Below are 144,179 nucleotides of genomic sequence, written 5' to 3' on the forward strand. Positions count from 1 at the left end.
TGGTTCTTACCTTTGATAAATTTATGCATGCTCCATATTATTTTGTAAAATATAACATGAATGCTCCTTCAAATGAATGAAGGTTAGCTTTTCTAGTTATGAGTGAAGGTTAGCTTTTCTAGTTATGAGTGAAATGACTTAAGTACCCTTATTAAATTACATAAATTCATAAAATCTTAAAATAAATAAATCTTTTCAAATGAGTTAACTTGAAAGAAAGTGCAAGGATTGTTAAAGTTTTGGAGAAGAAACCTGCACTTGCACTTGCACTCCATTTTAGTTTTTTTATTAACATTATAGGTATAAATGTATAATAGTAATTGCATACTCACTTAACTGAAAAACTTAACGTTCATTTACAAAAAAGAGTATGTGTGCTACCAAGTTCAAAATATTATGAAGCATACATGTCATTTATCAAAGTTAGGAACTAAATGTGAAATTCTTGTAAACCAGAAAATGCATCCATATAATTAACTCTATATATATATATTATATGTAATACTATTTTTTTTATACATAACTTATGTTAAATACTTTTTTCAATATACTTTAATGATATTTATAATAATACGCGAAGCACAGATGAATACATAAAGTTTATGTCAAGATTAGAATTCTCTGTCCTTTCTTCTCTTTGATATTGTAAAATTATTTATAAGTTTATATGTGTTAGTAATTTTTATATAATAGAATTCGAAAACAAGAAAAGAAATAATCAAGAAACGGTGAACCGGACTTGGGTAAAGGCTCTACATTATATACCACTCTTTATTTTGTTCCCAATTTGATGTGGGACAACTTTCACCACTTTCTTCTTAAGACTTCATTCACACTTTAAAACTTCCAACAATATGTAGATCCAAAAATTCCAAAAACTTGAAATTTCTGGAATATAAAAAAACAATAATAAAATAAAAGTAAAATAAAATACATTTCTCTATACAATTCATTGTGTTTGAAAATGGAAAGACTTAAGGGCTGTTTGGTAGTCTTTTAATGGTCATTGGTGAAGAGGTAACATGATTGTTTGGTTCATTCAGATCTAAATAAGTCAGATCTGAATGAGCCTATGTCTCATTCAGCAACAACAATAAGTATGAATGATTCAAACATAATTTTAAACATTCAGATGTTTCTCTGTTTGGAACCAAACAGTCAGAAGTCTGAATGAATAAGATGTTTACATCTGAATGGTTTCATTCATATATAAACAAACAGTCCATTGAATGACTAAAAAGTCATCTCTTAATGATTACATCTTAACCATTCACACTTAAAATTACCTATTAACTATTAAAAGGTTTTAAATTATTAAAAAATAAGTTCTTAATGACCATTAAAAGAGTGTCAAACATCATCCAAAGTTAGTGACTTTGTGCTAAATGAAATTCAACAAAGTATTTTGATATGTGCATTAATAGCCAAATAATAATAATAATAATATACACCACTCATGCACACAAAAGGGTAGACCTGAAACACTTGTATTTTCGAAGATTCGTATGCAAAAAATCATGAAAGCGACTATTTTTTACGGGTATATAATATTTATATTTATATATATTTGATTCACTATAAGAGAGATTACAAAGGAAAAAAAACGACGTTAGGTAAAGATATTTTATCAGCTTAATAAAATTAGACGTTTTTTTATTATTTAATGGCAGTGACAGTTAGAGAGTTGCTTTCGTGACGTTCTTTTTTTTTTCTTTTTTCTTTGAAAAGCAACCTTCAATAAAAAACACACATCTGGTTAGAAAAGCTTAACAGGAGACATGATCATAACTACATGATAAGTAACGGGGCTTTAAGCCACACTATTTAATCTGTAGAAACATGAAATGAATCTGACCTGATTCATGACGATGTTCCCCGGTCTTCGAGATGAACGAACCACGACTCGATCTTCTTCTCCGGTTGCCTGAGATCTGCAATGGCCTTTCGGGGGTGTGGAGGTGACTGCTAAGAAATCTCGAGGATCTCTTGTTTACAGACACAAAAATGGTTATGGTGGTGGCTCTTATTGAGAACAACCAACCCTTAATAAATAGGTGGAGACCTCCTTATATAGGGAGCCTCATGGCCACCATCATGGTACCCTAATGAGCCTAGCCCAGTTAGGGTTACCTCCACAAAACCCCCACAGCCCAATAATATTGTATTAGCCCATATAATAAAACAAGCCAAACATAATAAATTAAGGTCGTAAGCCGGGTTTAGTACCATACCCCTACAAGCCCCCCAAGTCCAGTGTTGCTCCTAGGCGTGCAAGCGTTTAGGTGGAGCTATGGACTTCATAAGGTGTGTTAGGATATGAGGCGGATTTTTCCCCTTTCTTCGGCCTTGTCTTTATTGTCTTTGAGTTTTGAGAGGTTTTCTCCATGATGGTGACATGTTGTGATCCTTATGATAATAATGGTGCACTGGCATGAATAAGATATAGCACGCATCATAACAATAGTGGCGCGGGGCCTGATAAAAGATAGAGTGCGCATCTCGATAATAATGTAACGCAACTTGCGCGCGAAGCAGCTTACGAGCTATAAAAATAATGAAGCTTGCGCGCGAGGCGACTTATGAGCTATAAAATAATGAAGCATGCGCGAGTTGCGGCTTATAAGCTATAATATGATGATAATGACTGGCCCACAAGGGCCTCTTCTACGCAGGATGACTATCCCGGCTTGTCTTCAAAATAATAATGGAGGCACAAACGGCCAGATAATAATAATAATGTAATAGGTGCTTGTGCGACTCGTAGCCGAACCTGCAAAAACATATCAACTAAAAGTAGATGTATTACAAGGTTCCAATCCTCGGGCAAATTATGAGGTGTGCCCAACCTACGCTGGCGCGTGGCCTTTTGGGATATTATTAGGCTCCCGACCTTTATGTTTGGCGCGTGGCCATTTGGGATATTATTAGGCTCCCGACCTTTATGTTTGGCGCGTGGCCGTTTGGGATATTATTAGGCTCCCGACCTTTATGTTTGGCGCGTGGCCGTTTGGGATATTATTAGGCTCCCGACCTTTATGTTTGGCGCGTGGCCGTTTGGGATATTATTAGGCTCCTGACCTATATGTTCGGCGCGTGGCTGTTTGGGATATTATTAGGCTCTCGACCTTTATGTTTGGCGCGTGGCATGGCGGGAGTTGAGCGCGCATACATGGCGAAGGGTTGAGCGCGCATGCATGGAGGGGTTGAGCGCGCATGCATGGCGGAGAGTTGAGCGCGCATGCATGGCGGGAGTTGAGCGCGCATGCATGGCGGCGTTGAGCGAGCATGCATGGCGGAGAGTTGAGCGCGCATGCATGGCGGGAGTTGAGCGCGCATGCATGGCGGAGTTGAGCGCGCATGCATGGCGAAGGGTTGAGCGCGCATGCATGGCGGGGTTGAGCGCGCATGCATGGCGGAGTTGAGCGCGCGAAGGGTTGAGTGCGCATGCATGGCGGGGTTGAGCGCGCATGCATGGCCGAGAGTTGAGCGCGCATGCATGGCGGGAGTTGAGCGCGCATGCATGGCGGAGTTGAGCGCGCATGCATGGCGGAGTTGAGCGCGCATGCATGGCGGGGAGTTGAGCGCGCATGCATGGCGGGGTTGAGCGCGCATGCATGGCGGAGAGTTGAGCGCGCATGCATGGCGAAGGGTTGAGCGCGCATGCATGTCGGGGTTTAGCGCGCATGCATAGCGGAGTTGAGCGCGCATGCATGGCGAAGGGTTGAGCGCGCATGCATGGCGGGGTTGAGCGCGCATGCATGGCGGAGAGTTGAGCGCACATGCATGGCGGAGTTGAGCGCGCATGCATGGCGAAGGGTTGAGCACGCATGCATGGCGGGGTTGAGCGCGCATGCATGGCGGAGAGTTGAGCGCGCATGCATGGCGGGAGTTGAGCGCGCATGCATGGCGGAGTTGAGCGCGCATGCATGGCGGGGAGTTGAGCGCGCGTGGAACAGATCTGAATATCCACATCAGGTAGGTTTTATGTAAAAACCAACAGATTTGAAAGGATTTATAGATCTATGAATATGAAATGTGACTATTGCTCAAACGAACCCAGATATGAAAAAATCATAACTAGATCTGGTATATTTCACTTATAAAAACACAGATCTAAGGGTTTTCCCCAAAGTTTGGTGGTATTTCTTCTTGTATATTTCCGGATCTAGAAATATTTTCAGATCTACAGATTTTTGGACTTTCATAGGACAGATCTGAAAGAAGAAATCATAGAACCTAGAGTATTTAATGAACAGATCGGAGGACCGAGACGAAAAACAAGACGTGGTTCGTTGCCGGTCCCACGGATGGCGCCAATGTAGAAACATGAAATGAATCTGACCTGATCCATGACGATGTTCCCCGGTCTTCGAGATGTACGAACCACGACTCGATCTTCTTCTCCGGTTGCCTGAGATCTGCAATGGCCTTTCGGGGGTGTGGAGGTGACTGCTAAGAAATCTCGAGGATCTCTTGTTTACAGACACAAAAATGGTTATGGTGGTGGCTCTTATTGAGAACAACCAACCCTTAATAAGGAGGTGGAGACCTCCTTATATAGGGAGCCTCATGGCCACCATCATGGTACCCTAATGGGCCTAGCCCAGTTAGGGTTACCTCCACAAAACCCCCTCAGCCCAATAATATTGTATTAGCTCATATAATAAAACAAGCCAAACATAATAAATTAAGGTCGTAAGCCGGGTTTAGTACCATAACCCTACACAATCCATACCAAAATTACAATTACGAGACGAGAATATTGTATTGAATATCACAAGCAGAAAACAATAAAACTCAAATGCTTAATTTCATTAACTTGCCAAACTAGCTATAAACACACAAAGTAGAAACGTAAACATAACGGAAATAAACAAACTAAGCAAAAAAAAGGAAACAATTGTTTAACGATAAATCAGCAAGAGACTAGGTAAGCTTGTGACTATTCCTCCCACGTGCAAACAAATCTCCTTTATTCAATTTTAAATCAATAGTAAATAATCACCAGACTTATAAAGATACCTGCAATATACTCCTTCAAACCCTCCCTTAAACATGACAGGGATTTCATGTCTTGTTTATTCTTAACTTCACACATTCCAAGCGGATTTCTTAACTTTAAGAATCTTTCTCGATGTAGGGGCTTAGTAAACAAATCAGCCAACTGATCATTTGTCCCACAATGCTCTAACTCAATCTTTCCTTCATTTACCAACTCGTGGAGAAAGTGAAAACGAATTCCAATGTGCTTACAACTTTCATGGAACACATGATTTTTGGGAAGCTTAATAGTGGATGTGTTGTCACATTTGATCAGTGTACTTTCTTCAACTTTTTCTCCAAATTCTTCCATAACCCCATGAATCTATAACACTTGACATGCACATGCATCTGCTGCAACATATTCAGCTTCTGTGGATGATAATGCTACCTGTAAGGCCCCGTTCCCGGTAGCCCTACTTTAGCGTCGGATTTACTCATAAACAAAGTTCTACAAATCAGAGTTTATTAAAACTTTTCGTGGAATATAAAACATCAATCATTTGTTACAAAACATTAAATCTTTTCTTTGATACCAAAACCCAAACATTATATTTAAAACATCTTTTCTTCTATCTTCACATGCCAGCCGTTCAATCCATGCCATGTGCCATCCTCATGCTAACTCTTCAGTCTGATCACCTGCGTGCATACTAAAAGTCAGCTACGCTGAGTGAGTTCTAGTTAATCAAGCAACTTATCATACAACCACTACATGCATCATCTACGTATCCGAAGACACGTAGCACACTATCTGACCTGCTCACCTTACCACTTAACCTCTTATTTACCCCTACCGATTTGCCACTTTAATAACGAATGACGTTATGCCACTTTAATAACGATTAACGTTATGCCACTTTGCCACTTTAATAACGAAGTCACGTATAGGCTTACCCTACCACGTACTATCGTCATGACACTAACACTCTTACTAGACTCTTGCCACTTCTAACACACTCTACCTCTACTTGTTTACAACACACTTCATATCAGTACATCATTTACATAATAACCAAGTTACATCATAACATTTACACACTTATGACCACTTAGAGATCATTTCCCTTGCCGACACGTGCAATATCCGAAGATCGTTCACGTACCGACAAGCTTTCTTTCATAACGATCATAATCATACATCATCAATATATATATATATATATATATATATATATTCATATATTTATTTACAACCTGACAGTACGCGCAATATCCGAGGATCATTCGCGTACCGACAAGCAATCATCTGTATCTATCACATATATCATATATGGCATACACTTACCACTTAAGGGAAGTGTATTAACTAATCACATCGAGTATGCACACAGCCCCGAAAAAATAACAAGGAAAATGGGGCTAGAAACTCACCTGAATCCTGCTTCGTTCTCCGTTTATCAAAATCCCTTTCTTTAACTGTGCACGACTAACTGTATAACAATTACACGTATCAATTTAACTATCACTACCCATAACGTGTTTCTAGTTTAATTATTTCCTTCCACGAACGGGGGTCCGGGGGCAGCGGGGTTCTAGGGGCGGCAGCCCCTAGTGGGGTCCAAGGGGCAGAACCCCTGGCTGGGGTTAAGCTGCCAGGTCAGCTTGAAAAAATTTTATTTCCATTAACTGTCTTAACACATTTTCCATTAGGATTTTAATTCATTTTATAATTCGCTAGCCTGATTCGTGGTCTAGTAATGGATTACTGTTACTCAGCATTTTAAGCGAATTTATCATTAAGCGAACTTGTATGCAACGAAGTTAACCATAGGCGAACTTGTGTCCAGCTAAGTTAACCATTGGCGAACTTGTGTCCAGCGAAGTTAACCATAGGCGAAGTTGTACACACACAGCTTAGTGTCCAGCGAACTTAGTGTTCAGCGAACTTAGTGTGGCGAACTTTCCTAGCAGCGAACTTATACATTAAGCAAATATGTCAGTGGGCGAACTTGGCTGGCGAACTTGCTTGCAAGCGAACTTGCCTGCAGGCGAACTTGCCTGCAGGCGAAGTTGGCTTGCAGGCGAAGTTGTTCAGCAGCCGCATCTGTTCGTCTTTAATCACCAAAATCATCTTCGTTTCATCAAGAAATTCCTGGATATGATGTTAACCGAACCCGTGATCATTCCCATGGTCTTTCTCGGGTAGAACTAGGCCCGAAAAATCATAAAGTTTGGACCTTTAAGCTTAAAACGTTCAATAACATACCTACGGTTTATCTTAAACGAGCCGTGCCTGGCCGTGGGTTTGTTAAGTTTGTTTTAATGTCAAATTTGTAACTTTACGTTTCATTTACACCCGATCTAATCTCGTTCTACGTTTCAAGACTAAACGTTAATAAAAACGTAAACTTTAATATCAAAACATACCTTTTCGTGTTTGGCTTAGTTACGGACTTTAGATCTGGTATTTATCTTGTGTAATGAAGGATCTATAAAGAATCACGTTTGCCTGGCCTTGGATCTCACCCTCTCTCTCGGCCGTGTATAGTGTAGGTGTATGTGTGTGTCTTTGAGTGTGTAGAGAATAGGATGGAAAGAAATGAGGGTTTAGGGTTTAAGGGTGGTTTAAGGGAGTATTTTTACTCCTAAGGCCCATGGACCCTAAGCCCATCTTATCCATAATCCCATCTTGATTAATCTAAGCCCATGATCTTTTCTCTATTAATTATTAACGCGAAAACACTAAACGTAACTTTCTTTATTAAATATGAAAATTTTAGGATGTTACACTACCACACTTTGTTTCTTTAATGACCAAGACACTACTGCTCCATCCCATAACATTGAATAACCATAAGTACTTAGTCTATCATTTAGATCCCCAGCAAAATCACTATCAGTGTATACTTTAAGATTTCCTTTTCCACCTCGCTTATACCAAATCCCATACCCCAAAGTTCCTTGCAAATACCTTATCACCCTTTTCGCAACAGCAAAATGAATCTCTGTAGGCTTAGACATGAACCTGCTAATCAAGCTTACAACAAACTGAATGTCAAGTCTTGTAGTAGAGATATACATTAGGCTACCCACCACTCGTTTGAACATTGTAGCATCCACTTCTTCTCCTTCATCTTGTCTCAGTTTGCACCCCTGGACCATAGGGTTAATTACAATATTACACTCTAACATGTGAAAACGTGTGAGAATCTTTATAGCACACTTCTTTTGTGATATATGAATTCCTCCACTACACTGCATCACCTCTATATCCAAAAAATATCTCATTTGTCCCAAATCAGTCATTTCAAATTCATTTTTCATTGACTCCTTAAAATCTTTCAACATTCTTTCATCATTTCCAGTGTAAATCAAATCATCAACGTATATGTTTACAAATAAAACTTTACCTTCAGTTCCTTTCTTGATAAAAAGGGTGCTCTCTGATCTACTTCTCTTAAAACCTTCGCGAGTGAAATAAACCTCAATTCGGTTAAACCATGCACTAGAAGCTTGCTTTAACCCATACAAAGCCTTTTGCAACTTGTACACATTTTGTTCTTCACCCTTAACCACATAACCTTGTGGTTGTTGTACATACACATCTTACTTCAATGTTTCATGTAAAAACACCGATTTCACATCCATTTGATGGATGATCCATCCCTTTTGAGCTACAATAGCAATCATGATATGGATAGTATTCATCCTTTCCACCGGAGCATAAACTTATACATAATCAACCCCAAATTCTTGTGCATATCCCGTGCCACTAGCCTTTCCTTATACTTTCTCCACATCACCTTTTTCATTCAGCTTTGTCTTAAACAACTACTTCAAACCTATACACTTGTTGCCCTTAGGTAAATCAATTGAGGACCATGTTTAGTTCTTCTCTACGGCTTGTATTTCAACTTCCATTGCCTTTCTTCACTTTTCTTCTTTGAATACTTCTTCATATCTAATGGGGTCTTGATCTACTACTTCCATAACATTCACTTCTTCATCATCTGATTGTAATTCTTCACATGTGACATAATGTAACACCCCGGCTAATGCGGAATACGCCCGAGTGTGACGTACAGATTGCTCAAAATACACGTGACACTATTAAGTGACAATATTATCATTAATTTATTTAAATAACAAGTACACAATTTTGGAAGTAAGAGAAATACAAATAAATACACATTTAAGCAATTCGTCCATTTAAGTTGAATATCCTACGTACTAATGTCTTCGTCATTTCAGCGTTCTCTAAATAACGTACCTGTAGCATATATATAAAATAATGTCAACTACATGAATAGTTGGTGAGTTCACACAAGTTTTGATATAAACACATAAAAATCTACAATTCCATGAACAAGGGTAAATGAGCAAGTAAGGTCCTTTCCAATTGGGATTGTGCACCAACGTACTCGGATAATAGCACAAGTAAGTGTCTTTTCCGTTGGTAATAACCAACGTACTCGGATCGGGGGTCCCTATTCCACTCATAACATCGAGGTCCTGAGTGCATAGGGGTGCGTATGATCATACTTAATGAGGAAACCATGGGCACGTAACCTTTGAGCAAGTAAGCAAATAAACACACAAGTCCATGTAACGAATTATAGTTTGTAAATAATGAATAACGAAATTGTAATGTTGATAGAATATATATGCTACCCCCAAAAGAATTAAAAGGGGGTGTGGGAAACTCACCTTTGCAATTGGATGATAACTTGATATAATAACCGAAAGCACGTTTAAGGAAATAAATGATCGAACCTCACAAACTATAATTAAAAAGGAAATACAAAATTTAAAGACTAACTATCGGGATTATAAAAGTTAATTAATATTAGTTTTAGGAATTATGCGTTATTTAAATATCTATTTCATTAACTTATGGCAAATGGGGACTTGAGAATTTTTAATTAGTTTAACAACAATGAATAAAGTTTATAAAAGTCATTTGATGTTTATTAGTTTAAAAATGAGTTGTAGATACATAATTATAACTTATTAATATAAGATTAAATAACAATATTAATAATAGTTTATGATTAAACGTTTTTTTTCCAAATAACATAATTATTTATTTACTAATTAATTAACTTAAATGTTTTGCATGAATTCTTTAAAGAAATTATAAATATTAGTTTATTTTGAAATAAAATAAACAATAATTAATTTACTCAATTATTAATTTAAAGATATGAAGTATGTTATATCTATTGTGAAATATTTTAAATAAAAGAAATTTTTATAAATCATCATATTTAAAAGAAAGTTTATAAGTTTATGATGATCAACAAATCATAAGATTTAGATAAATATATATTCATGCTTGTTCTTGCATAATAACCAGGTTTGATCCAAGATTACAAAAATCATAGTGTTTATCTTGGATATCCATGATCATATTGATTCTTAAAACCAAAATATAAGATTTTTATGATAAAAGTAACATGATCATGAAGAACAACTTATGAACAATTATGAACATTCAAGATAAAATCAAAACAAAAGCTATAAAATGCTTGAAATGGTAAAAACTTAATTGTTGGTGCTCTTAAGCTTAAGAAAATAATGTATTGAGGTGTGAAAATAATGGAATATTTGTCCTCCTTTTATAGTGAAAATATAGAATTGTTATGTCTTATGGAATTAAAGAGATTAAATCATGTTTAATATAATTAAAACACAAATTAAAAATAGTTTAATGGGTCATTCAAAAGGTTTAACTATTTAAATAAACTTTAAGTAATTAAAAACATATATTAGTTTTTTTTATTAGTTAAGTAACATATTATGAAAAGATAATAATAATAATAATAATAATAATAATAATAATAATAATAATAATAATAATAATAATAATAAGTAGTAGTAGTAGTTAAATAATAATTCTAGTAAATTGCATGAGACATGTACATAAATATTTGATCTTGATTATGAATGTTTTAAATGAGTATGTAATACTACAAATGAGGTGAAATGTATAACTGCATAGAAATGATCACATAAAATACATTAATGCAAATTGAGATTAATTAATAATATTATAAAAATATATAAATTTAAATAGAAACATAACCGAAAATTTAAAATGGGTCGAGTTTTCGGGTTTGAAAAGTAATGAATGTTACACATAATCTTGTAAATAGCTTGGTGGTCTACGTTGTCTTCCCTCCCTAAGTGTTGCATTGCTAGAGTTAGGATCATGAGGGACATCTTCTTCTGCTAATGACTCATGTTCTTCATCAGTTTCATCTTGAGTGTCTTCTTCATTAATGACATAGTTACCTCTACGTAAGAATATCATCCTTACAAACATTTTTCTTGGTGTTACACCAATCCCAAACTTTGTGTTCCTCAAACACTACATCTTTACTTACGACTTCCTTCATAGTTTATGGGTCAATTAACCAATACCCTTTGGATTCCTCACTAACTCCTGTGAGGATGCATGTAAAACTTCTATCATCCAACTTCTTTCTCTTCTCTTTTGGAACATGCATATGAGCAATGGAACCCCACACCCTAAAGTGTTCCACTGTAGGTTTGTGACCACTCCAAGCTTCTTCTGGAGTTATGTTAGGAACAGCCCTAGCTGGGATCCTATTTAAAACATAAAACTCCAAACCATGGCTTCTGCCCAAAACAATTTGGGCATATCTTTGGATGCCAATAGAGTTATCACCATACCAATAATAGTTCTATTTTTACGCTCCGCACCACCATTTTGTTGTGGGGTATATCTTGTTGTTAAGTGTCTTTTTACTACTTTCTCTCTACAATACTTGTTAAATTCTTCTGATAGGTACTCTCCACCTCTATCAGTTCTTAAACACTTGATATTTCCCCGTCTGAGTTTCAACTTTGCATTAAAATCTTTACCAGCTATCAAGTGCTTGAGATTTTTCACTCAACAAGTACACACAACCCTTCCTACTATAATTATCAATAAAACTCAACATGTACCTTTTACTGGTGTACGATGCAGGTGTAATCGGGCCACATATATCTGAGTAGACCAACTCAAGAACATCTTTTGCACGCCACTTGCTCACACGAGGGATTGCCTCTCTAGTCTACTTCCCCACTAGACAATTTCCACTAACTGTACTATCAGCAGTGAATCTTGGCAGATCCCGAACCATTTCTTTTTGCTGTAACATAATCATACTTGCCTTACTTATATGCCTCATTCTTTCATGCCATAATTTAGCCAGATCTTCATCACTTGTGAAATTACAACCATCAGATATATGACAACTAGAATTTCCAACATCTTCACAGAGTGGGAACATTCTATTTGTGCTCATATGACTCTGAAAAATCATACCTTTTTCTGGATGGTATACTTTGCATAAGTCAAATTGAATGAGAAAGGAAAACCTCTTTGTTGAAGTTGTCTAATGCTTAGCAAGCAATTCTTCAAATCAAGGACATAGTACACATCATTGATCACAAACACTGCTCCATTCAAAACAAGCTTCACATTACCTTTCCCACAAACATTCATTCGACTGTTGTTGCCAAGCCTAACCGAGGTGGAGAAGTACTGATCAAGTTGAACAAACTTCTCTCTAATTCCACACATATGATTTGAACATCCCGAATCTAAAAACCAAAACGAATTTTTAGATTCATCATTTGTTTGAGCCATGCAGCAGTTTTCTTCTTTGTCAACCTCGGCCATTAACATTATTTCCTCACCTTCATTGAACCCAGCAAAGTTTTCCTCCTTGGAGCCATTAGAGCCTAGACACTCATATGCAAAGTGTCCTAGCATGTGACACTTGTAACACAATATCGTCTCTTTATTGAAGGATGACCTTCCTCTTCCACGTCCTCTCCCTCTTGGACTATACCTTCCTCCATCACATCCTCTACTTCCGAAACCATCATTATCTTCAATATTCAACGCTTGTTCATCTTTTCTGTCTACTTTCTTGAACTTTTTCTCATGAACTACAAGTGAGCATTGTAGTTCATCGACAGTCATTTCATCAATGTTATTTGATTATTCTACTAATACCACCACATAAAAATGTACTTCTCAGATAGGGTTCTGAGAATATTTTCTACGATCTTCATGTCTAGCATCAATTCTCCATTTCTCCTCATTTGGTTTGAGACAGTTAAAACTCTACCAAAATATTCGGGTATAGTCTCACTTGTTTTCATCTCCAAAATCTCAAAACCCCTTCTGAGCTTTTGTAACATTGACCTTTTTACTCTTGCATTTCCTGCAAACCTCTTCTTCATCGAATCCCACACAGCCTTAGATGTTCTCCTATCTAAGATTTTCTCAAAAGTGACCCTGTCTATCGCCTGATACAAGTAATGCTTTATTTGCGTGTCTCTTGTTCTCAGCTCTTCTAATTTCCTCTTCTGAGCATCACTTTGTGCAATACCAATAGTCGGTCCGATAATTCCTGGTTCAATGAGATTCCATAGCTGTTTTGCACGCAGTAGATTTTCCATCATCTCACTCTAATGCTCGTAATGCCCATCGAACACAGGAATCTTCATCTTCTCATCACCCATTATCGTAACTTTTTTTACCCACTGAGGAAATTTGCTCTGATACCAATATATTGTATTGGATATCACAATCAAAAAACAATAAAACTCAAATTCTTAATTTCATTTACTTTCCAAGCCAGCTATAAATACACAAAGTAGAAACGCAAACATAACGAAAATAAACAAACTAAGCAATAAAAAGGGAAACAACTGTTAAATGATAAATCAACAAGAGGCTAGGTAAGCTTGTGACTATTCCTCCCATGTGCAAACAAATCTCCTTTATTCAGTTTTAAACCAATAGTAAATAACCACCAGACTTATAAAGATACTTGCAATTTACTCCTTTAGATAGCAACAAATAAAAAACCGACACAATCGAATCATACGGAGAATCTTTGTATTCGATTTGTGAGCGAAAAATTGCCTCATTCCGAGCTCTCCAAATAATCCACCGTGTAGTAAAAATGATCGCCTCACCAACCTCTTTTTTCTACTTCACTCATCAAGTCGAATCCAACCAATTAATAATATTCTTAGGACCCTTATTAATCGGGAGATCCACATCCAACCAATGACTTATCAATTTCCAAATGTTAGAAGCCAAATAACAACCTCCAAAAACATGATCCAAAACTTGCACCGAGGTTGAACAAACCGGACATAGAATAGAAGGAACATCGATACCTTTATAACTTAAGTTAAATCTTGTCAGAATACGATCCAAAAGCAACCGCCAACTCAAAATATTAACCTTCCTAGGCACATATTTGTTCCATCTCGTAGCAAAAGAAGTTCCCATAAACTCTCGCTGATTCATGTGCAATCTGGAAGTTGTCTTAACCAAACAAGCACCTATGAATCGCTAGTCATTAATGACTTAACAAATATCAACTAGTTATAACCGACCGAACCCCGATCAACTGATATATGTAACAATAGCATTCAATATGATCTTTCTCTCTTGGTATATTGATAGTCGTCACTGAGGTAATCCTACCATTAATAGCTTTATTTATGAAATTCAAATTTGTAATAGAGTTACAATAGAGCAATGTTTTCAGATCCGGATCGGACATCGACCCGGACATCTTACCAGGTCACAAGTCGGGCCAACTCGGGAGATCAGCCCGGATGTCACACCCCGACTTAGGTACTAGGCGTGTGACCAATAGTTGATACATGTTTTGTAAATATATCAAATTGCGGGTTATTTAACGGAAGTCTCGGTTTATAATAAAATATTAATTTATTTTGAAGCCTTCTCAGATATTTTATATATATATATATATATATATATATATCCGAGTCCTTGTTTTATAAATCGTGTTGTTATATTGTTTACAATATTTTAATAATTAAAATTTGAGCATCTAACTCCATGACTGGCTCTAATTCCTTGCTACCTATGCTAACATGTTTTCCCTGGAAAGTGGGGGGAAATACGGCAGCGATATTTTGGTGAAACGTTGACTATAAAAACATTTAATAAATCTTTGACTGGCTGAGAAGATAGTTTTCTTGAACAATCTCAACGGAACGTCTCTTATTTTTGGGATTTGTACCACTTTCCATACACACACAATTTCGGTTCTCCTGGAACTGATGCCCATTGGAGAACTTTTATTTTGATTTCTAGTCTACGGTCACGTATCCATGATTGATAGACTAGACAAATTAAGTTTTGATCCAGACAAATGTGTACTCGGTATGAGTTGTTTTTATTTTCTATCTTGTAAATTATAGGGATCACGTAATCCCTTAAATATTTGTATGTTTGAGATCACGTAATCTCATATGAGCATTTGACCGACTTGCTAAGATAAACAACTTGTTTATCATAATGACTGATTGTAAAAGGTTTAACGTATTTGTTAGGGCACAAATTTTTGTGCTGAGGATATGTTATCCTTATGTGACTTTTGGATCAGTTATCCTTAAGATATGTTCCAGGTTATGCAGGATCAAGGATCCTCAGTACCAATTGTTCACTAACGGTTGTAACTTTTTGAATGGTGTTGTATTTAACAGGTATAACGGCTAAGAGATCAAGTCTACCTATTTTTTCGCAAGTCCATGTAGTTTAGCACGTGGTCAAAGAGTTGCAATGTATCATGGAGTAGTGGCGGATTTTTAGGATAATTAGTTAGCATCTTTTTTGTATTTATAACGAGCTATGATCGATTTAGGTTACACACAACTTACACAACACACTTCGCAGAGATTATTCCAGCTACTATCACTTACACTTAGCATTATTTGTACTCATCGATCTTAAGCTCCACCATTGTTACACTATTTCTTGATTAATATAATGGTGATAGACATTTGTCATCACCCGAGGGTTTTGTGCTGGCGATCCTTAATCGGTCAAGGGCTTTTCCTCGTAAAAATTTTTTGTGTTCATATCAAGTTTAGCTAAATATTCATTGTTATTATACAAGCACTCTACCTCATAAAACCGATTTGGTTACATAATCCATAAAACCGATTTTTGACCAAAATAATTTGGCTTCCACAGTGAGGCAAGTGGTGCTTTAATCCAAAAGATTTCTCACCAATTTTCAATACTTTTTAACCTATACCGTTACTAATGGCCTCACAACAAACCTCTACTTCAAATACCATGCCTTCATCACTTTCTCTCTCATCAAAAGCCTCATTGCCGATGCCTCCTCCATCCGCGAAAGTACTGAGGACCAACGCTCCTTGGAGCAAGATGCAAAACCCAGTCTTCCAAGGCTCCAAGTCCTTTGCTGCCACTTCTGTGGTAACTTCTAAAAATGATGTTTCTGCTATGTTTTCACAAGTCAAGGCTTACATGGAGCAGCAGAACAAAACCAACCAGAGGATCCTACGCAAAATTAAAGATCTCAAGAAGACAAAGAGGCCAATGGAGGTTCAGACTCCCTTGATGCCTAGGTGCTGGATTTCACCACTTCAGGATCCATGGCTCAAAATGCTCAAGGATCCTCCATTCTTCAACAAGGATCATCTTTCTTCCAACCAGGATCCTCTATCCTTCAACCAGGATACATGGTTTAGCACACTCAAGGATCCTCGATCCTTCTACAGGGATCATCTATCCTTCAACCAGGATCCACTGGATTGTTTCATCGAGGATCCTTCAACTCTCAGCCTCAAGGATCCTTCATGCAGAGTCAAGAATCCTCGGGACTTCAACATAAATGGTCGTTGGAAGTTCATGAGGGAGACTCCATCCCTATGCAGACCATTGCTTCCGATGGACCAACTATCATAGCTAATGCTTCTTATCCTGGATACTCTTCGAGGATACCAATATTTAATCAACAAAGAAGTAACCTTTATAATCATATATCTTTAGACACTGAAGGTTATGATATCCAGTGTTCCAGGAGTGGTTCGACCCATTCCTGAGATTCCAGAAGGAAGTCATAAGCTATCAAGGTTTGCTCCACCGATATGTGATGCTAAAATCACGAAGCACTTTCAGAACCCCACAACATGAAGGTTTACGAGGGCTCAACCGATCCAGAGGAACATGTGGCTCAATACAAGGAAGTCATAAGCTATCAAGGTTTGCTCCACCGATATGTGATGCTGAAATCACGAAGCGCTTTCAGAACCCCACAACATGAAGGTTTACGAGGGCTCAACCAATCCAGAGGAACATGTGGCTCAATACAGGGAAAGAATGGAAATCAATCCCATTCCGGAAAGACTTAAATAGGCCTGCCTGTGCAATGGTTTTGGATCCACATTAATTGGATCCACTCTCAAATGGCTTCTAAGTCTTCCTCCCTACTTTGTTACTTCATTTTCACACTTATTTAATTTTTTCAATAGCCAATTTTCTTGTAGTGAAAAAATTGAGAAATTAACTAGTGATTTATATTGTCCAACCTTGTGATGAATCCTTAAGGGTTTTTGTCACCAAGTTGGAAGGAGGCCTTGGATATCCCAAATCTTGACATGGCTACGACTGTTGAGGCATTCAAGATGGGATTACAAAAGGGCTCACCATTTTATGATGATCTTGTTATGTCCCCATGCAGGACATTAGACGAAGTCAGGAATAGGGCACTCATATTCGTCAGACTGGAGGATGATAAAAGGATCCAGAAAAGGTTGGGTACTTGAACAAAACAAGAGTCACCCGACAAGAAACAAGGATCCTCCTACAAGAACAACAATTCCAAGCCATATTCAAAGTTCAACAACCAAAACGTCCACGCGATCAATGAAGATAACGATGATGAAGATTATCCAAGAATATCTGAATATTTCTTTTCCGTTCATACTCATGGCTTAATATGTGCCATGAGAGATCTTAGAAAAAAGCAAGGTGGCCCTGGAAAAATGAGAAGTCAACATCCTTCAAGGATAAGTCCAAATGGTGTGTATTCCACAAAGACTTCGGCCGCGTGACTGATGATTGTATCAGTCTGAGAAGAGAAATTGGGTATCTTCTAAGTAAGGGTCACTTAAAGGAACTGATAGGAAGAAAGAAATCAAGGATCCAGGATCCTGAAGAAATCCCACAGAAAGCAACTCCACCACCACCTGATGCACAGATTATCAACTTTATTTTCGGGGGTTCGGACATCTGTGGAACCTCATTCTCCTCGGCAAAACGACATGCCAAAGAAACCAAATTGGAGAATAGTGAAAGACCCATAAGGACAAGAACTTTAACCGATCAAAGGATCATCACCTTTGACGAAGAGGATTGCATGCACCTTCAGGATCCTCACCATGACGGTTTGATCATTACTCTATTTATTGCTAACCACTACGTTCGCAGGATCCTTGTAGATAGCGGGAGTTCAGTGAACATTATTCAGGCCGATGTACTCAAGAAAATGAACATTCCTGAAACATAAATCATACCAAGATCGTCTGTCCTTGTTGGTTTTAGTGGAGAAACCAAAAACATATTGGGGGCATCAAACTTCCTATTTACATTGCAGGAGTCAATTCTTTCCAAAAGTTTTGTGTTATAGATAACTTGTCGTGTTTTAATGTGATTCTTGGCAGGCTCTGGATACATGGGATGAAAGAACTAGCCTGCACCTACCATCAATGTATTGAGCTTCCAACCCCATAGGGAGTAGTGAAGATTGACAGTGAAAAAGCATAGGAAAGGAACTACTATACTTTCTCTATGAAGCCAGCTACGAAGCAGACCATCACATAGCAATCAAAGCACAATTCAAGAGAGGTTCTGGAAGCCCAGGAAAAAGATCTAAAAGAAATATCCTTGAACCCCAATGATCCAGATGTAAAGGTGTATATAGGATCCAGTATCCTCAGTAGCATTGAAGAGGATCTAGTATCCTTCCTCAAACAAAGGAAGTCCACATTTGCCTTCAGACACTCTGATATGACAGGTATATCTAAATAAATTATTACACATAAGTTGGGGATAGATACTTCTATAAGGCCTGCCCACCAGAAACGGAGGAAATTTGCGCCTAAAAGAAATATCATTATCCAGGAAGAAGTTGAAAAATTTCCCAAAGCAGGTATGATAAGAGAGGTAAAATATCCAAGATGGTTAGACAATGTAGTGATAGTTTCTAAGAAAAATGGAAAGTGGAAGGTATGTGTCGATTTTACTTGTTTAAACAAGGCATGCCCCAAGGATCCTTTCCTCTTACCACACATTGACTCTATGGTGGATGCTACGACAAGACATGAGATGCTCACTTTTATGTATGCTTCCTCTGGATTTCAACAAATTCAGATGGAACCATCTGATCAAGAGGATACAACATTCATGACTCCTACCGGCATATATTGTTATATTGCTATGTCGCTCAAACTAAGAAATGCAGGGGCAACATACCAAATATTGGTCAACATGATGTTCAAGGATCAAATAGGAAAGAACATGGAAGTCTACATAGATGACATGGTAGTGAAATCAAAGAAAGTTGAGGATCATCTCAAAGATCTTGAAGAAGCATTCAACATCCTAGATCAGTATAATATGAAGCTAAACCCATCAAAGTGACATTTTGGTGTCAAGGCTGGGAAATTCTTAGGATATATTGTGACTAAGAGAGGAATAGAAATAAGTCCTGAGCGGATCGAAGCCGTCATTAATTTAAAGTCTCCTGTGAATGCAAAAGACATCCTAAGACTGATGGGAAAGATAGCTGGACTCAAAAGCATGAAGATGCGCTGAAGGCTCTTAAGGATTATCTATCCTCAGCACCAGCCTTGATGAAACCAATAGACGGTGAACCGTTGCCCTTATACTTAGTCATTTCAGGTAATGCGGTCAGTGCTTTCTTAGCTATGGACCATGAAGGTCAACAGCATCCGGTATATTATGTAAGTAAAAGCCTCTTAGACGCTGAGGTCAAGTATTCTCACCTTGAGAAATTAATTCTTACTTTAATTATGGTCTCAACTAAGTTGAGACATTATTTTGAAACACATATTATTATTGTGAGAACTAACTATCCTGTTAAGAATGTGCTTAGAAAACTAGAATTGTCAGGTAGGATGACCAAGTGGGCTATGCAGCTAAGCGCATATGATATTCAGAATGAGCCTAGAACAGCCATTAAGTCACAAGTGCTTGCAGACATTGTAGCTGATTTCAGTAGTGACATGAAAAAGGAAGCTGATCTAGAGGTTCAACAACTAGAAGAAACCAATGATCCTTGGATCTTCTTCACATATGGAGCATCACATGTAAGAGGAACATGATTGGGCATACTACTGCAATCGCCACAGGGGGGACATAATACCCCAGTCCATAGCATGTGAATTTCAAGCCACCACCAACGCGACATAATACGAAGCACTTATTGCATGTTTACTTTTAGCCAAACAAATGAGGATCAAGTATCTTCAAGTTTATATAGACTCTTTGCTTATAATTAACCACTTCAACGGTTCTTACAACGTGAAATGTGAAAATATGATTAAATATTCAGAAATTGTGAAGGAATTAGCAAAATCCTTCGAGTTGTTTAGTATTATGCAGGTACAGAGAGAAGAAAATGTTGGGGAAGATGCCTTAGCAAACTTAGCATGATCCTTGAAGATCCCGCATGACATAAAGATACCTATCATTCACATATTGTCTCCGGAAATTAGGGAACATGAAGCAATGGAGGTAACAACGGATTGTTCAGAAGAACTAAAGGATCCTTCATCCTCTCCAAAAGTGGGATCTTGGATCCTTCCAATCGAGAAATTCCTCCAAGTTGTAGAAATCCCTATAGGGGAAAACCCTAGAACTTTCAGAATAAAGGTATCACAATTCATTATTTTACAATATACTATATACAGAAAATCTCTTGCAGGTCCCTACTTGAGATGCATTGAGGATCCAGAAATACAAGAGGTGCTTTAGGACTTCCACGAAGGTGATTATGGCAACCATACAAGGGGCATAGCTCTATTCTCCAGTATACTCAAGACAAGTTACTTCTGGCCAACAATGACATGGAAACATTCTTCATCAGCCAGCAGAACCTATATCCTATATCCTCTTCATGGCCTTTCATGAAATGGGGAATGGATATTGTAGGCAAGCTACCAAGGCACCATGTGGAAAGGTCTTTATGCTTGCTATGACAGATTACTTCTCAAAATGGATTGAAGCAGAAGCGTTCGTTCAAGTCCGTGAAAGGGAAATTATATCCTTCATTAAAAGAAACATTATAACTAGATTTGGTATCCCATCTGAAATTGTTTGTGATAATGGAACCCAGTTTATTGGGAAAAGAACTACTAACTTTTGCGAAAGTTGGGGCATCAAGATGATCATTTTGACATCAATTCATCCTCAAGCCAACGGTCAAGCAGAGTCAAGAAACAAGATTATCATCAACAACTTGAAGAAGAAGATAGGATCTAAGAAAAGAAAGTGGTCTGAGGAACTTCGTTATATTCTTTGGGCTGATAGAACAACACCCAAGAATGCGACAAGTCAAACACCCATCTCATTGGTGTTCGGAGCTGAAGCTGTGGTTCCTACAGAGATGGTGGTTCCTACTGCTAAAACAAGCATCCGTAATCCTCAGGCCAACGATGAAAGTCTTATCCAAGATCTAGATACTGTTTATGAGCTCAGAGACCTAGCAAAGATCAGAATGGCTGCATACCAACAAACGATAGCTGCGGCATACAACAAGAACATCAGGATTCAAAGATTTCAAGAAGGAGATTTGGTCTTAAAGAAAACCTTTCAAAATACAACTAATCTCGCATATGGAAAGCTTGCACCTAAGTGGAAAGGGTCCCACTTGATTGAGTCAGAAGCAGGATAGGGAGCATACCATCTACTTACCATGGAATGAGATTGACTGCCAACAGCATGGAATGCTATCCATCTTAAGTAATACTTCATTTAATTAGGATCAAGGATCCTAAAGTTGGTAAAATCCTATTTTATCATTTATTCATTTTAGATTTATATTACTAGCCAAAGGAAATTATATTCTTAACATTTATCTTTTCCCAGCTTTAAGTGACAATGCAGATGTCAGTAAGAGATTCAATGACTAAGAGGTTGGCCACCTCTCCCCCACGCTTAAGGTGCATCACTATCTCTCTGATCTAATCCCACGATTAAGGTGTAATCCCCAATGATCACACCTTTCAAGGTTTAAAGGTTTTCACCTTTCTCACGAATTAAAGTTTCTACACTCTCGCCTGTAACGCACACCATCCAAAGTATAGTTTGGGGCAATGGACCAGTACACGCTTAGTGGCTGACAATTTCATTTCTTTCGGCTATATGGTGGATCCTACCAATTAATGGTAGGCATACCATACACAAGGTTTCTAACATTTTCATGTTAACTAAGGTTTTGGCTTTTCACGTCACTAACGCTTGGGCTAATCCCTGTTCAGGCGAATCCCCAGTTTAACATCCATATATTTGAGCTTATCCCCTGTTTGGGCTTGTCCCCAGTTTATTTGGGCTTGTCCCCAGTTTGTTAGGCTTGTACCACAGTTAATTTGGGCTTGTCCCCAGTTTATTTGGGCGTGTCCCCAGTTTGTTGGGCTTATCCCCAGTTTATTTGGGCTTGTCCCCAGTATCTTGGGTTTAATACCAGTTAATATGATAAGCTATTTGCATCAGGTATCCTAAGTCTAAATACAAGGATCATGGAAGCATTCACATTTATGGTAACTTAGGTCTAATTAGACCTTATGGTATGATCTTTACTTATCAAGTCACATTTATTCAGATTAAATCTTTTTAAATTATTAAATTCAAGGATACATGATCCTTAATCTATTTTTACAAGGATAATTTATCCTTGAAACTTTTCTTAAAACTCTTTATGGATCTAAACTATAACAACTATGCTTTCATAATAATAAATAATAGGCAAATATGCAAATAGTCAAAAGATTTAAGTTATTATTATTGAAGGTCACATGGACTTACCAAAAATCCTAACCTGGATTTCACCATACAGAAGATGGACCATCCACCCGGGTTAAGAAGGTGTTACTAACAGTTCATAAAGTGCATGAAAGATAAAGGAAGGGGCATCAAAGGCTTCATCCCCGAAAAAAGAGGATCCATCCACCTTTGTTGCTCCCCCATAATTGTCTTAAGGATCACAAATCCTTTACCTAATTATCAATTGTCTTAGTACAAACCATAAAATATCCATCAAAACATAAACAAATAAAAAAGTGGGCTCAGGCCTTGTCTTCTTTATCCTTCATTGCCCACTTTAGCAGCTTCTCCCTCCGTTGCTGCATCCTTCCCTGCTTCAATCATCTCAGCTTTATGTCCACCAGCCACAGTCTCTATGCTCTCACCAGCCTCATCCACACCGCCGCCCAATGCCGTCATAGCCTGTTTCCATTTCGTTAAATCCCATGCCGACTTGTCAAAAGACGGATTGTTGGCCCCTGTAACGATCTTGATCCTTGCTTGAATGACAGACTTAGGAGCCAAATTTTAGACTCGTTGGTTTCGAGGGTCACCTCCTCTTGCAGTTGAGCTTCAAATGAGGATACGTGATCCTCTTCCTGCTTTTTCTCCTTGGTCATCTTGGAGATCGGCTTGTCCCTAGCAGCGGCCATAGCTCGCATCCCTGACGGAGTCTCTTCATAATCTTTGATGATCTTATCATGGTAGCTTTTAGCAGAATCCATGGCTTACATATAACAAAAAGATAAGTTCAAGAGGATATGGGATCCATGGCAGCAGACAAAAGAGGATAAAGGATCCTTACAGTGGTGATGAGATATTTTCCAACTTCAAAAGGATCTTCTGGTTCGGGAGTCTTCTTTCTCTTTGAAGCTCCAAACTTGGCACGGGTCGTTACCGGACGTGGTTCATGGACTAGAGTGGTCTTTGGAGTTTCCCTCTTCACAATGAGACAGTTGATGTTTTTCAAAGAAAACTAGGAAGCTGATTTGCTAGACTTGTGAGCACCTACAAAATACAATATAAAAGAAAAGTTTCCTCTTATTTTTCATTAATATGAAATATTATTAATTCTTACTTTACATGTTGCTTAATGACTCTGAATTCTACTCTTGAATGGCTATAGTAGCTTTGGCTTGAAATGTCCTAATCCTAGAATCCAGTGCAAGGAACTTCTTCACTCTTTCTTCTAATCTATGAAGATCAGCCAACAAAGCAAAGTTGTCAACTGAAAAAGCAAAAATTAAGTCTAGAAGAAGGATAAGTTATACTTTCCGGCTTATTAGAGGATATGAGATCCTACCCTGCCTAATCCACCTTATGGATAGATTTAACCCACCAGAAATGGAGTCCTTTTTACAAAAAAGAACTGATTTTTCCAAAAAGCACCATTTTGGGTGGGTTTATGTATGGGAGTTGACTGATGTTGCTTTGATATCAATATGAAATGGGTAGATCCGGGGTAACTAAAGTATATAGGTATGCTAGCTCCGACAAACCAAACTCGATGTCCTCCTCTTCAATGATTCTCTCTATGGTATGCAACACTCTCCAAATCATCGACATCGCTTGGATATAGCTAATGTCGGTTAGGGTAAAAAAAACTCTGGGTGAATGAAGGAAAAGGGTATGAATAAACAATCAAGAAAGGTTGTGCCGGGAAACAAAGCCAGATTTTAGAACAAGAATCACTCTGGACAGAGGAATCGAACGGCCGAAAAACCACGCCGGAAGGAAACAGTGAGTGAAGGTTGTCGATTTCAGGGTTCATGAATTTTCAGATTTCCGATGAAGGATGTGTAAGGAAACCTTGAGATCGGAGTCATTTGATTCCGATTGCTCGGAGGAAGAAGAAACAGAAATAGCAGGCATTATTAAAAGAAAAATAAAAGATAAGAAATGAGAGGAAAGCATACATGGTGACTGTCGAAATGTGATTATAAAAGAATTCAAGTAGTCGCATTTATAGGCGGGAGATGGTAAAATACGATAGGCGATAATAATAACATGTCACATCTAATCTTCTTTTTACATGTGATTTGAATTCAAAATGACAGCTGTTATCTACTCACAACCGCCACTTTGGGGGCAATTGTTAGGGCACAGATTTTTGTGCTGAGGATATGTTATCCTTGTGTGACTTTTGGATCGGTTATCCTTAAGATATGTTCCAGGTTACGCAGGATCAAGGATCCTCAGTAATAATTGTTCACTAACAGTTGTATATTTTTGGATGGTGTTGTTTTAACACGTGTAAGGGCTAAGAGACCAAGACTACCTATTTGTTCGCAAGTCCATGGAGTTTATCACGTGGTCAAAGAGTTGCAACGTATCTTGGAGTAGTGGCGGATTTTTAGGATAATTAGTTAGCATCTTTTTTGTATTTATAACGAGCTATGATCGGTTTAGGTCACACACAATTTACACAACACACTTCGCATAGACTATTCCAGCTGCTATCACTTACACTTAGCATTATTTGTACTCACCGATCTTAAGCTCCACCATTGTTACACTATTTCTTGATTAATATAGTGGTGATAGACATTTGTCATCACTCGGGGTTTTTGTGTTGGCGATCCTTAATCATCAAGGGCTTTTCCTTGTAACAATTTTTTGTGTTCATATCAATTTTTGCTAAATATTCATTGTTATTATACAACCACTCTACCTCACAAAACCGATTTGGTTACATAATCCTTAAAACTGAATTTTGACCAAAAAATATTCACATGTGATTTTCTGTTCTAAATGATGTGGTGATCTCGTTTGAAAACATATGTGAATGTCTGATGATTAACCTATAGTAAAATTGGTTTATATAAATATCCGGATGATCTCTTGATCCGGCTACAGACCTTTTGTCTGGTTTTGATAGCTTAAAACCTTGATTGATCATTTGTTTAAATAAAATATTTAGATCTGAAATTTTTCTTTTTATTTGCCAATCATATATTGATTTTCTTCTTCATGAAGAAAGATCTATAATAAGTTTCTTCTTCAGAAAGAAATGTCATTTGTCTAAAACCTTTATTTATAAATACTTATGTTTCTTTCCCATGAAATTTTAACTATACTCTGTTGAGTCAAGATTTGACCCAAAAGAAGTATAATGAAGATTGGAATCTTCTCAACCTCCTCTGAAATCACTAAGTATGGAAATCCGAGCACACTCTGATTCCCGGGCAAGGTTTTCTTAATCTAGCAAGGTATTTTGTCCATCGGACAAGGTTATCTTCTAGAGTTCTTCTTTAGTGTATACCCGAGTAGGGTTCACTATGTCTAGCAGGATTGTTCTTCTTAGCCGAGTAAGGTTTACCTCCGGGTAAGAACTTGGCTAACCAAGCTCATGAAGCCAAGTGATTGGAAGATCGGGCAGGGTATTCATCAATAATAGTGGTCCGAGTAAGCTTGATGTGAGTAATGAAATATCTCAAGTAACAACGGGCAGGATTCAACTCTAGCAGGATACAGTGTTAACAAGCACACTTGGCTTTGCTAATAAGCTATTCCTAGCAAGGAGTTGAATGGACCATTAAAGAACAAGGTTGCTCGTAAGGTCATGTTGGGAAAAGTTTGATGTGATCAAGAAGATTAAAGTCTGCTAGTTGAGTACTTTCCTTTGGAAAATACTCTAAGTAAAGCCTACTCGGAAAACTGTCCAAGCACACTTCAAGGTTACCAGGTCTACCCAAAGAAGACTAGGCACAAGCCTACCCAGAGAAGACAACCTATGCAAAGTCTACTCGGAAGACCTATTTTTATACTTAGCATTAGTTTTGAATATGTAATTTGAATATGTATATTATATTTAGGGTTTCTAAATGGAATGACAGCTGTCTGGAGGTGTCAGGCCTATAAAAGGAATATTTTAGGGCACACCTCAGAGAGAGACTAGGATAGACTATTGAGAGAATATATGTTGAGCGTGACAGCTGTCATAAAATGGTATGGACAAAACTTTCCATCAAGAAACCCTAAATCGATTAACATTTGTATGATTTATATTATATGAATAGAAATCTTTTGAGTGATTCTAGTGTGTTAGTTACCTTTTATTAATCTTTTAGCAACTACATTGTTTGTTATTGATTCCGCTTTTAACAAACGGTTTTCTTTCCAAAAATAGCAACTGTCATTAACTCTCTTGTCGACACATTTAATGTGTGAGTTATGACTTAATTGTGATTCTGAGTGAATATTCGGACTGACAAGTGGTATCAGAGCTTGTTTGTTGCTGATTTGGGTAAAGAATTTGTTGCTGATTGAAGATCTGTTGAAGAACAATGACGTAAGCAGAACACTGTTTCATTGAAGAGTGATGTCACCTTCTCTGTTCTTCATTTCCCACCAGATCTGCATATTACCGGTGTTTTCTTTTACTTATTTTTTTCAAATTTCCCATCTTTATTACTTAATCTTGCTCTAAACAAACCAGATACATCAGATCTGAAGATCCGGTTCTCAGATCTGATTATTTTCACTGTTTTTACTAATCAACTGATTTTACCTTTTTAAAATATCTGGTTACGAAGAACAAGAGGTGTCTACTAATAAGATACCTAGACTTAATGGACAGGAAAATTTCATGAAATGGAAAGTCTTATTTGAAGCAGCTGTTTTCTATAACTATGTGGACATGTGGAATTCAATTAAGAATGATCCTCAAGATACTACTGAAGGTGCAAATGCAACTGCAGCCGTGCGTGAAAGAATGAGGAAGATGTATGACAGGGCCTTAGCCATAATCTAGCTGGGACTGTCATGGGAGATTTTAACCAAAGTTGCACGTCATAAAACTGCTAAGACAATGTATGATGCAATCCTTGAAATGTTTGAGGGAAAAACTTAATTGAAGAATATAAAGAAACAAGGACTCAAACAACAGCTAGAGAGATTTAGGTTCAAAGATGGAGAGAGATTGAAGTCAATTCTAGAAAGATTTCTAGCAATTGTTAATGATTTGAGAACAACTGACTATGTGATGATCGATTTTGATTTGAACACCAAATTGCTAAATTCAATTCCAAAGGAATGGTACACTGCCTGCAAGTTCATTCTTCAAAAGCCCAACTTTAATGAATTGAAGGTGGATGATGTAGTATATTTCCTTCAGGCTGTTGAGATTGAAATGATTGAGAACGAAATGATCAAAGAAGAGAAGCCATGCTTCCAGGTGACCAATGCTCTCATTGCACCTATGGGAAACTTGTTAACCAAAAACCAACAACAGATTCCCATCATAGAGGAACCATTTGAACATGGTGTTGATACACTTAAAGCTTTTGTTGGTGGTAATTCAAGAAACCCACAAAACCAATCAAGGTTGAATGTTCAACTGTTAGAAGACAGTGATTCAGCCTCAATGGCAAATGGACATGCACCTTTTGTTGGTGGAAATGGAAGTCATGGGTCTGATTGCCAAGCATTGTTTTCAATGTTCACTGTATCTTATAATGCTTTTGTAGCAAAAAATATGGTTCATACCAGCATTGTTCAAGATGATTTGGAGGAAATAGATGCATATGGTTTGGAGGACATGGATTTGAAATGGCAAACTACCATGTTGGCTCTGAGAAGCAAGAGGTTATTCAACAGGATTGGTAGATCACTTCTATCAGGGCCAAATGAAAGAATTGGTTTTGACAAGTCAAAAGCCATCTGCTATAACTGCCAACAGCTAGGACATTTTTCCAGAGAATGCAACATGCCAAGAAACTTTCAGATGAACCAGTTTCAGAACCAATCAAGAAACCAGCAACAACAGTACCAACAAAACCAGCAGAGAAACAACAACTTCAACAACAATCCTAACAACTTCAACAACTACAATCCAAACTTCAACAACTTTCAACAACCTCAAATGAAAATTCAACAATTTGTGCCTCAGAATCAAAGTTTTCAAAGAAACAACAACCAAAACCTTCAAACTGTTCCAACCAGCTCAAACATATCTAATCAAAACCAACCTAGAAATTAAGGAAATGTAGCCTTGGCTGCACAGCATGAGGGTGATTTTGACTGGAGCAATCATGAAGAAGACATTGCAGATGACATCAAGAGGGAAAATGTTGCACTTATGGCTTTGATTGAGAAAGATGCTGGAACCTCATCTCAGGTACACTCTACTCCTATAGCTGATTTAAATGAAATTATCAATTAACTGTAAAGGTAGGCAAGCTGGAGGGTGAGTGTTTTAGGAAACAAAGTATCATCACTGGGTATGAGGCAAGTGATTTGATCAATGAATAGAAAACTAAAAGTCTAGAATATGATTGTATAAGCAGCTATTGAGCTCAAAAGAGATATACCACTGAGATTGAAGGGTTGAAGAGGATGATTGCAGAAGAGAAGGTGTTGAATACAAAATTGCAAGTTGATAATGAATTTCTCAAGAACTTAGTTTCCACAGGAAACATTTGTGGCATTCTGAAACAAGTGAAAGAGGAAGACAAATACAAAGCAGTTCCACCACCATTTAACAACAATTTTATGCCCAAGTTAGACAAGATAAGAGATATGCATATCTACAGCAATTCAGAGATGTCTTTCAAGACAAACAAGAATTTGTTGATCTCTACAAGAATGTTGAGGTGAGTGAAGAAGGAGAATTTGTGGTTAAGGAAGAATTGAAAGAAGAGAAGTCAATTGGAGTACAAGTCTCTGAAAATGATTTTGATTCTGATGATCTGAATGCTGATGACTTAAGTGATCTGAGTGATCAGATCACTGATGAAGAAATCAAGGCTGCTGATAAGGGTAGAAGATTGAAGAAACCAGAATCAATTGACAAACTTCCATTTTATCCACCTGTCACACCAAGAATGAAGAAACAAAATTAAAGAATGAAGAGAGAGCATGTGTCATTTGACATATGTGAAAAGAAAAAGATAAGCTACAATGCAGTAAGCCACCAAGCAAGGCTGTATTAGAAAAGATAAAGAACAACAACAAGAAAAAGGTGACTGATACAGTTGATGTTGAAAACTTTTATTCCTGTTGATCCAGTTTTCTCTAGTCATGAGGTGTTTGATATTGGGGAAGTGGAAACTTTGGAAGAATATGAGAAGAGGCAGTCAAGACATAAGGAAAGCATAGATGAAGAACCTTTGGTTATGAAGAAAATTGTATTTTTCAAAAGTAAAGTTGAAAGACAAGACATCAAGATTGAGGAATTTGTTCCTTTCTCAATTGATTTTAATGGTATGAAAAATCAAAAGACACTTGGAGTCAAAGCACCTAGACCAAGTGAAAGGTTTAAGAAAGGAAGTGATCATGAAAAATACAAGGGAAAAGTTTGGTGCAAGAAATACGATGAATATGGTCACCACACTGATTCCTGTAATGAGATATTCAACTTCAAACCTTTTCATGTCCCAGATGAGACAAAGTACGGTCAAGACTTTGTTTTGTACAAGCAAAAGTATGATGCATACCTGGGAAAAGGAAAGGTGTGTAGAAAAGAGACCATGAGTAAAGATGTGTTGAAATCTAAAGAAGAAACTAAGAAGAAGGAGAAAGCTAATGTCAAGACAAAGACACATGTGACTAAATCAGTAAGAAGAAGCACATATCCTAAGAAGTCTGAGAAAGTTGTCAAGAATATTTTTCAACCTTTGAGAATTATCCCAACACAATACACAAAATCAGTTAAGTCTGATGATTCTCAAGGATCACCAAGCAATGAGAAGACAAGAAACAAGGTTGTCTTTCCTAGAAAGAAACCAACTGAACTAACTGGTGATGAAAAGTTTCTATTGAAACATGGTTACGAACCTCAAGGATTCCTTTGGAAACCTAAGGTTGAAACTAAGGTGAAAGTGATTGATGATGTAAGAGATCACTCAGATTAGAAAGACACTGGAAATTATGATAAAGGATTCCTTTATCAACCGCCATCTACCTCAGAGAAAAAAAATGAAGAAAAATACTTTTTTTTTTTGAAAAACCTATTCTTACTTTTTTTTTCGATTATAACCGATGGACTCGTCCATTACGATACATAAGAAAGATAAATAAAAAATTGAAAGGCTCTGTAAGAAAATATTGTTCAAGACTGTGAAAGTGCACTGAGAGATTGCAAAAATCCAACTTCATTTGTGAAAACTCCAAGAGTGTGGTTATGAAACTGACAATTCAGACAATCTTGAGTTGACACATGAAGATCCTGAACCCATAACACTCACACCCAATGCTGCTACTGAGTCTGTAACTGATTTTTTGCAAGTTGAAATAGCTTGCACTTCATCACTTAACTAATCAACTTCTTTGATTTGTGCAGGAACAGTCCACTCCACTGAATGAAGTGTGGTATATGGACGGTGGATGTTTGAGGCACATGACTTGTGACAAGAGGTCACTTGTTAATTATGAAGAGAAGTTTGAAGGTCCTGTGGCATTTGGCAGTGATGAGAATGGAGGAAAGATAGTTGGAAAGGTAATTTTAACAAATGTAAAAGTTTCATTTGACAATGTGTTTTATGTTGAGGGACTACAATATAACCTGTTGAGCATATCACAGATGTGTGATAAGGGTTATAAAGTTGGTTTTGATGACTCACATTGTTTCATTTTAAAACCTGAGTTTGTGATACCACCAGACATGATTATGATGATGGCCCCAAGAAATGGCAACTTGTATGAGCTCAACATGAAAGAAGCTGTTTCAAGAGGTGGCACATGTTTTGTTTCCAAAGACACTGAGAATGAGTCAAAATTGTGGCATAGGAAATTGTGTCATGTGAATTTGAAAAACATGTACAAACTGGTGAAGGGTGAACATGTAATTGGTTTACCTACAAGGGAGTTCAAATTGGATGATAATTGTATATCATGTCAAAAAGGCAAGCAGCACAAGTCAACTCATAAGACAAAACTCATCAATTCAATTGATCAAGTGCTTGAATTACTTCACATGGATCTCTTTGGTCCTGTGGGTGTCCCAAGCGTAGGAAAGAAAAGATATTGTCTAGTGATCATTGATGATTATTCAAGATATACTTGGGTTTATTTTCTGAGTACAAATGATGAGACCGCAGAGTTGATTAAGGGATGTGTGACAAGGATTGAGAATCAACTTGATAAGAGGGTTAAGGTGATGAGAAGTGACAATGGTATTGAATTCAAAAATGGAGTGATTGAAGAATTCTGTGCAGAAAAGGGTATACTACAGCAATTCTCAGCTCTTAGAACTCCTGAACAAAATGGTGTTGCAGAAAGAAGAAACAGGACACTCATTGAAGCTGCAAGAACCATGCTAGCATATGCTAACTTACCAGTTACATTTTTGGCAGAAGCCATTAACACAGCATGCTATGTTCAGAACAGGGTACTTCTCATCAAAAGACACAACAAGACTCCATATGAAATTTTCTTTAATAGAAAACCCTATATAAAGTTTCTCAAGCCTTTTGGATGCAAATGTTCACTCTTAAACACCAAGTGTTGGTGCATGATGTCAGTAGTTCAGTGTCTAGTGTCTTTAATCGCGTTTGTAATGTTTTATGTTTTGTATAAGCGAAGTTGCTAACAAGTTCGCTGATATGGGCGAACTTGTTAGACAAGCGAAGTTAGTGACAACTTCGCCTGAACATGCCAGGCGAAGTTGTCGTGATTATATAAGGTTTAGGTTACGGCTTATTTCATAATATATACACAGTTTTCCAGAGAGTATTCGAGAGAGAGAGAGTCTGTAATCAAGTGATCTTCGTATCACGTGTTTAAGGTTGGTATACAACGTGTTTGATTATCGTATCGTGTGTTAATCGTATTGTTTTCTATACTCGTAACGTCTTACGTAGGGATTCCGCACCTACGTAGAACGCGATATCTCGTGTAGATTCGGCTGGGAACCTACAATTGGTATCAGAGCATTTGCTCGATTGTGTGGTTCGGGATTATCACGCGGGTATAGAAATCGTTCCGTTCGACTATTCGCGGGACGAGTTTTCTGAGTTTTTGTGTCATACTCATCTCCTACAATCATAAACAACCCATAACACCTTCACACACCTCGAAAAACCCAGAAATCTAATCTGCAGAAAGTTCGTGTTCATTAGGCGAAGTTGCCGTCACTGTTAGTAGGGTTTCAGCGAAGATATAAGGTTAAGCGAAGTTATCCACAACTTCGCCTACCTTCTCAAGTTCGCTTATCTTAAGCGAAGTTACCCTTAACTTCGCCTACCCTTTTAAGTTCGCTCAGCTTAAGCGAAGTTATTCTCAAGTTCGCCAATTCGGCGAATTTAAGAAAGTGAGCGAAGTTACAAATTCACGCGAAGTTAAGATTTAAGCGAAGTTATCCACAACTTCGCCTGCAGAGCTGTTTGAAAATAAAATTTTTGATTTTCGGATTTCTTTGAGTTTTGAGAAAGATGTCTTCGATAAACATTACTGAATTGGTAAAGATGGAAGTAGAAGCGGGGTCGGCTACAAAAGCACCTAAGATGCTTAAGAAAACTGATTATGTAGCGTGGGAAGATCGTTTTGAACAATATGTCAAGTATCAAGATGCCAAGATGTGGGTGTGTATACAAGATGGTTACATTCCACCTACTGCTGAGTATGAAGGTCGTGATCAGATCAAGAAATACAAAGAGATGGAAGAAGAGGAGAAGAAAATGTATGAGGCAGAAAGCAAAGCTCATGCAGCAATTACAATGGCTCTTCCACAAGAGATACTTCACACCTTCCGAAAGTATAAAACTGCAAAAGAGCTTTGGGAAGCTCTTGAAAACCGTTTTGAGGGCAATATGGGAATTCGTGCTTCGAAGATTAAACTTCTAAAAACCCAATTCTCGGTCTTCAAGTATCTGAAAAATGAATCACTTGATGATATCATCACTAGATATTATCATCTGATGACTAAACTCAGCAACTATTCAATTGCTTACAAAGAAGATGAGATAGTTGAAAAGCTTCTTGATGCTCTCCCACCGAAATGGGAGATGTATACTGTGTTGATGAGAGAAGATAAAGACTTTGCTGACTATGACCTGGAGACAGCAGTTAACAAGCTAAGAACGTTTGAACTGAACATGGTACGAAAGGAGACACCTACCGATCAGGTTCAAGATCCGGGTATGTATGGTGCAAAGGTTAACTCTGGATCAAGTTCGAAAATTGAATCATCTGCTTATTACTCTAAGGGAGAGTCAGGCGCGAGCTCAACACATGAGGGACATGTATCTCTCAACATGAACGGTGATGTGTGCTATGTAGCTGGAGGATCAAATGCTTCTCAACCTCAAGCGACTAAGAGTAGTTTTTCCCCAAGTGTGTCAAACAACAACTACTCGAAGATGCCCATGAGTGTCAAATCTGCTGAACAGCAGTTTGCTCTCTATGCATCTTTTATTGCTTCGTATGAGAACTACATTCAGGGTAAGATCGTTGATCCTGCAGTTTTGGATGAAGACTATGACCAGATCGATGCTGATGATCTAGAGGAGATGGATCTGCAATGGCAGATGGCTATGATTGTCAGAAGGGTGAAGAGGTTCATGAAGAAGACTGGCAGGAAGTTTGTCGGAGAGAGGCCAGGGTTTGATAAGACGAAGGTTCGCTACTACAACTGTCAGCAGAATGGCCACTTTGCAAAAGAATGCAAGAATGAACGTGTAGAACGCAGTCAGAACAGATCTACACAGCAAAATGGTAGTGGTAATGACTATAGAGCCATGATTTCCAGACAGAACGAGGAGTACAACTGGAATCTGCATGTTGAAGAAGTATTTGAACAGGCCAACTTGGCAAACATCGAAAATGCAGATAGTGAGAAGGGAACTGGCGAAAATGAAGCGTACATGGCAGATGTAGCAGACCAGCTTTCCGAGGTAAGTACCGAACTCCCTTGTACTAAGTGTGAACATCTGTCTGAACAACTGACAACTCTAACTGATCAGTTTGTTAGTTTGGATGCGCAATATAAAACTTTAAAAGAAGATCATCATTTCACTAAAGCTAGAGAAAATAGTTACAAAGTAAAAATTAAAGCTAGTGAAACAGATATTAAAAGTCTTAAAGCAAAGCTTGCTGAAAAAATTAAAGTGATTGATCTTACCTATGAAGTTCTAGAAGAGAAAACCAAACTAATAGCTGAGAGGGAAAAACAGATAGCTGATCACCAGGTAAAAGTGGTGGAACTTAACAGGAAACTTGAACAATTCAGAAATTCCTCCGCTATAATTGATCACCTCGTTAGTGATCAAGGTTCTCCAAAAAGGGGAGGAATTGGTTATCATGAAGTTCCACCACCTTTCAATCATAATTACACTTTTGACCCTAGTAATCAGAAATCTGTCGATGTTGACTATGGTCAGACAGTTCCGGTTAAAGTAACGATTAAAGAACCAGAAGTTAGTAAGCCTGTTGCAAGTGTTAAGATTTCTGCTCCGAGTCCTGTCTCATCTAACTCGGACAAGTCTTCTGAGTCAAGTGAGACAAATCAAGAGGAAGTGTTACCAAAAAGTGGAGGGAAAAAGAAAACATCTGAAAAGAAGTCTCCACTAAACCCGTATGTCCCACCATATGTGAGACAAACGGGCAGTAATACAGCCTCATCATCTAAGACAACTTTTGATAAGAAAGTTGAAAACAGGTGTTGTTTTAGATGTAATCAACAAGGACATCTTGTTGCTGATTGCCCTCTGAAGCAAAAATTCAGAGGTGTAAGGCCTTTAAAATTTGAGAAAAGAGCTAACAGTAATCAATTTAATGATAAAACTGAAAACCCATCGAATATCAGAAAAAGGACTAATCCAGGTTTTCAAAGAAATAGATCTCAGTTTTTCACTGGTAACACCCAAACCATAACTAATAATTCATTTAATTCAAGACGGTTTGGATGGCCTCATAGACAATCCACAAGAAGATATCCTGATAGGACTCACAGAAATCATTATAATACTAACTTTGGACAGCCAAGGTACGGAATGTATCGACCCAAGACCAATCGGTCTTGGGTCCCCAGATTTTAATCATCTGCTTTAATCGTGCAGGAACAGTTGAACAGGGCTGCCAACAATCAATGGGTTGTGGATAGCGGCTGTTCCCGGCACATGACGGGTAACAAGAAATTGTTACACGACTTGAAACCTGTTCAAGGAGGAAGGGTGAGTTTCGCAGGAGAGATAGGTGGAAGTATTACAGGAATAGGGACGGTGTCGAATGGAAAGATGACTTTGGAGAAAGTAAACTTTGTTGAAGAACTGAAGCACAATCTGCTGAGTGTTTCGCAGATTTGTGATAAAGACTACACCGTACATTTTACAAAGAATGAAGCGATTGTGTTGTATCCTGGTTTTAAGATACCAGAAGATTGGATTGTTATGAAGGCTCCAAGAGTGAAGAATACGTATATCATGGATATGAGATCGACTGAGATGACCACAGAAGAATTGTGTCTTCTGTCAAAAGCAACTGAATCGGAGTCCGAGTTGTGGCATAGGAGAATGGGGCACATTCATCTTCGGAAAATGAACTACCTTGTCAAAAATGGGGTTGTGCTGGGTGTTCCCTTGAAGAATTTCAACTTTGAAGACAAATGTTTATCATGCAAAAGGGAAAGCAACACAAGAAATCCCATCTCACCAAATTGTCAGTACCTTAGAATTACTTCACATGGATCTCTTCGGTCCCGTGAATGTAAGAAGTCTAGAAGGAACATCTTACTGCTTGGTGATCACTGATGATTTCTCACGATATTCCTGGGTATATTTTCTGAAGTCAAAGGATGAAACAGTGCAGATGGTAAAGAATTTGATTACCAAGGTGGAGAATATCATGGGGAAACGGGTTAAATTCATCAGGAGTGACAATGGAAGTGAGTTCAAGAACTATGAGATGGAGATCTTCTGCGTCAATCACAAATTGGGTGCTGATTCAGACAACGATGCAGACGTGGACCCAACCCAATATCGGGCTATTATAGGTTCTTTAATGTACTTAACTGCTTCTAGGCCTGATATAATGTTTGCTGTTTGTCTTTGTGCACGCTTTCAGGCAAACCCAAAAGAATCTCATTTGAAGGGTGCGAAGAGGATACTGCGGTATCTCAAAGGCAAGCCGAAGCTGGGGTTGTGGTACTCGAGAGGAGGAGACTTGGAGCTAGTCGCTTACACAGATTCTGATTATGGAGGGTGCAATCAGAGTCGGAAGTCTACAACTGGTGGATGTCAATTTCTTGGTTGCAGACTAGTGTCGTGGCAATGCAAGAAGCAGACCTCAGTCGCAATTTCAACCTGTGAAGCAGAATACATGGCAGCATCCAACTGCTGCTCCCAGGTTCTTTGGATTCAACAACAGTTGCGCGATTATGGTCTGAATTTCTCACTTACTCCTATTTGCATTGATAACACTACTGCTATCTCAGTAACTAACAATCCCGTGAAACACAGTAAAACTAAACATATTGACATATGTCATCATTTTATACGGGATTGTGCTGAGAAGAAGCTGATTGAGCTCGAAAAGGTTGACACGTTAGATAATTTCGCTGACTTGTTCACGAAAGCGTTTGACAAAACTAGATTTCAAAACCTTGTTGAGCTGAATGGGATGATCAATCCCCGAGTAACCATGTCATATGTTTGTGTTTAAAAAAAATAATAAAAAAAATAAATAAAAAAAAAAACGTCACTATCGCTTAAAATTATGTCGGTTGCCTCAGTTTGAAGGACATGTCTTCGGATATATTTGGTCCTCATTTCTACTTGTAGAATATGAGGATAGCCATTAACCAGATGACTGAAAGTGACCGGGGCGGTTTATGATGAGTTTTCATTCTTTCGCTGAAAATTAGTCGATCATACTTAGTTAGAAGGACACATACTAGTATGTGGTTGGTCCAGCTGATCCGTTGGATCTTCGGGATAGCCGTTAACCTGAAGACTTTGATTTGTTCGGGGCGATAGAAGTTAAATTTTTCTTTTCGGGAGATGAAATTATTTTTCAAGTCTACTACTTCGTAAGAAGTACCTTTACTATGTTTAACAGAAAATTGATCTAACCTTGGAAAGTGATAGATATACTGATTGTGTGTGCTTAACTAGTGAAGTTATTAGGCTTAAAAGACTTTAGAACAGTCATTGTATGTCATGGTAGCTTTTTATGGTGCGTAAAAGTAGAAGTGATACTAACTAAATCTACTCGATTTTACGTGGAAACTCCTTAAGAGTTGTGCATGTCTTCATAAATATCTTTCCGAATGATAGGCAGAAAAGCGATTACCCAGTCATACACGAGCCCGTGAGTGTTCTGATTCCCGTGAAGATAGCGTGTCAAGACACTGCAGTGATCCAGATTCGGGATTTGCAGTTGTTTTCTACTTGAAGTTTGTGCATATACATATTAAAAAAAATGTGTATTCTAGAGTTCATAAGGTTAATGATTCTCAATCAAGACGCAAGAAGGTGAACGGGAAACAGAGTCTAAGTTCGAAGAGTAATTGTTACTTAATCAGACACTACGGGTCGAGGTCAATTCGGGGTGACTTGGGGAAAGCCAAATAGGCTTTGAGAATAGATAGGAGGCATCATAATCTCTGAGTTGTTGCCCATTTAAGTTTTGAGCTTAATTGAACCTAACTCGTATAACAGAAACGATGAAAACCATTTTAAGTATATTACCTGCTTACAACCTGTTTCTTTATGTCATAATACAGCTGAACACGGATCTGTGTGACAGTCACGTAATTAGTATGATTCCTGTTCGGATCTTTTCTAAAACATGGTAATCCATGTCGAGACTGAAATTTGATCCCGTGTACCTTTATTTTAAAAGTTTTTCTATTTTTGGAGTTGTATGATTTTATACCTGGTTACTTGGTCTTGATCGTTTCATTTAACGCTTTAAAGGATGTTTTAAAACTTAATTGCAAATTGTTCAAATTATGGGGTTTGTTTTGAAAAATTTTAATATCAGCGAAGTTCGACATAACTTCGCCTGATAGGCGAAGTTATCCACAACGTCGCCGATACATCTGTGGCCCTATATAAGGAAGTTTTAAGGTCAGACTTGATCATTATTTCAAAATCAGCGAACTTATCTTCTGTCAACCTAGGCGAACTTATCGATTCTATTTCATCAATCAATCTGTGTTTCTTTCTCGATTTCATTGTCGATTAGGTGTGTAGGGTTCTTTTATCATATAATCTCTGTCTTTTGAGGTTAAACATCGGTCGTTTAGACTTGATTAACGACCTCGATCATTCGAACCTTAAACACTCAATTTCAAACCTGTTATTACGTGTTCGTAATATACCTGAACGTTTAAAACTTCATAAAATCATGTGTTACGGAGTCCTCGATCTCCAATTTCATCATCTACACGTCGTTCGATAAACCTATCTGTTGCCGATTCGAATTCGGCGAAGTTACAGTTTAAGCGAAGTTATCCGTAACTTCGCCTGAGGTTTAACTTCGCCTGAGATTTATCTTAAGAGGCGATGTTGTGATTAGGCGAAGTTCTCATTAACTTCGCCTGGACCATTTTACATAACAGTTATCAGACGAAGTTCAAGTTGAAGCGAAGTTGTTTCCCAACTTTGCCCCACCTTTAACTTCGCCTGTACATAATAGATCACAACTTCGCTCATGGTAACAGGCGAACTTGTGATTCGCTTTAACGTTTATCTAACTTAACCTGTTGTTGCAGATATGGCTGTTGTTGCTGGAGCAGGTGGTGCAGGCGGTGATGACGGAGGTGATCAACAAAGACAGTTCTTCCCGGGTCACAACATGTATATCACCTTAGAGCCGGAGGCGAGCGGAGTTGATGATTTCCGCGAAATCATCACATTTTTGTTACGCTCGAGGATATTCCACGCCATTACAACAACTCTGCCGATATCCTTACCCAACATTGAGGATTTCTGGCAGACCGTGGAATATGACTGTAGAGTCGAACCCCCGGTGATGCGCGCAACAGTAAACAATCAGATTGTTCAGTTCTCTTCTGAACATATCCGGGCGGCTCTGCGGTTTGGAAACGAGACAAGGGATGACCCAACCGAGTTTGTAGCTCCTTTCCGTGAAGGAGCATTTTTGAGGATGGGTTATTCTGGTACCTTGGGGGATTCGCATAGAAGGAAGGGATTTCTGCTTGACCAGTGGCGCTTTCTCATGCATGTTATGATAGTATGCATGTCATGGAGAAAGGCGGGCACTGATGGCATGGGCGCGACCATGCAGTTAGCGATGACTGCTCTGACTTACAACAAGCGATTCAGCTTTAGTCAGATGGTCTTTTATGAGATTGATCGTCAACGAAGAGCGATGGCGCGTGAGCGATTCATCATGTATCCAAGATTCCTTCAAATGATCTTGAATCATGTTGCTCCAACGCTTCCTCAGCGCCGTCCGATCCGTTACGTTGAGAGTGTGAACAAACGGATCTTCGCCCAATGTCGATCCTCCAGTGCGAGGAGCAAACCTGAGCTCCGTCCTCGACATACTCCACTCTTTGGGTACTTAATCAACCCGGGGTATGTGCCTGCTCGAGGGGACGAGTTTAGGGACCCGGCACCACAACAGGCAGGAGCACCTCAAGCTATACCTGCTGCTCCTGTTGTGTCACCGGAGGAGAATGTGGACCTTGATGCAGAATTTGGTGGTCAAGGCTTCTTTGATATGGATCGGGTGGATCCAGAGGAGAATGTACAGGTCCCAGTTGAACGTGCTTCGACTGTCAGTGTTACTAGGACAGCTGCTATAGCGGCTGGTTCTGATTCTGATGATGAAGTGGCAGAGGCGAGAAGGATTATGGTAACTCGAGAAAGACTACATGGGAAAAGAAAGAGAACAGATGATGATGACGAGTCAGACTATGAGGAAGAGGTACAACAGTTGATAAGGATGTCAAGAAGGGAACGGATAGGTGCAGGATCGGGAGCCGGTGAGAGCTCTAGGGTGGTACGTTTCACTCCACCAGCACTATCCGGTATGACAATGGTTCCCTCATCACTACAGGTTACAAGGCCAAGCGCTACGGGTGTTCCCGTGGTGGCTACCTCATCTACATTTGGCCTCCCACCCACTACTTTCCAACTTTCGGCTCCGGAAATAGTTTCGTTGCCGCCTCCGACTGTTACTCCATCGGAGGTCGTGGCACGCTTTATCGAGTCGACTGTTGTGGCCACTGCAGGGTTATCAATGACGAAACCACCTGCGGTTACGTCTATTTCTAATTCTGAGGTCCCGGTGACATCGGAAATCCCTCCTCAGTACACTCAAGACATATCACATATGAGGTTCGATTTCGATGCAACCCTCTCAGACTCAGAACGAATAGCAGCACTTGAACGGGTCGTGGCAGAACAATCAAGGGTGAATCTTATCCAGACCCAGGCTATTCAACGCCTAGTTGCAGAGAATCAGATGCAGTCGTCCCTGCTGGTAGAACATGGAAAGATCATAGATGCTCTGAAGGAGTTCTTGGCATCTCAGGGGGGAGACGAGCTGTAAAGGCGATGAGTTGAGGACCAAGAGAAGGAATGATAGAGACGATGATCCCAATGCGTCGAAAGATGCAGGTGGTGAGCTACCAAGAACTACTCAAGCTCTTGGAACTTCCACAACTCAGGGGGAGTCGATAACTGCAGCTGGTGGTGATGATGTGGTGGTGGTGGACGTAGAGGAGATGGATGATGGTTTGGTTGATGATGATGATGTATTAACGAGTGATGTGATAGAGAAGATTGGTGAAGAGATTGTGATTGATACAGAGATAGAAGATGGAGAGATAGTAGAGGAAAATGTGGAGCATGAGATACCGCAAGTCGAGAACGTAGATATGAGTCAATGGATTGGGAATGATGAGTCTGAATGGGAAGAGCAGCCTAGGTGGAAGGAAGGCTATGCTCAGTGGTTCGTCAAAACGAAGAAACCGGCGGTCCCTACAATGTTTAAGAAGAGTTACAACATTAAAGGCTATGCTGAAGCGAAGAAAGGGATTATTTGCTGGATCTATGATGAGCAGTTGAGGCTCTTCGTGATTAAAAGGTATGACGGTGTTCAGTATTTTAAAAGACTGTTAAGATCGTTGAATACACTGCCGGAATGTGAAGTGAAAGACTTAGCCAGATTGGGGTTAATCAATCGAAGTGACGATAATATGGCTACAGTTATTGGGAAAATTGTGTGGAAAGAAAGTATAAAAGAGAAGAAATTTGAGCTGTTAAAACCACAAAAGGGAAAACTTGTTGAAGACAAGGATAGAGGTTTGAGAGCTGATGGAAAACCTTGGATGATTATGAAGTATAAACCGATCCGGTGCCTTAAAGAAGTACTGATGAAACTAATGCCCAAGGATGTGCTTAAAGACCTAAAGTGGTGGTTTGTAGATTGTGAGACAGCTGAGGCAGTGATGGAAGACGAGGATGAACAAGAGGTGCTAAGAGTTTACGATCCGATGCATTTGGTAAACTTATCGCAAGCTGATCTGCAGGTGCTCAATGAGAAGAAAATCTTTTATATTCCTGCTTGGAAAGACGAAGCGAGGAAATATCAAAGAGTTGTATCTGTTTGTGTTCGAGAAGGAGTGCATGCGTGAAGATACAAGGTTGAAGATTACAAGACACGTGTTTGAAGCTAAAGAGATGAAGCTACTGCCAAGGGGGAGTCTGTTGGTGCATGATGTCAGTAGTTCAGTGTCTAGTGTTTGTAATCGCGTTTGTAATGTTTTATGTTTTGTATAAGCGAAGTTGATAACAAGTTCGCTGATCTGGGCGAACTTGTTAGACAAGCGAAGTTAGTGACAACTTCGCCTGAACATGCCAGGCGAAGTTGTCGTGATTATATAAGGTTTAGATTACGGCTTATTTCAAAATATATACACAGTTTTCCAGAGAGTATTCGAGAGAGAGAGAGTCTGTAATCAAGTGATCTTCGTATCACGTGTTTAAGGTTGGTATACAACGTGTTTGATTATCGTATCGTGTGTTAATCGTATTGTTTTCTATACTCGTAACGTCTTACGTAGGGATTCCGCACCTACGTAGAACGCGATATCTCGTGTAGATCCGGCTGGGAACCTACACCAAGGACTATTTAAACAAGTTTCAAGCTAAATCCTTGGATTGCTTCTTTGTTGGTTACTCTACACACTCAAAAGCTTACATGGTGTATGTGAAAGATCATATGAGTGTAATTGAATCATCTGACATTATCTTTAATGAGAATCAATACAACACAGTTGATGGTGCAGCATGGCTGTTTGATCATGAAAAATTGATTAAGTCATTCAAGATTTACCCCGAAGACTTTGATGATTCATTATTGTGATTAAAAGGGATGAGAGGGGTATTGTGATTAAGAATAAAGCTAGACTTGTTGCACTTGGATGCCTTCAAGAAGAAGGAATTGACTTTGCGGAAGTCTTTGCACCAGTTGCAAGACTTGAAGCTATTAGGATTTTTCTTGCATATGCTGCCTCAAAGAACATTAGGGTATTCCAGCTTGATGTCAAGCCTGCATTCCTAAATGGAAAGACTGATGAAGAGGTGTATGTTGCTCAACCACCAGATTTTGAGGATCCAGTGTATCCTAACAGGGTGTATAAGCTAAACAAAGCCCTATATGGATTACATCAGGCTTCTAGAGCATGGTATGATGAGTTTTCAAACCATCTTCTTGAAAATGGTTTCCAAAGGGGAGCCATTGACAAGACACCCTTCTACAAAAGGAAGGGATCAGATTTGCTGTTGTTACAAGTCTATGTGGATGATATCATCTTTGGGTCAACCAATGAACAAATGTGTATGGAGTTTGAAGGGGTAATGGAATCCAAATATAGTATGAGCTCTATGGGAGAGATGAACTTCTTTCTGGGACTGCATGTTCAACAGAAAACTGATGGGATTTTCATTTACCAAACTAAATATGTGCAGGATATCTTGAATAAGTTCAAATGTCATGAATTCAAAACTGCTTCAACTCCAATGGACACAAAAGAAAAGATGATAGCTGATGAAAAGGGGGAGCCTGTGGATGAACATGAATATAGAGCCAAAATTGGATCCCTGATGTACCTAACTGCTACAAGACCTGACATTATGTATGTTGTGTGTGTCTGTGCAAGATTCCAGTCAAGTCCAAAAGTTTCTCACATGAATGCAGTCAAGAGAATCTTTAGATATTTGAAAGGAAGACCTGACTTGGGGATTTGGTATCCAAAGAACCAGTCTTTTGATTTGATTGCCTACACAAATAGTGATTATGATGGCTGCAACATAAGCAGAAAGTCAACCTCAGGTGGATGTCAATTTTTGGGAGACAGGCTAGTGTCATGGCAATGCAAGAAGCAGACCACTGTATCAATATCAACTGCAGAAGCTGAATACATTGCTACATCTGCTTGCTGTGCTCAAGTTCTCTGGATTCAGAACCAAATGCTGGACTATGGTTTGAATTTTCTGAACACCCTATTTTTATTGATAATACTGCTGCATATTTTACTGTTAAGATCCAGTACAGCATTCTAAGACTAAGCACATTGAAATCAGACATCATTTTATAAGAGATTGTAGTGAAAATGGTTTGATTGAGATGAAAAGAGTTGATACAAGTGATAACTTGGCTGACATGTTCACCAAACCACTTGACAGAACCAGGTTTAACTTTCTTTTAAAAGCCCTGGGGATGATCAACTCTGATGAGGTCTGATTGAGGATGTGTGCTTAGTGTGTGACTTTTTGTGCTAATTGATTAAATTGATAAAAGTCTCACAAATTGAATGTTGTGTGAATATGCTTGAATATGATATTTTTTATGATAAATGATAGGTGCTTAAGTGATTACCTGTGCAAAATTAGGTATCCTTGATGCTTATGATTATTTCTTAGTTATCTGTTCTGATGTCATGATTAAATGTTTGATTATGTGCTTAATCTGATCTGATGATGTTGTTAGGATTTGTTAGACTATGAATTTTGTGAAGTCTGCTTGTTTAAATGATGTCATTGATGATCATGATTTGATTGTGTTATGCTTGTATGTGTGTCAAAATGTGTCTTCATATCAAAGAGTTATGCTAAACTGAATCCGCAAAGAAAAATCTTTTTGAACAAAACTATTTTGATTACACAGAGCAAGTTGTTAATGGTGTTGAGACATGATAATACTATTCAGTGCAAAGCTTTATAGAAGCTTAAAAGAAAATTTTCAATGAAAAGTCTCAAAGAGTTACTTTTGCTGAAAATTATGTCATTTGCTCAAGTTGGAAGGGCATATATTTGTATATGTTTGGTCCTGTCATCTGTTCTCAGATTGATAGGATAACCATTAACCTAGAAAACTGAAAGCATTTGGGGTAATTGTAACTTTTTTTCTATTCTTTCACTTAAAACTATGTCAATAAATTTGTTTTGAAAGGACATGTACTCACATATATGTTTGGTCCTGTTGACCACTTGTGGTCAAACAGGATAGCCATTTACCTGTCAAATAGGAGATATTGGGGTGTCTGAATTTAAAACTGTTTTAATATGGGAAATGATAGTACATTGACTACGTAGCCAATCATATGGATTTATCAGGCCAAAAGGGCACTTAATACAGTCATTAAAATGTATGGTTGTTTTCTCATGATATGTAAAATTTAAGGTGATATAAACATATAGAAACTGTTATGTCTTATGTGGAGTTACATTGTGTCTATGCATGTTCCTAGATAAATCTTTCCAAATGATAGGCAGAAAAGTGATTATCCAGTCATACACAAGCCTGTTGGTATTTGGTCACCAAAATGAAATGTCTGATTTAAAAGGATGACAAAGAACATCTGTGAACTGCATGATTTTACAATATTTTATCAACCAAAAGTTGATCTATGTTCACAAACTTTTATAAAAGAAAATACAAACATGAGGGTTAATTCTAGAACTACAGGGGTGGAGGCAATCATATAAGTCCTTTAAACATTCTGAATGAAAGGCCTATAACTCCGACCTGCGTGGCATAAGACCAACGTTCAACCTCATATATGTTTGTAAATTTTGAAAAGAAATATCCAACATTTTTAGAAATATGTTTTGTCATTAAAATTTTGTCCAAATCCAGGGGGTCAAAGTCAAATTGGGGTGATCTGGAGAAAGCCAAATAAGCCTTGAGAATAGATAAGAAGCATCAGAAAACAACATGTGTTATCCATTAAGAATTATGCACAATAATTGAAACTTAATCATATCACCAAAGAAATGAAATTCATGTTAAGTCTAGACCTGCTGTTGACCTGTCTATATTGTCATAATAATGCTGAGAATGAAGTATTGAGAAAGCTACTTAGTCAATATGATCCCATTATTGAGATTTTTTTCAGTAAAAGAAAAGAAATTGTTTTGAAATGATTCATAACTGAATTTTGATCTGTAAATGCACCATTTTCTCTTAAACAATGATTTTTATTGTTAAATATATCTAATATTGTGTTTAAGGCAAAAAGAGTTGCATTTTACCTTCAAAAGGTTGACTATGTAATATCGGGTAAGGTTTGATGCTTTATAACCTTTCTGGACACACTTAGATGTTTTTATCTAAGTTTGTTAATTTTGGGCATGCTTTGGAATACTAACACTTTTCATTAGAGTACTCTATTCTACTTACTTTCTGAGCAAGCTTGATATTTATATATGACTGAATATGCTTCTCTAGCAAGCTTTTGTGATTTTGAACTTCCTAGCACACTTAGGTGTTTTACTGTTTAAATTCATTTCTAGCATGCTTTGTCTTTTAGTGATTAGGATTCTTTGAAATTTCAAGTGTTTTCGTGTAAACCTTATTTCCCGGGCACACTTTATATTTCGGACAAACTTTGAATTTTCAAATGTTCCCTTAATATACTTGGTAATTTCAAAATTAACTTTCCGAGTACACTTTGTGTCAGAAATCCACTTCTAGCACACTTTGTATTCTTGAAGGTTTATGGGTACACTTTGAATTTTTCAAATGTTCCCTTAAGGTTTTTCGGGCACACTTTGCATCAAAGTATGCTTGAACTGAATGTGCAAAGGTTATTTGGGTAAGGTCTGTGCTAGACTAAGTTATTCGGGTAAGGAATGTGCTAGACTAAGCTATTCGGGTAAGGTTTAATACTTGACTATTATCGGGTAAGGTTTTTAGGTGTCAGCTTTTAATGGATAAGATTATTATATGACAGCTACTAACTCACTAAACGACAAAACGCATTTAAAACCCACTTTTAAAAGGTATATAAGAGGAAGTGAGAGAAGTTTTTCAACATTATTTTCTCTCTCTCTCTCCTTCCACTGATTGCTCCTGAAAGAAACCTAACCGACTTATCGCATTCATCATTAATCCTAACCTTAATTTATCAGCCCACACAATCCGACTCAGTAAGCTTTAATTAAGTGTTTTCTGACCACGTTTAAGTGACAATGGGCTCTGATTATTCATGAGTACTAATATCTCTTTTTTATGTGTAGGTTATAAACTTGTCGAAGAACGGGTTCTTAATGACATTTATTTCTTTCTTTCTTTTTCAAAATTAAAACTTGAAATTAGTTAAAGTTGTGAAACTTTAGGACTAATTTCTTCTTTGAATGTGTTTGATTATGTTTTTCAGATATGGCGGATGATAACCCACCAAGATATGAGTTTGAACACAAGAACAATATGTGTGCCTTGTTGCAAGTGATTCCATCAAATGAAGAGGTCGCTATGATGATCAGATGGCTGCAACGATCCAACATTAACTTCACTTTGACTGAATATACAACGATCTATCGAAATTATTACCTTGACTTTTGGAGATCAACAAGGTTTTATGAAGATGTCAACGATAAACGGATTGAAGCCACTGTTGCAAACCAAGAGATTCGGATTCATGAAGGAGTTATTAGAAGATGCTTGCGGATAATGATGATAACCCACATTCAATTCATTTGACAACTGCTCAACTTTTCAGAATATTAGTCAAATGATGGGTTATCAGGGGACTGTTCATGAAGGAAAATTCCAGAAAGGAATGTTCCCCTTGTTATATATATTTGTGATTCATCACATCATTCAGGGTTTTGCCCCTAGAAAGGGATCTTGGACACTCATGAGTAGGGATTTGGCTAATGCCATAGTTGTTGTCTTATTCAGATGTCCTTCCAATTATTTAAAGATGATTTTTGAAGGACTAGTGGGCAATCTGAAGAAGGCAAAACATGATAGATTCCTGAAATATCCCCGATTTCTACAGATCATTTTTAACCAGGAGTTGGAAGATTTACTTGTTACTGGAATCACACATTCATTGCAAAATCCGGATACTTTCAAGAGAAACTCATTGTCAAGCAGTACCAACAGATTCGATCCAAATATTGTACATGAAGATCTGCCATGGCTAATGGTTGATAATATCCAAATTCCTCATCTACATGAGTTATTAGCAGAAGAGGAACAGGTTGTTGAGAATGTGAATGATGAAGATGATGACTCTGATGGTGGAGATGAGAATGTGAATGATAATGGTAGTGAAGATGATGATAGAAATGATGGAGATAATGATGGAGATAATGATGGAGATGATGTTGATGCTAGTTTTGCAGAAGGAGAAGATGCCAATTTTGATGATTATGAACAGCATCAGGGGGAGATTCAAATAACTCCAACACCACAAACCACACCCCTTGACTCACCACCAAACTCACCATCACCAGCCTTAAACCAAACATCCCAACCTCAACTCCAACCCCAACCTCAAACATCCCAACCTCAAATCCAACCCCAACCTCAAACCCAACACCAGACACAAACCTCAAATCCTTTACCATACCCATTTCCTATTACACCACCCACTACCCCTCCCCATATCTCTAATATTTACCAAAGAAATTTTGACTTGATGATTGAAGCTGTGAAGTTGAGAAATGAAAATGCAGATTTAAGGGAAGAAACTGTGGAGCTTAAGGCTCATCTGGCTAATGCAAAATCAAGAATTCAAGCCCTGGAGCAGGAGGTTGAGAAGACCTCAGCTGCTCCAAAACAGGGGGGAGAATATTGTTATACCAACTGATGAAGCTAATAATGTTGTGATTGAAAATACTGTTACTGATGAGCCTGCTATGGTAAATGCTGGTGTGATGTCAATCTATGATGGTTTGAATTGTCTACTAAATGCATATGGTTCTTTTGAGGGAAGCAGTGAAAGACTGATATCAGAAGAGGACTATGAAGCTGATGAATCTGAAGAAGATCAACAAAACTATGATGCTGATAACGGAATTCTAAATGTGTTAAACATATATGAGGATGAGGAAAGAGGAGAAGGAGATTGTGGTTGAAGGTGAAATGATGAATATTGATGAAAATATGGCTACCACTGAGGAAGCCACTGACATGCAAACTGATGTATTGACTGGCATTTTAACTGATGCTCAAACTGATGTGATCAATGATGATGATGATGCTACTGAGGAGTTTATATTCACTGAACCTGAAACTGAACAACCTGAAAGCTCCAAGAGGGTAGAGCATGATGAAGAAATGGATGCTTTGGGTAAAGAGATTGATGACTTTGAATCTGAAACTGAAAGTGATAAGCAAAGAAGGCTGGCCAAGGGAAAATCAAAAATAAATGAGAAGATGAGATAGAAGAGCCTGTTAAGGCAAATGTTGTTAGAGAATAGGAGGAAGAAGATAAAGCTACTACTACTGCCAAAAGATTGCAACAAGACTTAAATGAAACATGGGAAAGGGAACACATTGCCCGAACCATGGATCCATTAGAATTGGCAGAGTAGGAGGTTCTAATTGATCAAGCCAATATTACTAAAATGATTGATGAAGAGGATGCTGATGATCAAGTTGTAGTTGAATCTTTGATCAATCTGAAAAGAGCTAAGGAAGTTGATAACTCTTTAGCTATTGTAGTAAGTATGTTTGCAAAATCCTCAAGCCAACCTCAACAGGAACCTGAAAAGGAACCTGAGAAACAAAGTGAAGATACATTTGAGGAGATGATGTCTAAAGCTGCAAAAATTCATCATGAGAATGCAAGTAGATTTGAAAATTTTTACACACGAAAAAGAAAAGCTGGTGAACAAGCTGGAAGAGATGAATCTGTGAAGAAAGGAAAGTAGGATGAAAAGAATAATTATTATGTTGAAACACCTGATGATGAAACAAGTCCTCTAAGGCCGGTTCCACTACAAACATTGAGGCCTGAAGAATTTGTTCAAGGAGTGCCAAGTGTTCCAATCCCTGAGAATCCAACTCCAGATGAACCAAAAATTGATGCAGTTAATGAAACCACAGAGGAGGAGGATGAATATGATGAATATGATAATGATAATGATGATGACAATGAAGGGAATCAGGCAAATGTTGAAAATGCTAATGTTGTGGCTCCTGAAGTTACAATAACTGAAGATCAAAGGAGAAGCATTGAGCAGAGCTTGATTGAAGCCAAAAGGAAAAATCCTCTAGTTGTCAAGCTGATGGGTCTTGGAATAAGCTTTGAACGTTTATCTTCTTTAAATGATGATGAACTACAAAGAAGATTAAACAAAAAAAGGGACATTATTGAGAAACTAATACAACAAAAGAACAGAGATGGACAAAAGTACAGAGAGTATTTGTGAAAACATGGGTATTCTGAGAAAGACTTATCTCATTTCAAGCATGAACAGTTGAGAGAAGCTTATAATAACACCAGAGAAGAAGTGAAAGAAAAATTTGTTAGAGAAAATGAGCTTGCTGAGAAACTTGAAGCTCTGAAAAAGAAATATGCGGGAAAATGTGGTTACTTAATTGAGAAGGGGATGGCACCAGAAGCAGTGGATAGCCTAACTAAGGCTGCTGTTGAGTCGTCACTCTACAACAAGTTTAAAAAGAAAGATCAATTGAAGAGAGTGCAACCTGGACCATCCAGTGTGCAGCCAACGGGAAATCAACATGAACCTCCAGTGAAGAAAAGAAAAATCATGACATTAAGGGAGAAACAAAAGGCCTAAATTGAAAAAGAAAAATCAAAAGATCCAACTGTTGATGAAACCCCAATCCAAGTGGAAGTGAAACCTGAACTAGTTGATAAACCAATTATTCCATGGGAAAATGAAGAAATGATCAAAATAATAAGGGGTATAATGGTGAATCAAAGGGGAATGGATGTGGATACGTTTAATGCATTGAGTAGAGATGATTTGAAAGAACTGTTTTATTGCAAAAGGCTGAGTGGGAGAAAGTCTTGTTGGAGGGTGATAACCCCAGAAGTTTTATAGATAGGAGATTTGTGCCTGCAGGGTTGTCAAACAATCCTGGGGTAGTGAAAATGATCTTGAGACTTTGTAAAGAAGCAGGAGAAAACTTTGCAGAACTCATCAACCTCCCTGCTAAAATGATAGAATTAATGTTCATAAAAACTTTCTATGTTAGGCCTATAAAACCAATGAAATCTATCCCATTTAGGGCCCCTGTCTCAAGGCAACACATATCAGCAAGAAGAGGAGAGTCAAGTAGAGCTGGATCCCAAAGAGAAGCAAGACTATAATCCAGTGTGGATCTTCCAAGAACTCTCTACTTTGACTCAGTCTCTGAGTCTTTGAAGGTGATTATGCAAAGCAGACAATTGAGAGATATTGTATTCAGAGATGATTTTGCTGAGTATTCAAGAGAACAATTGGAGAAAATGGCCACACTGAACTTATATGATTATCATGATAGAAACAAGTTGGCCGGGAGACAACAAAATGAACTCTCCAAGTATCTGAAAAAGGAAGCTGACAAGAGATTTCCATTTTTGAAAGAAAATAAAAGTTGGAAGTTGACAAAACAAGATAGTACAAGAAGAGCAATAAGAATGAAAAAGATAAGTAGTGTTGAATTGAACTATCAGTTTTCAGTGAGAGATAAAAATCCCCTGTCTAATATGAATACATGTATAAGCATTGGAAGAAGAATGGCACGCCCAAATTACACAGTTCAGAAGAATGGCATCATTGCTGAAATTGAATATAAAGAAAATGATGGCCACTATGTTCTTAGCAATTCAGATGGGCTTATCTTGGGGATAATCAAAAGGGATGAAGACCTGACCTATCTACATGATGAAGATCTTAGAGATATATGGGATATGGATATTCCTGAAAGTCACATCCAGTACCATATCCTTTCTATCTTCAGACAAAGGGCAGGAACTGTGATGGTCAATCGAAGACAAGCAGCCTATGATGCAAGGAGAATATAAAAGATCTAGAATAGGTTTTGCTATGTAATGTCTTAGGAAAAATATCTGAATATCTAACTGTTTACTTTTTGAATATGTAAAATTTGATTTTGATTTGATGTGTATTTTTGACTATGTGTAAGTAACTGTAGAAGTGTTTTGGGACAGCTGAGGTGTTCCAATCTAGGGGGAGATTGTTGAGTCAAGATTTGACCCAAAAGAAGTATAATGAAGATTGGAATCTTCTCAACCTCCTCTGAAATCAGTAAGTATGGAAATTCGAGCACATTTGGATTCTCGGGCAAGGTTTTCATAATCTAGCAAGGTATTTTGTCCATCGGACAAGGTTATCTTCTAGAGTTCTTCTTTAGTGTATACCCGAGTAGGGTTCACTATGTCTAGCAGGATTTTTCTTCTTAGCCAAGTAAGGTTTACCTCCGGGTAAGCTCTTGGATAACCAAGCTCAGGAAGCCAAGTGATTGGAAGATCGGGCAGGGTATTCATCAATAACAGTGGTCCGGGTAAGCTTGATGTGAGTAATGAAATATCTCAAGTAACATCGGGCAGGATTCAACTTTAGCAGGCTACAGTGTTACCAAGCACACTTGGCTTTGCTAATAAGCTATTCTTAGCAATGAGTTGAAGAGACCATTGAAGAACAAGGTTGATTGTAAGGTCATGTAGGGCAAAGTTTGATGTGATAAAGAAGATTGAAGTCTGCTAGGTGAGTACTTTCCTTTGGAAAGTACTCTAAGTAAATCCTACTCGGAAAACTGTCCAAGCACACTTCAAGGTTACCAGGTCTACCCGAAGAAGACTAGGCACAAGCCTACCCAGAGAAGACAACCTATGCAAAGTCTACCCGGAAGACCTGTTTTTACACTTAGCATTAGTTTTGAATATGTAATTTGAATATGTATATTATATTTAGGGTTTCAAGATGGAATGACTGCTGTCTGGAGGTGTCAGGCCTATAAAAGGAATATTTTAGGGAACGCCTCAGAGAGAGACAAGGATAGACTATTGAGAGAATATATGTTGAGCGTGACAGCTGTCTTAGAATAGTACGGACAAAACTTTCCATCAAGAAACCCTAAATCGATTAACATTTGTATGATTTATATTATATGAATGGAAATCTTTTGAGTGATTCTAGTTATTTAGTTACCTGTTATTAATCTTTTAGCAACTACACTGTTTGTTATTGATTCCGCCTTTAATAAACGGTTTTCTTTCCAAAAATAGCAACTGTCATTAACTCTCTTGTCGACACATTTAATGTGTGAGTTATGACTTGATTGTGATTGTGAGTGAATATCCGGGACCGACATACTCCTTTCATATTACGTTTCTTAATTGTGAAGAAACATTTGACTATATCCTTGTATGTAAAATCTTATGTTTCTAAATCTTGAAGAAACAATATTTTAACTAAAACCTTTGTATAATTTAATATTTCATAATCATAAAGAAATATTATTTTAACTATTACCTTCTTGATTTTATCAAGGTCTAGGCTATACCTCTTACTAGAGTCCAAGCCATGATATAATAATAAAATAACACCTTAGGCAAAACCCCTACCTTACACGGGTATTCAGAGTATATACGCCTAAGCTTGTACGAGCAGCACTTTAACTCTATTTCACGTATGAGAGTCTATACCATCAGAACCTTGAGGCTTGGCACACACTAAGATGCTCGGCACGCAAAATGATGCAAAGTGTGTGTACGTGAAGGTGTTTTGGTGTCAGATGGCATGTGCAGTGAACTTTTCTATTTGTAGTAACTTTTGTGCCCCTTCGCATTGTGCGAAGGAGAAAGACTTAGGTCGTTCTTGTCGAGCGAACCGCCTCAATAATGATGAGTCATCTCTGGTGAAGCCACGTGTCCACATGTGTCATGCAAGCATCATGAAAGCTTCGCGTAGCGCGAAGTGCCGGATCCTTGCCGTTCGCGTTGCGAAGGATTGAGATTTCAGATTTTTCACTTTTAGTCCCTTATCTTTGATAACTTGTCATGTCTTGGTCTTACTTCCATTTTCCAAGAATACTAAGGCGGTTCGCAGAGATGCGAGCGTGCGAAGTGCAAAGTGCGTCATCAAAGCGCCACATTGCGCTCATCGCCTGAGTCTGTGCGCGTCGGGTGATCCGCACTCTCCGCTAGGACCACTGGGTGCATGCTAGGCATAAAATAATATTACTATGGAAACCCATCTCCTTATAAAGAGCTTCCAAATTTTTCTTACTTTCCATGTAGAATGGACTTTATATTTCTTATTTATACCCACGTGGAATGCTTCCACTTTCTTCCATCATTCCATGTGGGATGGATTCTCTTTTCTATTTTCTTAATATGGGATGAACTTTCTTATGGAATATTTTATTTCCTTATTTTCTTAACATGAAATGATTTTATATCTTTATCTGAATTTTTCCATTACTTGTCTTGAGAATATTTTTGACCCTTCAACTTTTTCTAAGTTGTCAAACTTGGATCGAAAATTTGGGGATGTTACACCGGACATTGACCCGGATAATGTCATATATAATATACATATTTTTATGATATATATATAATTCATATACATACAAAAAAGTTATAACAAAAAAAATTAGCAGAATATCAAAAGACATCATTTGTGTTTGATCATTTTTTCAGTTGTCTTTTAATAAAAGAAATGGGAGAAACATACTTCAGGTTTCGAATCTCTTTCACATTACGTCCTTTAACACTAACCCAGATAATTTTTCTCGTTAAATCATGACATGTGCAAGGCACATGAGGATAGTAATATGATTTTACAATTTATTTAATAAACAAAATTAATATATTTCCATCATCATACAAACCAGAACCTTTGAATTAGAAGTGTTACCCTTGTCTTGAGGTGTTAACTTCACTTAAACCGATAACCATTTCTTTTTTCTCGTATGAAATAATCGAGTTTCTCCAGTAACGTATACGATCTAGAAACCATGGGAAAAACAATGATAACATCTCCATTTTAGCGCTTTGAAGTTTTCCATTTCTCCACCTTTTATCTGTCCAGTATTGGGTAATTTCCATCATTCGCAGATCTATACGGACGAGTAACCAATCACCACCAGAATGAAACGAAAACGGAATATACACTAGGTTAACCTCCCAAAATCGTGGATATGGGTCTTTTGTTCCGGCTAGCTCTATGGCAACAATAAAGTCTTCGTTTTTCATTTTGTCATAAAACATGGGGGCAACACCGTCCAACGTAGTCTTAAATCTGGATTAGTTCTTAAATTTGTGTATCAAACGATCATCAATCTTGTTTTCCATGCTTTGATATGCTAAAACACATATTTATCAAAAATATTAGTTAGTCATTAAATGAAGCATAAATCTAAAAGTATATAAAACTCTAGAATTTTACCGTTTCAGAAAGGGAACCATTGGACTCGTACCCTAACAAAGTACCCCAAAAACTTCGATTGAGTTTTTTCATGGGTAAAAACTTTGTATAGCAAAATGGGGCGTCTCCGTTAATATAAAACTCAACTACATCTCTTGACCAACTTGTTTTTGTTGGATTAGAAACTGCAAAATTATTTTTTTCGTGGGGGTTTTTGGGAACATATGAAGAAGATGCCGAATGTATTGCACGAGGCCTCGTTAAACGCCTCCAAACATCATCAGTCCATCTTGCCGATTTGGAAACTGGTTGTGAGGAAAAAAATTCTTCATTTTCTTCTTTTTCTCTTCGGTACGCCATTTGGAAGAAAATTAAGTGTTTGAAAGATGGTGGGGTTGATGTGAAAATGTTAAATATGAAGTATGTATTTATAGTTGAAAGTGGGTAATGTATCGTTTGAAACAAGATGTATTTATCTCTTACAAATTAATACCACTCATCTACAAATTTATGTCGTATAGTTCTACCAACCAGTTCTACCAACTTAATACTACCTGCCAAAGTCCCAACTACCAAATTACACATTTAAATCATTTTAGTAAATATAATAATAATAATAATAATAATAATAATATGTATTAAATCATTTTATAGTTTTAGTAAATCACTTATATATACCACCATCCATACAAGATACCACCTCATTCAATTATAAATCCTACTTCAACCACTTTGTAATTCAACTTGCACATTCAAGCATTAAATGTCTTCTTCTTTGCCATTCAACACATTTGTAGTGGAGTTATATTATGGGGGCGAAGTGTCATACACACATGGGGTTGTTATGGGTGCTTCGGTAACTCGTAGCACTATGTTCTTAGTTTCTCAACAGATCAATTATTTCGATTTGGTTGACAACATATGTAGATGTGTTCAAATTGACCGTCAATGTTGTTGTCTAGAGTTAACACTCTACTACGACTTCAGTGGAGGTTCTTATACCTCACATATTCATCAAGAACGTGATATGTTATTAATATACCAACTAGCTTCCCTTGTTCCTAGTTACACCTGTAAAATTCATGTGGCGTGGACGACGGTAGTTCCATACTTGCAACAACATGAGCATGGTAGTCCTAAATTATTAAAGACCATGATGAAGGTTTTTATACTTCTTTTTTTACATCCCTTTTAATTATTTTTATTGTCAAAAAAATGTTGTAAAAGGTAATAAATTAATTTTTTTTCTTGCAAGACTCTCTTGCTGAAGAAGTTAAAGACACATCAGAGAGTGAACCATCTGTTTCATAATATGAATCGGAGGATGACGAACCACTCCCACCTTTGCCGCAACAACAAAGTTAGGGACTTACCCATTTTCCCGACCTTAATGTTGTTGGTAGAGGAATGGATGAAGACTATATTCCCATGGATAATTTTTCGGAAGATGAAATGGATCTTTGGGACGAAAAAGATCCATAAATACGTTTAAATATGTATTTCACTTCAAAAGCCTAGTTGATTACGCCGTTATAATGTGGAATATCAACCACAACAGAGATATTTTTGGCAGAACCCGACCCAAAGTCTTCACAGCGAATGTAAAAGTATCAAACAAACAAACAACCAGCACGATACCTCTCAACCATGTATTTGGACATGCACGGAAAGAAAATTAAAAGATTCCAATTGTTTCAAAAAGAAAACATGGACACCGGCTCACTCATGTTTCACCATTGTTTCTCGAAGCAACAACCGAGCCCTAATATCAAAAGTTGTATCAGCCCACATCCAACAACAAGTTCTTGCAAATTTATCTTATACTGTGAAACAAATTCAGTCTCTGATCAAAGAGATACTGAATGTTGATATCACTTACGGTAAGGCTTGGGCTGCCAGGAAAAAATACATCGAAAACATATACGGTAGCTGGGAAGAAAACTTCCATGAATTACCAAGCTACATAATGGCACTACAACAAGCAAACCCCGGTACCGTTGTCTAGTGGTTACAAAATCCATATTGTCCAAGTGACTGCTCAGTATTCAAGTATGTATTTTGGGCATTCTGTCCAAGTATTGAAGCCTTTAGTTTTGCATTCCTGTGATATCTATAGATGCCACCCATCTTAGGGGAACTTACAAGGGAAAAATATTGATGGCGGTTTCCAAAAACGCAAACAACATGATCTTGCCGATTGCGTACGCGTTGGTAGATGAGGAAACAAACGAGAGCTGGAAGTGGTTTCTTAAACAATTTGCTGACAACGTTGAAGACCCCGCAAGGCGGAAGTTGTGTGTAATTTCTGACAGGCACACAAGCATAAAACACGCCATAGATAATTTAGAATCATGGAAGGAACCCCACGCCTACCATCGATTTTGTCTAAGGCATGAAAGAAGCAATTTCATGGCGAAGTTCAAGAGTGTGACCTTGAAAAGGAAGTGTTGGGAGATCGGATGCACAACAGAACGAAGAAAGTATGATCGCCTGATGGATGAGCTTAAGGCAACAAATAAAGAAGCGTGGCGGTACCTCCGTGCGATAGATAAAAAATTGACAGTCCTGTATGATAGTGGGAATAGACGATGAGGTAACCTCACCATGAACATATCGGAAAGCGTGAACAATGTGTTACGTGGTGCAAGGATGCTCCCCATAAAGGCACTAATTGAATGCACTTTTAAAAGAGATGTTGAGCAATACGCCGTACACTACACAACCGTGTTTTAAGTGTTCGGACTATCCTCACCGCATGTGGAAAGTCTACCATCAACGTGAAATCAGGGCTCGACAACACCGAGTGTTCCCTTATTCTGCACATCATCTATGGTACCAGGTGGAGTCATCCCTAAAAACATCAGACGAATCTGGCTTCAGCCCGTATACGGTAGAATTCCAAGAACGAACCTGCACGTGTGGTAAGTGGCAAATTTATCGTTTCCCGTGTAGCCATGTAATTGCAGTATGCCACCAAATCAGTGGAAATGAAAGACATATGGCCGATCCAAGGTATTACAAAGAAACCTACCATGCACAATATAGTCAGTAGTATTTTCCGGTGCCTCATAAACAAGATTGGTTATACGCTGGCTGGCGAATTCAAAGGGACCCATCGAAGATAACCATTTTAAGGGGAAGACGGCGTGCTAGGAGGATGCACAATAAAAAAAATGGTTTACACGCAAAAATATGGCTAGTTTACTTGCATGCATGAAAAATTCACATGTTGAATTAATAAATGGTTTACACGCAAAATAAATAAAAATACAAATAATCACATGCTGAATTGATTTTTAATGTCGATGCAGAAGTGGGTTCAGACAGCCACTTGTGCCACAACCAACTAGTCTTGGATGTCTTCATGGTCTTCGATCTTAGCGTTCATCATCAGTTGGTGGATTTGAGCCTTCAGGTTGAGTCATGTGTATTTCCAAGCTCATTTGAACTAGAGTTAAATGTCGGTAACGCGATTGTTGTACACTAACACTGGTATAATTGTAATTCTGGGGGTCTCCAGGGGTGTTCGTGTACATCGCAGGGATCATGTTACTTGTAGGAATGCAGTCAAATAAAGAGGATACCCAATTGTTTTCTTCGTTGATGCTTGATGATCCCTGGCCAACATTTTGAAATGAAGGTCAATAACCTTTTTGCCAATCAAAATTGTAGGGACCCCCCCCCCCCCCTTCCATAGTCGGCAGTCGGGCCCCTAAAATTAAAGGGACCACCCAAATAGTCGGGTGTATGGCCTCCAAAATTGGAGGGAACCGCCCCATACCCGGCAGTAGGGCCTCCGACATTGGAGGGACCCGTCCCATACCCGGAAGTAGGGCCTCCGACATTGGAGGGACCAGCCCCATACCCGGAAGTAAGGCCTCCGACATTGGAGGGACCCGCCCCTTGATCATCATCGTTAACAGGGTTTTCCCGAGGTCTAGGTCGACCACGACGCCCCGAGGACGCGGAGCATGTTGGGGGAGCGTGTTATCGTGTCTCAATCCGGTTCATTAGTTTGTATGTAGGATGGCTGATCCACATGATTAGCATATTGAATTAGTTGAGAAGCCATTTTTTTGACCCCTGAAAAATTTTCATAGTAATGGTCAGGGCCCATGCTCTGCATTCTGATGGCTTCTTGACTAATGTGGCCTAGTCCATCCACCTACAAAATGAAAAATTAATTAAAACCCAAACGCATTACTTATTTATTAAATTTAATTTTACATGAGTAATTATACAAACCAAGTATCTTGTCGTTCCACCGTGATCATCGAACCCACTATGTTCAACACCGGGGCCGTGCGTCGGATCCTTTATGCATAACACAATATGTCGATGGAACCATTCATTGTAAGTTTGGAGTGTCGTAGCCGTGATGGTCTGCATACCTTGCACCGCATTTTCGCGTCTTTGGTTCCAATTTTGGACATACTGGGCATGAACGTCAGACCAATCTGTGTTCAACCTCCCTTTATGTGTTGTCTTACAGAGTCTTCGGAGCTCTTCACATGATAAAGGGATAGGGTTAGGGACCTCCTGGAGAAGTCCGAACTGTCTCATCACCCGTTCCACCGGATGATACTCTACGACATTCCAATAAATTAGAAAACATGATGACCTCCAACTGTTTCTGCCTGATAGACATATTTGCGGGAGTCTATTCATCAAGTCCCGATAAGGCATCCAATCAAACTGTTAAATCAAAAATTTTGTTAAATATTTAGTATTTACAATCTCTATAAAAAACCTATATGGTAAATGAAAAAAAATACATCGTCGTGTCGTAGATTTTGTAGTGTTGTCCGGTGGGCCTTCAGCACGTGTGAAGGAGTCTCCGTGTGACTCATGTGCTGTTCCTCCCTACGAAAATATAATAATAAATCGATATTAAATCTCCATCTAGGATATTCAAAATAAAATAAAAATTAAAGTGTGCAAACTTATTATTTTCAAAATTAGTTAAACAACTTATATTTAAAAGATAACGCTAAGTATCACAAAAAGAAAAAAAATTCTCATTTAAATAAAAATAATTCTTCTAATCCAATTTTAGGGAATTAAAAATACATCTATTTTATATATTTCTTTAAATGATACTTGTTAACCATCATCAAAAGTTAATGGTGTGACAACACTCCAAATATGTAAAAAAAAATTTACACAATCTCCATATGATTATTTTCTCATTATAATGATACTTGAATTTTCTCATTAATTTTGTTTCTGTCTTTTTTTTAAGTGTCAACATGCAAAAAGTTTTAAATCATAATAATAGATAATTATATATTTTAAAATCAACAATTTTATGATCTAAATTTGTGATAATAGATATTTATATTATTTGGAAATATTTTAATACAACCCAACATTTTAAAATCTTTTAATACAACCCAATATTATAAATAGTGATTCAAACAAATAAACCGTCAACCCAACATTTAATACAACCAAACATTATAAAAAATTATAAAATCTTTTAAAATCTTGCTCCATATGGATGTCTCCAATTGATTTCTTGATTGACAATTGTGGGCCTCATTGTTTGAATCTGGGTCCACGCCCAAGCCCGTACTTGTAGCAGTGACATTGCCGCCAACTGCATTTGTTTAGGGTTTGGTTCCCTTGTAGAGTTCTCTATACAAACATGCTATGACAGCAGGACCCCAACTCAATCGCCCACTAACTTGAGGGTCTTTCAAATGAGATAGTAAATGTAATGAGGCATACCCATTGTTTGTATCTGCTAACATGTTACTAGAAGCAACTATTAGGCAGACACAACGGGCACCCTGACTACATTCTATATCAGTAGATTCTTCGATTATTGGATGATCTAACATAAACTCTACTATACATTTGAGTTTTAAAAATTGATTTTTATAATCAGATTCTTTTGTATCAAAACCCAAATAAGTATATCACATTCCCCTCCGTTGGTTGTAGTCGAACGATTCCTAGTACCCAGCTAACGCCTACTCCTCTATGTGTAACCCAATAGAACGTTAACATCCTCCAAGGTGACAGTCGCCTTGCCAAATGGCAGGTGAAACGTGTTCGTTTTGGGTCGCCACCTTTCAACCAGAGCTTCTACCAACGCTTGATCAACTTTCCTATAACCACAACGAACAATACCGCCAAATCCAAATAAATCAATATACCGCAAAACTCTACCCTCTATTTGTATGATACCTTCCATGACTCGCACCCAAAATGTATCATCCCCCCCCCCCTAGTGGATTTAGGAACTAATTTCGGGCTCGGGGTTCGGCTCCTAGGTACAAGAGAGTATCATCGATATGACCCGGGTTGAGATACAAGTTCGAATTCATTTTCTTGGGTGAATTTGGGTGTGAGTTTGAGGTGTTGGATGTGGTTTGAGAGATTGAGTGAGAGATTAAGTGTGAGATTGTAGAAGTGTGTGTTTGAGAATGAAGGTGGGGGTGTTATATATATAGTATTTAGTATAAGTAAGTTGTTTTAGTTTTTTATAAATTGTAAGTTTATAAATTGTAAACTTATAAATTGTAATTCAATGTTTTTGTTTTTTATTTTGTTAACATATAAGTGTGGACCTTATCTATGAGTTTATAAATTGTAAATTTACTATGATTATATTGTTTGTAAAGATTCAAGTATATTTGTGGGTGCATGTGACAAATTGCCAACGTGGTTTTTTTATTATTATAAAGCATATAAAAGTACTAAAAATTGTTTGTTACATTACTAGTGGGTTATTATTTAATCATCAAATCATCAATGTTTTTCAATTTTTTGTATTTAATTTTGGAAAAATTATGAAGATGGTCATTGGATCATTTAAGTCTCATATATGACAAACATAAAATAGGGTGTACGTTTCAGGTTAGGCATAAGAGTTTTCTCACTTATCAAAAAGCAAATTTTATGAGTTATTAGTCTAGATTTCAAAGTGTTATAATGAAACAAACTATAATTAAGCAAACAAGACTTAAGAAACAAGTTGATTAAATACAAATGGATGAAACACATAACATCTTTATTAAAAAACACGTAACAACTATAATAAAACATAGATTACTTCCAATGGAAATCGTTATGTGACCACTCCGAATCTGATGAGTGCTCTCCAGGATACGGGTCATGGTGGTGCTCCAGTTCAACTTCGTTTTTCCCTTCGTTTTCATAAATACTCTTCAACACATTTGGGTCTTTCACAAATCTAGATTCAACTGTTCAAAAGTTAACTCCGGTGAGGGGGGTTGTGTGGGAGGGTGTACTTTTGCTTCAGGCTGGGGAAGCTCACAATTACACTAAGAAAACAGATATTTAGTTACTCAATCAAAAGACATATTTGATCAAGATAATAAATACATAAACACTTATTGTAACATCCCGAAATTTCTAAAGTAATATTAATTATATTATTTATTATTGGTGGGAAAGGTTACTCGGATTAGTGGGGAAATAATAAAATAAAGTAGGAGTTATCATGAGTCGGGCTTGTGTTGAGATAAGTAATATGGGTATATTTGAAGGAAGGAAGATGGACCATGGGCTCAAACCCATGACCCATAGTATATAAACCTTAATCACCTATAAATCCATTTATTTTTCACATATTCCATACACCACCCAAAACACACACTTAGCTCTCTCTCATCCTACTTTCTCTCTTTAGCCGAAATCACCAAGAAGAGCCGATCCCGAACCGAGGTAATGATACTATGGTATTGTAGAGATCCAAACCTGTTAAATCTAGTCGCGAAATGACGAGCCGACACCTTAAACCGTTAAATTTATGAGATCCGGATGGAATTGGGTATAAACCAATACAAAGATGAGCTTAAGGATCACCCTAGCTCAGATCTGGATCGAACTGGACGAAAAACAGTGAAAACAGTGGTGAAACGAGCGAGATCTCGCTTTTCCGACGAGATCCCATTTTTCCGGAAAATGCGGCGCCGGAGGTTGAGTCACATCAGCAGCACTAACGAACTAGCTCTTTCGTCAAGTAATTCGTTACGTTAATTCGCTAGACTAGCTTCAATTCGTTAAGTGGTTCGTGATGATCATTCGTTAAAGTCAGTTCATTATGAAAAGCCAGTTCGCTATGTTAAGATGACGAATCAAGTGATTCGTTACTCATCCAGTTTGTTATGATAAGATAACGAATCAGGTCATGTCAAGATAACGGATTAGCTAACGAACCAAGATAACGAACTAATTTAACGAATCAGAACGAATCCGGGTAACGAATCAGATCATGGGCAGATAACGAATTAGACTGTGTTCAGATAACAAATTAGGCCTAATTCGTTATGACAAATGAGTTAGAGAATAAAATAATAATTTAAAACCCTAATGGGAAGTGTGTTAAGACAGTTAGTAGAAATAAAATTTTTCCAAGCTGACCTGGCAGCTCGACCCCAGCCAGGGGCTCTGCCCCTTGGACCCTGCTAGGGGTTGCCGCCCCTAGAACGCCGCTGTCAGGGGCGCTGCCATCGGACCCCCGTTCGTTGGGGGTTATAATTAAACTAGAAACGCGATATGGGTAGCGATAGATAGTTGATACGTATAATTGTTATATAGTTAGTCGTGCACAGCTCAAGAAAGGAATAACCATTAACGGAAGAAGTAACCGAGTTCAGGTGAGTTTCTAGCCCCATTCCTTGTTATGTTTTCGGGGCAGTGTGCATATTCGATGTGATTAGTTAATACACTTACCTTAAGTGGTAAGTGTATACCATATATGTATATATGTCTTGAATGATAATGAAAGATTGTCGGTACGTGAACGATCTTCGGATATTGCATGTACCGCCAGGTGATAGTTTGAAGATATGATTGCTATATATAATGTATGTACGTTATGAATGAACACTTGTCGGGGCGTGAACGATCTTCGGATATTGCACGCATCGACAAGGAGCATGACTGCTAAATGAATGAGGTGGAGAATGCCTAGAGTGTTCTTATGCTACAATGTAATTATTGTAGATGTGAAGCAGGTGTATACAAGTACAAGAATGGTATGTGAGTTCTAAGTCCGACATAGTAAGTTAGGATGGTAAATTTCTCTAACTTCTGTTGGATATAGACTTGGCATATGATAGCGTAGTTAAGGACTGCTGGCCATATACGTACTTTAGTTAGGAGCCAGCATAGGGAAGGACCGCGGACCTTATACGTGCTGTAATAGTATTGTGGTAGCATAGGGGAGGATTGCGGACCTCGCACGTGCTATAAAATAGGTTGCAACATAGGGAAGGACTGTGGACCTTGTACGTGTTGTTAATATAGGATGGTATAGGGAAGGACTGCGGACCTTACACGTACCATAAATAGTGAACATAGGTAAGGACTGCGGACCTTTTACGTGTTCACGACCTTGAGTACAGGTATAGATGGCAGATTATGAACGTACTTTCGGTAGACTGAGGTTAGTGATTGTATGTATGTATGTATGTATGTATGTATGTATGTATGTATGTATGTATGTATGTATGTATGTATGTATGTATGTATGTATGTATGGTAGTAGGGTAACTGATTAAGTATGGATATGTATCTTCGGATATGTATTTATGTATGATATGTGTATGTATCGTATGTCACCTAATTAACTAGAACTCACTCAGCGTAGCTGACTTTTAGTATGCACGCAGGTGATCAAACTAAAGAGCTAGCATGAGAATGGCACATGGCATGGATTGAACGGCCGACATCTGAAGATGAAGAAATGATGTTTTAAATATCATGTTTTATGTTATGGTTTTAAAGAAAAGATTAATTGTTTTGTAGCAAATGATTGAAGTTAACGTTTCCGCAAAAATTTTTAATTAACTCTGATTGTAGAACTGTGTTTATGAGTAAATCCAACGTCCAATGTAGGGCACCGGGAACAGGGCCTTACACTTACACAATGTAGGATCCACGTATCGCAAATCATACGGTAGAAAGTAGGAGCACCACAAAGGTAACATAACTCATTGGGAATGACTCTTGTTGGACTGCTAGCATACACAACGTTAGGATCCATTATAGTCGATTATGAATTACCAAGTAATTTACCAACTACTCTCACTATTTATACACCACTTTAAAAATACCATGTAAAAATTAGGGTTTTAAAAAAAACTAATCCTCTATTGCCAACGAAGGATTAGGAACAAATTTGAATTTTTTTTAAAACATTAGTACCCTATCCTCTTTACACAATAGCGAATTAGGAAGATTATTTTTTTAAAACCTAATCCGCCGGCAGGAGCGGATTAGGAAAAAAATATTTTTAATTCTGGTTTGTCTTCTTCCTCCAGAAAACCCTACATGTTGCAGCTTTGAATTTTTGGCATGTGATGGTGGTCAACTTTGTTCACGGGTCTTTGAATTATTTATTATGCAGCTTTGGCAGCTTTGAAGACATGCATTGAAGAAGATCGCAGGAGCTTTGAAGACAGCTTTGAAGATGGCAGAAGCCTGCATGTGTAGGTAAGAAGGTAAAAATCAATTAGGTTTAGTTGGGTAGGTAAAATATTAATAAGTAGGTAAAAAACAAAATATTAATAGTTGGGTAAGTAAAATATTAATAATTTAAAAAAATGTTATTCATATTGGTGGAAAGTTATTTAAAAACAAGTATGGTTGAAAGTTATTTTAAAAAATGTTACCAAAAAACGGGCTGGGAGGGGTTTGAACCCGCGACCTCCCATTCCGTAACTAATTGACTTACCAGCTGGGCTACCAACGACGTGCAATAAAAAATTGGTTCTCTAATTTAAATACCTTAAAATGATCAAAGGGGGGAAAAATAAACCCTAATCCGCTCCTGCCAATGGCAGATTAGGAAGAAAACGAAAACCCTTAATCCGCTATTAAAAAGTAAAAGCCTTAATCCGCTATTGGTGGCAGAGGATTAAGAAGATAATTTGATTTTTTTTTAAACCTAATCCGCCATTGGCCATGGCGGATTAGGAAAAAAATAAATTTTTCTTCCTGGTTCGTCTTCTTCCTCATGAGAAACAACTTTGATGTTTTAATGGCAGCTTTGAATTATTGTTGTTGCTTTGAATTATTGCTGTTATTGCTACTAGCTGAGTTATTGTCAGCTTTAAAATTCACGGGTGAAACATGGCATGCATGTATCATATCATCTAAAATTAAAGTGATGCATATGTATGGCATGCATGTTTCTATGCAGATAGCAGCCCTTGTATTTATGCATGGGTAGGGTAGGTAAAAATCAAAGTTAGTTGGGTAATAATTAGTAGGTAAAAAACATAATTTAGTTAGGTGGGGGTTTGAAGTTAACGGAAGAAAACGGAACAAAAACGGGGTTGTAATGTTATTCTTCATAATCCGCCATTGGTAGTGGAGGATTAGGTGCCAATGATAGATCCGCCATTGCCAATGGCGGATCCTACTTGATTTTCAAACTTGTTCTTCCTACTCGCTGCTGGCAGCAGCGGATACACCATTTTCCTTTTTTTTTTTTTTTTTGACTTTTCCCATTTTCCTTTTTTTTGTGAATAAACTCCACTTTGAAAAAAAATTCAAATTTAGACCGAGTCATCGGGGATTTGAAGTTCCTCTTTCTCATCTTCTTATCTCTGTACTCCAGTCGACCTAAAATCTGGTTGATTTGAATATAGGTAACCAGTTGTAGAAGATGAAGCATAGACCCTAGCCGAATACGAAAACGGGGTCGGTTTGAGTAGACAGAGAAATAAGAGAGAGTTGGTGGTGGTCACCGGTGATGGTGGTAATGGTTACCAGCGATGGATGGTGGTAATGGCTAGATGGTTTTTTTTACCATATATGTAACGGCAAGACAAAGATGGGTATAGATGGATTAAGGTTAAAGTCGGTGTTGATTTTGTAATTATGATGACTATTGTGGATTTAGGGTTTTTGATTTGTTGGGGTTATAGATGGGGGCAACAGATGGGGAGTGGTAGTAGTAGTGGTGGTGGGTGGAAGCGGCGGCAATTGGTGAGTGGTGGGGGTTGTTTGGTTGGTGATAGTAGGAGTGGTGGTTTTTTGATGAAATAACCCACTCAAAGAAAAAAGAGAAACAACAAAAGGGTGTGAGAGAGAGAGAGAGAGAGAGATTGTGCTTTTGTTAAATTTAAATGTGTTTTAGGTTTAATTATTAAATAGTGTGTAAACTAGGGTATAGCCCGTGTTACACACGGGTGGAAAAACATGTCAACAAACATAATAAATTTAAACAACAAATTCAAGCAACATAAAATTTCTTAAACTTTCGGACCAAAACATTAACCATTTACATATTCTAGATATTAAAAGTTAAAAGTTACAATAAGTTAATGTACATCGAACAACCAAAAAACATCAACAAAAGACATAAACATGTTCTTTCATATTAAACCACCATCAACTTCTTCAAGCATTCTACCTAAAGAAACTCATTTAGCTTCACCACCTGAAAATATAATAAAACCATATCATCCAAATTAAATATACTATAATAACATATTTAATAACGAGTAACGTACATTTGCACATTAATAAAGTTGCTTTTATTAAATTGTTGTTTTTATTAAAACAAAATAACATACAACAACAAACAAAGTAAGATGACAACATAAAACATCTTTCTAACTTAAACCATTAAACCAAGAAGATATATCAATATAAACCTTTTTGGACCGTCATTTTATACCTAAAAAATTTGATACTCTTTTAAAACAACTTGTTTTGAAATATTTTCAAAATAGTTACACAATAAAAAAAAATTGTAATTAGTCAACTTCAAAAAATTATGATTTTTTTTTTATTTTTGACCAATCTTGCAACAAACTTTTAAATCACTAACATTTATATTTTATTAAACTTGCAAAACTTAAAAACATTTTACAAATGAATTTCCAAATAACTTTGGAAAGATTAAAAAATTTTATGTTGACTTTGATAATAATTAAAGGTGAAAAAATATGATACAAAATCAATGAAAGCAAAATATAAACATATAGGAAATAAATTATCAAATATTTTTAATATTCTTTGAAAACATTATGAAGACTTAGACTATCAAATTGTTTGGATGTTATAATTAGAAGATTTATATTATGTTTAACAAACTTATTATTTAAAATGTGTAAAAATATAATACGTGTTTATTATACATTATTGAGAAATTTAGTGACATTAATATTTTGTGAACACAAATCCAAAAAAAATGAACATACATAACCAAATTTAAAACGGTGAATGTAAAAAGAAAATTATGTTTTGGGTGTTGAATCTCATAGTCAATTAAATTTACTATAAATAATAACAATTAGAAATTAATATGTGATTAATTTAATTTTTGAAAAACAAAGTGAAATGTATATTAATAATTCATTGAAGAAATTACATGGTTGCAGCGAAAATATTGAAATTTGGATGTAGTTACGATGGTATATCAATAAAGAATACGGTATCGAATGGTAAACTTATAAGTGACCGAAATTTAAGTTTAAATTTGGTCTTCCATGTAAAGATAGAAATAATTTGAAATATCTTGATTAATGGGATAATAACATTAATAAATTATGAAAAGTTGTCATGTTTAATAATAGTCATTAAATCATATGTGCCGAATAATATTTATAAATGATGATAAAACGGTTATTAAATTTATGATATATTAAGTATTGATTATTAGAAATTATGTCAATTTGAATATCGTGTTATAAAATAGCGCGGTTATTATTTTAGTATTAAATAATAATTAATATTCATGTAAATTAAAGTAAGATTACATTACAATTATGGCAAGTATTTTTAGTTTGACAATTTGTTTTTTAAATATTAAAATGATAACTTATTCTAGTTTATTAAATAAGTTAAATCTGAGAAAGTTAAACACACATAATTAAGAATATATATAAACTAAAAAAGTAAAATTTTGTTATGAAAACTATACACAATTAAAACAATTTAAATTATCATTAAGGTACAAATATAATAATATTAAAAAGATTAAAAACAATATTAACACCAAAATAAATTTATAACATCTAAGCTTGGTTAAAAAAATTGCAATGCCAGTTACGTTAAACATAATATTTAAAACATGAAATAATGACCAGAAGTTCATACCTAATATATTTTGGTGATAACTAAAACAACATCATTTTTATAGTAACGAATAGTTTATTGTTCTTAAAAAAATTGTATATAGAAAGATAATTACAAAAGTTAATGCCAAATCACAAAAATTAAAATCAAATCGGTTCTAATTTTACTAATATGACTAATTAATATAGAAATAATTACAAAAATGAAAATCAAATCGGTTAATTTGAAAACTGAAAAAAAAATACGGAAAGATTTTAAAATGAGTTTAAAATTATGGAGAGTATTAAAACCTTTAAAATTTGTTGAAAAATTGGTTAAATTCTGAATTTAAAAGGAGTTTAAATATGTTAATTAAATTTGGAGTTAAATATATTAATAAATACAAATCAGGTCGTTTTGTAAATTATGAAAATACGGTTGTTAATAATACAATCAAAGTTTAAATGTATAAAACTTATTTTTGTAAAGTTATTATTACTCAATTATTTTTGTAAAGTTAATTAATATAAAGGAATTACCTTAATTAAAAATGGTAGTAAGAAAGTACTATAAATATGTAAATGTAATTTAAATTTAAAAACTTATTTTTAGAAATGGTCGGAAAACTTATTAAGTTGGAAAGTTACTTAAGTTGTTAATTTGTAATTTAAACAAATAAGGATAGTTAAACTCAATAAATTGTATTAATGGGATTCTTAAATGTGTAGTTTATGTACACTAAGGCACACCGAAAAAAAATATACATCAAGGTATCTCTGATATACATCAATATATTATTTTATCTACAAATAATGAATATAATTGAATATTTAAAAAATGAAATATACATCAATATAAAAAATACATCTTATAAAGTAATGCTCAATCAATGAAAATTAGCTTGTATCAGTCGGGATATTAACCTGAAATTATAAAGTAGAATATTAATGTTGATATTATGAAAATTTTGATATTTAATTTATAACCGGAAAAATTGAATGTCTTACTGGAAAACAATATAATGATAATAACCACGGTATCTCAGATTTAGATTTAGATTTAGAATGTAAACTGTAATATTCCGTAAATCAATCAGTAAATAACATGAAATAAAAAAGTTTTGTTATAACATTGATATTATGGAAGATTATAATTATAATTTATAACCGGATAATTTAAATGTGTCTTACCGGAAAAACGAAATAATGATACTGTCAATGGATGAAGCTGATTTTTATTTAGAACCTAGAAGAACAACATGTAAAACAAAAAAAAAACAGGAAAAATATAAAACTTCAAATAAATATAAAACAACCTTTGTTATAAGTATAACACATAACCGGTAAAACGTAAATATGTCCACATATTAGCTTCATCGCCGTTTTGATTTACAACCTAAACTGATTTTAATAAAATCAGTTAACAATGAAAATGTAACGATTCCGACGAAACCAGGGATACCCTAACCGGTAGACGATAGTTACGTCATATTTTATGTCGGGTACATGAGTTACCATGGTAATTATACGAGAATACATGGTTCACTGTACTGATTGTACGTGAATATATAATTCATCGTATTGAATATGCGATTAATCGATCGATAGTTATTGAAACCCGAACGAATCGAGGGTTCAATTATAGACGAGATATATTATATTTAGTGATGTTACGAAGTATTAAAGCTCCGGGATAAGTGGATTAAAGCACAGAAAAAGGATTTCGATTTAATAGTACGTCGGTGTGTTAAACGAAACCTTTAATACCAAACCGAGCAAGAGATGATCGATCAAGCCGAAAAAGATGCGCGATAATTAATGATATGATGTTTTAAGTTAATAAATGTCATGGTTTAAGTTTTTAAAGTTTTTAAATCGGTTTTATATAAATTTCATTTTTAAGCCGAAAAACGACCGTTTTAGCCTCGTTTTAAGACGAATTAAACATTTAACCGAAAAACGAACTGAACCAGATTATCCAAAACATTATCCGGATTTCGAGAATCCAAACTTGTGGCTAGAAATGAAGAGGTGGGTCCCACCCCACCCCTCCAAGAGGCCGATCGGACACCACCCCCACAAACCCACTTCATTTTCTTTTTTCTCATCAAACACTCCAACAATCTTCAACTCTCTCAAGATCATGATCCAAAACCGAGAGTTCTAGCAAGAAAAACAAGGTAATGATCGAGTTATTCACGTGTTCATATTCGTTTCTTGAGTTTGTTTGCAAGAAAATGAGGTTTCAAAGATGAAAACCGATTCTTGCATGATCAAGTGATGTATACGGGTTATACAAGGGATCTTGGTCCAAGAAAGGAGTTAAACGGACCAAAAACGGATTTTTACGGTTAAATCTTTGTTTTTAAAGCAATAACCGAAACTATAGTGTAAGAGGCTTGATCGTGAGTGTAACTTGCTTGGTATTGTGGTATGTTGATTGTAGGCTCTGTATGTAGTGGTAGGTAAGGCGGAAAGACGAGTTTGTAGCTTGTAGTGGCGGAAAACGAAAGGTATATTCGGTTATGTTCGGTGTATGTGTTTTGAGACAGATTATTGATGGTTTAGAGTTGGGTCATGAAATTTTACAAGGATGTTCTACACATGAAAATAAGAGTTCTGTGAATTTTTGGTAATTTTTGGACAAAGGATGAATATTTGGTGAATTTAATGCTCGGTTTTGGCCAAAAATGGTGAAAAATAGTTAAATATCATGAAAAATTCTGGAAAATTGCAGATAAGCTTTTTATATCATGTATAAGTCACACACAAAATTTGAGGTCAGTTGGAGAAGTCTAAGTATGCTTTTCGGTTAAACGAGTTCTAGGGTTTTCTAGCTCGGTTTTAGTGAAAATGGCATGTAAAGGAAGATTTTGGTTCTGGAGAAATTACAGGGGACTATGTGGATGGCAGGGGACATCCAGGAAAAATTGGGATTTTTCTAAGATCGTTTGGTATTTACGACATATTTAGTGTTTAAATGGTGTTTAAAAATAGATAAATAAATTTTAAATATAAAATTTAATTATGGAAATATTTATATAAAATTCCCCACTGTCAAAAAGTGATTGGTGCATAATTTCAAGATCCGAGATTAAACGGATAATTATTTGTGCTAATTATCAAACTTTTAAAGTTAAAACGCGTAAACCGGTGAAGTTCGCTTAAGCGAGCTGACTGGTGTATAAAAACCCTAAAAATGAACTATTTTCATATAAATGAGTTAAACAAGTAAAAATAAATCATCCGAAAATAATTCGGATGACTTGAGTAATTTTTGTCCGATTTAACAGTTTCCGGTGCACTAAAGACGGAAACGGGTCCCGCGGCCAATCGGGGCGTCTAAACCGAGCTCAAATTTCACAACTCTAATTAAATTATCAGTCAACAACTATTTTCGGGTCGTGTGTGACCAAACTCATTTTTGAAACGTAAAAACGGATAACCGTGCAAGGCACGCAAAACGAGAAAAACGATTAATAATGATTTTGACCATTGAACCCTAAACGAAATCACAATCTGAGTCCGGAGAAGTGTTCTGGGTTAACATTGCCCCCGGAACGGGTACAGTACTGGGTTAACAGTGTCCCCAGATGTACCGGTTAACGCGGTTAAAGTTATATTAATAATGAGTGTATAGTAACGATCGTAGGGATCATATTACAGATTGGACGTGTTAACTGATAATGATTGTTGTTACCTGCGTGCATGTGCTAAGGTGAGTTTCACGAGCCTCTTTTTTTCTGAATAGTTTTCAAATATTTTCCCGGGGCGGAAAGCATGTTACTAATAAAATGTTTAAGTACATACTGAACGCATGGATTTGCGTGCATTTATAAATATTTGATTATACGGGAATCGTACGGAATGGGTACAGTACTGGGTTAACAGTGTCCCCAGATGTCCCTAGAAGTGTTTCTGGGTTAACATTGTCCCCGGAATGAGTACTGTACTGGGTTAACAGTGTCCCCAGACAGAGGTTTCGCTTGTGGGCTCAGCATAATTACATCGTAATTCTGGGTTAACATTGCCCCCGGAATGAGTACGGTACTGGGTTAACAGTGTCCCCAGATAATATTATATTTTGATATGGATTTATCATGGTTTACTCAAATTGTGAAACTCACCAACTATTCGTAGTTGACCCGTTTTCTCACATGTTTTTCAGGTACAACTAAGATGAAGTGATTGCTTACGTGCTAAGTGCTTGATGTGTGTAAGATTTGCGTGCGGAATGTTAGGATACATTATAATAAATAGAATTATGTATCGTATTGTATGATGTGTGTATCACCTAGACGGTAATGAAATACGAGACAATGTAATTTTGAAGTATATTAATGTATTCAGTTTTCTTTATAAGCAATGTGGTTGATATCAGAGGTGTCTGTTGCATCCCGTTTACGTTTCCGCTGCGGTTACGGGGTGTTACAGAAGTTGGTATCAGAGCCATTGGTTATAAAAGAATTAGGATGTCTTTAAAAGATACCTAAAATATAACCAGTAGCTCAAGTATTATAGGATCTGAATATCAACTAATAATATATAGTGATGGGATCTGGATGAACTTGAATGGACAAGTGAGTTATTATGGTCCGGAACATAATAACAGACTTGTCTGCACGAGGGAAATTCAGGGGAAGTCACTGGGTACATTAATAGGTAAAAATGGCAACATATGTGTAAAGTATATAATATTATTTATACGTGCTAATGTGTATATATATATATATATATGTACATATCTTGTGGGTACATGTATTGAGAAATGGGACCCGGATAAGGAACCGGGGGATGAAATAATAAAAGTACCGAGGATGCTGAAATTTCTAGAGCATCGGTTGATGATAAGTCTAACTTATCGGGCCATAGTTATGGTAGTACCAAGTTAGATCTCCCATTTGATATTAACCAGAAATATCTAGTAACCGTCACTCCCAACCAAAATTGATAAATCCCTTACCCTACCAACACCGGTACCGTATATCTTAATAACTCCCTATGATCACCCGAACTGCCGACCCTCACGTACGGATGGACCTGTACCTGAACCCATTCTTATTCCATTAAGATAAATAAATAAATAAATAAATAAATAAATAAATAAAATAATAATAATGAATTTGATAATAAATGAGCAGATAAAAATAATATAAAGAAATATATATATGTATTTCTCACTCTCAAACATATGAGTCATACCACCTCTAGATTGAGAATTACCGATTTTAGCGAACCTAGAACGCCTGAGGACATTGACTGAGCAAGTTATAGAGTTCCTCATAATAGTAATTGATAATATTTGAAGGCAACCCATGTTGCGCGATTACCTTGAACCTTGCAATTCCCTATGCTATCCTTACATCTGTTAGATGCCCATACCCATGTATACTCGAATAGAATGATTACCCATACACAAAGAGGTGTTGGAATCATTATAGCCTAGTTGGTTGTTCGTTCGTAGGTGGTATACCGTGTATGCCGGTTATACAAATAGACACAGATATTATAACTCCGTGGTACGTAATCGTTTGGTGCTCACGGTAAGCATGTATCGGTTATGCTGACATGCAGAAGGATATTGAAATCAAGCATGTTAAACATTGATCTTTGTTGAGGAAGATCTATATGTCAGTTGGTGACAAGGGTTATGAAACATATTTAAACGTTAACCGACGTCAGGTTAAGTCCATGTGTTATTATATTTGTGGGACATATATACTAGATACTGGTATGTGTAATATGTATGATAATATTTGGTGTGTATGTGTACCTGTTGATATGATTGAGCTAGTAACGAGTTATACAGTGAGATTAGTATTGATTACTGCGTACGGGATGAGTACAGCAGAATGACATAAAAAGAATAACTCCAACGATGGAGATTGATATGAGTCAGTTGATTGCTCAAAGATAGCAGATGATGATACCGGATGTCGTATCACAGATCACTGTTAGTGTTGATGCAAATGTGATCGCAAAATTATAGATCGAGCGATCACATGAAAATGAATATTTCAATTCTTAGTGGTATTACTAAGAGTGATAATGTCCCACCGAATACTATTATGACTACAAGTATTAGTTATAAACTAAACATGAATGGTAGTCGTAATAAATTAGATCCGGTATGAAGGATATTTTGTTGGTTGTGTTAAGGAAATTATTAATAGTTTACTGATGGTAAAGGGAGGAATAGATTAGCGAGTGGATAGAAAAGATCGAAATGGTTAAGGATATTGGTAAGAGTCTAGAACATTGTGTAGTGAAATATGCTACAGATATGTTGGTAGATTATGTTGTATCGTGATGGAACACGATGGTACAAAAGTATAGTTAGGAAATTTTTACTCAGATGATATGGTCGGAATTTAAAATTCTTGTGCTAGAGCACTTTTATTCGAGTAATTAAGTTCAGAGATTGGGAACTGAGCTATGAAAGATAGAAATGTTGTGTACTGATCACTTAGAACACGCTAATAGTTTGAAGGAATTGTCATGTCTGGTAACATGGCTAATTACTTCTGAAACTAAGCGAAGTGAGCGCTATATTGGGGACTAACTCCATCGATAAGGAGTATAGTCAACCTTGTAAAATATACAACCTTTGGAAGGGTTGTGTCACAAGCCAGCATTGATATATTTAACTCTATGGGAAGCGGACTGGAAGGACGTTAGGTGAGACGTCGAGTGTTAAAGAAGAGAAATGATAAAGGTAAAGTGCAAGATAGGCTTTGAATAAGTAGGTATGTCCTACAACCCAGAATTATAATAAGACTAGTTCTGGTGTGAAAACATGAACCACATGAAGGGTCCTTCCCTAACTGTGGAAAATATGGTTATCGGCAGGAAGAAGAATGTCGAGTGATAGTAGGCCACAGGTGTGGTAAAGGTGGACGTAATGCCCCATTTGTAGAACCAATTGAAGCCATGTGAACCGGCAACCTCAACCCATTCATGTACAACCACTCCGAACCCAACAACTTCAATAACAATCCATCCAAAGAAATCAAATTATGCCAAACTGTTGTACTTGCTATGAATGTGGTAGTACAGAACGTTTCAAGAGAAATTGCCCAAAGTTGAACCAAGGTCGTGGAAGATGAACCTCATGACAAGCATCAACCTCTGATCAAGCAAGGAGCCGTGCTTTTGTGAGTAATTCAAATAAAGCACGTCATGATCCAAAGGTGGTATTAAGTATGTTGTAGCTTTAAATCAATAGGCTTCAGTGATGTTTTTACGGCCGTTGATAGAAGTTAGTTCCTGTTAACCTCCTATCATTTGGAAAGATACCGATTAGTGAAACTATAGAACCCTATACTGTAGAATCGCTAACGGTAAACCCCTAATGGTTAACTAAATTGTTCGGAATTGTCCTATTATTCTGAACGATTAACCTTTCCTTATTGACCTACGACCAGTAGAGTTAAGAAGTTTGACGTAATAGCTAACATGGATTGGCTAACTCGACATGAAGCTGAAATCAAATATGAAAAGAAGACGATTAGAAGCTCTCTTTCGGACGATGAAGCGATTAGATACAGAGAAAAGTGTACGGTATTATGTTACCACTCTAATCTCGTCTTGAGATGTTATAATTACGTCAAGAAGACGTGGTGTATTTAAAAAACGTGATTGCCACAGATTTAAAAGAAAACATATAGAAGATGTTTCGGTGATACGTAAATATCCAGAAGTTTTCCCAGAAGAACTTCCTGGATTACCGCCAACCCGACAGGTCGAATTCAGAATCGATTTAATGCCTCAAGCTGGCCCTGTTACTAAAACACCTTACCGACTTGCACCAACTGAAATGCAAGAATTATTGGATAAGGTTTTATACGACCTAGTTAGTCACCATGGGGTGCACCAGTGTTATTTGAGAAATGAAGGACGGAAGTGTTAGGATATGTGCTGATTAGGGAAAATTGAATAAAGTGACGATCAAGAATAGGTATTCACTTCTTCGAAGTAAATGATCTGTTTAACCAACTGCAAAGGGCGATTTATTTTTAGAAAATTGGTCTTAGATATAGTTATCACCAAATAAAAAAAAATCCAAGAGGAGGACGTTGCAACAACAGCGTTTCGGACTCGCTACGGCCATTATGAATTCTTAGTTATGCCTTTTGGGCTAACAAATGCGCCGGCAGTATTCATGGACCTCATGAACCGAGTATGTAAACTTTATTTTGACAAATTTGTCATAACATTCATTGATGATATTTTGATATATTCGCAACGTAAAGAAGAGCACGAACGACGGTTAAGGAAAATTGTGGAAGTGTTAAAGCAAGAGGAGATGTGCGTAGAAGTTTTCGAAATGTGATTTTGAATAAAGAAGGCATAATCCCTTGGTCATGTTGTAAAGCAACAAGGATTTCACAAAGATCCAAATAAGATAGAAACCATTAAAATTGTGCCAAGCGCCGATTTTAAGTCTCCCCGATGGAGACGATGGTTTTGTCGCGTATTGTGACGCATCGCGTAAAGGATTAGGATGCGTGTTGACGCAGTATAATAAGGTTATAGCCTATACTTCCCGACAGTTAAAAGTACACGAGAAAAATTACACTACTCACGACTTAGAACTGGGAGCGGTTATCTTCGCACTTAAAATCTGGAGACATTATCTCTACGGTACGAAGTGCACCATCTTCACCGATCATAAAAGTTTGCAGCACATATTTGATCAGAAGGAACTGAATATGAGGCAACGAAAATGGGTCGAGTTGTTAAGCGATTATGACTGTGACATCCGTTATCACCCCGGCAAGGCTAACGTCGTAGCCGATGCCTTGAGTAGGAAAGATCGGGTTAAGCCATTGCGAGTGCGAGTGCTGGGGATGATAGTCCAGTCGAATCTTTCGGACCTGATTCGAGTCGCTCAACGTGAGACGTTGAAAGAGGAACAATTGGAAAAGGAGGAACTTTACGGCAATGAGAAGAATTTCGAACAACGCGTGGACGAAATTCTCTACTTCAAAAAAAATTGGGTTTGGATCCCGACCCTCCATGACCTTCGTGAATTAATCATGGACGAAGCGCATAGATCGAAATATTCCATACATCCAGGATCGGATTGGACTATTGATGATACGAATATCTGAAAGGATTTTGTTAATGACTGAGTGTGGAGTAAGATATGGTTACGTATGTTGGTGAAAATTTAATTTATGCAAGAGATAAGGCTGCATACCGAAAACCCTTGGGAACGCCACAACGACAGAAAATTTGCTAATGATAGTGGGAATAAATTACAATGGGTTTCGGGACGCAAATTCCCAAGATATATCAAAGGCATGAGGTAAATTGGGTAATCGCGGATCGATTAACCAATCCTCGCATTTCATTCCAATCTATGTCGATTACCACAATGAATTCTCGCACAAATTCATGATAGTGAAATGGTATCTCGTCGTGGAGTACCATTTTCAATTATCTCAGATCGAAATGGTCATCCTACTTCCATTATTGGAATGCGGGGAAGGAAGCATCGAGAGCTTGAAGCTTTCTATGGGTGAAGTATTTATCACCAATTTGTTAAATTGAAAATGGGCGTCGATCAAGCCATAAGATTTGAACTGATTCGAGAATCAACCAATCGGATTTATAATATTTAAGATAAGTTGAAAGCAGCGCGTGATTGGCGAAGGATTTATGCCAACCTTCAAAGGAAACCATTGTCACTGGAAGGAGGTGACAATGCATTTTTAAGGCATCACCTTAGAGAGGTGATATGAGGTTTGGCAAAACCGAAAAATAGCTCCTTAATATATTGGACCTCATGAGACTATCTCCATGATTGGTCATTTAGTTTATCGATTAAAGTACTCCAGGGGCTAAGTACTATACATAATGTTTTGCCATGTATACGGATTGAAAAGTGCCTAAGCGATGAGGCAACGAAAGTACTAGTAATAGAGGTACTCATAGAAGACATGCTTGATATCATAACTAATTCCGTAGAGATAGTAGACGGGAAAACTAAACAGTTTGGACATACCAAGCTTTATTGATTAAGATTAAGTGGAATTCACAGCGAGGACCAGATTATACCTGGTAACGCGAGGGTGAATTCTGAAGGAAAAACCCCCCACCTTTCTCTCGAAAGGGGATAGTGGGCGTGTAAAATTTCGAGGACGAAATTTCTTAACGGGGGGAGAATGTAACGATTCCGACGAAACCAGGGATACCCTAACCGGTAGACGATAGTTACGTCATATTTTATGTCGGGTACATGAGTTACCATGGTAATTATACGAGAATACATGGTTCACTGTACTGATTGTACGTGAATATATAATTCATCGTATTGAATATGCGATTAATCGGTCGATAGTTATTGAAACCCGAACGAATCGAGGGTTCAATTATAGACGAGATATATGAAATTTAGTGATGTTACGAAGTATTAAAGCTCCGGGATAAGTGGATTAAAGCACAGAAAAAGGATTTCGATTTAATAGTACGTTGGTGTGTTAAACGAAACCTTTAACACCAAACCGAGCAAGAGATGATCGATCAAGCCGAAAAAGATGCGCGATAATTAATGATATGATATTTTAAGTTAATAAATGTCATGGTTTAAGTTTTTAAAGTTTTTAAATCGGTTTTATATAAATTTCATTTTTAAGCCGAAAAACGACCGTTTTAGCCTCGTTTTAAGCCGAATTAAACATTTAACCGAAAAACGAACTGAACCAGATTATCCAAAACATTATCCGGATTTCGAGAATCCAAACTTGTGGCTAGAAATGAAGAGGTGGGTCCCACCCCACCCCTCCAAGAGGCCGATCGGACACCACCCCCACAAACCCACTTCATTTTCTTTTTTCTCATCAAACACTCCAACAATCTTCAACTCTCTCAAGATCATGATCCAAAACCGAGAGTTCTAGCAAGAAAAACAAGGTAATGATCGAGTTATTCACGTGTTCATATTCGTTTCTTGAGTTTGTTTGCAAGAAAATGAGGTTTCAAAGATGAAAACCGATTCTTGCATGATCAAGTGATGTATACGGGTTATACAAGGGATCTTGGTCCAAGAAAGGAGTTAAACGGACCAAAAACGGATTTTTACGGTTAAATCTTTGTTTTTAAAGCAATAACCGAAACTATAGTGTAAGAGGCTTGATCGTGAGTGTAACTTGCTTGGTATTGTGGTATGTTGATTGTAGGCTCTGTATGTAGTGGTAGGTAAGGCGGAAAGACGAGTTTGTAGCTTGTAGTGGCGGAAAACGAAAGGTATATTCGGTTATGTTCGGTGTATGTGTTTTGAGACAGATTGTTGATGGTTTAGAGTTGGGTCATGAAATTTTACAGGGATGTTCTACACATGAAAATAAGAGTTCTGTGAATTTTTGGTAATTTTTGGACAAAGGATGAATATTTGGTGAATTTAATGCTCGGTTTTGGCCAAAAATGGTGAAAAATAGTTAAATATCATGAAAAATTCTGGAAAATTGCAGATAAGCTTTTTATATCATGTATAAGTCACACACAAAATTTTAGGTCAGTTGGAGAAGTCTAAGTATGCTTTTCGGTTAAACGAGTTCTAGGGTTTTCTAGCTCGGTTTTAGTGAAAATGGCATGTAAAGGAAGATTTTGGTTCTGGAGAAATTACAGGGGACTATGTGGATGGCAAGGGATATCCAGGAAAAATTGGGATTTTTCTAAGATCGTTTGGTATTTACGACATATTTAGTGTTTAAATGGTGTTTAAAAATAGATAAATAAATTTTAAATATAAAAATTAATTATGAAAATATTTATATAAAATTCCCCACTGTCAAAAAGTGATTGGTGCATAATTTCAAGATCCGAGATTAAACGGATAATTATTTGTGCTAATTATCAAACTTTTAAAGTTAAAACGCGTAAACCGGTGAAGTTCGCTTAAGCGAGCTGACTGGTGTATAAAAACCCTAAAAATGAACTATTTTCATATAAATGAGTTAAACAAGTAAAAATAAATCATCCGAAAATAATTCGGATGACTTGAGTAATTTTTGTCCGATTTAACAGTTTCCGGTGCACTAAAGACGGAAACGGGTCCCGCGGCCAATCGGGGCGTCTAAACCGAGCTCAAATTTCACAACTCTAACTAAATTATCAGTCAACAACTATTTTCGGGTCGTGTGTGACCAAACTCATTTTTGAAACGTAAAAACGGATAACCGTGCAAGGCACGCAAAACGAGAAAAACGATTAATAATGATTTTGACCATTGAACCCTAAACGAAATCACAATCTGAGTCCGGAGAAGTGTTCTGGGTTAACATTGCCCCCGGAACGGGTACAGTACTGGGTTAACAGTGTCCCCAGATGTACCGGTTAACGCGGTTAAAGTTATATTAATAATGAGTGTATAGTAACGATCGTAGGGATCATATTACAGATTGGACGTGTTAACTGATAATGATTGTTGTTACCTGCGTGCATGTGCTAAGGTGAGTTTCACTAGCCTCTTTTATTCTGAATAGTTTTCAAATATTTTCCCGGGGCGGAAAGCATGTTACTAATAAAATGTTTAAGTACATACTGAACGCATGGATTTGCGTGCATTTATAAATATTTGATTATACGGGAATCGTACGGAATGGGTACAGTACTGGGTTAACAGTGTCCCCAGAAGTGTTTCTGGGTTAACATTGTCCCCGGAATGAGTACTGTACTGGGTTATGTATCGTATTGTATGATGTGTGTATCACCTAGACGGTAATGAAATACGAGACAATGTAATTTTGAAGTATATTAATGTATTCAGTTTTCTTTATAAGCAATGTGGTTGATATCAAAGGTGTCTGTTGCCTCCCGTTTACGTTTCTGCTGCGGTTACGGGGTGTTACAGAAAATAAAGATAAAAAGATTATAGGAAACAATAACCGGAAAAAAATATAAGTTGCCAGAAATACATATATTAACAATCGGAAGTTTATTATAAAATATAAATTTCCCGGAAAACGATTAATACAAATCTAGATCTAGATTAGCCGGAATATATGAGAGGGTAAAAGGAGATCCGGCTAATAGAGAAATAGAGAAAAATATGTTTAGGGTAAAAAAAATTGTGAATTGTTAAGGTTTAAATATAGGGTGATTGTATCAAGAGGTGACATGACAGCATATGTGGACACTTTGTAAATGGAAACTTGGTGACTGAGCTGGATATGTGGACAGCCTAGTTAAGTGACATGCGAACCATAGGTTTTTCTTTAATAGTATTGTTAGATTTACGAATTACCCTCATGTGCCTTGCACATAACTTGATTTAATGAAAAAACTTAAGGGGGTTAGGGTTAAAAGACAAAACATGACAGACCTTTAAAATATAAATGATGTTTTCTGTTATTAAGTTTGTTAAATGACGACCATTGACAAAACTATCAAACATAAAGGACGTCTTTTGCTATTCTGTCAAAAAAAATATTAATAATAACCACCTTTATGGTCATTTATACTTTATACACTTCATTTAAATATATATAGTTTATTTTTTACTTAAGAAAACATTAAAGAAGCTTGGTTGGTTGGCACTTTAGGTATTTATTAAGTCACTCTTCTCGGGAATGGAGCGTGTTCGAATCTCGACACACGCAATTTATTTTTGATTAAGTGAAAAACAAAGGTTTACCGGTTCAATAACCGGTTCACCGGGTTCAGTCGAACCGCAACCCCAAACCAGCCGGGTTGTTTGAAAACGGGTTATATAGTGTGAACCGGACCGGTATACATAGCGGGTCCCGGTGGGACCAGCTGGTCCGGTCCGGGTTCCAAAAACACTGCAATAGAGTTACATGTTCTACTGAGAGAGAATTCGATTTTGATCGTTAGCCAAAATTCTACAACCCTAAAGCATGTGGCTAGGCTGGCCTTCTGGGTGTGCCATGTTCAAAACTGAACCGCGACGCAACTTCAAATTTTCCATGGATTTTTCTTTTTATACTATATGTATAGTTGGATCTTTCTTTTGTGGAGTTCAAAAAATAAAAATAAAAAGAAAAGAAAGAGAAAATCCACTTTTCCATACAATACCGTCTAATGTCATATGTAGTGGAGGGGCTACATTGGGAGTAATTTTTGAAACGTGATGCCACGTCATCAGGGGCGATTTTCATTTTAGGGTGTAGTGGAGGGGCTACATTGGGAGCGATTTTTGACACATGATGTCACGTCATCAGGGGCGATTTTCATTTTAAGGTGTAGTGGTTGTAGCCCCAAAATAATAAAATATTATTATTTTCAAACATTTCCCGGCGACAAATACATCCCCCCCCCCCCCAATCGCTAAAGGGGGGTGCGGGGGTGGTGTTCACAACGATGTTAGGCCGATTCTCGCCCAAAATAGCCCCACTACACTTAGTCTAAGCGCGGGACGAAATGATATCCCCTATTCACTATCGATCAAAATTCGAAATCAGAAAATCCAGTTCATCTCAAATCAATATTTGGTAAATCGACAATTTTTATATTGTTCATCTCAAATCTGAAGTCAACTCCTTTTCACCATCTCAGTCGATAATCTCAACTCAATTTGATAATTCCTCAAATCTATTTTAGATGGTTTTCAACTTTGTATTTGATTAGTCTAGCTTTAGTCAAATTCATAGAATAATAATTATGTATCTTTGGTAGATGGATTATTAGATACTTAGATTATTGCTTAGTGATAACATTATTGGAAATATAACATAATAGTAATTAACTTTTAAAAAGTGTTTCAATAAGGTTATATATGTAATTTTTTTAAAAATCGGGTCACTAAACCTTTAAATCGAGTTTCATCGTATTTTTTGCGCGTCAATACAACAATGGAGGAGAAAATGTAGGGGTTCGGATTTGCAATATATGTAATTGCATTTTAAAAAATTAAAAATGTTAGTTATAATAAAAATAAAAAATAAAATTCACGTCACCACTCCACATCAGCATTATAAAAACAAAACAAAACAAAAAAAAAAAGATAAAAGGATTCCTTATTGAAACCAAAATATGTAAAAAAAAATGTTAAAGTCTTTAATTTAATAAAATGTGAAAGTTAAGTGATTTAATTAGAGTATTTTTTACACTTGAGTAACTTAATTAAAACATTTTTAAAATTTAGTTACTATTTTACAAAGTTACCCACCTACAGTTATTAGATTTTTTATTTGATTATTCATTTATTTACTTGAATGCCTGATTTAGCTTACTTTATATCATTAATTCATTTATTTACTTGAATGCTTGATTTAGCTTTACTTTATATTGTTAATGTTAGTTGACAGGTATTTCAAACGATATACTTAAAAGAGTTGATGATCAGCAACACTGGTTCCAAAAGAGCTATAAAAGTCTCATGATTCGCTCAACTATATAAAATAGATCATTTTGTTGTAGTTATTTTGTTTATTGTTAAGTGTAAGGTTATAATAGAAAGTATGGTTTTTTAGGAATGATAAGAAGTAATCTAGTCTATTGATTTTGAAAATTGATGGTTGAGATTAGTTTATTGGTGATCAAATGTTACATAAAGGGAATATAATAGGGATAACTTATTTGTTGACGTTCTTTTCCCGCATGCAATGACATGTCAATTCTCCAATCATTTTAAAACGTACGTACATTTTACACGATATTTTTAAAAATAAATAAAATAACCATAATAGCGAGTGTTTTTTTTATTTTTTATATTAGCATCATATTGCTATATATTAAAAAAAATTGTTGGTTTTGTACAAATTGTGTGTTTATAGTAATTGTGTTTAATCAAATTGTGTTATACAATTGTGGTTTCATTGTAATTTTTCATAATGTTTTCCATTGTGTTTTTTCCGCCGACTTTTCTGATGACTACTTTCCGGCGGAACTTTTCGGCAAAAATTCCCGATGACTTTTCCGGCCAAAAAATTCTTGACAACTTTTTCAGTGAAATTCCCCGACGACTTTTCCAGGTAGGTGGTGGCGGTGGGCGGTGGAGTGGTGGTGGTTGTAAGAGATGAGTGAAGACGTAAGTAAGTTTTTGAAATTGAATTAAGTCGTTTTTTTAGATTAAATAAGTGAGTTTTTAGTAATAAAGCAGTGGACCAAAATGCACTTATTCTTAGCTTTTTCAGGAAAAATCAAACTTATTATTTGAATCCAACCCACGTTGTTAATACAATTATTGTTGTATTAATGAATCCAACTCATTTTGGTCATTACCAAATTGATACTTTTTAAGCGGCACATTTCAACCAAAACCCATTTTACGATTTTATCGCATGAAGGTAGGCCAAACTCTTATATTTCAAACAAGAACCCATAATAGCAATGTTTTAAAAACCGGTATTTTACTTGTACCGGTTTAGGCTAAAATATGATACAACCGGTTGAACCGGGTTATACCGGAAGGTTCAACCGGTTGAATAGTTTACCTTATAATTTACAATAAATGTAACTTCAATCCAAAAATAACCCAAAACTAAATGATTCCTATAACAAAACATAATCCAAAAGTTAATCCATATTAAAAAAATAATGCAAAGCATCAATTTTAAAAATTAGTCCTAAAGTTTACACATTTGAATGTTAATTGTTGAGTTAAAAGTAATTTTGAAATAATATGGGCCGCAAATATTAAAAATTTCTCGGACTTAAAACCGGTTTGCCGGTAAAAACCGGTATTTTAGACAAAAAACCGCCGGTACGATGTTCTAGCTAACCGGTCAAAAATGCCGGTCTCAAAATACCGGCCTACTATGCGAAATCCGGTTTAACCGGTTCAACCGGCCGGTTTTTAAAACATTGCATAATAGTCCTTTTCAACCCACACGGGTTTTAGTCCAAACCGTATTGAATCTTATACAAAACGACACATTTCAACCTGAACCCAGTATGACCTATTACCCGCCCCGACCATTTTAGAAATTATATGCAAAATGCAATCACCCTTTTGACTTCTTTATCGAAGTTCTTGTAGATTTCTTGGCGGACGGTGTTTCGTTAAACAAACTCTTATATTTCTCCAAAACTCGTTCTTTCTCTTCAACCAACCCCAAAATCTCATACGCGTCACCAACTTTCTTCACTATCTTCTTATCTCTCGGTTTCCTGTCAAACGCTTCTAACGCCTTAAAAAGCTTAACCACCCGTTCCATCATATTATTTCTATAATAAACCCCGATCATCTGGTGACATATCTGCCACGGGACCGAATGCAAGTCCACACCAAGCTTCTTCTCCCAAACCTCATGCGCTTCTTCTGCCCGATGATCCATATCTAGTGCCCGAACCAACTGCCCGTATGTCCCCATTGTTGTCCCTTGACCTTTACCCAACATCCATTTTATAACATGAATGATTCTATGCCACTGATGTTCTTTCTCGAGACCAATTAACGCCTGCCTCAAAGGCCCGACCGGGAAATCTTGTTCCCATGCCACCCAAGCGTCAAGAGCATGGTATACCGATTCTTTACTGTCGTCGACGTCGTCCAAGATTTTGACCAAAAAGTTGACTTTCTCGTTTCTTGGCATGTTTTCGCCTATTTGCCGTTTGGATATCGGCTCGCCCGAATATAGACTCACAGGTTTTGTTGTTACAGTCTGGTTGTGGATATAAACAACGGGCTGAGCCCGAATACTTATTCGTCGAGCAAGTTTAGCCATAAATACCGGTCTCCACATTATGAACAAGAGTTTAAAGTTGAATCAAACACTTGATATAACGAAACTCACATACCGAAATTTGGGCTCGGCATTTTATCGAACATGTCAGCAGCAACCCCCAATGGTATTCTCAAGGCCTGTAACAAGGTGCAGAATAAACGAATCAAACACTTGAAATATCAAAAATCACATACTAAAATATCGGTTCAGCATTTTATCGAACACCTTGTCTACACCTTTTTTTGTTCATTACAACATCAACTTTCCAGCCATCAAAGTTTTGAATAACATGAATGGAAGAGGTTTTAGAAAGAATTTATTGTCAATTGGACTTGTTTAATTCTTTTTAGTTAATGTTGTATAAGCTTACAAGATATATATGCTAAAACTTGGGCTTGGCATTTAATCGAACACCTGGTATGCAAACCCGTTATTCGATAATAATCATCAAACCCTAGAACTAGAACCAGAGCAACGATGAGATGCTAAGAAACAAGAAATAAATAATCAAGATATACCTAATCAGATGATCAAATTTTGCTGTGAATGTTTATACTTTATATGCCTGTTTAGCAATAGTCTTGATTTCGAGTTAACGCCTGTTTTATCACCTCATCTCAACTTAAAATAAAACAATATCTATAATTAATTCTTTAAAAGGTTTACGGAGAACGAGCCGAGTTGCTCGCGAGCTTGGATAGAATAAAAGCTTAAAATGAGTCTGCCATTTTCAAGCTTGCGCTTTAAACAAAGCTCCTTTAAGGTACTACATGAGTCTGTCCCGAGCTTTGGCTATATAACTGTAATTTAAAATATATATAACTTGACTAATAAATAACAAATGTGCTGAGCTCTTGAAAAAACAACTCAAGAGTCAAACTCAAACTCTCTTAAGTTAAAACAAGCTGAACTCGTGCTTGGCTTGTTTGCACCCCTACTTACCTACCCATTTATAACTCATTTGATTAGAGTAATCATATCGGAATATAGTTATATAATTCCCGACTTTATAATTTACAAGAAACAAGTTTTTATCAATAATTGCATTTAATTATCTTTAAATATAGTATAAATACATGGATTGTTAATTTGACTCATTTAAATAATGGAAAACATCTAAAATACACATTAAACGTGTAATTTTAAAAGTTAACGTTGACTTTTCAAATTGACAAAATAAATATGTGTGTTAGTGCGAATGCACGTGAACATCTTTAGGTGAAAACGGCTATCACATTTTAGTGACAGACCAAGACAACTTTTTTAAAGGGAACGAAATATTTTCAAGGTTAATTGTTTGTTCATATGAAGGATCCTTAATTATAATAACATATGAGACTCATATAATGCAATGAAAACTATAATCCTTTCATAGTTTTAATAATAATACTAAAAATATGAACAAATAAACATGCTTAGTCTTATTTCACTTACATGGTAAGGTCTAGCTGTCAAGGTAAGCCGGTCCACGGGGATCCAACTCGAGCTATGGTTTAGGCCCTACTTGAGAAGGGAACCAGTTCCTAAAAGGAGTGTAAAAGCTTGAAAATTCAACGAGTTTTAGAGGCCCGTGAGTTTTTGTATTAGGCTTGTCATAATGTCGTCTCATTCGGAAATCAAGACGCCTTTGCCATTTATTTGTTCTTGCGCTATTCTGTCATAATGTTATAGTGTTATACCATATAACTTGTAGTTGGCGTAGGCAAATGGGATGTGGGGAGTTTTCTTAAGGTGTACACGATTTAAACAAAAGCATGTTTTTTGATTACATTTTACAGATAGAAATACAGAAAAGAATAGCAAAATGCTCTGAGAAGAAGTTATTATTCATATTTAACATGAAGCACCCAAACCATTAACCTCAAGTCTAATTCACAAAAAAAACATCCAAATGAATGTCATACCCAAACTTGCACACACACAGACACATTATATTATAAAATAAACAAGTAATCTTTTAATAAGGGCACCATGTCCTGCTAAAAACTTACCCATAACAAGGTCCTTCAAAGCCAAAGAAAGTTTTATGGTTTTCTGGGAACATAATAATACAGCTGAATACAGCTTTCAGTACACAAGTTAACAACAAATTTTGTCATTTCCTATAACCAACCAACACATAACCTTAAACCACAGCATCACATTATGAAAATGAAAAACAAAACCTAAGTATATCATAATTCATACCCTATCCCAATCTGTCAATTACTGCTTACCAAAAAAACCTGAGACTCAACCAAACTCGGTACATAGCAACCGTCTTTCCACATTTCGGACCAAAATCGTACCTCTCGGAGATCTCCACACACGCATCATGCATCGTGTTTGACTTTTTACAAACGTTTAGATAACAGAACTCGCTAAAGATAACTCGTGAAGCTCACTTAGCATCCATTCCTCCCCGGTTTGACCGCCAAGAACAATGGCCCGTGTACCGCCAACGACACACGTGCTATGACCCCAGGCAAACCGCGGGGGCCGCCCGGGTACGTTCAATATCCGCCAGGTGGGTTTCTCTTCCGTGGGGTCAAGGATATAGAGCTGTGAGGCTGAGTGAAGACCTGCAACTGACCCACCAAAGACCAGTATCCTCCCGCCAGGAAGGCTCACAGCTACATGGTCAAGCCTGGGCGGTGGACCAATGCCGCCCGGATTACCAGCACCGGGCATCCTGCTACCCGTCACGGATCGCCAACATGGTTCATCCTCACTTAAATCCATAGTGAACACGTCACTAGACCGGAACCTAAGGGGCCCGCTTTTTGCAAGACCGCCAAACATTAATATTTTACGACCACCGTACACCGATAAAGTGTGTCCAAGACGAGAAGGCGGGGTCCACGTGACAGGTATCTCTCTCCAGATCGGCTTCTCCATTGATAAATCAAGTAAAAAAGTGTCACTTAAAAGTACACCCGAATCCGCACAACCACCCGAAACAATTAACTTTGTCCCATCAAGGGTGCAAGAACTGTGCCATGATCGTGGAAGTGGAGGGGCTAAACCGGAAATTTCACGCCACATAGGATGCTTAGCGTCTAAATCCAACAAAAACACATCATTAAGCAAACCCTGGGTCCCGCACCCACCAAACACCACCAAATTAGAACCGTTGACACACGAAAGTGTGTGACCCCACCTGCCTGGTGGCGGTGAGCCGACTTTCACGTGCTGCCATTCGGGTTTGCTAGAATTCAAATCGAGTACAAATGTATCATTCATCGGTTGCATATTAACACCCTCGCCACCAAATAAAACCACCCGGTTTCCAACTGCGCACGCGCTGAAATTGCACCGTGACGGCTCCACCGCACCACCGACCGTCACCTTCCGCCACTCAGCGGCTTCGAGTGTAGTAAGCTCCCGAGCCAACCGACCCCACCCTAACCGTTTAGCACCGGGAACCGTCTGTAACACCCGAGTGGTTTCACTACCCCACGCATTCCGGCACACCATTCTCCACAAGTCCTCGTTTTTCACCACCTCATAAAACCGCCTGCAAACTGAACCTACGGATGCAATATCCCGCGGGGTCAACCGTGAGAGAATCTGCAAACAAATCACTTCATCACTTAATTGTAGAATCCTGCAGAGTCCACGTGAAGGACTGCGGGTCCCGTCTGGGGTTAACCGGAAAGAAAGAAGACTGGACCGAAACGGGTCGGATGACTTCACGGTTCCGTGGGTTGTGGAGCCCGGGAGCGGGCCCAGGTCAAGGTGGACTTCTGTAAAGAATTGGATACCAATGATATGGGTTATTACTTCATCATCACCGTATATAGGGGTCATACGCAGTCGGTTCATTAACGGGGTACCGTCTTTTGTGAAATTTAGTAACTCTCCTTTGAATTCAATCCCGTCTTCAAGGCATCTTCTAATTTCTGTGACTACTGTGGAGTCCACAAGTGGGTGTCTTCTTTTTGCATACGGGCCTCTGCATTGCAAGAACCGGCTGAAAACAAATACAAAAATTAGAGAAGAATAAAAGTAATGCAACACATTTAAAAAAAATAACTAGAACTGGCATTAAAACTGCATTCAGACAACTTTTGATCTGTGGCTGGTTGGCCTGTTTGACCTACTTCCATTTTAACATAACTTTTTAATTGGTCCATTTAATTGCCAGTTTTAAGTTTTCTTAAAAGAAATGGGACTGCATATAGGCGAACAATGTGTATAAGCTACCTCAAGTTCTTTCATTACACTAGCTCTTACTATTATTATTTGTTATGGTTGAAGTATTATCCTAATTTCCTATTTAGCAAATCACTTAGTAAATGCTAGAAGCAAATTGACATTACAATATGTCATAATGCATCATGCATGTATTTAGATTTAAATTACATTACACCTAGGGGTATCCCCGACAAAGCAGAAAAGCACAAAGCTAGTGTCAATAGGCCAAAAAACTGTAACATAAGATGCAGTGTGTGTCAGTGGCGGATCCAGAAAATTTAGCCAGTGGGTGCAAAAAAATGGGTCGGGTCAAACCGAAATGGGTCGGGTCAAACCGAAACGGGTCAAGTAAAAAAATTTACATTAAACAAACTACGTATAGAAATGTAAACAATAAATTTCATTAAAGATAAACAAAATACATATAACTGACCTCTACGTGATTTAATCTTTTGAAAACGGTCAATTATATTTTCATTTGTAACACTTAAAAGTGCTTCTTTTTCAACACTACAAATTACCCCAGCATTCAAAATATCTTTGGATGGGTCACTAAATTTATTTTTATGGGTCAATTAGGTCTTTGGACCTAATATATTACAAATTTATAAAATAAACTATGGACTTGAGTGGGTGCAAACGCTCCCCCTGACCAAGCACTGGATCCGCCCCTGGTGTGTGTATTTTCTAGTTTTATCTTCACATTTTGTTACTTATGTAACAGAACAGTGTGTATAACTGTATTTCTAGCCCTTAACTCCCATTAATTCCCTCTTCTAGTTGCTAATTGTAGACTCATCATTAGAACATTAATAAATCTATTTGCATATCGCCTTGATCCAATTTCCTTCTAATTTCTCAGATATGTATATACCACACAGCACACGTATTATACACACGCACATAAATACACAATTATGCATACATACATATATACCATACACACAATTACACATACATATATACATACATATAACGCTGTTTGTCGTATCCATATGCACAGAAACAGAACTATCAAAATGTGAAGATGTGAAGTTGCAAACCTCCGCGACCTTCGCAAGTAAACAATATTGTCATGAGAAAATGTGAAACAAGTACAAACAATGCTCAAGTAAGAGTGCAACATTTTGTAAGCCTCCGTAAGGTGCAAGGTTAATTATTGTACGTGTACGTGCTTGATGCAGAAATTTCATATGGCAGTGACTACATTGCATTTCACATCTGCTATGCATGGCAGCCTATAAATGTATCGCTTTGTGTGCACAAATTATAAAAATATGGCAGAAATACCATGACACGGTCTTAAGTTGTGTAAATAAATTAAAGAATTAGCAACAAAACTCTTTGTACCTACAGTTCATAAGTAAAAATGCAACAGTAAAGCAACTTAGTAACCATTGTATAAGCAAGGGGCATTCGAAGTAAAACTTGAATCATGGCAAGGATCTACAAATCTAATGCAAGAGCTAAGAAATCAGTCCTGAAACTATTTAAGATCTCGATACATATGCAACACATCATTATTTTCAAAAAGGATAAAAGTAAAGAAGATTCATTATAATGAAACAAGGGTTTCCTAACAGCAGTATGACTCCTTTTCATGTTTTCAACTCATCCACAAATTGTTATGTGAAATTAGATGTCATGTCAATATGTATATATTCATATTATAAGTCGAAATCCTGTATTTTTGAAACTGACACAATAGATTTCAGACCCTACACATCTCAAACAGATGACTTCAATTCTCACACTTCCAAGTTTCTACTGTCAAGATTTTACATAATGGACATTTTTTTTTTCTTTTCGAAATTCCAGTCGGGTGTAGAGATGAAAAGTCGAAAACAGAATTTTAATTTATATTTAACTTTCTGAATAAACATTAAATATATAAGTAATGCCGAGAGCAAACAACAAATGTGAATACTGCATAATTCCCTACCAGACACAATATTTAGTGTAACGAACCAAAGTGTAACAATCAGTAAAAACTCAAAAATCTCAATAAAAAAGTTTTGAAATTTAACTAAGAGATAGATATTGAAAGATTTGCATCATTCCCTACGAGACACAATTTTTAGTTTAGTGAACATGAGCAGTACACATTCCAAAGTCTAGCGCTAAAACTTATAATGCCAGTAAACCAAAGCTTTGAAGTTGAATAAAGAATGGAGTCTGGGATTTGACAATGGCAATCTTTTCATGGTATCAGTTTTTCTAAAATTTAATTTGTCATATTGATCTTCCAAAAACTTAACGAGCAAAAATGAGCAGACCTCAATAAATACTATCAGAGCTTCTTTCTTCTTGGGCGGTTAACAACTTAACTTAACACATGGAATACGGAAGGCATAAAACAAGTAATCATAAGTTGCTGATTCTCAATTTATGGAACATGTGACGTAGGATGGGTTACAGGCATACCACTGAGGGGAGACATATGATAACAGTCGGTCAATCAATAGCTAAGTCCTAGTAAATACCTGTGCTTTATAGAATAGGGCAAAAAGTGGATTTAAACCCACTTTCTAATATAAACCTGATACATTATGAGATAAAACTCAAAATGGCGTATATAATACTCGAAATGTTTTAATCATTTTTTCTGTGATGTTCATAAATGGTTCAGAATATTTCAAAGATTTAAATCTGAAAGAATACTTGATAGCATGAGTAGAAACCAGAACGTCAAGTTAATTAGGTTCAAACTAGAAGCAGAAAGGCGAACTAAGCCGTCACATAAAACTAGGCAGCTAACTAATAACTAGAATACATTTGTGTTAAGATAATAGCAATCCAATCCCTAATCATTTGGTAAAAATAGAAAACTAAGCACCAAAAACATATAGAAAGTTATTGTTAATGAACAAAACTCTCATCATTATTTCAACGGAAGCATACAAAATGTCTGAACCTACACCAAAACAACCTAGAAAACTATATTTGATGTTACTCTTATGTATCTGTTGCTGTAAATAATTCACCATATACATAACATATTAATAGTGGAAAACATTTGCTAGACTTGGTGCATTCACAGTTTAGTAGTTAGTACAGCACTGCTCAAACCTTCATATATACAAAGATACATGCTAATGTTATGCTCTTTCTTTATTCTAAAAAACCCTAAAGCTCCTAAGCATAAGCCCAGATGTATAACTATTTCAATCATTAAACTAAGAATACTCCTAATACATCATCAAACATTATTATATCTTCTGTTGATGTTTCCCCTAATATAAGTCTAAAGATAACTATCCCATTTAATAATGCAAAGCCCTAAACATTCATAACAGAAAACTGGATTTTAATAATTCAAACTATCCCTATTGGCCGATAATAATCCCTATCTACACTTTGACCAATGATAATCCCAACTTTATTTTTGTTTCACACAAATACAAATACTTTATTTCCACTCGATTTCGCACACAAATTCAGTGTTGAAAAAATCGTACCAGGCAACCTATGAGTAAACCACTCGATTTCTCACACAAATTCAGTGTTGAAAAAATCGTACCAGGCAACCTATGAGTAAATCCCAGAGTAACCCTCCCCCCCCCAAAAAAACACCCTAAGACGAGTACTCGGCGAGTATATCCGGAGTACTACTCGACGTAGCCGAGTACTCACTACTCCCTAGTCGACCGACTAGGCAGCACCTAGCGACTTCTACAACCATGCTTACAATGATGATTAAGAATGAAATGGAAAAATTACGCCAAACGAAATCGAGTTGAATAAAAATCTATGATAATTATGCTACAGTCTATAGATTATTATCCGGCAATAGGATATACTTTCAATCATTAAAATCCAATGTTGCCATTAATAATAACAACTTATCCAAAAACAAAAAACTCACCAATTCCGACCGAGTACTTCCTCGGCCCGATAGCCGGTAATAATCTCAAACACCGAATTGACATAAATAATGGGATGATCAGGCTCCAAAGCATCCGACACGACAAACCCGCACGGCGCGGGCTGCAGCAAACTATCCACGGGGAACGGCAAGGGCCCGCCATCGTTCAACAAAAAGTCACCTTCCTCATCTCCACTCAGATCAGAATTACTACTATCCCACTCCATATAAAATTATTCAATAATAATCGGTTCAACCCATTAATTGGATGGTTAAGATTATACGAATTGAGTGATTAGATGATGGGTTTGAATGAAAAGAAGGTGAATTTGGGGATTTGGGAATTATTAGGGTTTTGTGTGTGTGAAATTGGGGATTTATTTTAGGTGAAATGAGTGGTGTGGACGGAACTGGGGATTGCCGACTTACCTTATTATTATGACTTACGAGTATTGCATCAGCACCCACCGTCACACGTTTCTGTGTTAGCTAAAATATATAATAACATTTATTATTATACTATTGGTTACGGTTTTATTTTATATTATTCGTTTTCAATACTTAAATATTTTTATTTTTTAGATTTTTAATTTTATTTTTCGTAAGAAAGTTAATAATATGCTTAAATTTGATGATGAAAGAGTTTCACAAATAAATAAGATTTTATAACTTGTTTAAAAATTATCTCGGTTTGATTTGAGGAGACCTGTGACTCGCTTAAATTTTTTTTTATTATAAAACTGTTTTTTAATGTAAATAATATATTTTTCTTAAAAAATTTGATATTAATTTTTAGTATATCCCTATTTTATAGGATTTTCATATCAATATTTGGTGACATTAATTTTGAATATAGCGAAATGTTATAACCCGTTTAAGGTTATCTGGGTAAGACCCATACCCGTGAATTCAAGTTAAATGTTTGAAAATGCTCAATTTGCAAATAAAACAATTTGGTGGCTTGAGATAATGTAGGATTCAACAAGTGAGCTTTTAAATGTTTCGTTTATATATATTTAAGATTACGATTGGAAAGTTTTTCCGTTTTTATTGTTTTTTTAATTTTATATCTAATATCAAAACGAAATTACGGAAGTCGATCAAATGCCAATTTTGTGGTTTTTTGTGTGACTAACTTCCGGTACCGCAACAAACATGATGGAAACCGATTGATTATGCCTAGATTTATCGCCTCAATGTCCAGGACCGATAACGCTCGAGTTTTATTAACGCCCGTGGTTGCCGACGTACACCATCCTGCACATCAATTTTTATATTATCCATTTTTTCACTCTGGTACCGTAATGAAAACTGACCAAATACCAATTTTATTTTTATTTTAGTTCCGGTATCCTAACGAGCGTGATGGAAACTGAACGAATTCACAGACTCATTGCATTTTGTTTTAAATCTGGTACCATAACGCACGTAACGAACCGATGTTTTTCTTTGCTCTGGTGCGGTAACTAATCGATGTCAAAAGGTCAATCAAAAACATTTGTAAAATACCTTTACTAGCTAGGGCAAGTAAGGTGTCGAATCCACAGGGAATCAGTGGAAAGTGCAAGTGAAACTCAAATTTGATTATGAAATACTTAAAGTGGACAGGCGATGTCAAGCGGTTTAAACGAGTAGTTTGTAAACAATGATATGAAAATAACCAAACTCCAGGGTTCGGGTTTCGAAACAAGTTAGGAAATTGATAAACTTCTTTGGACGTTTTCGTGTTAAAATATGTAAATCAAAAGACTTAACTATTGGCTATGTTGATCATCAGAACTGAATCCGAACAATTGACATAGCTTAATGAAAATCTAATTGATAATTGGTTTTACTTGTTGAAACACAAAATCACTAATATGGTTAACGATAAACGGGTCAATGGCGAAAGAACTTAATCCTAATTGTTGATGACCACAAATCAATTAACTGCCAAAAGATTAAGTAATCAATTAATAAAAATCGTTGAAGCACAAAATCAAACACAAACAATTGATCAACCGAATGATTGATCAATTACAAATCCAAAGTTAAAGTTTTAGAATATCAAAACCTAACATGCAACTCAACCATACACCCGGAGATGGTTATGAAGCATTTAGCCTTGCATCTTGATCTTCATGCTCTTGATTATGATGTTGGAGATGGTGTTCAATGATCAATTGTATGATTAGGATGAGTGTTGGTGGTGTAAGATGGCCTCCAAGAAGTCCCAAAACTGAATAATATTGCATGGAATCGACCTTAGGGTTTTTGGGCTTTAAATATGGAAGAAAATCACCAAAACCCATTTTCCGTTAGACCAGACCGTAAGCTATGGTCTGGCCACCGTAGCTTACGGTCAGATCGTAAGCTACGGTCCGGTGATGACTGCTTTACGGTCCTGCTAGGCCAAAACAGCTTTCTTCATAAAATCTTCGTTTCAACTCCGTTTTCCTCCTCGTTTGCGGCCACGTCTTCGTATTTCAATTCTCTATCATCTCATAGATCATCACTTTCATTTCCACTCCATCATGAATGCTCCACAATAGCTTCTTTAAGCTCCGTTAAGCTCCGCACACCTGTAACCACAAACGCACTCAAAGTAATCGTGTTCACAATATATAACTAATCAAAACACACGACTTTACACACTTAATACACATATTTCTACCCACACATCACATCCCCACACATATCATTTGCTTGCCCTCAAGCAAACTCTCATGCAACACATACACCTCGATCGACGGTTCATCAGTTATCAGTATTAATACTAGTGAGGTATAAGGTCATACCCAATTCCCAATAACTGACACTGTCAAGGTTGATAACCCACCAAATAGTTTAATGATACATTTTAAAACTATGAAACCGCCCAAACCAGTGTACTTTGTTTCCGGTTAAGACAAACATGTTCATATCCCTCATAATATAATATCTCTCATCTCGGTTTAATATCTGGACTAGCAAAAGATGTGCCAGTATCACTCTACTCTCAGTATCACTCATAAGCAGGTGTTCATCCATAAAACTGCTTTGACACAAATGCAAATCAAGAGGACTTAAAAAGGGTTGTAAAGGGGCTAGGTGTAAGGTCATGGAAGGGAAATTTTCAAGTAGCTCAAACGATCCGATCCGGCTTATTACAAAACAACTAAATAAACAATGACCATAAACAACTGACATAAACAATATGGCGGCTGCGGGTCACCAAAGATAGACCTCATAGTGTCCATGACACCAGAGAAGTTAAACGCGTCTGACGAACTTCCCGCACCAGCATTATGAGCTTCATCTGCACGAGGATCCACCCACCTCGAATGATGAATCTGAGGTGGTAGATAGTGTGTACTCCCGTCAAACTGCCCCAAAGATGAGTAGTCAATCATCGGTGGATTATCCACCACCGGCTCACCCCGATGCCACGCTGTATATGCCCGACTCTGGCTATCATCCTCATATCGATCATTGATTTCTTGCTGCAAGTTATACGCGTGGGTTTGATTCCACGACTCCATTCGGTCATACAATCTCCGGGTCTCTCTCCACTGCATCTCTGCGTTCTGATTCTGTTGGTCAAATATGTATTGAAACTCACTACCCCAACTATCATAGACTGGTGGTCTCGAAGCTTGTAACCAGCCAACCATTCCTGCTTCATCTTGCACCATCTCGTGTGGAAGTTGAGTCGGGACTTGTTGTGGCTGCCCCGATGAACTCCCCCCTGATCACTTCTCAATGCCCTTCGTGGAGCCTGATGACCCTAACTATCCGGAAAAAACACATACTATTCCTCAATCACATCCTCACCGTGCCCACTCTTTAATGCCTTCAGCTGCACTTGTGTATCAAAATGTTGGATATAAACATATCCTCTTTCCTCATGATAAATCAAACTCTCTTTCTGCAACTGCGCTTTATCAAAAAGACGCAGAGTCTTCTCAACAGTTGGTGTATCTGCTCGAATCGCTTCCTTTGCCTTTAATAAAGCTGTAGTCAAACGACAGTGTGGGATAATTAACTTTAACTTCGTCTCTCTTGCCCTCCAGATATTCATCATAACCAAATACCGGTACGAAATCTTTGGTGTACCCGTCATCATTGCATGCAACACGAGAATTTCCCATTTTCTAACTTGAGTTTTATCACCTCGCTTCGGCATTACATTAAAAACCATCACACTTAACAACAATCTTTCTTGCAACTTCAGATTTTTTCTCAGCGTCGTATGGGCATATCCCGGTTTTAAAAGATCGATTTTCATTCTCTCTTACAAAGGGTGTTTATCCGAGTTTACATACAATTCATCTTCCGAGGGATACACATACTCTCCTGATGGTTTAGAATCAAATGGTGCTATCCTCCGCAAAGTATCCAACGACATAACTACCTCCTTATTATTAGCCTTCCCAATCAACCTCATTGTCTTGTACGGATTACTCCCCCAATCAACTGCCAACGATGCGACCCACTCTTAAATTGCATCCATGTAAATTTCCTTATCTTCTTCGTCATAACACTTCAACGATGCCTCCCAACCTAAGTTTTCAAACATGGTTATAATACCAAACGGCCTCAAAAGATTACTCGAAACCCGTCTCTCACACATAAACCCATCAATTTTGTTTTTTTAACTTTTCTATCGCATCATTAAACAACTCCGCTTGCCAATACGGATCCATTCCCGATAACGGGCCCCGCCCCAAATTGGCTTAAGGGGAGGCGCCATTCCTTCATCTTCATATGGTACCTGCATGGGATCCTCCTCGTCCTCAGAATCCCTCAAAATTAATCTTCTCTTGGGCAAAGGTGGTGGGTCGGCCGACGATGAAGCAGCCTTCCCTTTGTTCCTTGGCGGGTTTTTCCTAGTATCACCGGTCCTTCCCATCCTACACAATCACTATCAAGCAAACAATGCAAGTCAAATAACATGATAAACCTTCCAAATATCCCCACACTTGTTGTTTCTTATGGGTGTATGACTCGTTTAGTCAATGTTTATAAAACCACTTTAAACTCTAACTTGTAAAAGTTGATCTATGTCATTAACCCAACATGTTCCATTAATTATATAAACATCAATCACTTTCTTATCAATTTTCATCTTGCAAAATTTCAACAAGTCATCATAACCAAATCATAATAACCCACAACACCCATAACTAATCCCTTAACAAATCTACTCTTACAAGTGTGGAGACATTATCATCATAACAATCCCTAACCTTAATCAATATGCATAAAGTAAAACTTGAACTTCGTCACAAACCTTAGGCTTCATCAATTTAAAATTAAGTGAAATACATACCTTTTAGTGATGAAAGTGATGTCCTAAGCTTCAATTACAATAAAAAACACTTACACTTGAAAATCCCCAAATTTGATTTCTAGGGTTCTTCACACCCTCACGAATCCGACAAAAATCGAGCAACAATTGATGAAAACCGATACCACAGGTGAGTTTCTCTCAAAAAAATAATGAGTTTAGAGTCCAGAATCAAGAGATTTTGGTAGGAATTGAAAGTGTTAGGGTTGTGGGTTATGGATGTTATTGGTAGTAAGAGATGAAGATGAAGAAGAAGAAGAAGAAGAAGATGAAGAAGAAGAAGAAGAAAGAAATAAGAAAGAAGAAGTGATGGGTAGGTTAAATTGTGTGGTGAAGGTTGAAAGAGAATGATATTAGTAATAAAATTTATTTTATTTTATTTTTTTCAGAAATAAGAGAAATCCCGACCGTAAGCTACGGTCGGGTGACCGTAAGCTACGGTCTACATGCATACTGTAAGACAGATTCTATGAAGCGTAGCCTACGGTCAGACCGTAAGCTACGGTCTCCTGACTGTAAGCTACGGTCAATGGTCAATTCTTTTTTGACAAAAGATTAACAAAAACAAAAACGCTCGGGTTGCCTCCCGAGAAGCGTTGAATTTAAAGTCTACAGCCCGACGTTACCTGACCCTTATCACTCGGCTGAATATGATGGTGCAGTAGCTATAAAGCTCACCACCGCCTCATGTATGCTCTTGTTCAAGTCTGCATCTTCCATATATGGTTTCAACCGATGCCCATTCACTACCTGCCTTAGGTGATCGTCAAAATCCTCAATTTCGACCTCGCCAAACTGACCGACACGCTTCACCTGATACGGTCCCATCCACTTACTCTTTAACTTACCCGGGAACAGTTTTTCTCTCGAATTTTATAACCAAACCCGTTGTCCTTCTTCAAAAGTCTTCCTCTTAATCTTTGCATCATGCACTTGTTTCATCCGGTCTTTATATGCTGACGCGCACTCATATGCTTCATTCCCCAGCTCCTCCAGCTCACATATATTTTAACTTTCTTTCTTAACCTGCACACTCATAGTCTAGATTAACATTTTTCACGACCCATAAAGCACAATGGGCAAGTTCCACAGGTAAATGGCATCCTTTTCCGTAAACCAACCGATAGGCGTTTTAAAAGCGGTACGGTAAGCCCAAAAAGCATCATTTAATTTTGTTGACCAATCTTTTCTATCGGGTCTCACTGTTTTTTGTAAAATTTCTTTAATTTGCCTATTAGATACCTCAACCTGACCACTCATTTGAGGATGGTATGGTGTGGCTCTTCGGTGGTTTACGCCATACCGTTTAAGTAATTTGCCAAAGTTAAAGTTTTTAAAATGGGAACCCCCATCACTAATAATAATGCGAGGGACGCCAAATCTCTAGAAAATATTTGATTGAACAAATTTACAAACAACGGCATGGTCATTTGTTTTGGTGGTGATTGCTTCAACCCATTTTGAAACATAATCAACCGCCACCAAAATATAGTAGTTCCCGAAGGAGTTTGGGAACGAGCCCATAAAATCAATTCCCCAGACATCAAAGATGTCCACAACGAGAATTGGTTGCATGGGCATCTCGTTCCTCCTGGAAATGCTACCTAATTGTTGACATCTCACACAGTTCTTAGCATATTCTGCTGCATCTATAAATAAACTAGGCCAATAAAAACCAAAAGCTAAAATTTTATGACCTGTTTTCTGCCTGCTGAAATGTCCACCACATGCGAGTGAGTGTGCGTGTGACAACACACTTCGAATCTCCTCATCTGGAATGCATCTCCGATAGACTTGGTCAGCCCCAATCTTGAACAAATCTGGGTCTTCCCAAACGTATTGTTTCACCTTATACATGAATTGATGTTTCTTTTTCTTGGGCCAGAATTCTGGGATGGTACCTCCAACAAGAAAATTAACGATGTCAGCATACCAAGGTAATGTAGAAACAGAAAACAATTGCTCGTCCGGGAATGATTCATTTATAGGCCTGGTATTGTCTTCCTCTTGACCCGTTAGTCTCGACAGATGATCAGCAACCACATTCTCGCTTCCTTTCTTATCACGAACCTCCACGTCAAACTCTTGGATCAAAAAAATCCATCTAATTAAGTGCGGCTTTGCGTCCTTCTTTTCCATCAAATTCTTAACAGCGTTGTGATCTGAAAACACAATAACCTTGCTCCCACAAATATAAGATCTAAACTTATCCGAAGCATATACTATTGCAAACAACTCCTTTTCTGTAGTTGTGTAGTTTATTTGAGCATCAGAAAGGGTTTTGCTTGCATAGTATATGGCAACGGGCTTCTTATCCAACCATTGACCCAAAACAGCCCCAACCGCATACTCACTTGCATCACACATAATTTCAAATGGAAGTGACCAATCAGGTGATAGTAAAATTGGGGCCTCAACCAGTTTGTTTTTAAGAACGTTAAATGCAATTAAACAATCTTCATCAAAAACAAATGGCACATCTTTTAAAAGCAAATTACACAACGGTTTTGTGATGACACTAAAATTTTTAATGAACCGTCGGTAAAATCCGGCGTGTCCCAAAAATGACCGGATTCCTTTAATATTTGTAGGAGGTGGCATATTAGATATGACATTAACTTTTGCCCGGTCAACTTCGACCCCCTACTCGAGATGACATGTCCTAAAACCGTTCCCTCTTGAACCATGAAATGGCTCTTTTCCCAACTTAAGACCAAATTCGTTTCCGCACATCTTTTTAAAACCTTTGTTAATTCGTTTAAACATGAATCAAAAGATGAGCCGAAAATAGAAAAATCGTCCATAAAAATTTCAAATGATTCCCCGACCATATCTGAGAAGATACTCATCATGCACCTTTGAAAGGTGGCCGGGGCATTACACAAACCAAAAGGCATTCGCCTAAATGCGAAAGTACCGTATGGACACGTGAAAGTGGTCTTATGTTGGTCATCGAGGTGGATAGCAATTTGATTGTACCCCGAGTAGTCATCTAGAAAGCAACAAAATTTCTGAACTGATAATTTTTCGATGATTTGGTCAATGAACAATAGAGGGAAATGATCTTTAGATGTCGCGGTGTTTAACTTCCGGTAGTTAACACAAATCTGCCACCCTGTTACTGGTCGGGTAGCAATTTCTTCACCTTTTTCATTACGGATTATCTGAATGCCTGCCTTCTTTGGAACCGTTTGCGTTGGACTTACCCACGTAGTGTCCGAGATAGGGAAAATGCTTCCCGCATCCAACCACTTCAGGACTTCTTTCTTCACAATTTCCCGCATGTTTGGGTTTAACCGTCTTTGTGCATCGTGTGCGGGTTTCACTTCGGGATCCGTGATAATCTTATGCATCACGATAGACGGACTAATTCCCTTCAACTCCGCAATCGTCCACCCAATTGCTGCTTTATACTCTTTCAATACTTCCATCAACGCCTTTTCTTGTGTTTCTTCTAAGTTTGAGGCTATGATAGCGGGTAAAGTATCGTTGTCTCCCAAAAACACATATTTGAGGTGTTTTGGGAGTTCTTTCAATTCAACTGCCGATGGAGTCTCAAGTGATGGTCTCAATTTGGAATCGATGGTGTCCGGTAATTTTTCTACCTGTTGAGACCATGGCGATTTTACGATGCTTGCAGCATAAATTTCCACCTCTTTTTCTTCCTTCTCCAACTGATGTGAATGCTCAACTGCAGTCCTGCAACAAATAACACACTCCTCTGTGACATCTTCCTCTTTTTCATGAGGATTCAATCCATCAATAATATCAGCTGCGAAGCATTCATCACTCACCAGAGGGTTAGACACGTTTGAAAAAACATTCAACCTAAGATTTTTATTCCCAAAAGCCATGTCAACTACTCCGGTTCTACAATTTATTAAAGCATTAGCTGTTGCCAAAAAGGGCCTACCGAGAATCACGTTCGGTTGCCGTTTCGGGTCAACTGTAACATAATCTAGAACCAAAAAGTCGACCGGGTAATAAAAATCCTCGATCATAACAATCGCATCAGTTACAATTACCCTAGGAAGCTTAAGTGTCAAATCAGCTAACACCACGGTGGTGTCGGCTTTTCTAAGTGGACCAAAATCATATTGGTCATATAAGCTTCCCGGGAGAACACTCACCCCCGCTCCAAGATATAATAACGCCCTTGTCATTTTAAAATCGCCCACTTGAATGGGTATTATTGGCGTTCCCGGATCTTGCAACTTGGGTGGGAGGATTCCCATCAAAACCGAACTCACATTAGCCGTTAAATCAACCTGTTTGGGCATCTTGTGAGTTCGTTTTTGAGTACACAAGTCCTTCAAATACTTAGCATATGCGGGGACTTGTTTGATAGCATCAGTGAGGGGTAAATTAATTTTTACTTGTTTAAAGACTTCCCACATTTCCTCCTGTTGTGGGCCCCTCTTCTTTGGTGATGATGTTGCGGGATTTACCAATGCTTGAGGAAACGGAACGGTTTTACCCGTGGGTCCCATCTCCTTGATTATTAGTATTTCTTTTTCTTTTACCGATTCATTTAATTTTTCATTAAGTGATCTTTTCGGTTTATTTATTGGTATAATCTCCACCTCATCATCACTATTTCCATTTTCCCCCAAATCTTCCACCATTCCTTCAACAAAGGATGATGGTGGGTTCACCCCGTTATCATAAACCTTACCATTCCGAAGGGTACTTACCTGGTTAATGTGAGTATTCTTTCCGCTGGAAGAACTGTTATTCTGATGGCTAGGATTCTTTAAGGCGTCACTCGGTAACTTGGATGGATTTCGCTTCAGGCTCGCCATTTCTTCAGCCAGTTGACTCACTTGTTTATCTCTTGCAGCAATTGCCTTCTCTTGAAGTTCCATCCTCTGATTCAATGCCTTATCTAAGTCTCTTGATCCGCCTTCATTTGTTTCAATAACTCCATCACATCCTTAAGTGACTCCTCTTTGTTTCCCGAAGAATTTACTTGCCCCTGCTGATAGCTCTTTTGATAACCCTTATTGTAACCCCCAGAATCTCTCTGATTGTACCCACTCTGACCGCTGCCCGAACTATTACCATACTGTTTCTGGTTCGACTTATAACCTGTCTTCTAAAAATTACCCTGAAAATTCGGGTTCTGCTACGTGTTCGGATTTCCATAACTGAAATTTGGATGATTCCTAAGGCCCGAATGATAAGTATTTGAACTCATATTATTGTATTTCTTTTCACCCTGCACATAGTTGACCTCTTCTTCTTCTTCTTCTTCAGTTTCTTCATCTTGCACAACCCCACAACTCGCAACCTCATGTCCCAATTCACCACAACCTTCACATACCGGATATGTTTTCCCGACTTTCCAGCTCCTTGTACACCTGCAACCAACAACCTCTCCATCTTCTTTTCCAGTCTATCCATTTTGTCAACTGACCCATGGCTTTCAACTGCTTTTACCACTGACCTTTTTGACATACTGTTCGTCTGTGCTTGTCTCTTTGAATTACTCGCATGTCTCTCCAAATGTCCCCAATCCTCATTTTTGTCATTTGCAAGAAAATATCCATTCGTGGTGGCTTGGAGGTCACGGACATCATTATTTGAGAGACTATCATGGAATGCCTTTATCAATTCCCACAACGCAATCCCATGATGCGGACAAGTCCTCAACAATCGTTTAAACCTTTGGAATGATTCATAAAAAGTTTCACCAGTGATCTGCTGAAAGTTTCGAATGTTGTTGCGGGCCTCTGTGGTTCACTGTGGAGTATAATACTCGTCTAAAAACTGTTGTGCCAAATCTCCCCAAGTGAAAATACTAGCTGATGGCAACGATAGAAACCACTGTTTTGCCGCATCTTTCAAACTAAACTGGAAGACTACCATCTTTACCTCTTCCGCAGTAAATCCTTGACTTGAGATGAGTGCGCATATCGAGTTAAAATCACTCAAGTGTAGGTATGGCTCTTCTGTAGCCTTCCCATGAAATGTAGGTAACCCCGTCAAACTATTCTGCCTTACCGAAAAAGTTCTTCCAATTCTGACCGGGATAATGATTGGTAGAGGGTTTGTGGCCACTTGTGGAATGAAATGACTTTGAACTCCTCTGACTGGCGGTGGAACATATGCTCTAGGCACTCCATCATTAAACTCGTAATACGGTGCCCGTTGTTCACGATCTTGCTGGCGTCTCGGTTCTCGATCTCTATGTTGATTTTCTGGATGATTCTGTCGAATTTCTTGGTCATCACGGGGATCTTGTTGCTGATGTCGACTCCTTTGTCCATACCTAAACTCCTCTTCATCCTCATAATCGAAACCAAGGTCGTCCCCTATATGCCAATTTTCCACTCGGGTACGAGCACGATTAACCTCGGATTCTTCCTATCTCAAATCATCGTGTCTTTGACGGTTCACTGGAGCTGATCTGACCGACAAGTTTTCATCCATGTTAAACCGCCGCCTGTGATTACGGTTAACATATCTTTGGTTGAACAGATTGCGCTCTCTATCACGGTTAGCATTCTGGTTTTGTGAAACTGGTTGTTCTTGGTTATGTGGTTGGTAAACATTTGGGTCTCTTCGGTTTCGGTTACTCATGGTTTCTTCTTTTGGTGTTATGATTTCGGGTATTTAGTTTAGCGTGGGTTTCTAAGCTGCTCGGTTTTGTCTTGCTGTTCTCACGAATTCGAGATCAAACTGAAGCGGCTCTTTCTCACGGGAATATCTCGTCTGCATCAACTTGTGAAGTTACCTGCACAGACACAAACACTAACACCCCGCGTAATAATCAACGAAAAAAAATTAAAAACAAAAACTAAAAACTAATCTAAACTACTAAACAAGCACTTTGCGCGTTGATTCCCCGGCAACGACGCCATTTTGATCGATGTCGAAAGGTCAATCAAAAACATTTGTAAAATACCTTTACTAGATAGGGCAAGTAAGGTGTCGAATCCACAGGGAATCAGTGGAAAGTGCAAGTGAAACTCAAATTTGATTATGAAATACTTAAAGTGGACAGACGATGTCAAGCGGTTTAAACGAGTAGTTTGTAAACAATGATATGAAAATAACCAACTCCAGGGTTCGGGTTTCGAAACAAGTTAGGAAATTGATAAACTTCTTTGGACGTTTTCGTGTTAAAATATGTAAATCAAAATACTTAACTATTGGCTATGTTGATCATCAGAACTGAATCCGAACAATTGACATAGCTTAATGAAAATCTAATTGATAATTGGTTTTACTTGTTGAAACACAAAATCACTAATATGGTTAACGATAAACGGGTCAATGACGAAAGAACTTAATCCTAATTGTTGATGACCACAAATCAATTAACTGCCAAAAGATTAAGTAATCAATTAATAAAAACCGTTGAAGCACAAAATCAAATACAAACAATTGATCAACCGAATGATTGATCAATTACAAATCCAAAGTTAAAGTTTTTGAATATCAAAACCTAACATGCAACTCAACCCTACACCCGGAGATGGTTATGAAGCCCTTAGCCTTGCATCTTGATCTCCATGCTCTTGATTATGATGTTGGAGATGGTGTTCAATGATCAATTGTATGATTAGGATGAGTGTTGGTGGTGTAAGATGGCCTCCAAGAAGTCCCAAAACTGAATAATATTGCATGGAATCGACCTTAGGGTTTTTGGGCTTTAAATATGGAAGAAAATCACCAAAACCCATTTTCCGTTAGACCAGACCGTAAGCTATGGTCTGGCCACCGTAGCTTACGGTCAGATCGTAAGCTACGGTCCGGTGATGACTGCTTTACGGTCCTGCTAGGCCAAAACAGCTTTCTTCATAAAATCTTCGTTTCAACTCCGTTTTCCTCCTCGTTTGCGGCCACGTCTTCGTATTTCAATTCTCTATCATCTCATAGATCATCACTTTCATTTCCACTCCATCATGAATGCTCCACAATAGCTTCTTTAAGCTCCGTTAAGCTCCGCACACCTGTAACCACAAACGCACTCAAAGTAATCGTGTTCACAATATATAACTAATCAAAACACACGACTTTACACACTTAATACACATATTTCTACCCACACATCACACCGTAGCTTACGGTCAGACCATAAGCTACGGTCTGTGATGACTGCTTTACGGTCCTGCTAGGCCAAAACTGTTTTCTTCATAAAATCTTCGTTTCAACTCCGTTTTCCTCCGCGTTTGCGGCCACGTCTTCGTATTTCAATTCTCTATCATCTCATAGATCATAACTTTTATTTCCACTTCTTAATGAATGCTCCAAATTAGCTTCTTTAAGCTCCGTTAAGCTTCGTTAAGCCCCGCACACCTGTAACCACAAACGCACTCAAAGTAATCGTGTTCACAATATATAACTAATCAAAACACACGACTTTACACACTTAATACACATATTTCTACGCACACATCACCAACGAACGTGACAGAAACTGGTTGAAATCGCGTACACTCGCAATCTCAACGCTCAGGCCTTTCCAACATTCGTGCTTTATCGACCGACGCCACCCATTAGTCCACTTCAATTTTATTTCTTTTGTTTTATTTTTGGTTTTTAGTTATGATATCATAATGCACACGACATTGAAACCAATCAAATTCGCATAAACTTATCGACTCAATACTCGAGACCGACAACATTTGAGTTTTACCATCCTGTCCAGCGCAACGCGCCGAGTAAAATCCTAGTTCATATACTAATTAAAGGTGCATAAATTGGTTTAAAAACTCAAAACCGGTTCGGTTTGGTCAACAAAAGTCAAAGCCAGTTTATGACCGGTTTTGGTTCGGGTTGAAACCGGTTTCTTTACTAGGTTTTGACTAGTTTTGGTTATGGTTTTGACCGGTTTTTGCTTGCTTTTGGCCGGTTTCGGTCGGTTAACCAGTTTTGGTGGAGATAAAATTACAAACCGGTTCCGACCATACGGTTTCAATCGGTTCCAAACTGGTTTCTGCATAATTTGTTTCAAACCGGTTCGAATTTCGGGTCGGTTCGGTTAGTTTGAAAAGAAAGGTAAGTGTAACGGTTAAAAATATGTATTCGTTTAGTTATAGAACAAGATCCATAAAATAGCTGAAAGGACTTAAAAACATGCACACATTGTTAAGAAAATATCACATACAAAACCTTTTCACGTAAGTCTTTTGAGCCAAAAATGAGGAAATACATAAGGATCATATCCGGTAGCTATTTTCAATAAATGATTGTAAACACAATATTAGAGATATGAGGGAAAAATATCATTTATAACACCACTAACTGCAGAACATAATTTCACTAAAAATGGGGGGAAATCGAGTTCTAATGTTAACAAACTGCGAACCAACCTAACAAAATAAAACAAAAACAAATAAACATAATGTAAATCAATTATACAATGTTTTCGAGATTAATTGAACAAGCAGAAAAACAAACACCTGTGAAGAGGAAAACGAGTACAAAGTCGCCATTACCACAACCCGATGAAACATTGTGACCTCAAAACGAAAAAAGGGTTGAAATTTGACTTTTGAGGTTATCCGAATTCGAATTTAAGACGATCCAGTTTAAATTCCCACCACCAACTTTTTCTGCTTGTAGTGTTTCTTAAAAGACTACAAGTGTAACATAACGACTCCAAATATCAAATAAATAAATACATTAAGCAATTACAAAATCCCAAAGCAAAAAACTAGTAAGTTTGACTCTAGAAGTCAAAAAATGATCTAAAGAACAAACCAGTATATAACATGAGTACCAATATGAACTCAAAAGTACTAACATCATTGACCAAACATAACCAAGTATGTATAAATATATATATGCATATACATTAAGTTAAACAAGCTCTGATAATGCACCATCAAAGTAAAACCTTTATATTATCATTGAGTTAAATAATAACTAACATAAAACTTTTATAATATCATCATAGTTAAATCTTATGCTGACTTCAATATGATAATGCAAGTATTGTGAAGAAAGCGCAGGGGTTGATCTTCAAAATGTTTAAAGTCTTTTAATTTTTATCATTACATAAAGCCTAAATATCTCTAAACATGTACGTCAACAAGTGCGTAACAGTTAAAAGGTAACCTTTATAGTTGTCAGGAAAAAACCGCCCGGGGAATCCAAACACCTTGAGTTCTAACCGAAGCCTCAAGAATCATAATGAGATCCTTTTGAGTACACAAAACATCCCATAATTGCAGCCCCAACTGCCAAAACCGACACAAAGATTTTGTCTCTTAGCTCTTAAAGATGGTCAAATATAGTAATTTCTTTGTCAAAGCCCTCTATCCGGATACAAAAAATCATAAAGAGCACTTCCAACAATTCCCGTAGGCAGCTGGTTCAAAATTCAGACTTTGTTTCAAAAATCAGACAATTGTATATAAAATGAACGAAATTCTTACCAAATGAGAAACATAAACTTCTACATTAGATCAGACAAGTGATACTTCTACCGAGGACATGGGATTGTAGTTTTAAACTGTTAAAATTGGCATCGTCTTATTCATCGTATTGTCACTATAGTACCATACCTATCATAAATCCTATTATAAAACCCCCGGCAACTAAGCTTAACCAAATGACCCATTTTGATCCATCATCATGTTTCTTGTCATCACAAGCTGTAGCATTATATTGAAGTGCTACACAGTCCTCGTCTTTATTTAATGGAATACCACAGAGATGGTTTCCAAGGAAGTTTGACTCGTTTAAGCTTTGAATGTGAGGACTCGCTGGCATTCTTCCTGTCAGGTTGTTGTAGGAAATATTGAAAGTGCTTATATAATCCAACCTTGTAACGCTCGATGGAAGTTTCCCAGAAAGATTGTTTAGCGACAAATCAAGAGATTCAAGACTAAGCATGTCTCCAATCTTCTCTGGGATCTTTACCGTTAAACGACTTAAAAATTTCAAGTTGACTTTACTAATCCGGTATATTTTTAACGTTTATAGGAGTGCATCTATGTTTCTGCCTTACAGATATGATATTTTTTGGGCATTTCTAATAATATCAAGTGTTATTCCTATATGGGTATTTTTCATTTCGGGATTTTTAGCTCCGAGTAGCAAAGGACCGGAGAAACTTTCTAGTTATGAATCAGGTATTTAACCAATAGGCGACGCTTGGTTACAATTTAGAATCCGCTATTATATGTTTGCTCTAGTTTTTGTTGTTTTTGATGTTGAAACAGTTTTTCTTTATCCATGGGCAATGAGTTTCGATGTATTAGGTGTATCTGTATTTGTAGAAGCTTTATTTTTTGTGCTTATCTTAATTGTCGGTTTAGTTTATGCATGGCGAAAAGGAGCGTTGGAATGGTCTTAGCTCCCGAATATTCAGACAATAAAAAGAAAAACGGAAATTATTGAGATAGTTATGAATTACATCGAGTTTCCCTTATTTCATCGAACAAACCAAAATTCAGTTATTTCAACTACATTAAATGATCTTTCAAATTGGTCAAGACTCTCTAGTTTATGGCCGTTTCTCTATGGTACCAGTTGTTGCTTCATTGAATTTGCTTCACTAATAGGCTCATGATTCGATTTTGATCGTTATGGACTAGTCCCAAGATCGAGTCCTAGACAAGCGGACCTTATTTTAACAGCCGGAACAGTACAATGAAAACGGCCCCTTCCTTAGTGAGATTATACGAGAAAATGCCTGAACCAAAATATGTTATTGCTATGGGAGCATGTACACTTACAGGGGGATGTTCAGTACTGATTCTTATAGTACTGTTCGTGGAGTCAATAAGCTAATTCCTGTAGATGTCTATTTGTCGGGCTGTCCACCTAAACCAGAAGCAATTATAGACCCTATAACAAAACTTCGTAAGAAAATATCTCGAGAAATCTATCCAGATAGAATTATGTCTCAGCGCGAGAATCGGTGGTTTACTACCAATCACAAGTTTCAGGTTGGGCATAGTATTCATACTGGAAATTATGATAAAGGATTCCTTTATCAACCGCCATCTACCTCAGAGCCCGAAATGATGAATTGAGCTCGTATAGGCATTTTAGACGCTGCTATTGAAATAGCCCTCCTGGCTAAATTTTCTGTTACTCCACCCATTTCATAAAGGATTCGACCTGGTTTAACAACAGCCACCCAATATTCGGGAGAGCTTTTACCTGAACCCATACGTGTTTCGGCGGGCCTTACTGTAACTGGTTTATCTGGAAATATACGAACCCATATTTTTCCACCGCGACGTCCATTTCGTGTCATTGCTCGTCGACCTGCTTCTATTTGTCTAGATGTGATCCAAGCGGGTTCAAGTGCCTGAAGAGCGTATTTACCAAAACAAATAGTATTACCTCGATAAGACATTTCCTTCATTCTTCCTCTATGTTGTTTACGGAATCTGGTTCTTTTGGGGTTATAGTTGATGGTTTTTTTTTAATTGCATCTCTACTACAGAACTGGACGTGAGAGTTTCTTCTCATCCAGCTCCTCGCGAATAAATCAATTGATAGGTTCAAAGATATTAAATGCTTGAGGGATGTTAGCTCGCTTGGAATGTGCCCAACAAGGTTGTTACATGAAAATTCCAGTAAGAACACCTCATTAAGATAGCTATACGTCTTCTTTCTTGATTTCATCACGAATGCATCTGTAAAGGGTTTACCGTTACTATTTCCAAGTTATTTTTATAAAAAAAGGTTCCCTACCTATTGCCATGAAAGTCAAGTTGTTGAAGCATGTTGGTAAATTTCCAAACATGTTGTTTTGATCAATATCTATTATTCAAGCAGACCTAAGATAACAAAGCTCGTTAGGAATAATCCCGACAAACTTGTTGTTTCTTAAGTTTAGAATATTCAAATCATGAAGTTTTGTTCCAATCCAAGTTGGAACACTTCCAACGAGCTCGTTACTTCCAAGTTCAAGCGTCTGTAATCTTAATCTTGTTAGATTCGTTACAGACGCACGTAATTCTCCTGAGAATTTGTTCCCACACAAGTTCAACATATTCAGAGGAAGCGAGGAAACAACATTATTGGGAAATTCACCACACAAATTATTATTCTCCAATATAAGGACTGCCAAATCCGGCCACTTCTCCTAACAATCTGAAAGCACACCCGCTAACTTATTGTTTCCCAGATTAAGATAATTTGTCTCTTTCACACCACTAGAACACAATAAAGGGGTCCAATGGCCCAAAAAAATCATTATTGTTTATGTTAAGTAAAACAATTAATCCATCCATGCCTGAAAAATATGTTAACGACCCTTTGATCTTATTGTTCGCCATATATAGATAACGTAGATTGGGTAATAAAGTTAAAAATGACTCGGGCATGGTTGATGAACTGCTTATGTTGCTAATGTTCAAAACTCTTAAATCATTTTGTGATTGCAACCAAAATGGAAATTGAGGCCCTAAAACCCAAGAACTCATTGCCACGTACTCCAAGTGGAAAGCGGGGATCAAGTTTATATCTTCCAACTTTAGGATTAAATTGTTGTCCCCTCCTTGTAGATGTTTCAGGCTCACTAGATTATGAAAGTGGGCTTGTGTCACCACACCCGTCAACAAATTGTTTTGAAACACAAAACGAGTCAACTTTGATAGTTGACCAAGGCTATCCGGAAGGGTTCCAATCAGTTGGTTTCCTGACAATGTCAATTCCTTCAAGGATGATAAGTTTCCTATGGAGTGAGGAAGTGTACCACCTACATTGCTTTTCTCCAACACAAATGACTCCAAGGCGGGGATTTGCACTCCAAAAAACTTTCAAGAAGATTTGTTAGGCTAATATTAGCAAATTTGTTACCTGAAAAATCAATCACTCTCAAATTGCATAGGTTACATAACGATTTTGGTACTGCTTTGGTGAGTTGATTCCCCATTAGGTCAAGGCTAAGAAGAGACGTCAAGTTGCGAAGGTAATTTAGAAGTGAATCTGAAATAAAAGTATAGGAAAGATCTAAGGACACGAGATTACTATGAGACAACTCTTCTAATACCAACGAAGAAATCATGACATAAGTACCACCCATATTAAGATGCTTGAGAGACGTCAAATTACGGAAGCTAACAGGAGCATCAAAAGTACAATAGCTTAAATCCAGTGATACTAGACTAGTGATACTAGACTATTCATACCGAATATCCATTGTGTTGCCAAACTGCCAAGATGTCCATCAAAACCAAGCACCGAAAGAGACGTAAGATAAGAGCTGGGCACATTGAGTTGCGTTTCTGGGAGCCAAGTTTCATTCAAATTTAGCTCATCCAAAGAAGGAAGGTTTGTGACCACCTCGAACCAGTCGTTTGCTTTACTAAAATTAACATTGTGCATATCCAGGTTACGCAAGAAACGCAGACTTGCTAACCACTTCAAATTCATTGAACTTAGTAGTGGAGGATAAACAAACTCCCCAAGACTAAGGACTCGCAACTCTGAAAGGTTTCCTATTTGTGGGGGGATTCTTCCAGTAAAGTTACTATATGAAAGGTTAAGATAATGTAGGCTGTTAAGAGAACTCAGGAACTTGAGCCCCTTCAAAGTTGTTGCAACTCAAGTCCAGATGCTTAGAACGCTTGAGGTCCAACAAAGATTTCGTTATACCGCCTTTCAGTTGTTGCTTCCCAAAAAACCGTATGCTATGGCGTGCATGGAATGATCCCAAGCCACGTGCAACAATCTTTGTTGTCAGCATTCCAAGAAGCTAGACGATCTGTTGGATCAACGAGGCCGTTCTTGAAGGTAAGCAGGGCGTTTCTCTCTTCTTCGATGCATCTCACATGATAGTTATTGTGGTGACTAGAAGCGTATGAAACAACGAAGCGTGCCAACACCAAGAGGGAGAGAGAGAGAGAGAGAGAGAGAGAGAGAGAGAGAGTATACGAGGAGATCGACATGGTTGGTTCGTGAAGCATCTGATCAAAACCTGCAGTTCAAATTATATGCTCAAAATAGCAGGAAGAACAATATGGATGGTTAGGGTAAAAGTACTGTGAATTTGCTAAATTAAGGTTAAAGAAAACCGGACACATAGACATCGTTAATAATTTAGCTGACAGCAATTAGCTCGTTTCAGGTTTTTTTTTTGCAATTTTTCACAATTACTTTTTTCTCAATTTTTATTAATTTTGTCAATTTTTTTAAAAAATATTTTGCAATGTCAAATTATTAAAATTAAAAAAACAATATATAAAACCTGCTATCCATGTAAAATATTTAGGATTAGAACAAAAAAGAAATTTTAATGGCCTAATTAGAACAAAAGATTTTATGAGTGACCTGATTGGAACAATTTTAAAACTTAATTACTATTTTATAGAGTAATCCATTAAAGTATTAAAGAAAATTTATCAAGGATCAAAGCTCCATTGAGTATCAGAATTGTCTTCACGGGTCCAAAAGTTTCATCTTTTCCCATTATCATGTCATCCGATTTGAAACAAGGAGAAAAAATCGGCTAAACCTGATTAAAAAAATGTCGGGTTTTGTTTCATTTGGTGGTTGAACATGTCACCTAAACATTTGAGAGAAAATAGTTGGTTGCATATAATATAATAGAGTGGAACCCTCAATATGTACAAGAGAAACCGGAGAAGCCTATATGGGGCAACGTGCCACAAAGTAATAAAACAGGCAAAATAAACTATATAGGGTTTATAAGAATCAAAAGAAATTAGCCATCTAGCTCGCAACTTTGTTCGAAAATTGGGTCTCTTCTCTCACTTGGTGATTTCTATCAAGGGAAGCGATAAGAATCAAAACTTGAAGCATCCGACATTGGACAATTAAGTCTCGATTAAACTTCGAATGCCCATGTAAAACGTAATAGGTGCGTTTAACTCTTGAAAAATTGAATAAATTGTTTTCAAATTCAAGGTAATTGTCAATCGTCAACATTAGAGATGAGATCGGTACTGTATCGGTACCGATACCGATACCGAATTTGAGGAAAAATAGATACCGAATATAACGTTCGGTATCGGTATTTCGGTAATATACCGCTTCAATACCGCTTTAGCTCTTTTTTTTTAAACTTCTGACTTGTCCAACTAGCATTTTTATTAGGCATAACTTCAAAATTCAAATTATCACATATAATTTATCACTAATTTTGACATGTTACGATAAAAAAAAATTCACAGAGTAAGAAGACTTTTACAAAACCATAACCAAACCAAGTTAGTTCATAACAAAACTAAATTCATAGAATGCACCTTCCAAATTAACCAAATATTTACCAGTTAAAAATAAAACAAATAATTATACTTTGGGACCAACAAGCTCATATGACTCACCATCAAATCATCAATTGCTCGCACACAAACACTCACTCCATTCCATTCCACCATCATCATCATCTATCTCATCCATATTCCCAACACATATGGTCACAATCCAACCATCATCATCTTCAACACCCATCACCCACTTCCCAAACACACCCCAAATCTTGAATCATCAATGGAAGGTACTTTCATCCCAAACAGACCTTCTCTTCCAATCCAATTAACCAAACCCACCCAACCAAACAGGCTTGGATTCAACCCCACCACTCTCCCACCACAACCACCTTCACACCACCACTCTTTATCCATTGATCCACTCCTGCAAAACCTCATCCACCTCTCATCTGTCAAACCAAACAAGACCCATCTCCCATATGTATCCAATTCTTCAAGAAAACAAGAATTAAGCAAAACCCATGTCAAGAAACCATCTTTAAGCAATGTCCTTACTCTTGAAGACCCCAAGATTCAACTTTTAGAGTTTCTTGATGAAAAGGGTAAGTTTATCTTGGATGGGATATTGGAACAAAAGTGTTTGTCTGGGTTGAAGTTGTATTTTTATTCGGTTAAGTTTAAGTTGGTTGAGGTTGATTTGGGTAGTGTGATTAAGGGTTTGGATGTTTTAGGGAACTGGGAAAAAGCCCTTTGTTTGTTTGAATGGGTGCTTGAGAATTCAAAGGTTGATCAAAGCTTGAATCTTGATAACCGAGTTGTCGAGTTGATGGTGAGGATATTGGGTAGGGAGTCGCAGCATAAGACGGTTTCTAAGTTGTTTGATGAGTTTGATGTGTTTGATGTTGTGGATTGTGAGTTTGATGTTCGGGCTTTGACTACGATAATTCATTCGCATTCGTGTGCTCGAAAGTACGAAAAGGCGATTCGTTTGTTTAAACGGATGAAGGAAAACGGGCTCACGCCGAATTTGGTGACGTACAATGTGATGCTGGATGTTTATGGGAAAATGGGTCATTCGTGGGATAAAATCTTGGATATTTTGGAGGAGATGAAAACCGAAGGGCTTGAATTTGATGAGTTTACTTGTAGTACGGTGATATCTGCGTGTGGTCGAGAAGGGTTGTTAGATGAAGCTAAGACCTTTTTTGCAAGTTTGAAAGCACAAGGTTATAAACCGGGGACGGTTACTTATAATTCGTTACTTCAAGTGTTTGGGAAATCGGGTATGTATTTAGAGGCGTTGAATATAGTAAAAGAAATGGAGGAAAACAATTGCCCGATGGATTTAGTGACTTATAATGAGCTTGTGGCGGCTTATGTGCGAGCAGGGTTTATTGAAGAAGGGGCTAATGTGATCAAGACAATGACTCAAAAGGGCGTGAAACCGAATGCAGTCACGTATACAACGGTTATGGACGCGTATGGGAAATGTGGGAAAGAAGAAAAGGCGTTGGCTTTGTTTAATCTGATGAAGAAATCTGGTTGTGTGCCGAATGTTTGCACTTATAACTCGATTCTTGGAATGTTAGGTAGAAAATCCAGATCTGATGAGATGATGGAGATTCTTCTTGATATGAAAACGAATCGAGTTTCACCGAACCGCGTGACATGGAACACTATGCTTGCTATGTGTGGTAATAAGGGTATGCATCTTCATGTAAATTGGGTTTTACGCGAGATGAAATGTTGCGGTTTTCAGCCTGATAGAGACACGTTCAATACGTTAATAAGCGCGTACGGGAGATGCGGATTGGAAATCGATGCTAATGAAGTTTATCAAGAAATGATAAAAGTTGGGTTTAATCCGTGTATTACAACCTATAACGCGCTTTTAAACGCTTTGGCTCGTAAAGGGGATTGGAAAGCAGGCGAGTCGGTTATTTCAGACATGAAAGCTAAAGGCTTTAAACCGAGTGAAACATCATATTCTTTGATGCTTCATTGTTACTCAAAGGGGCAAAATGTTAAAGGGTTAGATTTGATGGCTAATGAAATATATGAAGGTCGAATCTTTCCAAGTTGGATGCTTCTTAGAACCCTAATTCTTGCAAATTTCAAATGTCGATCGCTTACGGGTATGGAGAAAGCGTTTCAGGAATTATCGAAACACGGGTATAAACCGGATCTTGTTATATTCAACTCTTTGCTTTCAATTTACGCAAGAAACAAGATTTATGATCAAGCGCGAAAGATGCTAAATCTAATATACAATAATGGGTTGCAACCGGATCTTGTCACATTCAACACGTTAATGGACATGTATGCGAGAACGGGTGAGTGTTGGGAGGCTGAAGAAATCCTTAAAAACATACAAAAGTTAGGTAGACAACCAGATCTTGTGTCGTATAATACGGTTATTAAAGGGTTTTGCAGACAAGGTTTAATGGATGAAGCTAGAAGGGTACTTTCAGAAATGACAAATAACGGGATTCGACCATGTATTGTTACTTACAACACGTTTGTTGCGGGATTTGCAGCTCAAGGGTTGTTTTCAGAAGTTGATGATGTTATTAGTTACATGATTGAGCATAACTGCAAGCCAAATATGTTGACGTATAAGACGATTGTTGACGGTTATTGCAGAGTTAAAAAGTATCAAGAAGCGCTAGTGTTTGTCGGGAATATTAGAAAAACCGATAGTTGTTTTGATGAGCAGAGTTTGCGTACACTTGCTTCTCATGCTCGGTCAAACGTTGTTTTATGACCATCTTAAACAACTGATGCGTCTTTTGTTGTTTCCTGGGCTCGTTGCTGATGTCACTCTTCATATGAAGGCTTATGTTGTGTTGATTCAACCATGTGCAGATGTTGAACCTCATGTAAGGTACTTTGCATTCATTTTCTTAATTTATTAACTCATTATTACTTTGGACTAAAGGTTTGGGTTGGGTTGATTAGTTTATGTAATTTTGTAAAAAAATTGTAACAATTTTGTATGTCAAAAATGATTACAAATGCTAAATTGTTTTGATACAAAACTTATATCAGTTATGAGTTTTAGCCATTTGTGGTTTGACCCATTAGAGATAAAACATAGATCGATTCGACCCATTAATAAGTTAATGAGTTGAAATTAACAAACTTTTTGTGTACTAATTTTACAAATTGATTCAAACTTACAAAAACTGTTGTTGGCTTTAAGTTGATTAGTAATTTCTTTGACCTTAAAAGTCAAACTTCATCTTATTTATCACTGCATCCTTTTCTGTCACTTAATTCTTATGTATTTATCAATTTTTGAGTTCAATATTTCTCATAAATGAATCTTTTAGTGTTCTTTGCAGGCAAAAAGCATCCAGCAATATCAAAGGGTGATATGCTTTCGATTCCAATTTTCAAATCGACGTTTTTGTATATGAGTTAAGTCTATACACAGTGTCCATTCATTTTATAGATAGATATTTCATGTAAATTTTTGTAATTTATGTGTTCTTGATAAGTACCACCAAGAATACTTATGTGCTTATTGGTATGGATCACTAGTGTTTGTGGTTCATTCTACATATGTTTTGGCCTTTCCATCTTGATTAGTTAAAGAACAATTATGTTATATATACTTGTATTTATCTTATGCAATGAAAGCTATATTTATGCTTTTAGTAATCTCACTTTCAAATATTTTTATAGCGTTTTTAACCCCTTCACTACAGATGCCCTAGAGAAACATATTAGGTTATGGGATGTTCACTTGTCCTTTTGAAATTGGTCCTGGCCATTTAGCCACTTATAGCCTTATATGCTCAACTGTGTCTAGTGGACTTAATCGGTTATTCGCTTTACCGGTTAATAACAAATTTTGGTTTCAACTAGGTTTTGGTTTGGTTAAACGGTTAGGATTTGCACCTCAAGGTAATAAATCCAAACTTAACACCGTTGAAAATGAAAACAATTATAATTTTGATGAGCTATCATGCAGACATCCCTCTCACATTTTGTTAGAATTATCATTGGTAAACTGGAATTATGAACCGGAAGATTTATGTAAAATATGAAATTATGGTAGACTTAAAAAATATTTGTTAATATAAAAATATTAACAATGCATATTTACAACTTTTTAAACCAATGGTATGAAATATGTTTCACAATGTAAAAAAAGAAGTATACACAAGACGTCAAACAGAAGAAACTATTACATGAAGCGTAAAGTGAAACTCCTTAATATTCCACCAAAGTGAAGATGTGCCATTTTGGACTTCACCACAAGAAAAGCAAAGTTGGTAGGCAATTAATATTCACGGTCCATGTGACTTGTAAAACTTTCATATAAGTTACATTATATATTTCATGTTTAAGCCAACCTTACTACTAAGCAACTGATTAAATACTATTACTAACTTCTAGACTAAACCAAAGAAACACTATAACTGTCACACCCGCAACCACAAAGTGACTTCTCATATCATAATTCACCAACGATGTCACAAGATCCGTAAGATCTTCCGACATGCGGTGATTAACGGATGGAGATATGATCCCGAAAGCCCATTTGACACTGTACATGGTACAATTAACCGTGACTACCGCACACGCCCTCACAATAAACGCGAACATTCTCCTTTGCGATAAACCAATCGCAAACAGAAGCACCGATGTCATACAGCTTATGACCGACACCGTGTTGGACACGTAGAGCTCTCTAAAGTGAATAGGAGAGTTGTATGTGTAGAGATCGATCGAGTGTAAATAATATAAGGAGATGGTTTAGTTATATATATATATAGACAGATGATAGACCAGAGCCTTACCTAACCCATTCGTTCTTTATATACAACATCCAACTATAAACATTTTAGTGAAGGACCTAAACTAAGAGTTAAAAAAAGAGCCACATTATAAAATAATTTGTTAAAGAAAAAAAATGACCCAAAATAAAAGTATTCGGGCTAAAATAAAATACGTTTAGTTATTTTAATTATTGAAATTAAATACGCTTTTATTTTACATTTTTTATTTGATTCCAAATTTAGTTACACCTTTTGTATATATTAAAAAACATTTATAAAAAGAAAGAAAATAACATGAAAGTCTTTAGTGCGCATTTCGGTCAACTCTCCATCATCTTTCTTTGGTTGAGCGGCATGTATATCCACGGTGCTCGTTTTTCAAATTATGAAACATGGCTAGGAGATCCGACTCACATTGGTCCTTGTGCCCGTGTGGTTTGGCCAATAGTGGGACAAGAAATCTGAAATCATGAATGGTCATGTGGGCGGGGGCTTCCGGGGAATACAAATAACCACCGGGGATTTTCGTATTTGGCGAGCATCTAGAATAACTAGCGAATTACAACTCTATTGAGACACACCAACTAATAGAAATTAAGGAAGAACTTTTGCAGCAAAATAAATAAAAGTGTATGGTATGGAAGCAAAACAAATAAATGAGTATGACCTGGGTTATTCACTTCACACTTGTTCGTTTACTTATAATTTATTTAAATGTATTTCAAAGTGATTTTTTATTTGGGCTTTTAAAATCTTTGGGTCATATACAGTGGCCTAGCCCGCACATGCTACGGGCAGGCCCTGAGTCCTAAACATATTGTTGGACCTTTTAAGAGTAGATATCATATAGGAACCGAAGCTTACGGATAAACACGAAACTCGAAACATTAACCAGATAGGTATGAGTCCTGTTTTAATGTACGGAACCATGTATGAGGTCGGGCTTGTGATTAGCTTGAAAACATTGGGGGTATGTGACATGTATCTATAATATATATAAACGAAAACATAAAAATCCTACGTGTCGTGATGTGATCGCTCCCCCTTTTTTTGAAGTCACCATATTTGCTTGATTTTTAAATGGAGGTTTCTCATGCATTTGACCCGAATTAATGGGTATGGGTCATACCAAACCTATATATTCCTTAAACGGGTTATAACATTTCATTAAATTAAAAATTATTCTCACCAAATTATTGATGTAAAAATCCTATAAAATAGGATATACTAAAAATTAACATCTTATTTATTTAAAAAAAGATATCTATAATATATATAAACGAAAACCCAAAAATCCTATGTGTCGCGATGTGGTCGCTCCCCCTTTTTATGGAGTCATCAGATTTGCTTGATTTTTAAATGTAGGCTTCTCATGCATTTGACCCGAATTCACGGGCATGGGTCTTACCAAACCCAAATATTTCTTAAACGGGTTATAACATCTCATTAAATTAAAAATTATTCCCACCAATTTATTGATGTGAAAATACTATAAAATAGGATATACACCAAACCCAGATATTTCTTAAAAAGGTTATAACATCTCATTAAATTAAAAATTATTCCCACCAAATTATTGATGTGAAAATCCTATAAATAAGGATATACTAAAAAATATTATATGATTTAAAAAAATATTTATAATAAAAAAACAATTTTATAGTAAAAAAAAATAAGCGGGTCTTAGGTCTTACCAAACCCAGATAACTTTTAAACCGGGTTATAACATCTTAGTTATTTATGAAATCTTTTTATCATCAAACTCTAAGTATATTATAAATTTCATTAAAATAAATAAAATTAAACCCAAAAAAGTATATAAATATTAAAAACGAGTAATGTAAAACAACCTCCGTAATACGGGGGATAAAAACTAGTGTATATATATATATATATATTATTTAAACTAAAAAACCAATTTTATAGTAAAAAAAATAAACGGGTCTTGGGTATCATCAAACCCATATAGCTTTTAAATCAGGTTATAAAATCTCATTTATTTATGAAAATTTATCATCAAACCATAAGTATATTATTAACTTGCATACAATAAAAAAATAAAAAATCAAAAAATAAATAAATATTAGAAACAAATAATATAAAAACCCCCGTCATACTTAGCTCGAAACAATGATCAAAACGACTCGATTTTGGTTAATTGTAAGTTCAAACACCCGAATTGAAGTATTGTTTCGTCATTTTGAAGCACTATTTCAAACTAAGTTTTACACCAATCGACTCGTATACTCCTAACGATTAATAGCCCTAAAAAATTGGTTTGAAATTCAGAAAAAACTATAACTTCGTTAAGTCATTTTAAACGGAGGACCATTGGGGGCCAACTTTTTTGAATTTGGGACCGCCAGTGGCGATAAAACGAATAGGGATTATTATCAGCCAATACCACTTGATAGGGATTATTAAAATCCAATATTCCTTTTTTTAATATAGACTAACTTTTAGATTATTTTTTTGTTATGGGATTATCTACTATTGTTTTTTTTGGAGTTGAAGTTGCATTTATGGGAAATTATAAGGTAAACTATTCAACCGGTTGAACTTCCCGTTATAACCCGGTTCAACCGGTTGTGCCATTTTTTAGCCTAATCCGGTACAAAAAAAATACCGATTTTTTTCACATTGGTTTAGTAGGCAATCTCACATTCATTATGACATTATTTCTCTTCTCATTCATCATACCTATCCATGGGTCATTGGTCAAAACAATTTTAACAAATGGGTTATAATTTTCATTCTAATTATTTAATCTTTCATCTTATTCATCATAGCTGTCTATGGGTAATGAGTCAAAACAATTTGGCAAATATCGTTTATAAAGGGTTTTTTTTTCAAATTTGTAAAGTTCTGATTATAGATTTCTTATTGTACATACTATATATTTTACTTACATTTTACCTTTAATTTTGTTCATTTCTTTCAAAGGACCTTATTTATTTTTATTATTTGAAAAATTTTGTGTATACACGAGTTTAATGTATAATATTAGATGATACCTAACCTATAACATCCCGAAATTTCTAAAAACAATATTAATTATATTATTTAATATTAGTGGGAAAATAGTAAAATAGAGTAGGAGTTATCATGAGTCGGGCTTGTGTTGGGCTAAATAATATAGGTAATGGACTTGAATTAGAAAGGAAGGAAGATGGACCATGGGCTCAAGCCCATGACCCATATTATATAAACCATAATTATACCTTAATCCATTCATTTCCATTCCATTTCATACACCACCCAAAACACACACTTAGCTCTATCTCATCTTAGCTCTATCTCTCTCTAGCTGAAACCAAGAAGAAGAATCGATTTCCGACCCGAGGTAATGATAGTATGACATTGTTGAGATACAAACCCGTTAGATTTAGTCGCTAAACGGCGAGCCGACACCTTAAACCGTTAAAGTTATGAGATCCGAATGGAATCATGTATAAATCGAACCTAAGATGAGCTTATGGGTCACCCTAGCTCAGATCTGGATCAAACGGGACGAGAAACGGTGAAAACGGTGGTGAAATAAGCGAGATCTTGCTTTCTCGGCTAGATCCCGTTATTCCGGCAATGGCGGCGCCGGAGAATCTGGTACGAGGTTTAGATCTTGGCAGGGAATGTTCTGACCTAACTCTAGTTCGTTAGCGGGAACGTGACGAACCAACCTTAGTTTGTTAAATAGTTACTTTCCAAGTTTCTATTATATTTTTACTTTTTTAAACCTGAAAAATTAAATAGACTACGGTGGCCATTAATCTAATATATTAATCTCTTAGAATGCATTAATTAGTATACAACCCACTTAATGATTTAAAATTAAAATCATTTGATATTTTGTTACAAGACACAAATAGATTCGATCACCACCTCCTATAAATACCTCACCTCATATTCATTTCCTTGCACACTGCTTCAATCACGCAAGTCGTTTATCCATTCCATATCTGGTTGACCTAGAAATAATGGGGAAAAATATGATGTGTTTTGTGTTGTTTTGCATGCTTTTTATTAACGGGATTACCGGTCAAGATATCCCTGAGGGATTTTGCAGAAAGCATGGTAATAAGAAAATTCTTTCTTTATTTAGTTATAATTATATTTATATTTGTTTTCATTAATCTTAATAATCTATTTTTTTTGGTTTCAAAACAGATAATTCAAACCCCCATGTTTTTGATTATGCACCTGAGCCTTGCACTTATCATAATTGTCATTACAAGTGTTATGATATTGTTAAGGGACCCGAAGCAGTTATAGCATGGGCTTGTCAAGGTCAAACCCTTTGCGTTTGTTGTGGTTTGTCCATCTCGTAACTAATGTAAAAACAAAAAAAAAAAGTGTTGAAAGTTATACGAAGTATTTGCCATTATGTTTAAATCATCTGTCTAAATGGTTGAGTTACATTATATGCATCGCTATATTATATAATTAGAAGATAAAAAAACCTCTCTATTTTTTGGGATAGAGGCAAGGTTTGTCTTCGTCGCAACTTCTTCAGACCTTACTATTAGCTTATTCTATGATTGAGACTATATCGTGTTTGTTTATTTAAAAATTTCGGTTATATTTTAGAAGTCTGCAGACGTTAAAAAATAAACAATCTTCTTCTTGCAAACTGCAGAGGTTTGGTCCACCTCTTCTGCTACAGATGTTTGCAGATGTGGTTCGCAGACTGCAGACAGTTTACCTCTTAAAAAACAAACAGCACCTTCATCAGACCATACTAATTATGCCACGTACATTGTATAGGTACACATAAATTACGCGGCTAGTAATATATATTTACACACAAAATATGATATATATATATGTATATATATATATATAAAGAGAGAGACTTAAGTTCATACGGGAAATTATTTTAACCGGTCATAAGATTTCTTTTCTTTTTTTTTCTTTTCTTTTAATTAAATTAAAGGACATATATAATGGTAAAGGGTAAGTTATTATATTTGGAAAAGTATTAATTTGTTTGGAAGTTCAATATTATTCTTTTATTAATATATTATTTGTTATTAAATCTAAATACATTAATACAATTAATAGAAATTTTATAACATATCATATTGTTGATATTTTATTTTTTTATAAATATTTTGTTGGTTTATTTACTTAATTTTGAAATACAAGTTGTATACATTATTTGCTTCATGATATACTTTTATATATTTTATTAAATCTATATTTTTAATTAAACTATCTAACCGAATTGTTCTCTTTTTTTAATGTGTTGTTTCTTAGTTTTATTTTCTTTAAAACATCACAAGCACTACAAACAACTCGGAATATTATTAATTTTAATATAGTATTTAAAATTAGAATAAAATATTTCATGATCCTTCGTTGAAGTAACAAGATTAATATCATCATGAGCTTGCATTCAAATACTGATTATAACATTGATCAACCAAATTAATGATGTTATTTTACTGAACTTTTTTTTATCCAAATTACATTCTATAGTCATCTAAATTGATATTTTATTCAAATCATGTTTATTTAGTTTATTTTAAATATATTCTATAGATTTTTTTATTGGAAAGTTACAAATTAATATTTTTTCATTTTAAATACTTTTTTAATTAGTCTTTTATTGTAGAAAAATATGTTTGTAGATGAAAATAAAATGAATTAACAGTTTGTGTATGCATGTGTAGAGAAATGATCAAATAAGAAGTTTGGTTTTCCTAAGAAGACTAGGAAGGAGGATATTTTAGTCTACTACCTTAATATTGAAACCCACTTAATTTAATTTCAAAAACACACTTAATTAAAACCCACTTAAATTTTCACTCATCTCCTACAACTACCACCGCCCACCGCCACCCACCGTCACCACCTTGCCGGAGAAGTCTTCGGAAATTTCGCCGGAAAATAAAACACTATTAAAAAACACAATGAAAAAGACACAATGTAAAAAACACAATGGAAAAAACACTATGAAAATAAAAACACAATGACAAAAACACAATGAAAACACAATTAAATAACACAATGTAAAAAACACCATGCAAAAAACACTATGAAAAAATAAAACACAATTGTATAACACAATTTTGTAAAGGAAAGTTGGTTTTAAATAATCCCAACTATACCCTATTGGTAAATAACAGTCCAAACTTCACACTTGTCTGGTGGCAGTACGAACTAAATATGTATTTGTTTCTAACGGTCCGCGACTAACGGAGGACTAACCCCGTTAGTCCGATGATGATGTGGCATGCATACGTGTCAAAAACGTGCTTATATGGCAAATACGTGGTAAGATCGAGCTTACGTGGCAGATTACACAATCACCATTACCATTACCACCACCATCACCACTCTCTAATCACTCTCTCTGTCTCTCTCTTCTCTTCTCCCTCTCTACTCCAGTAACTCCACCACCACCGGCCCTCCAACACCACTTATCACCTGTCGCCACCAGCACCACTACCTGCCAGCACCTATCATCAAGCCCTAATCATGTTAATCTTCATCATCTGCTTCTTTTTCTAGGGTTAGGGTTTATATGGCTCGAGAATTGGGGATCTGGCTTGATTATTTTGCGGCGGAGATAGTGGTGACGGAAGAGTGTACGGTGGCGTACATCGCGACGGTGAGGGGAAATATCCACGACAGGTGGATATGTGGACTGTGTGTGGAGGCAGTGGAGGATGAGACGACGAGATCTTGTTCGCAATCGCCGGAGAAAGGTCGTCTCCGGCGGTGGCGTTGTTAGAATTGGTGGTGGTGAATTGAGATGGCCAGTTGCAGGTGGTGGGTTCAGTGGTGGATCTGGGTTTGTGAACTCCGGCAAGATTAGGGCAAAAATCTGGCTAGTTGGGGGTTGGAGAAGATGACCGGAAGATGGCCAGTTGCAGGTTGTTGGTTCCAGTGGTGGCTGCTGTGGATGGGCATGGCGGTGGTCGGGGTTCCGACGATGGTTGCAGGGGTGGTGGACTGGTGGTGTTGTGGTGGCTGGGGGTTGTAAAGGGTAATAGGTTGAAGATGATGGGTTTAGTGGTGGGATGGACACAGTCAGCCGCCACGTAACGTTCCACGTAATCAAGTTTTTACCAACTGGGATGGCCACGTCAGACAAAGACTAACGGAGTTAACATCCGTTAGTCGCGGTCCGTTAAAAACAAATACACAAATAGTTGGTACTGCCAGCAGACAAGTGTAAAGTTGGGACTGATATTTACCTATAGGGCATAGTTTGGATTATTTAAAACCAATTTTCCTTTCGTAAAACACAATTATGATAAAATACACTTTGTAAAAACCCATGAATTTTTTTTTTATTTTTATAAAGCAATATGGTACTCATATAAAAGATAAAAAAAACACTCGTTTTTATGGTGAAATTGTTTTGAAAAAAAATGTTGTATAAAAAAGTTATGGACGTTTTAAAATGATGGGGGAATTTGACATGTGCCTTGCATGTGGAGAAAGAAAGTCAACAAATGTGTTATCCCTATTATGCCCTTACCCTTGTTTTACACTTGATGATCTCTCTAATCTAATCTCAACCATTCATTTCTCAAATGAATGGACAAGATTATTTCTTATCCTTCCTAGGAAAACTAATCTTCTTATTATAACTCAACCCTGCATGTGTATGTTAAAATTAGTTACGTGTTGATGAAAATGGAAAAAACAAACAATATATGTAGGCAATTTGTAAACCAACATAGAACTAACAATCTGTATACTATGTAATCCTACCTACAGGGTAGGTTAAAATTAGTTATTATAACTCAACCCTGCATGTGTATGTTAAAATTAGTTACGTGTTGATAAAAATGGAGAAAAACAAACAATATATGTAGGCAATTTGTAAACCAACATAGAACTAACAATCTATGTACTATGTACTATGTAATCCTACCTACAGGGTACGGTACATACATAAACCTACACATAATAAATTAATTTTTTTTTTATTTTTCACATATAACTAAACATAATAAATGACAAAATATTAATAACTTACACTTGTAATATTCTATATACATATTCGTAATACAACCAAAATGCTATATGAATTTGTGTAGGCTCCGCATGAATATGTATAAGCTATACATGAAATTTGTATTTGATGCATTTGAGGAATTATGATGAAAATATTCTGGTATTTAACTAAAATCATATTCGATTAACAATATTACTTTTGATTAAAAAATTAAAATATAGATAAGGGTGATAGACAACTTTGAGTTATGACTATAATAAATACCAACTAAATGCCATTAATTACTCATCCTAACTTTAAAATCAAGAGACCAAATTTCCCTTTTCATTAAAATCCTAGATAATTAATTTCTTGTTAATTATAAATTTGTCATTTTTATATTATACCATTGATTACACTTATATTATGCCTAAGAACCACTTCTCGCATTAATATCACTTCTCGGCTGAACCATCCGCTCTCTCTCTCTCTCTCTATATATATATGGTTAAGTTCAGGAGAGAAATGCGATTATTGTAAGAAGTGTGAGAAGTCATCTCAACCAATCAAAATTTTTCCTTTTATCTTTTCTTTTAATTAATTACAAGGGTACAATGGTAAACATTCAAATTGCTATATTTGTAAAAAGAATTAAATTATTAGATGTTTCATATACTAATTAATTTTATACTTTATTTTAATTTTTTACGTCCGGTTAAAAATCATGAATATGCCGATTCTTTTATTACTTGATATAAATAAGCATCTCTTTTCTTCTTTTATTAATTTATTACATTTTAATTTAAATCAAAAAACATAAAAATTATTTTATTAAATAATATCAAACAACATGAACCAACCAAAATAATATGAGCAAATCTCTGAATATATTTATTATTATTTCGTATTAATTAAAACCTAATAACCTATGCCAATTATAATAATGACCTACACATTATTCATATTAATCTACATAGATCTACTATTAACATATATCGATCATAATAATAACCTACACATTATTCATATTAACCTACACATACCATACTATTAACCTACAAGATAATAATATTAACCTACACATTATTCATTTTAACCTACATATTATTCACATTTTAGTCGAACGTGATTTTATAGGTAACAAAACTCTATTTACATCACATATACATACGTAACTAAAAATTTCCATACACATATTGATTGCAACATAATTAAATCTTACTTTACTAATAGACAAAAATAATGATGATGATGTGTCATAACCACATTAATCCTAATTTCTAATCTCTATTCTCCTTAATCCATGTTAACCATGGGTTATGGGTTAAAATCATTTTTTTAATTGGGTTATAAAATAGTCAATTATCCATTCTTATATTCTAATATTTCATCTCATTCTGAGTCGCAGCTATCAATGGGTCATGGACCAAAACCATTCTGACAATTAGGTTATAAAATAGTCACAAAATTAAAAGTAAAATATTGATTGAAGATCAAACAAATAGAAATATGAAAAATAAGTAGAAAATAGTAAAGAACGATATTTTTCTAAAGTTATTTTGTTCATTTGACGTTGCAATTTTTTTATGAACAATATATGTTGCATTATTAAGGGTAACTAGCAGACATGGTCTAAATTTGTTTATTTGGATGACGATATGAATATTTGTGATAAAAAAACAATTGTTGTATACTAAGACATTTTATCAAATTTATAAATTTGATATTCCAGGCTTTTTATTGTTTGTTCAATATATTTCAATTTTTTTACCTTTAATTTTGTTAATTTATTTCAAATAGCAAACCTTATTTTTATCATTTGACAAATTTCGTGTAATACACGGGTTCAAAAGCTAGTTAATAATACTTGTAAAAAGATGAAATTTGTACCTATACAATCTTACATTCCACCCACACACAATTAATCATATATACATAGGTTTGCATATTTTTTATACATTTATTTATGTAACTAAATTAAATCAATTAATTTTAGTAGGTTACATACAAATATTGACCATTATAACCTTCATTGTTAAAACTTTCCATATCAGTTTTCAATTTATTACATAATTGCCACTATAAATCTGGACAAATGATTTGACCAAATCAATGGTTCAAGATCATTTATCGCACTTCTCACAATAATCTCATTTCTCTCCTGAACCATCACACACGCACACTCACCCCCCACATATATATAAGGGTGTGTTAACGTACAATAATGACTTATCGTACATTACGTACGCGACCTTCTAGAGCGTTAGATTAAAAAGTATGCGGTGGCAATGTAAATAACCTAACAGTAGTTCGCGATCAAAATTCGTCGATTACATATCGACTCTGATCCAAATTCGGAACTCCTCGCTCAATCTAATCCAATTTCTAAACTCTAATCACAACTTAAAGTATGAAATCTCTAAAGTTAAAAACCAATTCAAAATCGAACGTCGTTGAACATCAAGAAATCTTCAAAATTGATCAAAAAATGATGATTTAATCAATCGAATTGATGTGTAGAAGTATTTAGATTCATCAATCGATTATGGAATTGCAGAAATAATGCACTCAATCGAGCTCTGATTAGGGTTCAAAATATTACGTTTAAACGTTCTGAAACAAAACTGAACATCTTTAAACGTTCTATTACGTTCAAAGAAGTTCTGACCAAAAAAGAACATCTTTAAACGCTCTGAAACAAAATTGAACATCTTTAAACGTTCTAATACGTTCAAAGAAGTTCTGACAAAAAAAGAACATCTTTAAACGTTCTGACAAAAAATGAACATCTTTAAACGTTCTAATACGTTCAAAGAATTTCAAAACTTCTAAACAAACAAAAAATTCCAGAAACACTTATACATTCACCTTTAAACTAACACCTTTAAACCTTCAGGAGTTCATATCTAAAATTAAACACCTATAACATGAAACTGAACACTGAAGTCACTTCATATAACCTCGTAATCATCAAACAATTATCAATCGACCGTCAATTTGATCATCGATTCGATCATATGAACAAATTATGGAGCGTCTTTAACTGGGTTTCTGCAAATGGCGTATTTCAATTCAAATCAACTGAAGTCTGTGTTTGCAAATAATGCCGGTGACGATGGCTGAATCGATGCAATAGTTAATTAGGATGGAAACGATTTGAAATAATTTACAAATTTGCCATAGCGTGTTTTTTGAAATCTAGGGAGGGTGTCGCGTACGTAATGCATGATAAGATATTATTGTATTTTATCCTTTATCTATCTATCTATCTATCTATTTATATAGTCTATAGATTGTTTCTTTATTGGATATTCTACACACTCATTAGCTTACAGAGTATATGTGAAAGACCATTTGAGTGTCATAGAATCATCTGACATCATTTTTAATGAGAATCAATTCAATACAGTTGATGGTGCAACATGGCTGTTTGATCATGAAAAGTTAATAAGGTCTTTCAAGATTTATCCTGAAGACTTTGATGATTCATTCTACAAGACCAGCGTAATTGAAGAGAAAAAGAAGAAACCACTGGAAAAAGGTTGCTAGAAAAGAAAAGGAATATACCTTTGTGAAAAATTCCTCAAATGATATTGTTGAACAGGTTCAAGAAGATAATCAAGATGTTCAGAATGATCATGTTCAGAGTGAGGAAGACTCAAGAAACCAAGCAAGTGAGGAAGAAGCTGCATCTACTGCAAGATTTCAGCATTTATTTGAAAGCTTAAATATTGGAAACAATGGTGCATCTACTTCAGGACAACATAATGATGAAGCACCAGAATTTCATGATGCAGAGACTGATTTGATCATTGAAGAATAGGAACTCAATGAGTCAAATCTTGACACAACTGTGTCTACAGATATGATTGTTCAAACTCCTTATATGGAAAAGAATCATCCTTCTGAAAACATCATTGGAGATTTGCATGAAAGAGTTACAAGAAATCACTCAAAATTTGCAAACATCTGTCTTTACTCCTGTTTTCTATCCCAAATAGAACCTAAGAATATTGCTCAAGCACTGAAAGACAATAGTTGGGTGGAAGCCATGCAGGAAGAATTGGCATAGTTTAGAGATCTACATGTGTGGGATCTTGTTGATAAGCCATTTGACATATATGCAATAGGAACCAAATGGGTTTTTAGGAACAAAAGGGATGAGAGGGGTTTGGTGATTAAGAACAAAGCTAGACTTGTGGCTCTGGGATGTCTTCAAGAGGAAGGAATAGACTTTGAGGAAGTCTTTGCTCCTGTAGCAAGACTTGATCCTATCAGGATCTTTCTTGCATATGCTGCCTCAAAGAACATTAAGGTGTTCCAGCTTGATGTTAAGTCTGCATTCCTAAATGGAAAGATAGATGAAGAGGTGTATGTAGCTCAACCTCCAGGTTTTAAGGATCCTTTGTATCCAAACAGGGTGTATAAGCTAAACAAAGCCCTTTATGGATTGCATCAGGCTCCTAGAGCATGGTATGATGAGCTGTCAAATCATCTTATTGAAAATGGTTTCAAAAAGAGGATCCATTGACAAGACACTCTTCTACAAAGGAAAGGGATCAGACTTGCTTCTGTTACAAGTGTATGTTGATGATATCATCTTTGGTTCCACAAATGAACAAATGTGTATGGAGTTTGAAGGGGTAATACAGCATGAGTTCAATGGGAGAAATGAACTTCTTTCTTGGATTACAAGTTCAACAAAAGGCTGAAGGGATCTTCATTCACCAAAATAAGTATGTGCAGGACATCTTGAACAAGTTCAACTGTCATGAGTACAAAACTGCCTCAACTCCAATGGATACCAAGGAAAAGATGATTGCAGATGAAAAGGGGGAGCTTGTAGATGAACATGAATACAGAGCAAAAATTAAATCTCTGATGTATCTGACTGCTACAAGACCAGCTATCATGTTTGCTGTATGTGTGTGTGAAAGATTCCATTCAAGTCTAAGAGTCTCCCACATGAATGATGTTAAAAGAATATTCAGATATTTGAAGGGAAGACCAGATTTGGGAATTTGGTATCCAAAGAATCAATCATTTGATCCGATTGCCTACACAGACAGTGATTATGATGGCTGCAATATGAGCAGAAAGTCAACATCAGGAGGATGTCAATTCTTGGGAGAAAGGCTAGTGTCATGGCAATGCAAGAAGCAAACAACTGTCTCAATCTCAACTGCAGAAGCTGAATATGTTGCTGCATCTGCCTGCTGTGCACAAGTTCTATGGATTCAGAACCAGATGCTGGACTAAGGTTTGAATTTTCTGAACACCCCTATTCTTATTGATAATACTGCTGCATATTTTACTATTAAGAATCCAGTTCAGCATTCTAAGACTAAGCACATTGAAATCAGACATCATTTCATCAGAGATTGTAGTGAAAAAGGTTTGATTGAAATGCAAAGAGTTGATACAAGTGACAATTTGGCTGACCTATTCACCAAACCACTTGATAGAACCAGGTTCAACTTTCTTTTGAAAGCCCTGGGAATGATCAACTCTGATGAAATCTGATTAAGGATGTGTGCTTGGTTGTTTACCTCTATGTTCTAAATGATTACTTTGTTTAGAGGTTTCACAAATTGAATGTTACGTGAATATGCTTGAGTATGTTAATGAACATATTGATTGAATATACTTGAGTATGTTACTGAATATGTTGACTGATATGTGCTTTGACTGATTAATGTATGCAAAAATGACATAAGTGATTTGACTAATGTGTTTGCATGTTTTTCAGTGAATGTGTATTTGTGATGTTAAGATGAGTAGTCATGCTATGAATTACTTGTTAAATGCTTATCTGACAACACTGCTTAATTGCTTGAATATGTGTTTTATCCGATCTTCTAATGTTGTTATGATAGAATAGACTTTGAATGTGTGTACTGTCTGTCTGTCTTGATGATGTTATGTTTGATTAAGATTTGATTATGTGCTGTAACTGTTTATGTCAAAATGTGTTTTATGACAAAATTAAGTGATAAAATGAATTTTCTAATGAATTTTGCATAAATATTATATTTTAAACCAAAACATGAGCATGTTGTCAATGGTGTAGAGACATGATAAGATTATTCAGTTCAAGCTTTAAAGAAGCCTAAAAGAATGATTTTTCAATGAAAAGTCTCAGGTAGTTATCTTTGCTGAAAATTATGTCATTTGCCCAGTTGGAAGGACATAAACCTGTGTATGTTTGGTCCTGCAATCTACAAAGATTAAAAGGATAGCCATTAACCAGAAAATTGAAAGCATTTGGGGCAATTGTAACTTGTTTCTTATTCATTCACTTAAAATTATGTCAATAGCTCTGACTTTGAAAGGACATATATTCACATGTATTTTTGGTCATGTTGACCACTTATGGTCAAACAGAACACCCATTTACCTGACAATTAAGAGAAATTGGGGTGACTGAATATTAAACTGAATATTAATGGGAAATGATGGTACATTGACTACTTAGCCAATTATATGGATTTATTAGGCTAAAAGGGCTCTAAGTACAGTCATTGACATGTATGGTTGCTTTCTCATGATATGTAAAATCTAAGGTGATATAAACTTAAAGAAAATGCTAAAATTTATGTGGAGTTACATTGCTGTCTATGCATGTTCCTAGATAAATCTTTTCAAATGATAGGCAAAAAAGTGATTATCCAGTCATACACAAGCCTGTTGGTCTTTGGTTACCCTAAATGAATCATCTTTTAAAGGAATGACAAAGAACTGATGTGAACTACTTTAATTTCAAATGTTTATTCAACATGTTCACAAATTTTTATTGAGAAAATACAAACATGAGGGTTAATTACAGAACTACAAGGGTGGAGGCAATCATATAAGTCCTTTAAACATCCTGAATGAAAGGCCTGTAAGACCAACTTGCGTGGCATGTAAGTCCAACGTTCAACCTCACATATGTTTGTAGATTTGAAAAGAAATATCTTATAAATTTTCAAAAATATGTTCTGTCATTAAAGTTTTTAACCAAAACCAGGGGGTCAAAGTCAAATTGGGGTGATCTCGAGAAAGCCAAATAAGCCTTGAGGATAAATAAGGAGCATCAGAAAACAATATGTGTTATCCATTGAATTTTCTGCAAAATTAATTGAAAATAATCATATTACCAAAGAAATGAAAATCATGTTAAGTCTAGACCTGCTGTTGACCTGTCTTTGTAGTCATAATAATGCTGAGAATGAAGTATTGAGAAAGCTACTTAGTCAGTATGATCTCATTTCTGAGATCTTTTCAGTTTACAAAATAAAATTGTTTTGAAATGAAACAAAACTGAAATTTGATCTCTAAATGCACCATTTGCTCTTAAACTATGATCTTTAAAGATAAAATTGTTCTGACAAATTTGACAACTGGTTTAAGTCAAAAAGTGTTGCATTTTGCCTAAAATAGGTTGAATATGTTAATTCGGGTAAGCTTTGATGTTATTAGACCTTCCCAAGCACAAACTGTTTGATTATGTATTTTCGAGTAAGGTGTGATGTTCTCAAAACCTTTCCGAGTACAAAACAGTTGAATACGTTTTCATATGCATTTTCGGGTAAGGTTTGATGATTCATAGCCTTTCCGAGCAAGCTTTGTCATTTTTGACTAAGTTTATGATTTTCGGGCATGCTATGAAGTGTTTACACTTTTCGGGTAAGGTACACCATTGTACAAATTTCCCGAGCAAGCTTGAAGTCTTGAGATGATTATGTGTTCTAGCTAGCCTATTAACAAGAGAAAATTGTTTCGGGCATGCTTTGCATTTTGTTTATGCTGATTGTTATTCCAATCAAACTTTGTGAACTCCTTAAGTACACCAGGTAAGCTTTGTATATGTGAATACGTTTTCTTTGAAATTACAAGTGTTTTCGGGTAAACATTGTTTTCCGAACACACTTTATATTTCGGGTACACTTTGGTTCCCCTAATATACTTGGTAATTTTCAAAATTTGATTTTCCGAGTACACTATCTGCTAGAAGTCCTTTTCGGGCACACTTTGTACTCTAGGAAGATTATTCGGGTATACTTTGCATAAGAAGGTTGTTCGGATACACTATCTACTAGAAGTCCTTTTCTGGCACACTTTGTACTCTAGGAAGATTATTCGGGTATACTTTGCATAAGAAGGTTGTTCGGACACACTAACATTATGATGGTTGCTTGGGCACACTATGTTTTCGAGTATGCTTGATTGAATATACTTTTATTGTAATTGATTGCAGATGATTCTTATTTTTGTTAGGATTTTTGCTAGATTAAGATTTTAATCTAAATTTGAGAAATTTATATGGGCATCTTAATTGATTCCTAGTAATAATGTTTATTTGATATTTTATATTTGATTAATTATCTTGTGGTTAATTTCTCAAGAAATCTGGTATTTCGGGTAAGCTTTCTTCATAGTGTCTTGACTTTAAATTACATAGCTTGATCAAGCAAGGTTTGTGATTAAAAGGGTTTAATATTATTCGGGTTAGATTTGTGTAAGAGGGAGTATACCGAGTAGACTTTGCAAAGGATTACTTTTCTGAGTAAGGTTTGCTAAGCTTAAAATGATAAAAATTATTTGTTTTAAAATATCAAGTGGATAATGTTACTATTTGACAGCTAATAATTCACAAAACGACAAAAAGCATTTAAACCCCACTTTCAAAAGGTATATAAGAGGGAGTTAGGCAAAATTTTCAACATTATATTTCACTCTCTCTCTTTCCAATGCAACTGCTTATTCGCAAAGAAACCCAACCGACCTATCGCATTCATTATTAATCCAAACCCTAACTTGAATCAGCCCTCTAATTCCGACTCGGTAAGCATCAATAATGTGTTTTCCGATCATGATTAGACTATAATGGGCATTGATTATGTATTTGTTTACTAATATTTTGTTTATATGTTTAGGTTATAAACTTGTCGAAGAACAGGTTCTTGATGATTTTTCTCTCTTTCTTCTTCATTTTTATACCTTGAAATTGCTTAAAGTACTGTACTTTATGACTAATTTCACTTTGAATATGTTTGTTTATATGATTCAGATATGGCAGACAATGAACCCAAATATGTCTTCAAACCAAAACACAACATGTGTGCATTGTTACATGTCACACCTGACAATGAGCCGATGGCGAGGATGATAACATGGATGGCACGGTTAAATGTCAGTTTTGCGTTCACTGAAAGCCCTGTCATCTACAGAAATCATTTTATGGATTTCTGGAGATCTGCAGAACTGGTTGAAGACATCAATGGTATAAGAATTGAAGCAACCGTTGCTAGACAGGAAATACATATTACAGAAAGGTTGATAAGAAGATGTCTACGGTTAAATGATGGTGATCATAATTCTATAAACTTCAGCACACCTCACTTGATGAAGATATTTGAAGAAACAATGGGGTATCAAGGAACTGTACATGATGGACAGTTTCAAAAGGGTATGTTCCCTATGTTGTACAGGTTTCTTATTCATCATATGATACATGGATTTGCCCTAAGGAAGGGATCATGGACCTTGATGAGTCATGATTTGGCAAATGCCACGGTTGGAATTATGTATAATCTACCCTTCAATTTTTCAAAGATGATATTTGAAGGATTAATAGGAAACTTGAAAAAGGCAGAAAAGAAAAGATTTTTACAATACCCAAGGTTCCTACAAATAATCTTCAATAGTGAACTCCAAGATCTACCCACTATTGGAACTACACACCTGTTGCAAGATCCTGACACATACAGAAGAATCAGAAATCCAGGTGTTTCCAATATGTATAACTCAAATATCCCATTTGAGATCTTGCCATGGTTATTGAACCATGATTTGAATGTGATGCCAGTGCCTGAGTTAAGCTCAGAGGAGGAAGGAGGAGATGATGTTGAGAGTGATGATGATGGTTCTGATGATGAAAATGATGATATTGATGGAGATGAAGGAGGACAAGGAGTAGCTATAGTTAATGATGCACCTGATCAGGGGGAGCAACTTGAACAACCTATTCCAACACCACCACAATCACCACCACACATTGACCAACCCATTGTACCTTCACCACCACAAACTCCAACACATCAAACCACTCAAACCCCACCCCAAACCCTAACCATAAGCCAACCTGAAACATCAACACATACATCCCCAACACCACAATCACCACCATCATACAGCCCAACTCACACAGACAATTCATTCCAAGTCCACCTTATACACAATCACCACCACCATCCATATTTCAAACCCACACAACAAACCAAGAACATGCTGAATATGAACAATTCTCTACATCACCACCTACAACACCACCAACTGAAACTGACCTGTTGACCCTATTAAAAAAAATGCTGAACTGAAGAGAAGGAATGAGGAGGTGACAGGGGAGAATGTGATATTGTTAGAGAAGTTGGTACAAAAAAAACTGAAAATTCAAGCCCTGGAGCAGGAGGTTGAGAAGATCTCAGCTGCCCCAAAACAGGGGGAGAATGAATCTATGCCAACTGTCTCGGGTGTGAATGTTGCAGAAACTGTAACAGTTGTGGAGACTGCAGACAGTTTAAAACTGATTATGAATGTTTATGATGATGGAGATGAGAGTAGTGAGGAGAGGAGGATTGAAGATGATGAATATGAGGGTGATAGATCAGATGTAGGAGAGCAGGATTATGATTACAATGAAGAAAGAAATGATGAAATGAGAATTGTGGAAAGGGATGAAGATAATGTTGAAGAGAATGTTGAAGAAGATGTTGAGGAAAATGTAGTTGCTACTGATATAGCTACTGATATTGTGACTGATATAGCAACTGATGCTTTGACAGAAGTAGCTACTGACATACAGACTGATGATCAAACTGAAGAAATCATTGATGAAAATGCTGCTACTGAGGAACTTATACAAACTTAACCAGAAATTGATCAACAAGCAAGTTCCAAGAGAGTAGAGCATGACCCAGAACTAGAAGCACTAGAGAAAGAAATAGATGACTATGAATAGTCTGAAAATGAAGAGGATGTCAGAAAAAGAATTGAGAAAGGTAAAGCAAAAGTCTGTGAAGAAGAGCCTGTTAAGGCATATCCAGGAAAGAATGTGTTGTTTACAGATGATGATATTGCTACTGCTTCCTTAAGAGAACAAGAGAATATTTTAAGGGAGACAAGGGACAGGGAGATATTGGCTCAAACACTGACTCCAGAAGAAATGGCAGAGCAAGAAAATTTGATCAATCAAGCCAATCTTGCTAAAGAAATTTTTGAAGAAGTGGCTGATCAAGAAGTAATTGAAACACTGATTATGATGAACAGAACTGAGGAAGCTGACAATTCCTTGGCTATGGTGGTTAGTATGTTTCAACCACAAAACCAACCTGAAAAGGAATCTGAAAAGGCTTGTGAATCTGAAGAAATGCCACAAAAGGAACCTGAAAAGGAACCTGAAAGGGAACCTGAAAGGCCTACTGGTGAATCTGTTGAAGAAATGTTGGCTAATATCACCAGAATCAAGTTGGAAAGAGCCAAAAGGTTTGAACAAGTGTATACAAGAAAGAGGAAGTTTGATGAACATAAAATGTAACACCCCGCAACCGCAGCGGAAACGTAAACGGGATGCGACAGACACCTCTGATATCAACCACATTGTTTATAAAGAAAACTGAATGCATTAATATACTTCAAAATTTCATTATCTCGTATTTCATTACCGTCTAGGTGATACACACATCATACAATACGATACATAATTCTATATGTTATAATGTTTCCTAACATCCCGCACGCAAATCTTACACACATCAAGCACTTAGCACGTAAGCAATCACTTCATCTTAATTGTACCTGAAAAGCATGTGAGAAAACGGGTCAACTACGAATAGTTGGTGAGTTTCACAATTTGAGTAAACCATGATAAATCCATATCATAATATAATATTATCTGGGGACACTGTTAACCCAGTACTGTACTCACTCCGGGGGCAATGTTAACCCGGAAACACTTCTAGGGACCCCTGGGGACACTGTTAACCCAGTACTGTACTCACTCCGGGGGCAATGTTAACCCGGAAACACTTATAGGGACCCCTGGGGACACTGTTAACCCAGTACTGTACTCACTCCGGGGCAATGTTAACCCGGAAACACTTCCAAAGACATCTGGGGACACTGTTAACCCAGTACTGTACCCATTCCGTACGATTCCCGTACAATCAAATATTTATAAATACACGCAAATCCATGCGTTCAGTATGTATTTAAACATTTAAATAATAACATGCTTTCCGCCCCGGGAAAATATTTAAAAACAATTCAGAAAAAGGGGCTCGTGAAACTCACCTTAGCACATGCAAGCAGGTAACAACAATCATTATCAGTTAACACGTCCAATCTGTAATATGATCCCTACGATCGTTACTATACACTCATTATTAATATAACTTTAACCAAGTTAACCGGTACATCTGGGGACACTGTTAACCCAGCACTGTACCCGTTCTGGGGGCAAGGTTAACCCAGAAACCCTTCTCCGGACTCAGATTGTGATGTCGTTTAGAGTTCCATGGTCACAACTACTATTAGTCGTTTTTCTCGTTTTGCGTGCCTAGCACGGTTATCCGTTTTTATGTTTCAAAAATGAGTTTGGTCACACACGACCCGAAAATAGTGGTTGACTGATAATTTAATTAAAGATGTGAAATTATAGCTCGGTTTAGACGTCCCGATTGGCCGCGGGACCCGTTTCCGTCTTTGGCGTACCGGAAACTGTTAAAATAGGTTAAAATTACTCAAATCATCCGAATTATTTTCGGATGATTCATTTTTACTTGTTTAACTCAATTATATGAAAATAGTTCATTTTTAGGGTTTTTATACACCAGTCAGCTCGCTTAAGCGAACTTCACCGTTTTACGCGTTTTAACTTTAAAAGTTTGATAATTAGCACAAATAATTATCCGTTTAATCTCGGATCTTGAAATTTTGCACAAATCACTTCTTGACAGTGGGGAATTTTATAAAAATATTTCCAGAATTAATTTCTATATTTAAAATTTATTTATCTATTTTTAAACACCATTTAAACACTAAATATGTCGTAAATACCAAACGATCTTAGAAAAATCCCAAATTTTTCCTGGATGTCCCCTGCCATCCACATAGTCCCCTGTAATTTTTCCAGAACCAAAATCTTCTTTTACATGCCATTTTCACTAAAACCGAGCTAGAATCCCTAGAACTCGTTTAACCGAAAAGCCTACTTAGACTTCTCCAACTGACCTCAAATTTTGTGAGTGACTTATACATGATATAAAAAGCTTATCTGAAACTTTCCAGAATTTTTCATGATATTTAACTATTTTTCACCATTTTTGGCCAAAACCGAGCATTAAATTCACCAAATATTCATCCTTTATCCAAAAATTACCAAAAATTCACAGAACTCATATTTTCATGTGTTTAACACCTCTGTAAAATTTCATAACCTAACTCTAAAGCATCAACAATCTGTCCAAATTTCCCAAAACCGAACATAACCGAATATACCTTTCGTTTTCCGCCACTACGAGCTACAAACTCGTCTTTCCGCCTTATCTACCACTAAATACAGAGCCTACAAACAACATACCACAATACCAAGCAAGTTACACTCACGATCAAGCCATTTCTTTCATGGTTTCGGTTATGATTCCAAAAACAAATATTTAACCGTAAAAATTCGTTTTTGATTCGTTTAACTCATTTCTTGGACCAAGATCCTTTGTATAACCCGTATACATCACTTGATCATGCAAGAATCGGTTTTCATCTTTGAAACCTCATTTCCTTGCAATTAAACTCAAGAAACGAAGATGGAAACGTGATTAACTCGATTCCTTACCTTGTTTTCTTGCTAAAAATTCTCGGTTTTGGATCATGATCTTGGGAGAATTGATGATCTTGGAGTGTTTGTTGTAAAAAAAAGAAATGAGACCATGGGGGTGCCTTAGTGTTCCGATCGGCATTATTGGAAGGTGGGGTGGGACCCACTTCTCCAATTCTAGCCACTCATTTGGATTCTCGAAATCCGGATAACGTTTTAGATAATCTGGTTCAGTTCGTTTTTCGGTTAAATGTCTAACTCGGCTTAAAACGAGGCTAAAACGGTCGTTTTTCGGCTTAAAAATGAAATTTATATAAAACCGATTTAAAAACTTCAAAAACTTAAACCATGACTTTCATTAACTTAAAACGTCATATTATTAGTTATTACGCATCTTTTTCGGCTTGATCGATCGTCTCTTGCTCGGTTTGGTATTAAAGGTTTCGTTTAACGTACCGACGTACTATTAAATCGAAATCCTTTTTCTGTGCTTTAATCCACTTATCCCGAAGCTTTAATACTTCGTAACATCACTAAATATCATATATCTCGTCTATAATTGAACCCTCGATTCATTCGGGTTTCAATAACTATCGATCGTTTGATCGCATATTCAATACGGTGAATTATATATTCACGTATAATCAATACAATGAACCATGTATTCTCGTATAATTACCATGGTAACTCATGTACCCGACATTACATATGACGTAACTAACGTCTACCGGTTAGGGTATACCTGGTTTCGTCGGAATCGTTACATTCTCCCCCCGTTAAGAAATTTCGTCCTCGAAATTTTACACGCCCACTATCTCCTTTCGAGAGAAAGGTGGGGGGTTTTTCCTTCAGAATTCACCCTCGCGTTACCAAGTATAATCTGGTCCTCGCTGTGGATTCCACTTAATCTTAATTAATAAAGCTTGGTATGTCCAAACTGTTTAGTTTTCCCGTCT

The 144,179-nt window shown here is 36.7% G+C and overlaps 3 protein-coding genes and 1 long non-coding RNA gene across 4 annotated transcripts; 1 reads left to right on the forward strand and 3 right to left on the reverse strand.

Annotated features, from left to right (window-relative positions):
• Positions 1 to 7,695: 7,695 nt before the first annotated feature.
• On the reverse strand, positions 7,696 to 98,071 carry LOC143622635 (uncharacterized). The gene is made up of 2 exons (XR_013151756.1): positions 97,835 to 98,071; positions 7,696 to 7,780 (listed from the first exon to the last, which is right to left on the reverse strand). It is a non-coding gene; the product is annotated as an uncharacterized LOC143622635 (long non-coding RNA).
• On the reverse strand, positions 86,283 to 87,244 carry LOC143622588 (pentatricopeptide repeat-containing protein At4g18975, chloroplastic-like). The gene has a single exon (XM_077093691.1). It carries the CDS (start codon positions 87,152 to 87,154, stop codon positions 86,414 to 86,416), a length of 741 nt encoding a protein of 246 aa, XP_076949806.1. The 5' UTR covers positions 87,155 to 87,244; the 3' UTR covers positions 86,283 to 86,413.
• LOC143622633 (adagio protein 1-like) lies at positions 89,155 to 95,435 on the reverse strand. Its single transcript, XM_077093723.1, has 2 exons — positions 95,178 to 95,435; positions 89,155 to 91,088 (listed from the first exon to the last, which is right to left on the reverse strand). Exons 1-2 carry the CDS (start codon positions 95,402 to 95,404, stop codon positions 89,480 to 89,482), a joined length of 1,836 nt encoding a protein of 611 aa, XP_076949838.1. The 5' UTR covers positions 95,405 to 95,435; the 3' UTR covers positions 89,155 to 89,479.
• Positions 98,072 to 116,800: 18,729 nt separating the features above from the next.
• Positions 116,801 to 119,588, forward strand: LOC143622634 (uncharacterized). The gene has a single exon (XM_077093724.1). The coding sequence runs from the start codon at positions 116,914 to 116,916 to the stop codon at positions 119,395 to 119,397; it is 2,484 nt and encodes an 827-aa protein (XP_076949839.1). The 5' UTR covers positions 116,801 to 116,913; the 3' UTR covers positions 119,398 to 119,588.
• The last annotated feature ends 24,591 nt before the right edge of the window (positions 119,589 to 144,179 follow it).

This window comes from Bidens hawaiensis, unplaced genomic scaffold, assembly GCF_021521415.1.
Source record: "Bidens hawaiensis isolate Kalapana, Puna unplaced genomic scaffold, B.hawaiensis_p1.1 tig00003237_1, whole genome shotgun sequence".
Taxonomy (NCBI): domain Eukaryota; kingdom Viridiplantae; phylum Streptophyta; class Magnoliopsida; order Asterales; family Asteraceae; genus Bidens; species Bidens hawaiensis.

Coding starts and splice junctions, on each gene's coding strand:
- LOC143622633 (XM_077093723.1), bottom strand. CDS start 95,404: ATGGAGTGGGATAGTAGTAATTCTGATCTGAGTGGAGATGAGGAAGGT. Junction 91,089..95,177: donor GAAGTACTCGGTCGGAATTG/GTGAGTTTTTTG, acceptor ATTTGTTTTCAG/CCGGTTCTTGCAATGCAGAG.
- LOC143622588 (XM_077093691.1), bottom strand. CDS start 87,154: ATGTGGAGACCGGTATTTATGGCTAAACTTGCTCGACGAATAAGTATT.
- LOC143622634 (XM_077093724.1), top strand. CDS start 116,914: ATGGAAGGTACTTTCATCCCAAACAGACCTTCTCTTCCAATCCAATTA.